The sequence below is a fragment of the Amblyomma americanum genome, chromosome 2, assembly GCF_052857255.1.
Source record: "Amblyomma americanum isolate KBUSLIRL-KWMA chromosome 2, ASM5285725v1, whole genome shotgun sequence".
Taxonomy (NCBI): Eukaryota; Metazoa; Arthropoda; class Arachnida; order Ixodida; family Ixodidae; genus Amblyomma; species Amblyomma americanum.
In genome coordinates, this window is record NC_135498.1 from 192,104,865 (window position 1) to 192,249,043 (window position 144,179).

Below are 144,179 nucleotides of genomic sequence, written 5' to 3' on the forward strand. Positions count from 1 at the left end.
GCATATCTTGAGAGAACGAGACAGGTCTGCGCCGTGCACCGCCCAACTGTGGAGTCAAGTGACTGGACGGACCATCACTGTCAAGCTTCCTGGAGACGGCAGTGCTATCGCTGGAGTGCTATAAAACCATGGATCCTCTGCTTAGCCGTCGGCGGTAACCCCTTGTCGCAAACTGATCGCGATTTTGCACATCGTAGGTAACTGACTTCTGCGGCTAGCTGGTAGCATCATTCTGCGCATATCTTGAGAGAACGAGACAGGTCTGCGCAGTGCACCGCCCAACTGTGGAGTCAAGTGACTGGACGGACCATCACTGTCAAGCTTCTTGGAGACGGCAGTGTTATCGCTGGAGTGCTATAAAACCATGGATCCTCTGCCTAGCCGTCGGCTGTAACCGCTTTTGGAAAACTGATCGCTGTTTTGCACATCGTAGGTAACTGACTTCTGCGGCTAGCTGATAGCATCATTCTGCGCAAATCTTGGGAGAACGAGACAGCTCTGCGCAGTGCACCGCCCAACTGTGGAGTCAAGTGACTGGACGGACCCTCACTGTCAAGCTTCCTGGAGGCGGCACTGCTATCGCTGGAGTGCTATAAAACCATGGATCCTCTGCCTAGCCGTCGGCGGTAACCCCTTGTCGCAAACTGATCGCTGCTTTGCACATCGTAGGTAACTGACTCCTGCGGCTAGCTGATAGCATCATTCTGCGCATATCTTGGGAGAACGAGACAGCTCTGCGCAGTGCACCGCCCAACTGTGCAGTCAAGTGATTGGACGGACCATCACTGTCAAGCTTCCTGGAGACGGCAGTGCTATCGCTGGAGTGCTATAAAACCATGGATCCTCTGCCTAGCCGTCGGCGGTAACCCCTTGTCGCAAACTGATCGCGATTTTGCACATCGTAGGTAACTGACTTCTGCGGCTAGCTGATAGAATCATTCTGCGCATATCTTGGGAGAACGAGACAGCTCTGCGCAGTGCACCGCCCAACTGTGGAGTCAAGTGACTGGACGGACCGTGCCTGTCAAGCTTCCTGGAGACGGCACTGCTATCGCTGGAGTGCTATAAAACCATGGATCCTCTGCCTAGCCGTCGGCTGTAACCCCTTGTCGCAAACTGATCGCTGTTTTGCACATCGTAGTTAACTGACTTCTGCGGCTAGCTGGTAGCATCATTCTGCGCATATCTTGAGAGAACGAGACAGGTCTGCGCAGTGCACCGCCCAACTGTGGAGTCAAGTGACTGGACGGACCATCACTGTCAAGCTTCTTGGAGACGGCTGTGTTATCGCTGGAGTGCTATAAAACCATGGATCCTCTGCCTAGCCGTCGGCTGTAACCCCTTTTGGAAAACTGATCGCTGTTTTGCACATCGTAGGTAACTGACTTCTGCTGCTAGCTGATAGCATCATTCTGCGCAAATCTTGGGAGAACGAGACAGCTCTGCGCAGTGCACCGCCCAACTGTGGAGTCAAGTGACTGGACGGACCATCGCTGTCAAGCTTCCTGGAGACGGCACTGTTATCTCTGGAGTGCTATAAAACCATGGATCCTCTGCCTAGCCGTCGGCTGTAACCCCTTGTCGCAAACTGATCGCTGTTTTGCACATCGTAGGTAACTGACTTCTGCGGCTAGCTGATAGCATTATTCTGCGCAAATCTTGGGAGAACGAGACAGCTCTGCGCAGTGCACCGCCCAACTGTGGAGTCAAGTGACTGGACGGACCATCACTGTCAAGCTTCCTGGAGGCGGCACTGCTATCGCTGGAGTGCTATAAAACCACGGATCCTCTGCCTAGCCTTCGGCGGTAACCCCTTGTCGCAAGCTGATCGCTGTTTTGGACATCGTAGGTAACTGACTTCTGCGGCTATCTGATAGCATCATTCTGCGCATATCTTGGGAGAACGAGACAGCTCTGCGCAGTGCACCGCCCAACTGTGGAGTCAAGTGACTGGACGGACCATCGCTGTCAAGCTTCCTGGAGACGGCACTCTTATAGCAGGAGTGCTATAAAACCATGGATCCTCTGCCTAGCCGTCGGCGGTAACCCGTTGTCGCAAACTGATCGCTGCTTTGCACATCGTAGGTAACTGACTTCTGCGGCTAGCTGATAGCATCATTCTGCGCATATCTTGGGAGAACGAGACAGCTCTGCGCAGTGCACCGCCCAACTTTGCAGTCAAGTGATTGGACGGACCATCACTGTCAAGCTTCCTGGAGACGGCAGTGCTATCGCTGGAGTGCTATAAAACCATGGATCCTCTGCTTAGCCGTCGGCGGTAACCCCTTGTCGCAAACTGATCGCGATTTTGCACATCGTAGGTAACTGACTTCTGCGGCTAGCTGGTAGCATCATTCTGCGCATATCTTGAGAGAACGAGACAGGTCTGCGCAGTGCACCGCCCAACTGTGGAGTCAAGTGACTGGACGGACCATCACTGTCAAGCTTCTTGGAGACGGCAGTGTTATCGCTGGAGTGCTATAAAACCATGGATCCTCTGCCTAGCCGTCGGCTGTAACCGCTTTTGGAAAACTGATCGCTGTTTTGCACATCGTAGGTAACAGACTTCTGCGGCTAGCTGATAGCATCATTCTGCGCAAATCTTGGGAGAACGAGACAGCTCTGCGCAGTGCACCGCCCAACTGTGGAGTCAAGTGACTGGACGGACCCTCACTGTCAAGCTTCCTGGAGGCGGCACTGCTATCGCTGGAGTGCTATAAAACCATGGATCCTCTGCCTAGCCGTCGGCGGTAACCCCTTGTCGCAAACTGATCGCTGCTTTGCACATCGTAGGTAACTGACTCCTGCGGCTAGCTGATAGCATCATTCTGCGCATATCTTGGGAGAACGAGACAGCTCTGCGCAGTGCACCGCCCAACTGTGCAGTCAAGTGATTGGACGGACCATCACTGTCAAGCTTCCTGGAGACGGCAGTGCTATCGCTGGAGTGCTATAAAACCATGGATCCTCTGCCTAGCCGTCGGCGGTAACCCCTTGTCGCAAACTGATCGCGATTTTGCACATCGTAGGTAACTGACTTCCGCGGCTAGCTGATAGAATCATTCTGCGCATATCTTGGGAGAACGAGACAGCTCTGCGCAGTGCACCGCCCAACTGTGGAGTCAAGTGACTGGACGGACCGTCCCTGTCAAGCTTCCTGGAGACGGCACTGCTATCGCTGGAGTGCTATAAAACCATGGATCCTCTGCCTAGCCGTCGGCTGTAACCCCTTGTCGCAAACTGATCGCTGTTTTGCACATCGTAGTTAACTGACTTCTGCGGCTAGCTGGTAGCATCATTCTGCGCATATCTTGAGAGAACGAGACAGGTCTGCGCAGTGCACCGCCCAACTGTGGAGTCAAGTGACTGGACGGACCATCACTGTCAAGCTTCTTGGAGACGGCAGTGTTATCGCTGGAGTGCTATAAAACCATGGATCCTCTGCCTAGCCGTCGGCTGTAACCCCTTTTGGAAAACTGATCGCTGTTTTGCACATCGTAGGTAACTGACTTCTGCTGCTAGCTGATAGCATCATTCTGCGCAAATCTTGGGAGAACGAGACAGCTCTGCGCAGTGCACCGCCCAACTGTGGAGTCAAGTGACTGGACGGACCATCACTGTCAAGCTTCCTGGAGGCGGCACTGCTATCGCTGGAGTGCTATAAAACCATGGATCCTCTGCCTAGCCATCGGCGGTAACCCCTTGTCGCAAACTGATCGCTGTTTTGGACATCGTAGGTAACTGACTTCTGCGGCTAGCTGATAGCATCATTCTGCGCATATCTTGGGAGAACGAGACAGCTCTGCGCAGTGCACCGCCCAACTGTGGAGTCACGTGACTGGACAGACCATCACTGTGAAGCTTCCTGGAGATGGCACTGCTATCGCTGGAGGGCTATAAAACCATGGATCCTCTGCCTAGCCGTCGGCTGTAACCCCTTGTCGCAAACTGATCGCTGCTTTGCACATCGTAGGTAACTGACTTCGGCGGCTAGCTGATAGCATCATTCTGCGCATATCTTGAGAGAACGAGACAGGTCTGCGCAGTGCACCGCCCAACTGTGGAGTCAAGTGACTGGACGGACCGTCCCTGTCAAGCTTCCTGGAGACGGCACTGCTATCGCTGGAGTGCTATAAAAGGATGGATCCTCTGCCTAGCCGTTGGCTGTAACCCCTTGTGGAAAATTGATCGCTGTTTTGCACATCGTAGGTAACTGACTTCTGCGGCTAGCTGATAGCATCATTCTGCGCAAACCTTGGGAGAACGAGACAGCTCTGCGCAGTGAACCGCCCAACTGTGGAGTCAAGTGACTGGACGGACCATCACTGTCAAGCTTCCTGGAGGCGGCACTGCTATCGCTGGACTGCTATAAAAGCATGGATCCTCTGCCTAGCCGTCGGTGGTAACCGCTTGTCGCCAACTGATCGCTGTTTTGCACATCGTTGGTAACTGACTTCTGCGGCTAGCTGATAGCATCACTCTGCGCATATCTTGGGAGACCGAGACAGCTCTGCGCAGTGCACCGCCTAACTGTGGAGTCAAGTGACTGGACGGACCATCACTGTCAAGCTTCCTGGAGACGGCACTGCTATCGCTGGAGTTCTATAAAACCATGGATCCCCTGCCTTGCAGTCGGCTCTAACCCCTTGTCGCAAACTGATCGCTGATTTGCACATCGTAGATAACTGACTTCTGCGGCTTGCTGATAGCATCATTCTGCGCATATCGTGGGAGAACGAGACAGCTCTGCGCAGTGCACCGCGCAACTGTGGCGTCAAGTGACTGGACGGACCGTCACTGTCAAGCTTCCTGGAGACGGCACTGCTATTGCTGGAGTGCTATAAAACCATGGATCCTCTGCCTAGCCGTCGGCTTTAACCCCTTGTCGCAAACTGATCGCTGTTTTGCACATCGTAGGTAACTGACTTCTGCGGCTAGCTGATAGCATCATTCTGCGCAAATCTTGGGAGAACGAGACAGCTCTGCGCAGTGCACCGCCCAACTGTGGAGTTAAGTGACTGGACGGACCATCGCTGTCAAGCTTCCTGGAGATGGCGCTGTTATCGCTGGAGGGCTATAAAACCATGGATCCTCTGCCTAGCCGTCGGCTGTAACCCCTTGTCGCAAACTGATCGCTGCTTTGCACATCGTAGGTAACTGACTTCGGCGGCTAGCTGATAGCATCATTCTGCGCATATCTTGAGAGAACGAGACAGGTCTGCGCAGTGCACCGCCCAACTGTGGAGTCAAGTGACTGGACGGACCGTCCCTGTCAAGCTTCCTGGAGACGGCACTGCTATCGCTGGAGTGCTATAAAAGGATGGATCCTCTGCCTAGCCGTTGGCTGTAACCCCTTGTGGAAAATTGATCGCTGTTTTGCACATCGTAGGTAACTGACTTCTGCGGCTAGCTGATAGCATCATTCTGCGCAAACCTTGGGAGAACGAGACAGCTCTGCGCAGTGAACCGCCCAACTGTGGAGTCAAGTGACTGGACGGACCATCACTGTCAAGCTTCCTGGAGGCGGCACTGCTATCGCTGGACTGCTATAAAAGCATGGATCCTCTGCCTAGCCGTCGGTGGTAACCGCTTGTCGCCAACTGATCGCTGTTTTGCACATCGTTGGTAACTGACTTCTGCGGCTAGCTGATAGCATCACTCTGCGCATATCTTGGGAGACCGAGACAGCTCTGCGCAGTGCACCGCCCAACTGTGGAGTCAAGTGACTGGACGGACCATCACTGTCAAGCTTCCTGGAGACGGCACTGCTATCGCTGGAGTTCTATAAAACCATGGATCCCCTGCCTTGCAGTCGGCTCTAACCCCTTGTCGCAAACTGATCGCTGATTTGCACATCGTAGGTAACTGACTTCTGCGGCTTGCTGAGAGCATCATTCTGCGCATATCGTGGGAGAACGAGACAGCTCTGCGCAGTGCACCGCGCAACTGTGGCGTCAAGTGACTGGACGGACCGTCACTGTCAAGCTTCCTGGAGACGGCACTGCTATTGCTGGAGTGCTATAAAACCATGGATACTCTGCCGAGCCGTCGGCTTTAACCCCTTGTCGCAAACTGATCGCTGTTTTGCACATCGTAGGTAACTGACTTCTGCGGCTAGCTGATAGCATCATTCTGCGCAAATCTTGGGAGAACGAGACAGCTCTGCGCAGTGCACCGCCCAACTGTGGAGTTAAGTGACTGGACGGACCATCGCTGTCAAGCTTCCTGGAGATGGCGCTGTTATCGCTGGAGTGCTATAAACCATGGATCCTCTGCCTTGCCGTCGGCGGTAACCCCTTGTCGCAAACTGATCGCTGCTTTGCACATCGTAGGTAGCCGACTTCTGCGGCTAGCTGATAGCATCATTCTGCGCATATCATGGGAGAACGAGACAGCTCTGCGCAGTGCACCGCCCAACTGTGCAGTCAAGTGATTGGACGGAGAATCACTGACAAGCTTCCTGGAGACGGCAGTGCTATCGCTGGAGTGCTATAAAACCATGGATCCTCTGCCTAGCCGTCGGCGGTAACCCCTTGTCGCAAACTGATCGCGATTTTGCACATCGTAGGTAACTGACTTCTGCGGCTAGCTGATAGCATCATTCTGCGCATATCTTGGGAGAACGAGACTGCTCTGCGCAGTGCACCGCCCAACTGTGGAGTCAAGTGACTGGACGGACCGTCCCTGTCAAGCTTCCTGGAGACGGCACTGTTATCGCTGGAGTGCTATAAAACCATGGATCCTCTGCCTAGCCGTCGGCTGTAACCCCTTGTCGCAAACTGATCGCTGTTTTGCACATCGTAGTTAACTGACTTCTGCTGCTAGCTGGTAGCATCATTCTGCGCATATCTTGAGAGAACGAGACAGGTCTGCGCCGTGCACCGCCCAACTGTGGAGTCAAGTGACTGGACGGACCATCACTGTCAAGCTTCTTGGAGACGGCAGTGTTATCGCTGGAGTGCTATAAAACCATGGATCCTCTGCCTAGCCGTCGGCTGTAACCCCTTTTGGAAAACTGATCGCTGTTTTGCGCATCGTAGGTAACTGACTTCTGCGGCTAGCTGATAGCATCATTCTGCGCAAATCTTGGGATAACGAGACAGCTCTGCGCAGTGCACCGCCCAACTGTGGAGTCAAGTGACTGGACGGACCATCACTGTCAAGCTTCCTGGAGGCGGCACTGCTATCGCTGGAGTGCTATAAAACCATGGATCCTCTGCCTAGCCGTCGGCGGTAACCCCTTGTCGCAAACTGATCGCTGTTTTGGACATCGTAGGTAACTGACTTCTGCGGCTAGCTGATAGCATCATTCTGCGCATATCTTGGGAGAACGAGACAGCTCTGCGCAGTGCACCGCCCAACTGTGGATTCACGTGACTGGACAGACCATCACTGTGAAGCTTCCTGGAGACGGCACTGCTATCGCTGGAGGGCTATAAAACCATGGATCCTCTGCCTAGCCGTCGGCTGTAACCCCTTGTCGCAAACTGATCGCTGCTTTGCACATCGTAGGTAACTGACTTCTGCGGCTAGCTGATAGCATCATTCTGCGCATATCGTGAGAGAACGAGACAGCTCTGCGCAGTGCACCGCCCAACTGTGGAGTCAAGTGACTGGACGGACCATCGCTGTCAAGCTTCCTGGAGACGGCACTGTTATCGCTGGAGTGCTATAAAACCATGGATCCTCTGCCTAGCTGTCGGCTGTAACCCCTTGTCGCAAACTGATCGCTGTTTTGCACATCGTAGGTAACTGACTACTGCGGCTAGCTGATAGCATCATTCTGCGCATATCTTGGGAGACCGAGACAGCTCTGTGCAGTCAACCGCCCAACTGTGGAGTCAAGTGACTGGACGGACCATCATTGTCAAGCTTCCTAGAGACGGCACTGCTATCGCTGGAGTGCTATAAAAGGATGGATCCTCTGCCTAGCCGTCGGTAGTAACCCCTTGTGGAAAATTGATCGCTGTTTTGCACATCGTAGGTAACTGACTTCTGCGGCTAGCTGATAGCATCATTCTGCGCAAACCTTGGGAGAACGAGACAGCTCTGCGCAGTGAACCGCCCAACTGTGGAGTCAAGTGACTGGACGGACCATCACTTTCAAGCTTCCTGGAGGCGGCACTGCTATCGCTGGACTGCTATAAAAACATGGATCCTCTGCCTAGCCGTCGGTGGTAACCGCTTGTCGCCAACTGATCGCTGTTTTGCACATCGTAGGTAACTGACTTCTGCGGCTAGCTGATAGCATCACTCTGCGCATATCTTGGGAGACCGAGACAGCTCTGCGCAGTGCACCGCCCAACTGTGGACTCAAGTGACGGGACGGACCATCACTGTCAAGCTTCCTGGAGACGGCACTGCTATCGCTGGAGTTCTATATAACCATGGATCCCCTGCCTTGCAGTCGGCTGTAACCCCTTGTCGCAAACTGATCGCTGATTTGCACATCGTAGGTAACTGACTTCTGCGGCTTGCTGATAGCATCATTCTGCGCATATCGTGGGAGAACGAGACAGCTCTGCGCAGTGCACCGCGCAACTGTGGAGTCAAGTGACTGGACGGACCGTCACTGTCAAGCTTCCTGGAGACGGCACTGCTATTGCTGGAGTGCTATAAAACCATGGATCCTCTGCCTAGCCGTCGGCTGTAACCCCTTGTCGCAAACTGATCGCTGTTTTGCACATCGTAGGTAACTGACTTCTGCGGCTAGCTGATAGCATCATTCTGCGCAAATCTTGGGAGAACGAGACAGCTCTGCGCAGTGCACCGCCCAACTGTGGAGTCAAGTGACTGGACGGACCATCACTGTCAAGCTTCCTGTAGGCGGCACTGCTATCGCTGGAGTGCTATAAAACCATGGATCCTCTGCCTAGCCTTCGGCGGTAACCCCTTGTCGCAAACTGATCGCTGTTTTGGACATCGTAGGTAACTGACTTCTGCGGATAGCTGATAGCATCATTCTGCGCATATCTTGGGAGAACGAGACAGCTCTGCGCAGTGCACCGCCCAACTGTGGAGTCACGTGACTGGACAGACCATCACTGTGAAGCTTCCTGGAGACGGCACTGCTATCGCTGGAGGGCTATAAAACCATGGATCCTCTGCCTAGCCGTCGGCTGTAACCCCTTGTCGCAAACTGATCGCTGCTTTGCACATCGTAGGTAACTAACTTCTGCGGCTAGCTGATAGCATCATTCTGCGCATATCTTGGGAGACCGAGACAGCTCTGTGCAGTCAACCGCCCAACTGTGGAGTCAAGAGACTGGACAGACCGTCCCTGTCAAGCTTCCTGGAGACGGCACTGCTATCGCTGGAGTGCTATAAATCCATGGATCCTCTGCCTAGCCGTCGGCTGTAACCCCTTGTCGCAAACTGATCGCTGTTTTGCACATCGTAGGTAACTGACTTCTGCGGCTAGCTGATAGCATCATTCTGCGCATATCGTGGGAGAACGAGACAGCTCTGCGCAGTGCACCGCGCAATTGTGGAGTCAAGTGACTGGACGGACCGTCACTGTCAAGCTTCCTGGAGGCGGCACTGCTATCGCTGGACTGCTATAAAAGCATGGATCGTCTGCCTAGCCGTCGGTGGTAACCGCTTGTCGCCAACTGATCGCTGTTTTGCACATCGTAGGTAACTGACTTCTGCGGCTAGCTGATAGCATCATTCTGCGCATACCTTGGGAGAACGAGACCGCTCTGCGTAGTGCACCGCCCAACTTTGGAGTCAAGTGACTGGACGGACCATCACTGTCAAGCTTGCTGGAGACGGCACTGCTATCGCTGTTGTGGTATAAAACCATGGATCAACTGCCTAGCCGTCGGCTGTAACCCCTTGTCGTAAACTGATCGCTGTTTTGCACATCGTAGTTAACTGACTTCTGCGGCTAGCTGATAGCATCACTCTGCGCATATCTTGGGAGACCGAGACAGCTCTGCGCAGTGCACCGCGCAACTGTGGAGTCAAGTGACTGGACGGACCGTCACTGTCAAGCTTCCTGGAGACAGCACTGCTATTGCTGGAGTGCTATAAATCCATGGATCCTCTGCCTAGCCGTCGGCTGTAACCCCTTGTCGCAAACTGATCGCTGTTTTGCACATCGTTGGTAACTGACTTCTGCGGCTAGCTGATAGCATCATTCTGCGCAAATCGTGGGAGAACGAGACAGCTCTGCGCAGTGCACCGCCCAACTGTGGAGTCAAGTGACTGGACGGACAATCACTGTCAAGCTTCCTGGAGGCGGCACTGCTATCGCTGGAGTGCTATAAAACCACGGATCCTCTGCCTAGCCGTCGGCGGTAACCCCTTGTCGCAAACTGATCGCTGTTTTGGACATCGTAGGTAACTGACTTCTGCGGCTATCTGATAGCATCATTCTGCGCATATCTTGGGAGAACGAGACAGCTCTGCGCAGTGCACCGCCCAACTGTGGAGTCAAGTGACTGGACGGACCATCGCTGTCAAGCTTCCTGGAGACGGCACTGTTATCTCTGGAGTGCTATAAAACCATGGATCCTCTGCCTAGCCGTCGGCGGTAACCCCTTGTCGCAAACTGATCGCTGCTTTGCACATCGTAGGTAACTGACTTCTGCGGCTAGCTGATAGCATCATTCTGCGCATATCTTGGGAGAACGAGACAGCTCTGCGCAGTGCACCGCCCAACTGTGCAGTCAAGTGATTGGACGGACCATCACTGTCAAGCTTCCTGGAGACGGCAGTGCTATCGCTGGAGTGCTATAAAACCATGGATCCTCTGCCTAGCCGTCGGCGGTAACCCCTTGTCGCAAACTGATCGCGATTTTGCACATCGTAGGTAACTGACTTCTGCGGCTAGCTGATAGCATCATTCTGCGCATATCTTGGGAGAACGAGACAGCTCTGCGCAGTGCACCACCCAACTGTGGAGTCAAGTGACTGGACGGACCGTCCCTGTCAAGCTTCCTGGAGACGGCACTGCTATCGCTGGAGTGCTATAAAACCATGGATCCTCTGCCTAGCCGTCGGCTGTAACCCCTTGTCGCAAACTGATCGCTGTTTTGCACATCGTAGTTAACTGACTTCTGCGGCTAGCTGGTAGCATCATTCTGCGCATATCTTGAGAGAACGAGACAGGTCTGCGCAGTGCACCGCCCAACTGTGGAGTCAAGTGACTGGACGGACCATCACTGTCAAGCTTCTTGGAGACGGCAGTGTTATCGCTGGAGTGCTATAAAACCATGGATCCTCGGCCTAGCCGTCGGCTGTAACCCCTTTTGGAAAACTGATCGCTGTTTTGCACATCGTAGGTAACTGACTTCTGCGGCTAGCTGATAGCATCATTCTGCGCAAATCTTGGGAGAACGAGACAGCTCTGCGCAGTGCACCGCCCAACTGTGGAGTCAAGTCACTGGACGGACCATCACTGTCAAGCTTCCTGGAGGCGGCGCTGCTATCGCTGGAGTGCTATAAAACCATGGATCCTCTGCCTAGCCGTCGGCTGTAACCCCTTGTCGCAAACTGATCGCTGTTTTGCACATCGTAGTTAACTGACTTCTGCGGCTAGCTGGTAGCATCATTCTGCGCATATCTTGAGAGAACGAGACAGGTCTGCGCAGTGCACCGCCCAACTGTGGAGTCAAGTGACTGGACGGACCATCACTGTCAAGCTTCTTGGAGACGGCAGTGTTATCGCTGGAGTGCTATAAAACCATGGATCTTCTGCCTAGCCGTCGGCTGTAACCCCTTTTGGAAAACTGATCGCTGTTTTGCACATCGTAGGTAACTGACTTCTGCTGCTAGCTGATAGCATCATTCTGCGCAAATCTTGGGAGAACGAGACAGCTCTGCGCAGTGAACCGCCCAACTGTGGAGTCAAGTGACTGGACGGACCATCACTGTCAAGCTTCCTGGAGGCGGCACTGCTATCGCTGGACTGCTATAAAAGCATGGATCCTCTGCCTAGCCGTCGGTGGTAACCGCTTGTCGCCAACTGATCGCTGTTTTGCACATCGTTGGTAACTGACTTCTGCGGCTAGCTGATAGCATCACTCTGCGCATATCTTGGGAGACCGAGACAGCTCTGCGCAGTGCACCGCCCAACTGTGGAGTCAAGTGACTGGACGGACCATCACTGTCAAGCTTCCTGGAGACGGCACTGCTATCGCTGGAGTTCTATAAAACCATGGATCCCCTGCCTTGCAGTCGGCTCTAACCCCTTGTCGCAAACTGATCGCTGATTTGCACATCGTAGGTAACTGACTTCTGCGGCTTGCTGATAGCATCATTCTGCGCATATCGTGGGAGAACGAGACAGCTCTGCGCAGTGCACCGCGCAACTGTGGCGTCAAGTGACTGGACGGACCGTCACTGTCAAGCTTCCTGGAGACGGCACTGCTATTGCTGGAGTGCTATAAAACCATGGATCCTCTGCCTAGCCGTCGGCTTTAACCCCTTGTCGCAAACTGATCGCTGTTTTGCACATCGTAGGTAACTGACTTCTGCGGCTAGCTGATAGCATCATTCTGCGCAAATCTTGGGAGAACGAGACAGCTCTGCGCAGTGCACCGCCCAACTGTGGAGTTAAGTGACTGGACGGACCATCGCTGTCAAGCTTCCTGGAGATGGCGCTGTTATCGCTGGAGTGCTATAAACCATGGATCCTCTGCCTTGCCGTCGGCGGTAACCCCTTGTCGCAAACTGATCGCTGCTTTGCACATCGTAGGTAGCCGACTTCTGCGGCTAGCTGATAGCATCATTCTGCGCATATCATGGGAGAACGAGACAGCTCTGCGCAGTGCACCGCCCAACTGTGCAGTCAAGTGATTGGACGGAGAATCACTGACAAGCTTCCTGGAGACGGCAGTGCTATCGCTGGAGTGCTATAAAACCATGGATCCTCTGCCTAGCCGTCGGCGGTAACCCCTTGTCGCAAACTGATCGCGATTTTGCACATCGTAGGTAACTGACTTCTGCGGCTAGCTGATAGCATCATTCTGCGCATATCTTGGGAGAACGAGACTGCTCTGCGCAGTGCACCGCCCAACTGTGGAGTCAAGTGACTGGACGGACCGTCCCTGTCAAGCTTCCTGGAGACGGCACTGTTATCGCTGGAGTGCTATAAAACAATGGATCCTCTGCCTAGCCGTCGGCTGTAACCCCTTGTCGCAAACTGATCGCTGTTTTGCACATCGTAGTTAACTGACTTCTGCGGCTAGCTGATAGCATCACTCTGCGCATATCTTGGGAGACCGAGACAGCTCTGCGCAGTGCACCGCGCAACTGTGGAGTCAAGTGACTGGACGGACCGTCACTGTCAAGCTTCCTGGAGACAGCACTGCTATTGCTGGAGTGCTATAAATCCATGGATCCTCTGCCTAGCCGTCGGCTGTAACCCCTTGTCGCAAACTGATCGCTGTTTTGCACATCGTTGGTAACTGACTTCTGCGGCTAGCTGATAGCATCATTCTGCGCAAATCGTGGGAGAACGAGACAGCTCTGCGCAGTGCACCGCCCAACTGTGGAGTCAAGTGACTGGACGGACAATCACTGTCAAGCTTCCTGGAGGCGGCACTGCTATCGCTGGAGTGCTATAAAACCACGGATCCTCTGCCTAGCCGTCGGCGGTAACCCCTTGTCGCAAACTGATCGCTGTTTTGGACATCGTAGGTAACTGACTTCTGCGGCTATCTGATAGCATCATTCTGCGCATATCTTGGGAGAACGAGACAGCTCTGCGCAGTGCACCGCCCAACTGTGGAGTCAAGTGACTGGACGGACCATCGCTGTCAAGCTTCCTGGAGACGGCACTGTTATCTCTGGAGTGCTATAAAACCATGGATCCTCTGCCTAGCCGTCGGCGGTAACCCCTTGTCGCAAACTGATCGCTGCTTTGCACATCGTAGGTAACTGACTTCTGCGGCTAGCTGATAGCATCATTCTGCGCATATCTTGGGAGAACGAGACAGCTCTGCGCAGTGCACCGCCCAACTGTGCAGTCAAGTGATTGGACGGACCATCACTGTCAAGCTTCCTGGAGACGGCAGTGCTATCGCTGGAGTGCTATAAAACCATGGATCCTCTGCCTAGCCGTCGGCGGTAACCCCTTGTCGCAAACTGATCGCGATTTTGCACATCGTAGGTAACTGACTTCTGCGGCTAGCTGATAGCATCATTCTGCGCATATCTTGGGAGAACGAGACAGCTCTGCGCAGTGCACCACCCAACTGTGGAGTCAAGTGACTGGACGGACCGTCCCTGTCAAGCTTCCTGGAGACGGCACTGCTATCGCTGGAGTGCTATAAAACCATGGATCCTCTGCCTAGCCGTCGGCTGTAACCCCTTGTCGCAAACTGATCGCTGTTTTGCACATCGTAGTTAACTGACTTCTGCGGCTAGCTGGTAGCATCATTCTGCGCATATCTTGAGAGAACGAGACAGGTCTGCGCAGTGCACCGCCCAACTGTGGAGTCAAGTGACTGGACGGACCATCACTGTCAAGCTTCTTGGAGACGGCAGTGTTATCGCTGGAGTGCTATAAAACCATGGATCCTCGGCCTAGCCGTCGGCTGTAACCCCTTTTGGAAAACTGATCGCTGTTTTGCACATCGTAGGTAACTGACTTCTGCGGCTAGCTGATAGCATCATTCTGCGCAAATCTTGGGAGAACGAGACAGCTCTGCGCAGTGCACCGCCCAACTGTGGAGTCAAGTCACTGGACGGACCATCACTGTCAAGCTTCCTGGAGGCGGCGCTGCTATCGCTGGAGTGCTATAAAACCATGGATCCTCTGCCTAGCCGTCGGCTGTAACCCCTTGTCGCAAACTGATCGCTGTTTTGCACATCGTAGTTAACTGACTTCTGCGGCTAGCTGGTAGCATCATTCTGCGCATATCTTGAGAGAACGAGACAGGTCTGCGCAGTGCACCGCCCAACTGTGGAGTCAAGTGACTGGACGGACCATCACTGTCAAGCTTCTTGGAGACGGCAGTGTTATCGCTGGAGTGCTATAAAACCATGGATCTTCTGCCTAGCCGTCGGCTGTAACCCCTTTTGGAAAACTGATCGCTGTTTTGCACATCGTAGGTAACTGACTTCTGCTGCTAGCTGATAGCATCATTCTGCGCAAATCTTGGGAGAACGAGACAGCTCTGCGCAGTGCACCGCCCAACTGTGGAGTCAAGTGACTGGACGGACCATCACTGTCAAGCTTCCTGGAGGCGGCACTGCTATCGCTGGAGTGCTATAAAACCATGGATCCTCTGCCTAGCCGTCGGCGGTAACCCCTTGTCGCAAACTGATCGCTGTTTTGGACATCGTAGGTAACTGACTTCTGCGGCTAGCTGATAGCATCATTCTGCGCATATCTTGGGAGAACGAGACAGCTCTGCGCAGTGCACCGCCCAACTGTGGAGTCACGTGACTGGACAGACCATCACTGTGAAGCTTCCTGGAGATGGCACTGCTATCGCTGGAGGGCTATAAAACCATGGATCCTCTGCCTGGCCGTCGGCTGTAACCCCTTGTCGCAAACTGATCGCTGCTTTGCACATCGTAGGTAACTGACTTCGGCGGCTAGCTGATAGCATCATTCTGCGCATATCTTGAGAGAACGAGACAGGTCTGCGCAGTGCACCGCCCAACTGTGGAGTCAAGTGACTGGACGGACCGTCCCTGTCAAGCTTCCTGGAGACGGCACTGCTATCGCTGGAGTGCTATAAAAGGATGGATCCTCTGCCTAGCCGTTGGCTGTAACCCCTTGTGGAAAATTGATCGCTGTTTTGCACATCGTAGGTAACTGACTTCTGCGGCTAGCTGATAGCATCATTCTGCGCAAACCTTGGGAGAACGAGACAGCTCTGCGCAGTGAACCGCCCAACTGTGGAGTCAAGTGACTGGACGGACCATCACTGTCAAGCTTCCTGGAGGCGGCACTGCTATCGCTGGACTGCTATAAAAGCATGGATCCTCTGCCTAGCCGTCGGTGGTAACCGCTTGTCGCCAACTGATCGCTGTTTTGCACATCGTTGGTAACTGACTTCTGCGGCTAGCTGATAGCATCACTCTGCGCATATCTTGGGAGACCGAGACAGCTCTGCGCAGTGCACCGCCCAACTGTGGAGTCAAGTGACTGGACGGACCATCACTGTCAAGCTTCCTGGAGACGGCACTGCTATCGCTGGAGTTCTATAAAACCATGGATCCCCTGCCTTGCAGTCGGCTCTAACCCCTTGTCGCAAACTGATCGCTGATTTGCACATCGTAGGTAACTGACTTCTGCGGCTTGCTGATAGCATCATTCTGCGCATATCGTGGGAGAACGAGACAGCTCTGCGCAGTGCACCGCGCAACTGTGGCGTCAAGTGACTGGACGGACCGTCACTGTCAAGCTTCCTGGAGACGGCACTGCTATTGCTGGAGTGCTATAAAACCATGGATCCTCTGCCTAGCCGTCGGCTTTAACCCCTTGTCGCAAACTGATCGCTGTTTTGCACATCGTAGGTAACTGACTTCTGCGGCTAGCTGATAGCATCATTCTGCGCAAATCTTGGGAGAACGAGACAGCTCTGCGCAGTGCACCGCCCAACTGTGGAGTTAAGTGACTGGACGGACCATCGCTGTCAAGCTTCCTGGAGATGGCGCTGTTATCGCTGGAGTGCTATAAACCATGGATCCTCTGCCTTGCCGTCGGCGGTAACCCCTTGTCGCAAACTGATCGCTGCTTTGCACATCGTAGGTAGCCGACTTCTGCGGCTAGCTGATAGCATCATTCTGCGCATATCATGGGAGAACGAGACAGCTCTGCGCAGTGCACCGCCCAACTGTGCAGTCAAGTGATTGGACGGAGAATCACTGACAAGCTTCCTGGAGACGGCAGTGCTATCGCTGGAGTGCTATAAAACCATGGATCCTCTGCCTAGCCGTCGGCGGTAACCCCTTGTCGCAAACTGATCGCGATTTTGCACATCGTAGGTAACTGACTTCTGCGGCTAGCTGATAGCATCATTCTGCGCATATCTTGGGAGAACGAGACTGCTCTGCGCAGTGCACCGCCCAACTGTGGAGTCAAGTGACTGGACGGACCGTCCCTGTCAAGCTTCCTGGAGACGGCACTGTTATCGCTGGAGTGCTATAAAACAATGGATCCTCTGCCTAGCCGTCGGCTGTAACCCCTTGTCGCAAACTGATCGCTGTTTTGCACATCGTAGTTAACTGACTTCTGCTGCTAGCTGGTAGCATCATTCTGCGCATATCTTGAGAGAACGAGACAGGTCTGCGCCGTGTACCGCCCAACTGTGGAGTCAAGTGACTGGACGGACCATCACTGTCAAGCTTCTTGGAGACGGCAGTGTTATCGCTGGAGTGCTATAAAACCATGGATCCTCTGCCTAGCCGTCGGCTGTAACCCCTTTTGGAAAACTGATCGCTGTTTTGCGCATCGTAGGTAACTGACTTCTGCGGCTAGCTGATAGCATCATTCTGCGCAAATCTTGGGATAACGAGACAGCTCTGCGCAGTGCACCGCCCAACTGTGGAGTCAAGTGACTGGACGGACCATCACTGTCAAGCTTCCTGGAGGCGGCACTGCTATCGCTGGAGTGCTATAAAACCATGGATCCTCTGCCTAGCCGTCGGCGGTAACCCCTTGTCGCAAACTGATCGCTGTTTTGGACATCGTAGGTAACTGACTTCTGCGGCTAGCTGATAGCATCATTCTGCGCATATCTTGGGAGAACGAGACAGCTCTGCGCAGTGCACCGCCCAACTGTGGATTCACGTGACTGGACAGACCATCACTGTGAAGCTTCCTGGAGACGGCACTGCTATCGCTGGAGGGCTATAAAACCATGGATCCTCTCCCTAGCCGTCGGCTGTAACCCCTTGTCGCAAACTGATCGCTGCTTTGCACATCGTAGGTAACTGACTTCTGCGGCTAGCTGATAGCATCATTCTGCGCATATCGTGAGAGAACGAGACAGCTCTGCGCAGTGCACCGCCCAACTGTGGAGTCAAGTGACTGGACGGACCATCGCTGTCAAGCTTCCTGGAGACGGCACTGTTATCGCTGGAGTGCTATAAAGCCATGGATCCTCTGCCTAGCCGTCGGCTGTAACCCCTTGTCGCAAACTGATCGCTGTTTTGCACATCGTAGGTAACTGACTACTGCGGCTAGCTGATAGCATCATTCTGCGCATATCTTGGGAGACCGAGACAGCTCTGTGCAGTCAACCGCCCAACTGTGGAGTCAAGTGACTGGACGGACCATCATTGTCAAGCTTCCTAGAGACGGCACTGCTATCGCTGGAGTGCTATAAAAGGATGGATCCTCTGCCTAGCCGTCGGTAGTAACCCCTTGTGGAAAATTGATCGCTGTTTTGCACACCGTAGGTAACTGACTTCTGCGGCTAGCTGATAGCATCATTCTGCGCAAACCTTGGGAGAACGAGACAGCTCTGCGCAGTGAACCGCCCAACTGTGGAGTCAAGTGACTGGACGGACCATCACTTTCAAGCTTCCTGGAGGCGGCACTGCTATCGCTGGACTGCTATAAAAACATGGATCCTCTGCCTAGCCGTCGGTGGTAACCGCTTGTCGCCAACTGATCGCTGTTTTGCACATCGTAGGTAACTGACTTCTGCGGCTAGCTGATAGCATCACTCTGCGCATATCTTGGGAGACCGAGACAGCTCTGCGCAGTGCACCGCCCAACTGTGGACTCAAGTGACGGGACGGACCATCACTGTCAAGCTTCCTGGAGACGGCACTGCTATCGCTGGAGTTCTATAAAACCATGGATCCTCTGCCTAGCCGTCGGCTGTAACCCCTTGTCGCAAACTGATCGCTGTTTTGCACATCGTAGGTAACTGACTTCTGCGGCTAGCTGATAGCATCATTCTGCGCAAATCTTGGGAGAACGAGACAGCTCTGCGCAGTGCACCGCCCAACTGTGGAGTCAAGTGACTGGACGGTCCATCACTGTCAAGCTTCCTGTAGGCGGCACTGCTATCGCTGGAGTGCTATAAAACCATGGATCCTCTGCCTAGCCTTCGGCGGTAACCCCTTGTCGCAAACTGATCGCTGTTTTGGACATCGTAGGTAACTGACTTCTGCGGATAGCTGATAGCATCATTCTGCGCATATCTTGGGAGAACGAGACAGCTCTGCGCAGTGCACCGCCCAACTGTGGAGTAACGTGACTGGACAGACCATCACTGTGAAGCTTCCTGGAGACGGCACTGCTATCGCTGGAGGGCTATAAAACCATGGATCCTCTGCCTAGCCGTCGGCTGTAACCCCTTGTCGCAAACTGATCGCTGCTTTGCACATCGTAGGTAACTGACTTCTGCGGCTAGCTGATAGCATCATTCTGCGCATATCTTGGGAGACCGAGACAGCTCTGTGCAGTCAACCGCCCAACTGTGGAGTCAAGAGACTGGACAGACCGTCCCTGTCAAGCTTCCTGGAGACGGCACTGCTATCGCTGGAGTGCTATAAATCCATGGATCCTCTGCCTAGCCGTCGGCTGTAACCCCTTGTCGCAAACTGATCGCTGTTTTGCACATCGTAGGTAACTGACTTCTGCGGCTAGCTGATAGCATCATTCTGCGCATATCGTGGGAGAACGAGACAGCTCTGCGCAGTGCACCGCGCAATTGTGGAGTCAAGTGACTGGACGGACCGTCACTGTCAAGCCTCCTGGAGGCGGCACTGCTATCGCTGGACTGCTATAAAAGCATGGATCGTCTGCCTAGCCGTCGGTGGTAACCGCTTGTCGCCAACTGATCGCTGTTTTGCACATCGTAGGTAACTGACTTCTGCGGCTAGCTGATAGCATCATTCTGCGCATACCTTGGGAGAACGAGACCGCTCTGCGTAGTGCACCGCCCAACTTTGGAGTCAAGTGACTGGACGGACCATCACTGTCAAGCTTGCTGGAGACGGCACTGCTATCGCTGTTGTGGTATAAAACCATGGATCAACTGCCTAGCCGTCGGCTGTAACCCCTTGTCGTAAACTGATCGCTGTTTTGCACATCGTAGTTAACTGACTTCTGCGGCTAGCTGATAGCATCACTCTGCGCATATCTTGGGAGACCGAGACAGCTCTGCGCAGTGCACCGCGCAACTGTGGAGTCAAGTGACTGGACGGACCGTCACTGTCAAGCTTCCTGGAGACAGCACTGCTATTGCTGGAGTGCTATAAATCCATGGATCCTCTGCCTAGCCGTCGGCTGTAACCCCTTGTCGCAAACTGATCGCTGTTTTGCACATCGTTGGTAACTGACTTCTGCGGCTAGCTGATAGCATCATTCTGCGCAAATCGTGGGAGAACGAGACAGCTCTGCGCAGTGCACCGCCCAACTGTGGAGTCAAGTGACTGGACGGACAATCACTGTCAAGCTTCCTGGAGGCGGCACTGCTATCGCTGGAGTGCTATAAAACCACGGATCCTCTGCCTAGCCGTCGGCGGTAACCCCTTGTCGCAAACTGATCGCTGTTTTGGACATCGTAGGTAACTGACTTCTGCGGCTATCTGATAGCATCATTCTGCGCATATCTTGGGAGAACGAGACAGCTCTGCGCAGTGCACCGTCCAACTGTGGAGTCAAGTGACTGGACGGACCATCGCTGTCAAGCTTCCTGGAGACGGCACTGTTATCTCTGGAGTGCTATAAAACCATGGATCCTCTGCCTAGCCGTCGGCGGTAACCCCTTGTCGCAAACTGATCGCTGCTTTGCACATCGTAGGTAACTGACCTCTGCGGCTAGCTGATAGCATCATTCTGCGCATATCTTGGGAGAACGAGACAGCTCTGCGCAGTGCATTGCCCAACTGTGCAGTCAAGTGATTGGACGGACCATCACTGTCAAGCTTCCTGGAGACGGCAGTGCTATCGCTGGAGTGCTATAAAACCATGGATCCTCTGCCTAGCCGTCGGCGGTAACCCCTTGTCGCAAACTGATCGCGATTTTGCACATCGTAGGTAACTGACTTCTGCGGCTAGCTGATAGCATCATTCTGCGCATATCTTGGGAGAACGAGACAGCTCTGCGCAGTGCACCACCCAACTGTGGAGTCAAGTGACTGGACGGACCGTCCCTGTCAAGCTTCCTGGAGACGGCACTGCTATCGCTGGAGTGCTATAAAACCATGGATCCTCTGCCTAGCCGTCGGCTGTAACCCCTTGTCGCAAACTGATCGCTGTTTTGCACATCGTAGTTAACTGACTTCTGCGGCTAGCTGGTAGCATCATTCTGCGCATATCTTGAGAGAACGAGACAGGTCTGCGCAGTGCACCGCCCAACTGTGGAGTCAAGTGACTGGACGGACCATCACTGTCAAGCTTCTTGGAGACGGCAGTGTTATCGCTGGAGTGCTATAAAACCATGGATCCTCTGCCTAGCCGTCGGCTGTAACCCCTTTTGGAAAACTGATCGCTGTTTTGCACATCGTAGGTAACTGACTTCTGCGGCTAGCTGATAGCATCATTCTGCGCAAATCTTGGGAGAACGAGACAGCTCTGCGCAGTGCACCGCCCAACTGTGCAGTCAAGTGATTGGACGGAGAATCACTGACAAGCTTCCTGGAGACGGCAGTGCTATCGCTGGAGTGCTATAAAACCATGGATCCTCTGCCTAGCCGTCGGCGGTAACCCCTTGTCGCAAACTGATCGCGATTTTGCACATCGTAGGTAACTGACTTCTGCGGCTAGCTGATAGCATCATTCTGCGCATATCTTGGGAGAACGAGACTGCTCTGCGCAGTGCACCGCCCAACTGTGGAGTCAAGTGACTGGACGGACCGTCCCTGTCAAGCTTCCTGGAGACGGCACTGTTATCGCTGGAGTGCTATAAAACCATGGATCCTCTGCCTAGCCGTCGGCTGTAACCCCTTGTCGCAAACTGATCGCTGTTTTGCACATCGTAGTTAACTGACTTCTGCTGCTAGCTGGTAGCATCATTCTGCGCATATCTTGAGAGAACGAGACAGGTCTGCGCCGTGCACCGCCCAACTGTGGAGTCAAGTGACTGGACGGACCATCACTGTCAAGCTTCTTGGAGACGGCAGTGTTATCGCTGGAGTGCTATAAAACCATGGATCCTCTGCCTAGCCGTCGGCTGTAACCCCTTTTGGAAAACTGATCGCTGTTTTGCGCATCGTAGGTAACTGACTTCTGCGGCTAGCTGATAGCATCATTCTGCGCAAATCTTGGGATAACGAGACAGCTCTGCGCAGTGCACCGCCCAACTGTGGAGTCAAGTGACTGGACGGACCATCACTGTCAAGCTTCCTGGAGGCGGCACTGCTATCGCTGGAGTGCTATAAAACCATGGATCCTCTGCCTAGCCGTCGGCGGTAACCCCTTGTCGCAAACTGATCGCTGTTTTGGACATCGTAGGTAACTGACTTCTGCGGCTAGCTGATAGCATCATTCTGCGCATATCTTGGGAGAACGAGACAGCTCTGCGCAGTGCACCGCCCAACTGTGGATTCACGTGACTGGACAGACCATCACTGTGAAGCTTCCTGGAGACGGCACTGCTATCGCTGGAGGGCTATAAAACCATGGATCCTCTGCCTAGCCGTCGGCTGTAACCCCTTGTCGCAAACTGATCGCTGCTTTGCACATCGTAGGTAACTGACTTCTGCGGCTAGCTGATAGCATCATTCTGCGCATATCGTGAGAGAACGAGACAGCTCTGCGCAGTGCACCGCCCAACTGTGGAGTCAAGTGACTGGACGGACCATCGCTGTCAAGCTTCCTGGAGACGGCACTGTTATCGCTGGAGTGCTATAAAGCCATGGATCCTCTGCCTAGCCGTCGGCTGTAACCCCTTGTCGCAAACTGATCGCTGTTTTGCACATCGTAGGTAACTGACTACTGCGGCTAGCTGATAGCATCATTCTGCGCATATCTTGGGAGACCGAGACAGCTCTGTGCAGTCAACCGCCCAACTGTGGAGTCAAGTGACTGGACGGACCATCATTGTCAAGCTTCCTAGAGACGGCACTGCTATCGCTGGAGTGCTATAAAAGGATGGATCCTCTGCCTAGCCGTCGGTAGTAACCCCTTGTGGAAAATTGATCGCTGTTTTGCACACCGTAGGTAACTGACTTCTGCGGCTAGCTGATAGCATCATTCTGCGCAAACCTTGGGAGAACGAGACAGCTCTGCGCAGTGAACCGCCCAACTGTGGAGTCAAGTGACTGGACGGACCATCACTTTCAAGCTTCCTGGAGGCGGCACTGCTATCGCTGGACTGCTATAAAAACATGGATCCTCTGCCTAGCCGTCGGTGGTAACCGCTTGTCGCCAACTGATCGCTGTTTTGCACATCGTAGGTAACTGACTTCTGCGGCTAGCTGATAGCATCACTCTGCGCATATCTTGGGAGACCGAGACAGCTCTGCGCAGTGCACCGCCCAACTGTGGACTCAAGTGACGGGACGGACCATCACTGTCAAGCTTCCTGGAGACGGCACTGCTATCGCTGGAGTTCTATATAACCATGGATCCCCTGCCTTGCAGTCGGCTGTAACCCCTTGTCGCAAACTGATCGCTGATTTGCACATCGTAGGTAACTGACTTCTGCGGCTTGCTGATAGCATCATTCTGCGCATATCGTGGGAGAACGAGACAGCTCTGCGCAGTGCACCGCGCAACTGTGGAGTCAAGTGACTGGACGGACCGTCACTGTCAAGCTTCCTGGAGACGGCACTGCTATTGCTGGAGTGCTATAAAACCATGGATCCTCTGCCTAGCCGTCGGCTGTAACCCCTTGTCGCAAACTGATCGCTGTTTTGCACATCGTAGGTAACTGACTTCTGCGGCTAGCTGATAGCATCATTCTGCGCAAATCTTGGGAGAACGAGACAGCTCTGCGCAGTGCACCGCCCAACTGTGGAGTCAAGTGACTGGACGGTCCATCACTGTCAAGCTTCCTGTAGGCGGCACTGCTATCGCTGGAGTGCTATAAAACCATGGATCCTCTGCCTAGCCTTCGGCGGTAACCCCTTGTCGCAAACTGATCGCTGTTTTGGACATCGTAGGTAACTGACTTCTGCGGATAGCTGATAGCATCATTCTGCGCATATCTTGGGAGAACGAGACAGCTCTGCGCAGTGCACCGCCCAACTGTGGAGTCACGTGACTGGACAGACCATCACTGTGAAGCTTCCTGGAGACGGCACTGCTATCGCTGGAGGGCTATAAAACCATGGATCCTCTGCCTAGCCGTCGGCTGTAACCCCTTGTCGCAAACTGATCGCTGCTTTGCACATCGTAGGTAACTGACTTCTGCGGCTAGCTGATAGCATCATTCTGCGCATATCTTGGGAGACCGAGACAGCTCTGTGCAGTCAACCGCCCAACTGTGGAGTCAAGAGACTGGACAGACCGTCCCTGTCAAGCTTCCTGGAGACGGCACTGCTATCGCTGGAGTGCTATAAATCCATGGATCCTCTGCCTAGCCGTCGGCTGTAACCCCTTGTCGCAAACTGATCGCTGTTTTGCACATCGTAGGTAACTGACTTCTGCGGCTAGCTGATAGCATCATTCTGCGCATATCGTGGGAGAACGAGACAGCTCTGCGCAGTGCACCGCGCAATTGTGGAGTCAAGTGACTGGACGGACCGTCACTGTCAAGCCTCCTGGAGGCGGCACTGCTATCGCTGGACTGCTATAAAAGCATGGATCGTCTGCCTAGCCGTCGGTGGTAACCGCTTGTCGCCAACTGATCGCTGTTTTGCACATCGTAGGTAACTGAATTCTGCGGCTAGCTGATAGCATCATTCTGCGCATACCTTGGGAGAACGAGACCGCTCTGCGTAGTGCACCGCCCAACTTTGGAGTCAAGTGACTGGACGGACCATCACTGTCAAGCTTGCTGGAGACGGCACTGCTATCGCTGTTGTGGTATAAAACCATGGATCAACTGCCTAGCCGTCGGCTGTAACCCCTTGTCGTAAACTGATCGCTGTTTTGCACATCGTAGTTAACTGACTTCTGCGGCTAGCTGATAGCATCACTCTGCGCATATCTTGGGAGACCGAGACAGCTCTGCGCAGTGCACCGCGCAACTGTGGAGTCAAGTGACTGGACGGACCGTCACTGTCAAGCTTCCTGGAGACAGCACTGCTATTGCTGGAGTACTATAAATCCATGGATCCTCTGCCTAGCCGTCGGCTGTAACCCCTTGTCGCAAACTGATCGCTGTTTTGCACATCGTTGGTAACTGACTTCTGCGGCTAGCTGATAGCATCATTCTGCGCAAATCGTGGGAGAACGAGACAGCTCTGCGCAGTGCACCGCCCAACTGTGGAGTCAAGTGACTGGACGGACAATCACTGTCAAGCTTCCTGGAGGCGGCACTGCTATCGCTGGAGTGCTATAAAACCACGGATCCTCTGCCTAGCCCTCGGCGGTAACCCCTTGTCGCAAACTGATCGCTGTTTTGGACATCGTAGGTAACTGACTTCTGCGGCTATCTGATAGCATCATTCTGCGCATATCTTGGGAGAACGAGACAGCTCTGCGCAGTGCACCGCCCAACTGTGGAGTCAAGTGACTGGACGGACCATCGCTGTCAAGCTTCCTGGAGACGGCACTGTTATCTCTGGAGTGCTATAAAACCATGGATCCTCTGCCTAGCCGTCGGCGGTAACCCCTTGTCGCAAACTGATCGCTGTTTTGCACATCGTTGGTAAATGACTTCTGCGGCTAGCTGATAGCATCATTCTGCGCAAATCGTGGGAGAACGAGACAGCTCTGCGCAGTGCACCGCCCAACTGTGGAGTCAAGTGACTGGACGGACAATCACTGTCAAGCTTCCTGGAGGCGGCACTGCTATCGCTGGAGTGCTATAAAACCACGGATCCTCTGCCTAGCCCTCGGCGGTAACCCCTTGTCGCAAACTGATCGCTGTTTTGGACATCGTAGGTAACTGACTTCTGCGGCTATCTGATAGCATCATTCTGCGCATATCTTGGGAGAACGAGACAGCTCTGCGCAGTGCACCGCCCAACTGTGGAGTCAAGTGACTGGACGGACCATCGCTGTCAAGCTTCCTGGAGACGGCACTGTTATCTCTGGAGTGCTATAAAACCATGGATCCTCTGCCTAGCCGTCGGCGGTAACCCCTTGTCGCAAACTGATCGCTGCTTTGCACATCGTAGGTAACTGACTTCTGCGGCTAGCTGATAGCATCATTCTGCGCATATCTTGGGAGAACGAGACAGCTCTGCGCAGTGCACCACCCAACTGTGGAGTCAAGTGACTGGACGGACCGTCCCTGTCAAGCTTCCTGGAGACGGCACTGCTATCGCTGGAGTGCTATAAAACCATGGATCCTCTGCCTAGCCGTCGGCTGTAACCCCTTGTCGCAAACTGATCGCTGTTTTGCACATCGTAGTTAACTGACTTCTGCGGCTAGCTGGTAGCATCATTCTGCGCATATCTTGAGAGAACGAGACAGGTCTGCGCAGTGCACCGCCCAACTGTGGAGTCAAGTGACTGGACGGACCATCACTGTCAAGCTTCTTGGAGACGGCAGTGTTATCGCTGGAGTGCTATAAAACCATGGATCCTCTGCCTAGCCGTCGGCTGTAACCCCTTTTGGAAAACTGATCGCTGTTTTGCACATCGTAGGTAACTGACTTCTGCGGCTAGCTGATAGCATCATTCTGCGCAAATCTTGGGAGAACGAGACAGCTCTGCGCAGTGCACCGCCCAACTGTGGAGTCAAGTGACTGGACGGACCATCACTGTCAAGCTTCCTGGAGGCGGCGCTGCTATCGCTGGAGTGCTATAAAACCATGGATCCTCTGCCTAGCCGTCGGCGGTAACCCCTTGTCGCAAACTGATCGCTGTTTTGGACATCGTAGGTAACTGACTTCTGCGGCTAGCTGATAGCATCATTCTGCGCATATCTTGGGAGAACGAGACAGCTCTGCGCAGTGCACCGCCCAACTGTGGAGTCAAGTGACTGGACGGACCATCGCTGTCAAGCTTCCTGGAGACGGCACTGTTATCTCTGGAGTGCTATAAAACCATGGATCCTCTGCCTAGCCGTCGATGGTAACCCCTTGTCGCAAACTGATCGCTGCTTTGCACATCGTAGGTAACTGACTAATGCGGCTGGCTGATAGCATCATTCTGCGCATATCTTGGGAGAACGAGACAGCTCTGCGCAGTGCACCGCCCAACTGTGCAGTCATGTGATTGGACGGACCATCACTGTCAAGCTTCCTGGAGACGGCAGTGCTATCGCTGGAGTGCTATAAAACCATGGATCCTCTGCCTAGCCGTCGGCGGTAACCCCTTGTCGCAAACTGATCGCGATTTTGCACATCGTAGGTAACTGACTTCTGCGGCTAGCTGATAGCATCATTCTGCGCATATCGTGGGAGAACGAGACAGCTCTGCGCAGTGCACCGCCCAACTGTGGAGTGAAGTGACTGGACGGACCATCACTGCCAAGCTTCCTGGAGACGGCACTGCTATCGCTGGAGTGCTATAAAACCATGGATCCTCTGCCTAGCCGTCGGCTGTAACCCCTTGTCGCAAACTGATCGCTGTTTTGCACATCGTAGGTAACTGACTACTGCGGCTAGCTGATAGCATCATTCTGCGCATATCTTGGGAGACCGAGACAGCTCTGTGCAGTCAGCCGCCCAACTGTGGAGTCAAGTGACTGGACGGACCATCACTGTCAAGCTTCCTAGAGACGGCACTGCTATCGCTGGAGTGCTATAAAAGGATGGATCCTCTGCCTAGCCGTCGGCTGTAACCCCTTGTGGAAAATTTATCGCTGTTTTGCACATCGTAGGTAACTGACTTCTGCGGCTAGCTGATAGCATCATTCTGCGCAAACCTTGGGAGAACGAGACAGCTCTGCGCAGTGAACCGCCCAACTGTGGAGTCAAGTGACTGGACGGACCATCACTGTCAAGCTTCCTGGAGGCGGCACTGCTATCGCTGGACTGCTATAAAAACATGGATCCTCTGCCTAGCCGTCGGTGGTAACCGCTTGTCGCCAACTGATCGCTGTTTTGCACATCGTAGGTAACTGACTTCTGCGGCTAGCTGATAGCATCACTCTGCGCATATCTTGGGAGACCGAGACAGCTCTGCGCAGTGCACCGCCCAACTGTGGAGTCAAGTGACGGGACGGACCATCACTGTCAAGCTTCCTGGAGACGGCACTGCTATCGCTGGAGTTCTATATAACCATGGATCCCCTGCCTTGCAGTCGTCTGTAACCCCTTGTCGCAAACTGATCGCTGATTTGCACATCGTAGGTAACTGACTTCTGCGGCTTGCTGATAGCATCATTCTGCGCATATCGTGGGAGAACGAGACAGCTCTGCGCAGTGCACCGCGACACTGTGGAGTCAAGTGACTGGACGGACCGTCACTGTCAAGCTTCCTGGAGACGGCACTGCTATTGCTGGAGTGCTATAAAACCATGGATCCTCTGCCTAGCCGTCGGCTGTAACCCCTTGTCGCAAACTGATCGCTGTTTTGCACATCGTAGGTAACTGACTTCTGCGGCTAGCTGATAGCATCATTCTGCGCAAATCTTGGGAGAACGAGACAGCTCTGCGCAGTGCACCGCCCAACTGTGGAGTCAAGTGACTGGACGGACCATCACTGTCAAGCTTCCTGGAGGCGGCACTGCTATCGCTGGAGTGCTATAAAACCATGGATCCTCTGCCTAGCCGTCGGCGGTAACCGCTTGTCGCAAACTGATCGCTGTTTTGGACATCGTAGGTAACTGACTTCTGCGGCTAGCTGATAGCATCATTCTGCGCATATCTTGGGAGAACGAGACAGCTCTGCGCAGTGCACCGCCCAACTGTGGAGTCACGTGACTGGACAGACCATCACTGTGTAGCTTCCTGGAGACGGCACTGCTATCGCTGGAGGGCTATAAAACCATGGATCCTCTGCCTAGCCGTCGGCTGTAACCCCTTGTCGCAAACTGATCGCTGCTTTGCACATCGTAGGTAACTGACTTCTGCGGCTAGCTGATAGCATCATTCTGCGCATATCTTGGGAGACCGAGACAGCTCTGTGCAGTCAACCGCCCAACTGTGGAGTCAAGAGACTGGACAGACCGTCCCTGTCAAGCTTCCTGGAGACGGCACTGCTATCGCTGGAGTGCTATAAATCCATGGATCCTCTGCCTAGCCGTCGGCTGTAACCCCTTGTCGCAAACTGATCGCTGTTTTGCACATCGTAGTTAACTGACTTCTGCGGCTAGCTGGTAGCATCATTCTGCGCATATCTGGAGAGAACGAGACAGGTCTGCGCAGTGCACCGCCCAACTGTGGAGTCTAGTGACTGGACGGACCATCACTGTCAAGCTTCTTGGAGACGGCAGTGTTATCGCTGGAGTGCTATAAAACCATGGATCCTCTGCCTAGCCGTCGGCTGTACCCCCTTTTGGAAAACTGATCGCTGTTTTGCACATCGTAGGTAACTGACTTCTGCGGCTAGCTGATAGCATCATTCTGCGCATATCGTGGGAGAACGAGACAGCTCTGCGCAGTGCACCGCGCAACTGTGGAGTCTAGTGACTGGACGGACCGTCACTGTCAAGCTTCCTGGAGGCGGCACTGCTATCGCTGGACTGCTATAAAAGCATGGATCCTCTGCCTAGCCGTCGGTGGTAACCGCTTGTCGCCAACTGATCGCTGTTTTGCACATCGTAGGTAACTGACTTCTGCGGCTAGCTGATAGCATCATTCTGCGCATATCTTGGGAGAACGAGACCGCTCTGCGTAGTGCACCGCCCAACTTTGGAGTCAAGTGACTGGACGGACCATCACTGTCAAGCTTGCTGGAGACGGCACTGCTATCGCTGTTGTGGTATAAAACCATGGATCAACTGCCTAGCCGTCGGCTGTAACCCCTTGTCGTAAACTGATCGCTGTTTTGCACATCGTAGTTAACTGACTTCTGCGGCTAGCTGATAGCATCACTCTGCGCATATCTTGGGAGACCGAGACAGCTCTGCGCAGTGCACCGCGCAACTCTGGAGTCAAGTGACTGGACGGACCGTCACTGTCAAGCTTCCTGGAGACAGCACTGCTATTGCTGGAGTGCTATAAATCCATGGATCCTCTGCCTAGCCGTCGGCTGTAACTCCTTGTCGCAAACTGATCGCTGTTTTGCACATCGTAGGTAAGTGACTTCTGCGGCTAGCTGATAGCATCATTCTGCGCAAATCGTGGGAGAACGAGACAGCTCTGCGCAGTGCACCGCCCAACTGTGGAGTCAAGTGACTGGACGGACCATCACTGTCAAGCTTCCTGGAGGCGGCACTGCTATCGCTGGAGTGCTATAAAACCACGGATCCTCTGCCTAGCCGTCGGCGGTAACCCCTTGTCGCAAACTGATCGCTGTTTTGGACATCGTAGGTAACTGACTTCTGCGGGTATCTGATAGCATCATTCTGCGCATATCTTGGGAGAACGAGACAGCTCTGCGCAGTGCACCGCCCAACTGTGGAGTCAAGTGACTGGACGGACCATCGCTGTCAAGCTTCCTGGAGACGGCACTGTTATCTCCGGAGTGCTATAAAACCATGGATCCTCTGCCTAGCCGTCGGCGGTAACCCCTTGTCGCAAACTGATCGCTGCTTTGCACATCGTAGGTAACTGACTTCTGCGGTTAGCTGATAGCATCATTCTGCGCAAATCGTGGGAGAACGAGACAGCTCTGCGCAGTGCACCGCCCAACTGTGCAGTCAAGTGATTGGACGGACCATCACTGTCAAGCTTCCTGGAGACGGCAGTGCTATCGCTGGAGTGCTATAAAACCATGGATCCTCTGCCTAGCCGTCGGCGGTAACCCCTTGTCGCAAACTGATCGCGATTTTGCACATCGTAGGTAACTGACTTCTGCGGCTAGCTGATAGCATCATTCTGCGCATATCTTGGGAGAACGAGACAGCTCTGCGCAGTGCACCACCCAACTGTGGAGTCAAGTGACTGGACGGACCGTCCCTGTCAAGCTTCCTGGAGACGGCACTGCTATCGCTGGAGTGCTATAAAACCATGGATCCTCTGCCTAGCCGTCGGCTGTAACCCCTTGTCGCAAACTGATCGCTGTTTTGCACATCGTAGTTAACTGACTTCTGCCGCTAGCTGGTAGCATCATTCTGCGCATATCCTGAGAGAACGAGACAGGTCTGCGCAGTGCACCGCCCAACTGTGGAGTCAAGTGACTGGACGGACCATCACTGTCAAGCTTCTTGGAGACGGCAGTGTTATCGCTGGAGTGCTATAAAACCATGGATCCTCTGCCTAGCCGTCGGCTGTAACCCCTTTTGGAAAACTGATCGCTGTTTTGCACATCGTAGGTAACTGACTTCTGCGGCTAGCTGATAGCATCATTCTGCGCAAATCTTGGGAGAACGAGACAGCTCTGCGCAGTGCACCGCCCAACTGTGGAGTCAAGTGACTGGACGGACCATCACTGTCAAGCTTCCTGGAGACGGCACTGTTATCTCTGGAGTGCTAAAAAACCATGGATCCTCTGCCTAGCCGTCGGTGGTAACCCCTTGTCGCAAACTGATCGCTGCTTTGCACATCGTAGGTAACTGACTAATGCGGCTAGCTGATAGCATCATTCTGCGCATATCGTGGGAGAACGAGACAGTTCTGCGCAGTGCACCGCCCAACTGTGGAGTCAAGTGACTGGACGGACCATCACTGTCAAGCTTCCTGGAGGCGGCACTGCTATCGCTGGAGTGCTATAAAACCACGGATCCTCTGCCTAGCCGTCGGCGGTAACCCCTTGTCGCAAACTGATCGCTGTTTTGGACATCGTAGGTAACTGACTTCTGCGGCTATCTGATAGCATCATTCTGCGCATATCTTGGGAGAACGAGACAGCTCTGCGCAGTGCACCGCCCAACTGTGGAGTCAAGTGACTGGACGGACCATCGCTGTCAAGCTTCCTGGAGACGGCACTGTTATCTCTGGAGTGCTATAAAACCATGGATCCTCTGCCTAGCCGTCGGCGGTAACCCCTTGTCGCAAACTGATCGCTGTTTTGGACATCGTAGGTAACTGACTTCTGCGGCTATCTGATAGCATCATTCTGCGCATATCTTGGGAGAACGAGACAGCTCTGCGCAGTGCACCGCCCAACTGTGGAGTCAAGTGACTGGACGGACCATCGCTGTCAAGCTTCCTGGAGACGGCACTGTTATCTCTGGAGTGCTATAAAACCATGGATCCTCTGCCTAGCCGTCGGCGGTAACCCCTTGTCGCAAACTGATCGCTGCTTTGCACATCGTAGGTAACTGACTTCTGCGGCTAGCTGATAGCATCATTCTGCGCAAATCGTGGGAGAACGAGACAGCTCTGCGCAGTGCACCGCCCAACTGTGCAGTCAAGTGATTGGACGGACCATCACTGTCAAGCTTCCTGGAGACGGCAGTGCTATCGCTGGAGTGCTATAAAACCATGGATCCTCTGCCTAGCCGTCGGCGGTAACCCCTTGTCGCAAACTGATCGCGATTTTGCACATCGTAGGTAACTGACTTCTGCGGCTAGCTGATAGCATCATTCTGCGCATATCTTGGGAGAACGAGACAGCTCTGCGCAGTGCACCACCCAACTGTGGTGTCAAGTGACTGGACGAACCGTCCCTGTCAAGCTTCCTGGAGACGGCACTGCTATCGTTGGAGTGCTATAAAACCATGGATCCTCTGCCTAGCCGTCGGCTGTAACCCCTTGTCGCAAACTGATCGCTGTTTTGCACATCGTAGTTAACTGACTTCTGCCGCTAGCTGGTAGCATCATTCTGCGCATATCTTGAGAGAACGAGACAGGTCTGCGCAGTGCACCGCCCAACTGTGGAGTCAAGTGACTGGACGGACCATCACTGTCAAGCTTCTTGGAGACGGCAGTGTTATCGCTGGAGTGCTATAAAACCATGGAACCTCTGCCTAGCCGTCGGCTGTAACCCCTTTTGGAAAACTGATCGCTGTTTTGCACATCGTAGGTAACTGACTTCTGCGGCTAGCTGATAGCATCATTCTGCGCAAATCTTGGGAGAACGAGACAGCTCTGCGCAGTGCACCGCAAAACTGTGGAGTCAAGTGACTGGACGGACCATCACTGTCAAGCTTCCTGGAGGCGGCACTGCTATCGCTGGAGTGCTATAAAACCATGGATCCTCTGCCTAGCCGTCGGCGGTAACCCCTTGTCGCAAACTGATCGCTGTTTTGGACATCGTAGGTAACTGACTTCTGCGGCTAGCTGATAGCATCATTCTGCGCATATCTTGGGAGAACGAGACAGCTCTGCGCAGTGCACCGCCCAACTGTGGAGTCAAGTGACTGGACGGACCATCGCTGTCAAGCTTCCTGGAGACGGCACTGTTATCTCTGGAGTGCTATAAAACCATGGATCCTCTGTCTAGCCGTCGGTGGTAACCCCTTGTCGCAAACTGATCGCTGCTTTGCACATCGTAGGTAACTGACTAATGCGGCTAGCTGATAGCATCATTCTGCGCATATCTTGGGAGAACGAGACAGCTCTGCGCAGTGCACCGCCCAACTGTGCAGTCAAGTGATTGGACGGACCATCACTGTCAAGCTTCCTGGAGACGGCAGTGCTATCGCTGGAGTGCTATAAAACCATGGATCCTCTGCCTAGCCGTCGGCGGTAACCCCTTGTCGCAAACTGATCGCGATTTTGCACATCGTAGGTAACTGACTTCTGCGGCTAGCTGATAGCATCATTCTGCGCATATCATGGGAGAACGAGACAGCTCTGCGCAGTGCACCGCCCAACTGTGGAGTGAAGTGACTGGACAGACCATCACTGCCAAGCTTCCTGGAGACGGCACTGCTATCGCTGGAGTGCTATAAAACCATGGATCCTCTGCCTAGCCGTCGGCTGTAACCCCTTGTCGCAAACTGATCGCTGTTTTGCACATCGTAGGTAACTGACTTCTGCGGCTAGCTGATAGCATCATTCTGCGCATATCTTGGGAGACAGAGACAGCTCTGTGCAGTCAACCGCCCAACTGTGGAGTCAAGTGACTGGACGGACCATCACTGTCAAGCTTCCTAGAGACGGCACTGCTATCGCTGGAGTGCTATAAAAGGATGGATCCTCTGCCTAGCCGTCGGCTGTAACCCCTTGTGGAAAACTGATCGCTGTTTTGCACATCGTAGGTAACTGACTTCTGCGGCTAGCTGATAGCATCATTCTGCGCAAACCTTGGGAGAACGAGACAGCTCTACGCAGTGAACCGCCCAACTGTGGAGTCAAGTGACTGGACGGACCATCACTGTCAAGCTTCCTGGAGGCGGCACTGCTATCGCTGGACTGCTATAAAAGCATGGATCCTCTGCCTAGCCGTCGGTGGTAACCGCTTGTCGCCAACTGATCGCTGTTTTGCACATCGTAGGTAACTGACTTCTGCGGCTAGCTGATAGCATCACTCTGCGCATATCTTGGGAGACCGAGACAGCTCTGCGCAGTGCACCGCCCAACTGTGGAGTCAAGTGACTGGACGGACCATCACTGTCAAGCTTCCTGGAGACGGCACTGCTATCGCTGGAGTTCTATAAAACCATGGATCCCCTGCCTTGCAGTCGGCTGTAACCCATTGTCGCAAACTGATCGCTGATTAGCACATCGTAGGTAACTGACTTCTGCGGCTTGCTGATAGCATCATTCTGCGCATATCGTGGGAGAACGAGACAGCTCTGCGCAGCGCACCGCGCAACTGTGGAGTCAAGTGACTGGACGGGCCGTCACTGTCAAGCTTCTTGGAGACGGCAGTGTTATCGCTGGAGTGCTATAAAACCATGGATCCTCTGCCTAGCCGTCGGCTGTAACCCCTTTTGGAAAACTGATCGCTGTTTTGCACATCGTAGGTAACTGACTTCTGCGGCTAGCTGATAGCATCATTCTGCGCAAATCTTGGGAGAACGAGACAGCTCTGCGCAGTGCACCGCCCAACTGTGGAGTCAAGTGACTGGACGGACCATCACTGTCAAGCTTCCTGGAGACGGCACTGTTATCTCTGGAGTGCTATAAAACCATGGATCCTCTGCCTAGCCGTCGGTGGTAACCCCTTGTCGCAAACTGATCGCTGCTTTGCACATCGTAGGTAACTGACTAATGCGGCTAGCTGATAGCATCATTCTGCGCATATCGTGGGAGAACGAGACAGCTCTGCGCAGTGCACCGCCCAACTGTGGAGTCAAGTGACTGGACGGACCATCACTGTCAAGCTTCCTGGAGGAGGCACTGCTATCGCTGGAGTGCTATAAAACCACGGATCCTCTGCCTAGCCGTCGGCGGTAACCCCTTGTCGCAAACTGATCGCTGTTTTGGACATCGTAGGTAACTGACTTCTGCGGCTATCTGATAGCATCATTCTGCGCATATCTTGAGAGAACGAGACAGGTCTGCGCAGTGCACCGCCCAACTGTGGAGTCAAGTGACTGGACGGACCATGGCTGTCAAGCTTCCTGGAGACGGCACTGTTATCTCTGGAGTGCTATAAAACCATGGATCCTCTGCCTAGCCGTCGGCGGTAACCCCTTGTCGCAAACTGATCGCTGTTTTGGACATCGTAGGTAACTGACTTCTGCGGCTATCTGATAGCATCATTCTGCGCATATCTTGGGAGAACGAGACAGCTCTGCGCAGTGCACCGCCCAACTGTGGAGTCAAGTGACTGGACGGACCATCGCTGTCAAGCTTCCTGGAGACGGCACTGTTATCTCTGGAGTGCTATAAAACCATGGATCCTCTGCCTAGCCGTCGGCGGTAACCCCTTGTCGCAAACTGATCGCTGCTTTGCACATCGTAGGTAACTGACTTCTGCGGCTAGCTGATAGCATCATTCTGCGCAAATCGTGGGAGAACGAGACAGCTCTGCGCAGTGCACCGCCCAACTGTGCAGTCAAGTGATTGGACGGACCCTCACTGTCAAGCTTCCTGGAGACGGCAGTGCTATCGCTGGAGTGCTATAAAACCATGGATCCTCTGCCTAGCCGTCGGCGGTAACCCCTTGTCGCAAACTGATCGCGATTTTGCACATCGTAGGTAACTGACTTCTGCGGCTAGCTGATAGCATCATTCTGCGCATATCTTGGGAGAACGAGACAGCTCTGCGCAGTGCACCACCCAACTGTGGTGTCAAGTGACTGGACGAACCGTCCCTGTCAAGCTTCCTGGAGACGGCACTGCTATCGTTGGAGTGCTATAAAACCATGGATCCTCTGCCTAGCCGTCGGCTGTAACCCCTTGTCGCAAACTGATCGCTGTTTTGCACATCGTAGTTAACTGACTTCTGCCGCTAGCTGGTAGCATCATTCTGCGCATATCTTGAGAGAACGAGACAGGTCTGCGCAGTGCACCGCCCAACTGTGGAGTCAAGTGACTGGACGGACCATCACTGTCAAGCTTCTTGGAGACGGCAGTGTTATCGCTGGAGTGCTATAAAACCATGGATCCTCTGCCTAGCCGTCGGCTGTAACCCCTTTTGGAAAACTGATCGCTGTTTTGCACATCGTAGGTAACTGACTTCTGCGGCTAGCTGATAGCATCATTCTGCGCAAATCTTGGGAGAACGAGACAGCTCTGCGCAGTGCACCGCCCAACTGTGGAGTCAAGTGACTGGACGGACCATCACTGTCAAGCTTCCTGGAGGCGGCACTGCTATCGCTGGAGTGCTATAAAACCATGGATCCTCTGCCTAGCCGTCGGCGGTAACCCCTTGTCGCAAACTGATCGCTGCTTTGCACATCGTAGGTAACTGACTAATGCGGCTAGCTGATAGCATCATTCTGCGCATATCTTGGGAGAACGAGACAGCTCTGCGCAGTGCACCGCCCAACTGTGCAGTCAAGTGATTGGACGGACCATCACTGTCAAGCTTCCTGGAGACGGCAGTGCTATCGCTGGAGTGCTATAAAACCATGGATCCTCTGCCTAGCCGTCGGCGGTAACCCCTTGTCGCAAACTGATCGCGATTTTGCACATCGTAGGTAACTGACTTCTGCGGCTAGCTGATAGCATCATTCTGCGCATATCATGGGAGAACGAGACAGCTCTGCGCAGTGCACCGCCCAACTGTGGAGTGAAGTGACTGGACAGACCATCACTGCCAAGCTTCCTGGAGACGGCACTGCTATCGCTGGAGTGCTATAAAACCATGGATCCTCTGCCTAGCCGTCGGCTGTAACCCCTTGTCGCAAACTGATCGCTGTTTTGCACATCGTAGGTAACTGACTTCTGCGGCTAGCTGATAGCATCATTCTGCGCATATCTTGGGAGACAGAGACAGCTCTGTGCAGTCAACCGCCCAACTGTGGAGTCAAGTGACTGGACGGACCATCACTGTCAAGCTTCCTAGAGACGGCACTGCTATCGCTGGAGTGCTATAAAAGGATGGATCCTCTGCCTAGCCGTCGGCTGTAACCCCTTGTGGAAAACTGATCGCTGTTTTGCACATCGTAGGTAACTGACTTCTGCGGCTAGCTGATAGCATCATTCTGCGCAAACCTTGGGAGAACGAGACAGCTCTACGCAGTGAACCGCCCAACTGTGGAGTCAAGTGACTGGACGGACCATCACTGTCAAGCTTCCTGGAGGCGGCACTGCTATCGCTGGACTGCTATAAAAGCATGGATCCTCTGCCTAGCCGTCGGTGGTAACCGCTTGTCGCCAACTGATCGCTGTTTTGCACATCGTAGGTAACTGACTTCTGCGGCTAGCTGATAGCATCACTCTGCGCATATCTTGGGAGACCGAGACAGCTCTGCGCAGTGCACCGCCCAACTGTGGAGTCAAGTGACTGGACGGACCATCACTGTCAAGCTTCCTGGAGACGGCACTGCTATCGCTGGAGTTCTATAAAACCATGGATCCCCTGCCTTGCAGTCGGCTGTAACCCATTGTCGCAAACTGATCGCTGATTAGCACATCGTAGGTAACTGACTTCTGCGGCTTGCTGATAGCATCATTCTGCGCATATCGTGGGAGAACGAGACAGCTCTGCGCAGCGCACCGCGCAACTGTGGAGTCAAGTGACTGGACGGGCCGTCACTGTCAAGCTTCTTGGAGACGGCAGTGTTATCGCTGGAGTGCTATAAAACCATGGATCCTCTGCCTAGCCGTCGGCTGTAACCCCTTTTGGAAAACTGATCGCTGTTTTGCACATCGTAGGTAACTGACTTCTGCGGCTAGCTGATAGCATCATTCTGCGCAAATCTTGGGAGAACGAGACAGCTCTGCGCAGTGCACCGCCCAACTGTGGAGTCAAGTGACTGGACGGACCATCACTGTCAAGCTTCCTGGAGACGGCACTGTTATCTCTGGAGTGCTATAAAACCATGGATCCTCTGCCTAGCCGTCGGTGGTAACCCCTTGTCGCAAACTGATCGCTGCTTTGCACATCGTAGGTAACTGACTAATGCGGCTAGCTGATAGCATCATTCTGCGCATATCGTGGGAGAACGAGACAGCTCTGCGCAGTGCACCGCCCAACTGTGGAGTCAAGTGACTGGACGGACCATCACTGTCAAGCTTCCTGGAGGAGGCACTGCTATCGCTGGAGTGCTATAAAACCACGGATCCTCTGCCTAGCCGTCGGCGGTAACCCCTTGTCGCAAACTGATCGCTGTTTTGGACATCGTAGGTAACTGACTTCTGCGGCTATCTGATAGCATCATTCTGCGCATATCTTGGGAGAACGAGACAGCTCTGCGCAGTGCACCGCCCAACTGTGGAGTCAAGTGACTGGACGGACCATCGCTGTCAAGCTTCCTGGAGACGGCACTGTTATCTCTGGAGTGCTATAAAACCATGGATCCTCTGCCTAGCCGTCGGCGGTAACCCCTTGTCGCAAACTGATCGCTGTTTTGGACATCGTAGGTAACTGACTTCTGCGGCTATCTGATAGCATCATTCTGCGCATATCTTGGGAGAACGAGACAGCTCTGCGCAGTGCACCGCCCAACTGTGGAGTCAAGTGACTGGACGGACCATCGCTGTCAAGCTTCCTGGAGACGGCACTGTTATCTCTGGAGTGCTATAAAACCATGGATCCTCTGCCTAGCCGTCGGCGGTAACCCCTTGTCGCAAACTGATCGCTGCTTTGCACATCGTAGGTAACTGACTTCTGCGGCTAGCTGATAGCATCATTCTGCGCAAATCGTGGGAGAACGAGACAGCTCTGCGCAGTGCACCGCCCAACTGTGCAGTCAAGTGATTGGACGGACCCTCACTGTCAAGCTTCCTGGAGACGGCAGTGCTATCGCTGGAGTGCTATAAAACCATGGATCCTCTGCCTAGCCGTCGGCGGTAACCCCTTGTCGCAAACTGATCGCGATTTTGCACATCGTAGGTAACTGACTTCTGCGGCTAGCTGATAGCATCATTCTGCGCATATCTTGGGAGAACGAGACAGCTCTGCGCAGTGCACCACCCAACTGTGGTGTCAAGTGACTGGACGAACCGTCCCTGTCAAGCTTCCTGGAGACGGCACTGCTATCGTTGGAGTGCTATAAAACCATGGATCCTCTGCCTAGCCGTCGGCTGTAACCCCTTGTCGCAAACTGATCGCTGTTTTGCACATCGTAGTTAACTGACTTCTGCCGCTAGCTGGTAGCATCATTCTGCGCATATCTTGAGAGAACGAGACAGGTCTGCGCAGTGCACCGCCCAACTGTGGAGTCAAGTGACTGGACGGACCATCACTGTCAAGCTTCTTGGAGACGGCAGTGTTATCGCTGGAGTGCTATAAAACCATGGATCCTCTGCCTAGCCGTCGGCTGTAACGCCTTTTGGAAAACTGATCGCTGTTTTGCACATCGTAGGTAACTGACTTCTGCGGCTAGCTGATAGCATCATTCTGCGCAAATCTTGGGAGAACGAGACAGCTCTGCGCAGTGCACCGCCCAACTGTGGAGTCAAGTGACTGGACGGACCATCACTGTCAAGCTTCCTGGAGGCGGCACTGCTATCGCTGGAGTGCTATAAAACCATGGATCCTCTGCCTAGCCGTCGGCGGTAACCCCTTGTCGCAAACTGATCGCTGTTTTGGACATCGTAGGTAACTGACTTCTGCGGCTAGCTGATAGCATCATTCTGCGCATATCTTGGGAGAACGAGACAGCTCTGCGCAGTGCACCGCCCAACTGTGGAGTCAAGTGACTGGACGGACCATCGCTGTCAAGCTTCCTGGAGACGGCACTGTTATCTCTGGAGTGCTATAAAACCATGGATCCTCTGTCTAGCCGTCGGTGGTAACCCCTTGTCGCAAACTGATCGCTGCTTTGCACATCGTAGGTAACTGACTAATGCGGCTAGCTGATAGCATCATTCTGCGCATATCTTGGGAGAACGAGACAGCTCTGCGCAGTGCACCGCCCAACTGTGCAGTCAAGTGATTGGACGGACCATCACTGTCAAGCTTCCTGGAGACGGCAGTGCTATCGCTGGAGTGCTATAAAACCATGGATCCTCTGCCTAGCCGTCGGCGGTAACCCCTTGTCGCAAACTGATCGCGATTTTGCACATCGTAGGTAACTGACTTCTGCGGCTAGCTGATAGCATCATTCTGCGCATATCGTGGGAGAACGAGACAGCTCTGCGCAGTGCACCGCCCAACTGTGGAGTCAAGTGACTGGACGGACCATCGCTGTCAAGCTTCCTGGAGACGGCACTGTTATCTCTGGAGTGCTATAAAACCATGGATCCTCTGCCTAGCCGTCGGCGGTAACCCCTTGTCGCAAACTGATCGCTGCTTTGCACATCGTAGGTAACTGACTTCTGCGGCTAGCTGATAGCATCATTCTGCGCAAATCGTGGGAGAACGAGACAGCTCTGCGCAGTGCACCGCCCAACTGTGCAGTCAAGTGATTGGACGGACCCTCACTGTCAAGCTTCCTGGAGACGGCAGTGCTATCGCTGGAGTGCTATAAAACCATGGATCCTCTGCCTAGCCGTCGGTGGTAACCCCTTGTCGCAAACTGATCGCTGCTTTGCACATCGTAGGTAACTGACTTCTGCGGCTAGCTGATAGCATCATTCTGCGCAAACCTTGGGAGAACGAGACAGCTCTACGCAGTGAACCGCCCAACTGTGGAGTCAAGTGACTGGACGGACCATCACTGTCAAGCTTCCTGGAGGCGGCACTGCTATCGCTGGACTGCTATAAAAGCATGGATCCTCTGCCTAGCCGTCGGTGGTAACCGCTTGTCGCCAACTGATCGCTGTTTTGCACATCGTAGGTAACTGACTTCTGCGGCTAGCTGATAGCATCACTCTGCGCATATCTTGGGAGACCGAGACAGCTCTGCGCAGTGCACCGCCCAACTGTGGAGTCAAGTGACTGGACGGACCATCACTGTCAAGCTTCCTGGAGACGGCACTGCTATCGCTGGAGTTCTATAAAACCATGGATCCCCTGCCTTGCAGTCGGCTGTAACCCCTTGTCGCAAACTGATCGCTGATTAGCACATCGTAGGTAACTGACTTCTGCGGCTTGCTGATAGCATCATTCTGCGCATATCGTGGGAGAACGAGACAGCTCTGCGCAGAGCACCGCGCAACTGTGGAGTCAAGTGACTGGACGGGCCGTCACTGTCAAGCTTCCTGGAGACGGCACTGCTATCGCTGGAGTGCTATAAAACCACGGATCCTCTGCCTAGCCGTCGGCTGTAACCCCTTGTCGCAAACTGATCGCTGTTTTGGACATCGTAGGTAACTGACTTCTGCGGCTAGCTGATAGCATCATTCTGCGCATATCTTGGGAGAACGAGACAGCTCTGCGCAGTGCACCGCCCAACTATGGAGTCAAGTGACTGGACGGACCATCGCTGTCAAGCTTCCTGGAGACGGCACTGTTATCTCTGGAGTGCTATAAAACCATGGATCCTCTGCCTAGCCGTCGGTGGTAACCCCTTGTCGCAAACTGATCGCTGCTTTGCACATCGTAGGTAACTGACTAATGCGGCTAGCTGATAGCATCATTCTGCGCATATCTTGGGAGAACGAGACATCTCTGCGCAGTGCACCGCGCAACTGTGGAGTCAAGTGATTGGACGGGCCGTCACTGTCAAGCTTCCTGGAGACGGCACTGCTATTGCTGGAGTGCTATAAAACCACGGATCCTCTGCCTAGCCGTCGGCGGTAACCCCTTGCCGCAAACTGATCGCTGTTTTGGACATCGTAGGTAACTGATTTCTGCGTCTATCTGATAGCATCATTCTGCGCATATCTGGGAGAACGAGACAGCTCTGCGCAGTGCACCGCCCAACTGTGGAGTCAAGTGACTGGACGGACCATCGCTGTCAAGCTTCCTGGAGATGGCACTGTTATCGCTGGAGTGCTATAAAACAATGGATCCTCTGCCTAGCCGTCGGCGGTAATCCCTTGTCGCAAACTGATCGCTGTTTTGGACATCGTAGGTAACTGACTTCTGCGGCTAGCTGATCGCATCATTCTGCGCATATCTTGGGAGAACGAGACAGCTCTGCGCAGTGCACCGCCCAACTGTGGAGTCACGTGACTGGACAGACCATCACTGTGAAGCTTCCTGGAGACGGCACTGCTATCGCTGGAGTGCTATAAAACCATGGATCCTCTGCCTAGCCGTCGGCTGTAACCCCTTGTCGCAAACTGATCGCTGCTTTGCACATCGTAGGTAACTGACTTCTGCGGCTAGCTGATAGCATCATTCTGCGCATATCGTGGGAGAACGAGACAGCTCTGCGCAGTGCACCGCCCAACTGTGCAGTCAAGTGATTGGACGGACCATCACTGTCAAGCTTCCTGGAGACGGCAGTGCTATCGCTGGAGTGCTATAAAACCATGGATCCTCTGCCTAGCCGTCGGCTGTAACCCCTTGTCGCAAACTGATCGCTGTTTTGCACATCGTAGGTAACTGACTTCTGCGGCTAGCTGATAGCATCATTCTGCGCATATCTTGGGAGACAGAGACAGCTCTGTGCAGTCAACCGCCCAACTGTGGAGTCAAGTGACTGGACGGACCATCACTGTCAAGCTTCCTAGAGACGGCACTGCTATCGCTGGAGTGCTATAAAAGGATGGATCCTCTGCCTAGCCGTCGGCTGTAACCCCTTGTGGAAAATTGATCGCTGTTTTGCACATCGTAGGTAACTGACTTCTGCGGCTAGCTGATAGCATCATTCTGCGCAAACCTTGGGAGAACGAGACAGCTCTACGCAGTGAACCGCCCAACTGTGCAGTCAAGTGACTGGACGGACCATCACTGTCAAGCTTCCTGGAGGCGGCACTGCTATCGCTGGACTGCTATAAAAGCATGGATCCTCTGCGTAGCCGTCGGTGGTAACCGCTTGTCGCCAACTGATCGCTGTTTTGCACATCGTAGGTAACTGACTTCTGCGGCTAGCTGATAGCATCACTCTGCGCATATCTTGGGAGACCGAGACAGCTCTGCGCAGTGCACCGCCCAACTGTGGAGTCAAGTTACTGGACGGACCATCACTGTCAAGCTTCCTGGAGACGGCACTGCTATCGCTGGAGTTCTATAAAACCATGGATCCCCTGCCTTGCAGTCGGCTGTAACCCCTTGTCGCAAACTGATCGCTGATTAGCACATCGTAGGTAACTGACTTCTGCGGCTTGCTGATAGCATCATTCTGCGCATATCGTGGGAGAACGAGACAGCTCTGTGCAGTGCACCGCGCAACTGTGGAGTCAAGTGACTGGACGGGCCGTCACTGTCAAGCTTCCTGGAGACGGCACTGCTATTGCTGGAGTGCTATAAAACCACGGATCCTCTGCCTAGCCGTCGGCGGTAACCCCTTGCCGCAAACTGATCGCTGTTTTGGACATCGTAGGTAACTGATTTCTGCGTCTATCTGATAGCATCATTCTGCGCATATCTGGGAGAACGAGACAGCTCTGCGCAGTGCACCGCCCAACTGTGGAGTCAAGTGACTGGACGGACCATCGCTGTCAAGCTTCCTGGAGATGGCACTGTTATCGCTGGAGTGCTATAAAACCATGGATCCTCTGCCTAGCCGTCGGCGGTAATCCCTTGTCGCAAACTGATCGCTGTTTTGGACATCGTAGGTAACTGACTTCTGCGGCTAGCTGATAGCATCATTCTGCGCATATCTTGGGAGAACGAGACAGCTCTGCGCAGTGCACCGCCCAACTGTGGAGTCACGTGACTGGACAGACCATCACTGTGAAGCTTCCTGGAGACGGCACTGCTATCGCTGGAGTGCTATAAAACCATGGATCCTCTGCCTAGCCGTCGGCTGTAACCCCTTGTCGCAAACTGATCGCTGCTTTGCACATCGTAGGTAACTGACTTCTGCGGCTAGCTGATAGCATCATTCTGCGCATATCGTGGGAGAACGAGACAGCTCTGCGCAGTGCACCGCCCAACTGTGTAGTGAAGTGACTGGACGGACCATCACTGCCAAGCTTCCTGGAGACGGCACTGCTATCGCTGGAGTGCTATAAAACCATGGATCCTCTGCCTAGCCGTCGGCTGTAACACCTTGTCGCAAACTGATCGCTGTTTTGCACATCGTAGGTAACTGACTTCTGCGGCTAGCTGATAGCATCATTCTGCGCATATCTTGGGAGACCGAGACAGCTCTGTGCAGTCAACCGCCCAACTGTGGAGTCAAGTGACTGGACGGACCATCACTGTCAAGCTTCCTAGAGACGGCACTGCTATCGCTTGAGTGCTATAAAAGGATGGATCCTCTGCCTAGCCGTCGGCTGTAACCCCTTGTGGAAAATTGATCGCTGTTTTGCACATTGTAGGTAACTGACTTCTGCGGTTAGCTGATAGCATCATTCTGCGCAAACCTTGGGAGAACGAGACAGCTCTACGCAGTGAACCGCCCAACTGTGGAGTCAAGTGACTGGACGGACCATCACTGTCAAGCTTCCTGGAGGCAGCACTGCAATCGCTGGACTGCTATAAAAGCATGGATCCTCTGCCTAGCCGTCGGTGGTAACCGCTTGTCGCCAACTGATCGCTGTTTTGCACATCGTAGGTAACTGACTTCTGCGGCTAGCTGATAGCATCACTCTGCGCATATCTTGGGAGACCGAGACAGCTCAGCGCAGTTTACCGCCCAACTGTGGAGTCAATTGACTGGACGGACCATCACTGTCAAGCTTCCTGGAGACGGCACTGCTATCGCTGGAGTTCTATAAAACCATGGATCCCCTGCCTTGCAGTCGGCTGTAACCCCTTGTCGCAAACTGATCGCTGATTTGCACATCGTAGGTAACTGACTTCTGCGGCTTGCTGATAGCATCATTCTGCGCATATCGTGGGAGAACGAGACAGCTCTGCGCAGTGCACCGCGCAACTGTGGAGTCAAGTGACTGGACGGGCCGTCACTGTCAAGCTTCCTGGAGACGGCACTGCTATTGCTGGAGTGCTATAAAACCATGGATCCTCTGCCTAGCCGTCGGCTGTAACCCCTTGTCGCAAACTGATCGCTGTTTTGCACATCGTAGGTAACTGACTTCTGCGGCTAGCTGATAGCATCATTCTGCGCAAATCTTGGGAGAACGAGACAGCTCTGCGCAGTGCACCGCCCAACTGTGGAGTCAAGTGACTGGACGGACCATCACTGTCAAGCTTCCTGGAGGCGGCACTGCTATCGCTGGAGTGCTATAAAACCACGGATCCTCTGCCTAGCCGTCGGCGGTAACCCCTTGCCGCAAACTGATCGCTGTTTTGGACATCGTAGGTAACTGACTTCTGCGTCTATCTGATAGCATCATTCTGCGCATATCTGGGAGAACGAGACAGCTCTGCGCAGTGCACCGCCCAACTGTGGAGTCAAGTGACTGGACGGACCATCACTGTCAAGCTTCCTGGAAGCAGCACTGCAATCGCTGGACTGCTATAAAAGCATGGATCCTCTGCCTAGCCGTCGGTGGTAACCGCTTGTCGCCAACTGATCGCTGTTTTGCACATCGTAGGTAACTGACTTCTGCGGCTAGCTGATAGCATCACTCTGCGCATATCTTGGGAGACCGAGACAGCTCAGCGCAGTGCACCGCCCAACTGTGGAGTCAATTGACTGGACGGACCATCACTGTCAAGCTTCCTGGAGACGGCACTGCTATCGCTGGAGTTCTATAAAACCATGGATCCCCTGCCTTGCAGTCGGCTGTAACCCCTTGTCGCAAACTGATCGCTGATTTGCACATCGTAGGTAACTGACTTCTGCGGCTTGCTGATAGCATCATTCTGCGCATATCGTGGGAGAACGAGACAGCTCTGCGCAGTGCACCGCGCAACTGTGGAGTCAAGTGACTGGACGGGCCGTCACTGTCAAGCTTCCTGGAGACGGCACTGCTATTGCTGGAGTGCTATAAAACCATGGATCCTCTGCCTAGCCGTCGGCTGTAACCCCTTGTCGCAAACTGATCGCTGTTTTGCACATCGTAGGTAACTGACTTCTGCGGCTAGCTGATAGCATCATTCTGCGCAAATCTTGGGAGAACGAGACAGCTCTGCGCAGTGCACCGCCCAACTGTGGAGTCAAGTGACTGGACGGACCATCACTGTCAAGCTTCCTGGAGGCGGCACTGCTATCGCTGGAGTGCTATAAAACCACGGATCCTCTGCCTAGCCGTCGGCGGTAACCCCTTGCCGCAAACCGATCGCTGTTTTGGACATCGTAGGTAACTGACTTCTGCGTCTATCTGATAGCATCATTCTGCGCATATCTGGGAGAACGAGACAGCTCTGCGCAGTGCACCGCCCAACTGTGCAGTCAATTGATTGGACGGACCATCACTGTCAAGCTTCCTGGAGACGGCAGTCCTATCGCTGGAGTGCTATAAAACCATGGATCCTCTGCCTAGCCGTCGGCGGTAACCCCTTGTCGCAAACTGATCGCGATTTTGCACATCGTAGGTAACTGACTTCTGCGGCTAGCTGATAGCATCATTCTGCGCATATCTTGGGAGAACGAGACAGCTCTGCGCAGTGCACCGCCCAACTGTGGAGTCAAGTGACTGGACGGACCGTCCCTGTCAAGCTTCCTGGAGACGGCACTGCTATCGCTGGAGTGCTATAAAACCATGGATCCTCTGCCTAGCCGTCGGCTGTAACCCCTTGTCGCAAACTGATCGCTGTTTTGCACATCGTAGTTAACTGACTTCTGCGGCTAGCTGGTAGCATCATTCTGCGCATATCTTGTGAGAACGAGACAGGTCTGCGCAGTGCACCGCCCAACTGTGGAGTCAAGTGACTGGACGGACCATCACTGTCAAGCTTCTTGGAGACGGCAGTGTTATCGCTGGAGTGCTATAAAACCATGGATCCTCTGCCTAGCCGTCGGCTGTAACCCCTTTTGGAAAACTGATCGCTGTTTTGCGCATCGTAGGTAACTGACTTCTGCGGCTAGCTGATAGCATCATTCTGCGCAAATCTTGGGAGAACGAGACAGCTCTGCGCAGTGCACCGCCCAACTGTGGAGTCAAGTGACTGGACGGACCATCACTGTCAAGCTTCCTGGAGGCGGCACTGCTATCGCTGGAGTGCTATAAAACCATGGATCCTCTGCCTAGCCGTCGGCGGTAACCCCTTGTCGCAAACTGACCGCTGTTTTGGACATCGTAGGTAACTGACTTCTGCGGCTACCTGATAGCATCATTCTGCGCATATCTTGGGAGAACGAGACAGCTCTGCGCAGTGCACCGCCCAACTGTGGACTCAGGTGACTGGACAGACCATCACTGTGAAGCTTCCTGGAGACGGCACTGCTATCGCTGGAGGGCTATTAAACCATGGATCCTCTGCCTAGCCGTCGGCTGTAACCCCTTGTCGCAAACTGATCGCTGCTTTGCACATCGTAGGTAACTGACTTCTGCGGCTAGCTGATAGCATCATTCTGCGCATATCTTGGGAGACAGAGACAGCTCTGTGCAGTCAACCGCCCAACTGTGGAGTCAAGTGACTGGACGGACCATCACTGTCAAGCTTCCTAGAGACGGCACTGCTATCGCTGGAGTTCTATAAAAGGATGGATCCTCTGCCTAGCCGTCGGCTGTAACCCCTTGTGGAAAATTGATCGCTGTTTTGCACATCGTAGGTAACTGACTTCTGCGGCTAGCTGATAGCATCATTCTGCGCAAACCTTGGGAGAACGAGACAGCTCTACGCAGTGAACCGCCCAACTGTGGAGTCACGTGACTGGACGGACCATCACTGTCAAGCTTCCTGGAGGCGGCACTGCTATCGCTGGACTGCTATAAAAGCATGGATCCTCTGCCTAGCCGTCGGTGGTAACCGCTTGTCGCCAACTGATCGCTGTTTTGCACATCGTAGGTAACTGACTTCTGCGGCTAGCTGATAGCATCACTCTGCGCATATCTTGGGAGACCGAGACAGCTCTGCGCAGTGCACCGCCCAACTGTGGAGTCAAGTGACTGGACGGACCATCACTGTCAAGCTTCCTGGAGACGGCACTGCCATCGCTGGAGTTCTATAAAACCATGGATCCCCTGCCTTGCAGTCGGCTGTAACCCCTTGTCGCAAACTGATCGCTGATTAGCACATCGTAGGTAACTGACTTCTGCGGCTTGCTGATAGCATCATTCTGCGCATATCGTGGGAGAACGAGACAGCTCTGCGCAGTGCACCGCGCAACTGTGGAGTCAAGTGACTGGACGGGCCGTCACTGTCAAGCTTCCTGGAGACGGCACTGCTATTGCTGGAGTGCTATAAAACCACGGATCCTCTGCCTAGCCGTCGGCTGTAACCCCTTGTCGCAAACTGATCGCTGCTTTGCACATCGTAGGTAACTGACTTCTGCGGCTAGCTGATAGCATCATTCTGCGCATATCTTGGGAGACAGAGACAGCTCTGTGCAGTCAACCGCCCAACTGTGGAGTCAAGTGACTGGACGGACCATCACTGTCAAGCTTCCTAGAGACGGCACTGCTATCGCTGGAGTTCTATAAAAGGATGGATCCTCTGCCTAGCCGTCGGCTGTAACCCCTTGTGGAAAATTGATCGCTGTTTTGCACATCGTAGGTAACTGACTTCTGCGGCTAGCTGATAGCATCATTCTGCGCAAACCTTGGGAGAACGAGACAGCTCTACGCAGTGAACCGCCCAAATGTGTATCAAGTGACTGGACGGACCATCACTGTCAAGCTTCCTGGAGGCGGCACTGCTATCGCTGGACTGCTATAAAAGCATGGATCCTCTGCCTAGCCGTCGGTGGTAACCGCTTGTCGCCAACTGATCGCTGTTTTGCACATCGTAGGTAACTGACTTCTGCGGCTAGCTGATAGCATCACTCTGCGCATATCTTGGGAGACCGAGACAGCTCTGCGCAGTGCACCGCCCAACTGTGGAGTCACGTGACTGGACAGACCATCACTGTGAAGCTTCCTGGAGACGGCACTGCTATCGCTGGAGTGCTATAAAACCATGGATCCTCTGCCTAGCCGTCGGCTGTAACCCCTTGTCGCAAACTGATCGCTGCTTTGCACATCGTAGGTAACTGACTTCTGCGGCTAGCTGATAGCATCATTCTGCGCATATCGTGGGAGAACGAGACAGCTCTGCGCAGTGCACCGCCCAACTGTGTAGTGAAGTGACTGGACGGACCATCACTGCCAAGCTTCCTGGAGACGGCACTGCTATCGCTGGAGTGCTATAAAACCATGGATCCTCTGCCTAGCCGTCGGCTGTAACACCTTGTCGCAAACTGATCGCTGTTTTGCACATCGTAGGTAACTGACTTCTGCGGCTAGCTGATAGCATCATTCTGCGCATATCTTGGGAGACCGAGACAGCTCTGTGCAGTCAACCGCCCAACTGTGGAGTCAAGTGACTGGACGGACCATCACTGTCAAGCTTCCTAGAGACGGCACTGCTATCGCTTGAGTGCTATAAAAGGATGGATCCTCTGCCTAGCCGTCGGCTGTAACCCCTTGTGGAAAATTGATCGCTGTTTTGCACATTGTAGGTAACTGACTTCTGCGGTTAGCTGATAGCATCATTCTGCGCAAACCTTGGGAGAACGAGACAGCTCTACGCAGTGAACCGCCCAACTGTGGAGTCAAGTGACTGGACGGACCATCACTGTCAAGCTTCCTGGAGGCAGCACTGCAATCGCTGGACTGCTATAAAAGCATGGATCCTCTGCCTAGCCGTCGGTGGTAACCGCTTGTCGCCAACTGATCGCTGTTTTGCACATCGTAGGTAACTGACTTCTGCGGCTAGCTGATAGCATCACTCTGCGCATATCTTGGGAGACCGAGACAGCTCAGCGCAGTGCACCGCCCAACTGTGGAGTCAATTGACTGGACGGACCATCACTGTCAAGCTTCCTGGAGACGGCACTGCTATCGCTGGAGTTCTATAAAACCATGGATCCCCTGCCTTGCAGTCGGCTGTAACCCCTTGTCGCAAACTGATCGCTGATTTGCACATCGTAGGTAACTGACTTCTGCGGCTTGCTGATAGCATCATTCTGCGCATATCGTGGGAGAACGAGACAGCTCTGCGCAGTGCACCGCGCAACTGTGGAGTCAAGTGACTGGACGGGCCGTCACTGTCAAGCTTCCTGGAGACGGCACTGCTATTGCTGGAGTGCTATAAAACCATGGATCCTCTGCCTAGCCGTCGGCTGTAACCCCTTGTCGCAAACTGATCGCTGTTTTGCACATCGTAGGTAACTGACTTCTGCGGCTAGCTGATAGCATCATTCTGCGCAAATCTTGGGAGAACGAGACAGCTCTGCGCAGTGCACCGCCCAACTGTGGAGTCAAGTGACTGGACGGACCATCACTGTCAAGCTTCCTGGAGGCGGCACTGCTATCGCTGGAGTGCTATAAAACCACGGATCCTCTGCCTAGCCGTCGGCGGTAACCCCTTGCCGCAAACTGATCGCTGTTTTGGACATCGTAGGTAACTGACTTCTGCGTCTATCTGATAGCATCATTCTGCGCATATCTGGGAGAACGAGACAGCTCTGCGCAGTGCACCGCCCAACTGTGGAGTCAAGTGACTGGACGGACCATCACTGTCAAGCTTCCTGGAAGCAGCACTGCAATCGCTGGACTGCTATAAAAGCATGGATCCTCTGCCTAGCCGTCGGTGGTAACCGCTTGTCGCCAACTGATCGCTGTTTTGCACATCGTAGGTAACTGACTTCTGCGGCTAGCTGATAGCATCACTCTGCGCATATCTTGGGAGACCGAGACAGCTCAGCGCAGTGCACCGCCCAACTGTGGAGTCAATTGACTGGACGGACCATCACTGTCAAGCTTCCTGGAGACGGCACTGCTATCGCTGGAGTTCTATAAAACCATGGATCCCCTGCCTTGCAGTCGGCTGTAACCCCTTGTCGCAAACTGATCGCTGATTTGCACATCGTAGGTAACTGACTTCTGCGGCTTGCTGATAGCATCATTCTGCGCATATCGTGGGAGAACGAGACAGCTCTGCGCAGTGCACCGCGCAACTGTGGAGTCAAGTGACTGGACGGGCCGTCACTGTCAAGCTTCCTGGAGACGGCACTGCTATTGCTGGAGTGCTATAAAACCATGGATCCTCTGCCTAGCCGTCGGCTGTAACCCCTTGTCGCAAACTGATCGCTGTTTTGCACATCGTAGGTAACTGACTTCTGCGGCTAGCTGATAGCATCATTCTGCGCAAATCTTGGGAGAACGAGACAGCTCTGCGCAGTGCACCGCCCAACTGTGGAGTCAAGTGACTGGACGGACCATCACTGTCAAGCTTCCTGGAGGCGGCACTGCTATCGCTGGAGTGCTATAAAACCACGGATCCTCTGCCTAGCCGTCGGCGGTAACCCCTTGCCGCAAACCGATCGCTGTTTTGGACATCGTAGGTAACTGACTTCTGCGTCTATCTGATAGCATCATTCTGCGCATATCTGGGAGAACGAGACAGCTCTGCGCAGTGCACCGCCCAACTGTGGAGTCAAGTGACTGGACGGACCATCGCTGTCAAGCTTCCTGGAGATGGCACTGTTATCGCTGGAGTGCTATAAAACCATGGATCCTCTGCCTTGCCGTCGGCGGTAACCCCTTGTCGCATACTGATCGCTGCTTTGCACATCGTAGGTAACTGACTTCTGCGGCTAGCTGATAGCATCATTCTGCGCATATCATGGGAGAACGAGACAGCTCTGCGCAGTGCACCGCCCAACTGTGCAGTCAATTGATTGGACGGACCATCACTGTCAAGCTTCCTGGAGACGGCAGTCCTATCGCTGGAGTGCTATAAAACCATGGATCCTCTGCCTAGCCGTCGGCGGTAACCCCTTGTCGCAAACTGATCGCGATTTTGCACATCCTAGGTAACTGACTTCTGCGGCTAGCTGATAGCATCATTCTGCGCATATCTTGGGAGAACGAGACAGCTCTGCGCAGTGCACCGCCCAACTGTGGAGTCAAGTGACTGGACGGACCGTCCCTGTCAAGCTTCCTGGAGACGGCACTGCTATCGCTGGAGTGCTATAAAACCATGGATCCTCTGCCTAGCCGTCGGCTGTAACCCCTTGTCGCAAACTGATCGCTGTTTTGCACATCGTAGTTAACTGACTTCTGCGGCTAGCTGGTAGCATCATTCTGCGCATATCTTGTGAGAACGAGACAGGTCTGCGCAGTGCACCGCCCAACTGTGGAGTCAAGTGACTGGACGGACCATCACTGTCAAGCTTCTTGGAGACGGCAGTGTTATCGCTGGAGTGCTATAAAACCATGGATCCTCTGCCTAGCCGTCGGCTGTAACCCCTTTTGGAAAACTGATCGCTGTTTTGCGCATCGTAGGTAACTGACTTCTGCGGCTAGCTGATAGCATCATTCTGCGCAAATCTTGGGAGAACGAGACAGCTCTGCGCAGTGCACCGCCCAACTGTGGAGTCAAGTGACTGGACGGACCATCACTGTCAAGCTTCCTGGAGGCGGCACTGCTATCGCTGGAGTGCTATAAAACCATGGATCCTCTGCCTAGCCGTCGGCGGTAACCCCTTGTCGCAAACTGATCGCTGTTTTGGACATCGTAGGTAACTGACTTCTGCGGCTACCTGATAGCATCATTCTGCGCATATCTTGGGAGAACGAGACAGCTCTGCGCAGTGCACCGCCCAACTGTGGACTCAGGTGACTGGACAGACCATCACTGTGAAGCTTCCTGGAGACGGCACTGCTATCGCTGGAGGGCTATTAAACCATGGATCCTCTGCCTAGCCGTCGGCTGTAACCCCTTGTCGCAAACTGATCGCTGCTTTGCACATCGTAGGTAACTGACTTCTGCGGCTAGCTGATAGCATCATTCTGCGCATATCTTGGGAGACAGAGACAGCTCTGTGCAGTCAACCGCCCAACTGTGGAGTCAAGTGACTGGACGGACCATCACTGTCAAGCTTCCTAGAGACGGCACTGCTATCGCTGGAGTTCTATAAAAGGATGGATCCTCTGCCTAGCCGTCGGCTGTAACCCCTTGTGGAAAATTGATCGCTGTTTTGCACATCGTAGGTAACTGACTTCTGCGGCTAGCTGATAGCATCATTCTGCGCAAACCTTGGGAGAACGAGACAGCTCTACGCAGTGAACCGCCCAACTGTGGAGTCACGTGACTGGACGGACCATCACTGTCAAGCTTCCTGGAGGCGGCACTGCTATCGCTGGACTGCTATAAAAGCATGGATCCTCTGCCTAGCCGTCGGTGGTAACCGCTTGTCGCCAACTGATCGCTGTTTTGCACATCGTAGGTAACTGACTTCTGCGGCTAGCTGATAGCATCACTCTGCGCATATCTTGGGAGACCGAGACAGCTCAGCGCAGTGCACCGCCCAACTGTGGAGTCAATTGACTGGACGGACCATCACTGTCAAGCTTCCTGGAGACGGCACTGCTATCGCTGGAGTTCTATAAAACCATGGATCCCCTGCCTTGCAGTCGGCTGTAACCCCTTGTCGCAAACTGATCGCTGATTTGCACATCGTAGGTAACTGACTTCTGCGGCTTGCTGATAGCATCATTCTGCGCATATCGTGGGAGAACGAGACAGCTCTGCGCAGTGCACCGCGCAACTGTGGAGTCAAGTGACTGGACGGGCCGTCACTGTCAAGCTTCCTGGAGACGGCACTGCTATTGCTGGAGTGCTATAAAACCATGGATCCTCTGCCTAGCCGTCGGCTGTAACCCCTTGTCGCAAACTGATCGCTGTTTTGCACATCGTAGGTAACTGACTTCTGCGGCTAGCTGATAGCATCATTCTGCGCAAATCTTGGGAGAACGAGACAGCTCTGCGCAGTGCACCGCCCAACTGTGGAGTCAAGTGACTGGACGGACCATCACTGTCAAGCTTCCTGGAGGCGGCACTGCTATCGCTGGAGTGCTATAAAACCACGGATCCTCTGCCTAGCCGTCGGCGGTAACCCCTTGCCGCAAACTGATCGCTGTTTTGGACATCGTAGGTAACTGACTTCTGCGTCTATCTGATAGCATCATTCTGCGCATATCTGGGAGAACGAGACAGCTCTGCGCAGTGCACCGCCCAACTGTGGAGTCAAGTGACTGGACGGACCATCACTGTCAAGCTTCCTGGAAGCAGCACTGCAATCGCTGGACTGCTATAAAAGCATGGATCCTCTGCCTAGCCGTCGGTGGTAACCGCTTGTCGCCAACTGATCGCTGTTTTGCACATCGTAGGTAACTGACTTCTGCGGCTAGCTGATAGCATCACTCTGCGCATATCTTGGGAGACCGAGACAGCTCAGCGCAGTGCACCGCCCAACTGTGGAGTCAATTGACTGGACGGACCATCACTGTCAAGCTTCCTGGAGACGGCACTGCTATCGCTGGAGTTCTATAAAACCATGGATCCCCTGCCTTGCAGTCGGCTGTAACCCCTTGTCGCAAACTGATCGCTGATTTGCACATCGTAGGTAACTGACTTCTGCGGCTTGCTGATAGCATCATTCTGCGCATATCGTGGGAGAACGAGACAGCTCTGCGCAGTGCACCGCGCAACTGTGGAGTCAAGTGACTGGACGGGCCGTCACTGTCAAGCTTCCTGGAGACGGCACTGCTATTGCTGGAGTGCTATAAAACCATGGATCCTCTGCCTAGCCGTCGGCTGTAACCCCTTGTCGCAAACTGATCGCTGTTTTGCACATCGTAGGTAACTGACTTCTGCGGCTAGCTGATAGCATCATTCTGCGCAAATCTTGGGAGAACGAGACAGCTCTGCGCAGTGCACCGCCCAACTGTGGAGTCAAGTGACTGGACGGACCATCACTGTCAAGCTTCCTGGAGGCGGCACTGCTATCGCTGGAGTGCTATAAAACCACGGATCCTCTGCCTAGCCGTCGGCGGTAACCCCTTGCCGCAAACCGATCGCTGTTTTGGACATCGTAGGTAACTGACTTCTGCGTCTATCTGATAGCATCATTCTGCGCATATCTGGGAGAACGAGACAGCTCTGCGCAGTGCACCGCCCAACTGTGGAGTCAAGTGACTGGACGGACCATCGCTGTCAAGCTTCCTGGAGATGGCACTGTTATCGCTGGAGTGCTATAAAACCATGGATCCTCTGCCTTGCCGTCGGCGGTAACCCCTTGTCGCATACTGATCGCTGCTTTGCACATCGTAGGTAACTGACTTCTGCGGCTAGCTGATAGCATCATTCTGCGCATATCATGGGAGAACGAGACAGCTCTGCGCAGTGCACCGCCCAACTGTGCAGTCAATTGATTGGACGGACCATCACTGTCAAGCTTCCTGGAGACGGCAGTCCTATCGCTGGAGTGCTATAAAACCATGGATCCTCTGCCTAGCCGTCGGCGGTAACCCCTTGTCGCAAACTGATCGCGATTTTGCACATCCTAGGTAACTGACTTCTGCGGCTAGCTGATAGCATCATTCTGCGCATATCTTGGGAGAACGAGACAGCTCTGCGCAGTGCACCGCCCAACTGTGGAGTCAAGTGACTGGACGGACCGTCCCTGTCAAGCTTCCTGGAGACGGCACTGCTATCGCTGGAGTGCTATAAAACCATGGATCCTCTGCCTAGCCGTCGGCTGTAACCCCTTGTCGCAAACTGATCGCTGTTTTGCACATCGTAGTTAACTGACTTCTGCGGCTAGCTGGTAGCATCATTCTGCGCATATCTTGTGAGAACGAGACAGGTCTGCGCAGTGCACCGCCCAACTGTGGAGTCAAGTGACTGGACGGACCATCACTGTCAAGCTTCTTGGAGACGGCAGTGTTATCGCTGGAGTGCTATAAAACCATGGATCCTCTGCCTAGCCGTCGGCTGTAACCCCTTTTGGAAAACTGATCGCTGTTTTGCGCATCGTAGGTAACTGACTTCTGCGGCTAGCTGATAGCATCATTCTGCGCAAATCTTGGGAGAACGAGACAGCTCTGCGCAGTGCACCGCCCAACTGTGGAGTCAAGTGACTGGACGGACCATCACTGTCAAGCTTCCTGGAGGCGGCACTGCTATCGCTGGAGTGCTATAAAACCATGGATCCTCTGCCTAGCCGTCGGCGGTAACCCCTTGTCGCAAACTGATCGCTGTTTTGGACATCGTAGGTAACTGACTTCTGCGGCTACCTGATAGCATCATTCTGCGCATATCTTGGGAGAACGAGACAGCTCTGCGCAGTGCACCGCCCAACTGTGGACTCAGGTGACTGGACAGACCATCACTGTGAAGCTTCCTGGAGACGGCACTGCTATCGCTGGAGGGCTATTAAACCATGGATCCTCTGCCTAGCCGTCGGCTGTAACCCCTTGTCGCAAACTGATCGCTGCTTTGCACATCGTAGGTAACTGACTTCTGCGGCTAGCTGATAGCATCATTCTGCGCATATCTTGGGAGACAGAGACAGCTCTGTGCAGTCAACCGCCCAACTGTGGAGTCAAGTGACTGGACGGACCATCACTGTCAAGCTTCCTAGAGACGGCACTGCTATCGCTGGAGTTCTATAAAAGGATGGATCCTCTGCCTAGCCGTCGGCTGTAACCCCTTGTGGAAAATTGATCGCTGTTTTGCACATCGTAGGTAACTGACTTCTGCGGCTAGCTGATAGCATCATTCTGCGCAAACCTTGGGAGAACGAGACAGCTCTACGCAGTGAACCGCCCAACTGTGGAGTCACGTGACTGGACGGACCATCACTGTCAAGCTTCCTGGAGGCGGCACTGCTATCGCTGGACTGCTATAAAAGCATGGATCCTCTGCCTAGCCGTCGGTGGTAACCGCTTGTCGCCAACTGATCGCTGTTTTGCACATCGTAGGTAACTGACTTCTGCGGCTAGCTGATAGCATCACTCTGCGCATATCTTGGGAGACCGAGACAGCTCTGCGCAGTGCACCGCCCAACTGTGGAGTCAAGTGACTGGACGGACCATCACTGTCAAGCTTCCTGGAGACGGCACTGCCATCGCTGGAGTTCTATAAAACCATGGATCCCCTGCCTTGCAGTCGGCTGTAACCCCTTGTCGCAAACTGATCGCTGATTAGCACATCGTAGGTAACTGACTTCTGCGGCTTGCTGATAGCATCATTCTGCGCATATCGTGGGAGAACGAGACAGCTCTGCGCAGTGCACCGCGCAACTGTGGAGTCAAGTGACTGGACGGGCCGTCACTGTCAAGCTTCCTGGAGACGGCACTGCTATTGCTGGAGTGCTATAAAACCACGGATCCTCTGCCTAGCCGTCGGCTGTAACCCCTTGTCGCAAACTGATCGCTGCTTTGCACATCGTAGGTAACTGACTTCTGCGGCTAGCTGATAGCATCATTCTGCGCATATCTTGGGAGACAGAGACAGCTCTGTGCAGTCAACCGCCCAACTGTGGAGTCAAGTGACTGGACGGACCATCACTGTCAAGCTTCCTAGAGACGGCACTGCTATCGCTGGAGTTCTATAAAAGGATGGATCCTCTGCCTAGCCGTCGGCTGTAACCCCTTGTGGAAAATTGATCGCTGTTTTGCACATCGTAGGTAACTGACTTCTGCGGCTAGCTGATAGCATCATTCTGCGCAAACCTTGGGAGAACGAGACAGCTCTACGCAGTGAACCGCCCAAATGTGTATCAAGTGACTGGACGGACCATCACTGTCAAGCTTCCTGGAGGCGGCACTGCTATCGCTGGACTGCTATAAAAGCATGGATCCTCTGCCTAGCCGTCGGTGGTAACCGCTTGTCGCCAACTGATCGCTGTTTTGCACATCGTAGGTAACTGACTTCTGCGGCTAGCTGATAGCATCACTCTGCGCATATCTTGGGAGACCGAGACAGCTCTGCGCAGTGCACCGCCCAACTGTGGAGTCAAGTGACTGGACGGACCATCACTGTCAAGCTTCCTGGAGACGGCACTGCTATCGCTGGAGTTCTATAAAACCATGGATCCCCTGCCTTGCAGTCGGCTGTAACCCCTTGTCGCAAACTGATCGCTGATTAGCACATCGTAGGTAACTTACTTCTGCGGCTTGCTGATAGCATCATTCTGCGCATATCGTGGGAGAACGAGACAGCTCTGCGCAGTGCACCGCGCAACTGTGGAGTCAAGTGACTGGACGGGCCGTCACTGTCAAGCTTCCTGGAGACGGCACTGCTATTGCTGGAGTGCTATAAAACCACGGATCCTCTGCCTAGCCGTCGGCGGTAACCCCTTGCCGCAAACTGATCGCTGTTTTGGACATCGTTGGTAACTGATTTCTGCGTCTATCTGATAGCATCATTCTGCGCATATCTGGGAGAACGAGACAGCTCTGCGCAGTGCACCGCCCAACTGTGGAGTCAAGTGACTGGACGGACCATCGCTGTCAAGCTTCCTGGAGATGGCACTGTTATCGCTGGAGTGCTATAAAACCATGGATCCTCTGCCTAGCCGTCGGCGGTAATCCCTTGTCGCAAACTGATCGCTGTTTTGGACATCGTAGGTAACTGACTTCTGCGGCTAGCTGATAGCATCATTCTGCGCATATCTTGGGAGAACGAGACAGCTCTGCGCAGTGCACCGCCCAACTGTGGAGTCACGTGACTGGACAGACCATCACTGTGAAGCTTCCTGGAGACGGCACTGCTATCGCTGGAGTGCTATAAAACCATGGATCCTCTGCCTAGCCGTCGGCTGTAACCCCTTGTCGCAAACTGATCGCTGCTTTGCACATCGTAGGTAACTGACTTCTGCGGCTAGCTGATAGCATCATTCTGCGCATATCGTATGAGAACGAGACAGCTCTGCGCAGTGCACCGCCCAACTGTGGAGTGAAGTGACTGGACGGACCATCACTGCCAAGCTTCCTGGAGACGGCACTGCTATCGCTGGAGTGCTATAAAACCATGGATCCTCTGCCTAGCCGTCGGCTGTAACCCCTTGTCGCAAACTGATCGCTGTTTTGCACATCGTAGGTAACTGACTTCTGCGGCTAGCTGATAGCATCATTCTGCGCATATCTTGGGAGACCGAGACAGCTCTGTGCAGTCAACCGCCCAACTATGGAGTCAAGTGACTGGACGGGCCGTCACTGTCAAGCTTCCTGGAGACGGCACTGCTATTGCTGGAGTGCTATAAAACCACGGATCCTCTGCCTAGCCGTCGGCTGTAACCCCTTGTCGCAAACTGATCGCTGCTTTGCACATCGTAGGTAACTGACTTCTGCGGCTAGCTGATAGCATCATTCTGCGCATATCTTGGGAGACAGAGACAGCTCTGTGCAGTCAACCGCCCAACTGTGGAGTCAAGTGACTGGACGGACCATCACTGTCAAGCTTCCTAGAGACGGCACTGCTATCGCTGGACTGCTATAAAAGCATGGATCCTCTGCCTAGCCGTCGGTGGTAACCGCTTGTCGCCAACTGATCGCTGTTTTGCACATCGTAGGTAACTGACTTCTGCGGCTAGCTGATAGCATCATTCTGCGCAAACCTTGGGAGAACGAGACAGCTCTACGCAGTGAACCGCCCAACTGTGGAGTCAAGTGACTGGACGGACCATCACTGTCAAGCTTCCTGGAGGCGGCACTGCTATCGCTGGACTGCTATAAAAGCATGGATCCTCTGCCTAGCCGTCGGTGGTAACCGCTTGTCGCCAACTGATCGCTGTTTTGCACATCGTAGGTAACTGACTTCTGCGGCTAGCTGATAGCATCACTCTGCGCATATCTTGGGAGACCGAGACAGCTCTGCGCAGTGCACCGCCCAACTGTGGAGTCAAGTGACTGGACGGACCATCACTGTCAAGCTTCCTGGAGACGGCACTGCTATCGCTGGAGTTCTATAAAACCATGGATCCCCTGCCTTGCAGTCGGCTGTAACCCCTTGTCGCAAACTGATCGCTGATTAGCACATCGTAGGTAACTGACTTCTGTGGCTTGCTGATAGCATCATTCTGCGCATATCGTGGGAGAACGAGACAGCTCTGCGCAGTGCACCGCGCAACTGTGGAGTCAAGTGACTGGACGGGCCGTCACTGTCAAGCTTCCTGGAGACGGCACTGCTATTGCTGGAGTGCTATAAAACCACGGATCCTCTGCCTAGCCGTCGGCGGTAACCCCTTGCCGCAAACTGATCGCTGTTTTGGACATCGTTGGTAACTGATTTCTGCGTCTATCTGATAGCATCATTCTGCGCATATCTGGGAGAACGAGACAGCTCTGCGCAGTGCACCGCCCAACTGTGGAGTCAAGTGACTGGACGGACCATCGCTGTCAAGCTTCCTGGAGATGGCACTGTTATCGCTGGAGTGCTATAAAACCATGGATCCTCTGCCTAGCCGTCGGCGGTAATCCCTTGTCGCAAACTGATCGCTGTTTTGGACATCGTAGGTAACTGACTTCTGCGGCTAGCTGATAGCATCATTCTGCGCATATCTTGGGAGAACGAGACAGCTCTGCGCAGTGCACCGCCCAACTGTGGAGTCACGTGACTGGACAGACCATCACTGTGAAGCTTCCTGGAGACGGCACTGCTATCGCTGGAGTGCTATAAAACCATGGATCCTCTGCCTAGCCGTCGGCTGTAACCCCTTGTCGCAAACTGATCGCTGCTTTGCACATCGTAGGTAACTGACTTCTGCGGCTAGCTGATAGCATCATTCTGCGCATATCGTATGAGAACGAGACAGCTCTGCGCAGTGCACCGCCCAACTGTGGAGTGAAGTGACTGGACGGACCATCACTGCCAAGCTTCCTGGAGACGGCACTGCTATCGCTGGAGTGCTATAAAACCATGGATCCTCTGCCTAGCCGTCGGCTGTAACCCCTTGTCGCAAACTGATCGCTGTTTTGCACATCGTAGGTAACTGACTTCTGCGGCTAGCTGATAGCATCATTCTGCGCATATCTTGGGAGACCGAGACAGCTCTGTGCAGTCAACCGCCCAACTGTGGAGTCAAGTGACTGGACGGACCATCACTGTCAAGCTTCCTAGAGACGGCACTGCTATCGCTGGAGTGCTATAAAAGGATGGATCCTCTGCCTAGCCGTCGGCTGTAACCCCTTGTGGAAAATTGATCACTGTTTGGCACATTGTAGGTAACTGACTTCTGCGGTTAGCTGATAGCATCATTCTGCGCAAACCTTGGGAGACCGAGACAGCTCTACGCAGTGAACCGCCCAACTGTGGAGTCAAGTGACTGGACGGACCATCACTGTCAAGCTTCCTGGAGGCAGCACTGCAATCGCTGGACTGCTATAAAAGCATGGATCCTCTGCCTAGCCGTCGGTGGTAACCGCTTGTCGCCAACTGATCGCTGTTTTGCACATCGTAGGTAACTGACTTCTGCGGCTAGCTGATAGCATCACTCTGCGCATATCTTGGGAGACCGACACAGCTCAGCGCAGTGCACCGCCCAACTGTGGAGTCAATTGACTGGACGGACCATCACTGTCAAGCTTCCTGGAGACGGCACTGCTATCGCTGGAGTGCTATAAAACCATGGATCCTCTGCCTAGCCGTCGGCTGTAACCCCTTGTCGCAAACTGATCGCTGCTTTGCACATCGTAGGTAACTGACTTCTGCGGCTAGCTGATAGCATCATTCTGCGCATATCGTATGAGAACGAGACAGCTCTGCGCAGTGCACCGCCCAACTGTGGAGTGAAGTGACTGGACGGACCATAACTGCCAAGCTTCCTGGAGACGGCACTGCTATCGCTGGAGTGCTATAAAACCATGGATCCTCTGCCTAGCCGTCGGCTGTAACCCCTTGTCGCAAACTGATCGCTGTTTTGCACATCGTAGGTAACTGACTTCTGCGGCTAGCTGATAGCATCATTCTGCGCATATCTTGGGAGACCGAGACAGCTCTGTGCAGTCAACCGCCCAACTGTGGAGTCAAGTGACTGGACGGACCATCACTGTCAAGCTTCCTAGAGACGGCACTGCTATCGCTGGAGTGCTATAAAAGGATGGATCCTCTGCCTAGCCGTCGGCTGTAACCCCTTGTGGAAAATTGATCACTGTTTTGCACATTGTAGGTAACTGACTTCTGCGGTTAGCTGATAGCATCATTCTGCGCAAACCTTGGGAGAACGAGACAGCTCTACGCAGTGCACCGCCCAACTGTGGAGTCAATTGACTGGACGGACCATCACTGTCAAGCTTCCTGGAGACGGCACTGCTATTGCTGGAGTGCTATAAAACCATGGATCCTCTGCCTAGCCGTCGGCTGTAACCCCTTGTCGCAAACTGATCGCTGTTTTGCACATCGTAGGTAACTGACTTCTGCGGCTAGCTGATAGCATCATTCTGCGCAAATCTTGGGAGAACGAGACAGCTCTGCGCAGTGCACCGCCCAACTGTGGAGTCAAGTGACTGGACGGACCATCGCTGTCAAGCTTCCTGGAGATGGCACTGTTATCGCTGGAGTGCTATAAAACCATGGATCCTCTGCCTTGCCGTCGGCGGTAACCCCTTGTCGCAAACTGATCGCTGCTTTGCACATCGTAGGTAACTGACTTCTGCGGCTAGCTGATAGCATCATTCTGCGCATATCATGGGAGAACGAGACAGCTCTGCGCAGTGCACCGCCCAACTGTGCAGTCAAGTGACTGGACGGACCATCACTGTCAAGCTTCCTGGAGGCAGCACTGCAATCGCTGGACTGCTATAAAAGCATGGATCCTCTGCCTAGCCGTCGGTGGTAACCGCTTGTCGCCAACTGATCGCTGTTTTGCACATCGTAGGTAACTGACTTCTGCGGCTAGCTGATAGCATCACTCTGCGCATATCTTGGGAGACCGAGACAGCTCAGCGCAGTGCACCGCCCAACTGTGGAGTCAATTGACTGGACGGACCATCACTGTCAAGCTTCCTGGAGACGGCACTGCTATCGCTGGAGTGCTATAAAACCATGGATCCTCTGCCTAGCCGTCGGCTGTAACCCCTTGTCGCAAACTGATCGCTGCTTTGCACATCGTAGGTAACTGACTTCTGCGGCTAGCTGATAGCATCATTCTGCGCATATCGTATGAGAACGAGACAGCTCTGCGCAGTGCACCGCCCAACTGTGGAGTGAAGTGACTGGACGGACCATCACTGCCAAGCTTCCTGGAGACGGCACTGCTATCGCTGGAGTGCTATAAAACCATGGATCCTCTGCCTAGCCGTCGGCTGTAACCCCTTGTCGCAAACTGATCGCTGTTTTGCACATCGTAGGTAACTGACTTCTGCGGCTAGCTGATAGCATCATTCTGCGCATATCTTGGGAGACCGAGACAGCTCTGTGCAGTCAACCGCCCAACTGTGGAGTCAAGTGATTGGACGGACCATCACTGTCAAGCTTCCTAGAGACGGCACTGCTATCGCTGGAGTGCTATAAAAGGATGGATCCTCTGCCTAGCCGTCGGCTGTAACCCCTTGTGGAAAATTGATCACTGTTTTGCACATTGTAGGTAACTGACTTCTGCGGTTAGCTGATAGCATCATTCTGCGCAAACCTTGGGAGAACGAGACAGCTCTACGCAGTGAACCGCCCAACTGTGGAGTCAAGTGACTGGACGGACCATCACTGTCAAGCTTCCTGGAGGCAGCACTGCAATCGCTGGACTGCTATAAAAGCATGGATCCTCTGCCTAGCCGTCGGTGGTAACCGCTTGTCGCCAACTGATCGCTGTTTTGCACATCGTAGGTAACTGACTTCTGCGGCTAGCTGATAGCATCACTCTGCGCATATCTTGGGAGACCGAGACAGCTCAGCGCAGTGCACCGCCCAACTGTGGAGTCAATTGACTGGACGGACCATCACTGTCAAGCTTCCTGGAGACGGCACTGCTATTGCTGGAGTGCTATAAAACCATGGATCCTCTGCCTAGCCGTCGGCTGTAACCCCTTGTCGCAAACTGATCGCTGTTTTGCACATCGTAGGTAACTGACTTCTGCGGCTAGCTGATAGCATCATTCTGCGCAAATCTTGGGAGAACGAGACAGCTCTGCGCAGTGCACCGCCCAACTGTGGAGTCAAGTGACTGGACGGACCATCGCTGTCAAGCTTCCTGGAGATGGCACTGTTATCGCTGGAGTGCTATAAAACCATGGATCCTCTGCCTTGCCGTCGGCGGTAACCCCTTGTCGCAAACTGATCGCTGCTTTGCACATCGTAGGTAACTGACTTCTGCGGCTAGCTGATAGCATCATTCTGCGCATATCATGGGAGAACGAGACAGCTCTGCGCAGTGCACCGCCCAACTGTGCAGTCAAGTGATTGGACGGACCATCACTGTCAAGCTTCCTGGAGGCGGCACTGCTATCGCTGGAGTGCTATAAAACCACGGATCCTCTGCCTAGCCGTCGGCGGTAACCCCTTGCCGCAAACTGATCGCTGTTTTGGACATCGTAGGTAACTGACTTCTGCGTCTATCTGATAGCATCATTCTGCGCATATCTGGGAGAACGAGACAGCTCTGCGCAGTGCACCGCCCAACTGTGGAGTCAAGTGACTGGACGGACCATCGCTGTCAAGCTTCCTGGAGATGGCACTGTTATCGCTGGAGTGCTATAAAACCATGGATCCTCTGCCTTGCCGTCGGCGGTAACCCCTTGTCGCAAACTGATCGCTGATTTGCACATCGTAGGTAACTGACTTCTGCGGCTAGCTGATAGCATCATTCTGCGCATATCATGGGAGAACGAGACAGCTCTGCGCAGTGCACCGCCCAACTGTGCAGTCAAGTGATTGGACGGACCATCACTGTCAAGCTTCCTGGAGACGGCAGTGCTATCGCTGGAGTGCTATAAAACCATGGATCCCCTGCCTTGCAGTCGGCTGTAACCCCTTGTCGCAAACTGATCGCTGATTTGCACATCGTAGGTAACTGACTTCTGCGGCTTGCTGATAGCATCATTCTGCGCATATCGTGGGAGAACGAGACAGCTCTGCGCAGTGCACCGCGCAACTGTGGAGTCAAGTGACTGGACGGGCCGTCACTGTCAAGCTTCCTGGAGACGGCACTGCTATTGCTGGAGTGCTATAAAACCATGGATCCTCTGCCTAGCCGTCGGCTGTAACCCCTTGTCGCAAACTGATCGCTGTTTTGCACATCGTAGGTAACTGACTTCTGCGGCTAGCTGATAGCATCATTCTGCGCAAATCTTGGGAGAACGAGACAGCTCTGCGCAGTGCACCGCCCAACTGTGGAGTCAAGTGACTGGACGGACCATCGCTGTCAAGCTTCCTGGAGATGGCACTGTTATCGCTGGAGTGCTATAAAACCATGGATCCTCTGCCTTGCCGTCGGCGGTAACCCCTTGTCGCAAACTGATCGCTGCTTTGCACATCGTAGGTAACTGACTTCTGCGGCTAGCTGATAGCATCATTCTGCGCATATCATGGGAGAACGAGACAGCTCTGCGCAGTGCACCGCCCAACTGTGCAGTCAAGTGATTGGACGGACCATCACTGTCAAGCTTCCTGGAGGCGGCACTGCTATCGCTGGAGTGCTATAAAACCACGGATCCTCTGCCTAGCCGTCGGCGGTAACACCTTGCCGCAAACTGATCGCTGTTTTGGACATCGTAGGTAACTGACTTCTGCGTCTATCTGATAGCATCATTCTGCGCATATCTGGGAGAACGAGACAGCTCTGCGCAGTGCACCGCCCAACTGTGGAGTCAAGTGACTGGACGGACCATCGCTGTCAAGCTTCCTGGAGATGGCACTGTTATCGCTGGAGTGCTATAAAACCACGGATCCTCTGCCTTGCCGTCGGCGGTAACCCCTTCTCGCAAACTGATCGCTGCTTTGCACATCGTAGGTAACTGACTTCTGCGGCTAGCTGATAGCATCATTCTGCGCATATCATGGGAGAACGAGACAGCTCTGCGCAGTGCACCGCCCAACTGTGCAGTCAAGTGATTGGACGGACCATCACTGTCAAGCTTCCTGGAGACGGCAGTGCTATCGCTGGAGTGCTATAAAACCATGGATCCTCTGCCTAGCCGTCGGCGGTAACCCCTTGTCGCAAACTGATCGCGATTTTGCACATCGTAGGTAACTGACTTCTGCGGCTAGCTGATAGCATCATTCTGCGCATATCTTGGGAGAACGAGACAGCTCTGCGCAGTGCACCGCCCAACTGTGGAGTCAAGTGACTGGACGGACCGTCCCTGTCAAGCTTCCTGGAGACGGCACTGCTATCGCTGGAGTGCTATAAAACCATGGATCCTCTGCCTAGCCGTCGGCTGTAACCCCTTGTCGCAAACTGATCGCTGTTTTGCACATCGTAGTTAACTGACTTCTGCGGCTAGCTGGTAGCATCATTCTGCGCATATCTTGTGAGAACGAGACAGGTCTGCGCAGTGCGCCGCCCAACTGTGGAGTCAAGTGACTGGACGGACCATCACTGTCAAGCTTCTTGGAGACGGCAGTGTTATCGCTGGAGTGCTATAAAACCATGGATCCTCTGCCTAGCCGTCGGCTGTAACCCCTTTTGGAAAACTGATCGCTGTTTTGCGCATCGTAGGTAACTGACTTCTGCGGCTAGCTGATAGCATCATTCTGCGCAAATCTTGGGAGAACGAGACAGCTCTGCGCAGTGCACCGCCCAACTGTGGAGTCAAGTGACTGGACGGATCATCACTGTCAAGCTTCCTGGAGGCGGCACTGCTATCGCTGGAGTGCTATAAAACCATGGATCCTCTGCCTAGCCGTCGGCGGTAACCCCTTGTCGCAAACTGATCGCTGTTTTGGACATCGTAGGTAACTGACTTCTGCGGCTACCTGATAGCATCATTCTGCGCATATCTTGGGAGAACGAGACAGCTCTGCGCAGTGCACCGCCCAACTGTGGACTCAGGTGACTGGACAGACCATCACTGAGAAGCTTCCTGGAGACGGCACTGCTATCGCTGGAGGGCTATTAAACCATGGATCCTCTGCCTAGCCGTCGGCTGTAACCCCTTGTCGCAAACTGATCGCTGCTTTGCACATCGTAGGTAACTGACTTCTGCGGCTAGCTGATAGCATCATTCTGCGCATATCGTGAGAGAACGAGACAGCTCTGCGCAGTGCACCGCCCGACTGTGGGGTCAAGTGACTGGACGGACCATCGCTGTCAAGCTTCCTGGAGACGGCACTGTTATCGCTGGAGTGCTATAAAACCATGGATCCTCTGCCTAGCCGTCGGCTGTAACCCCTTGTCGAAAACTGATCGCTGTTTTGCACATCGTAGGTAACTGACTTCTGCGGCTAGCTGATAGCATCATTCTGCGCATATCTTGGGAGACAGAGACAGCTCTGTGCAGTCAACCGCCCAACTGTGGAGTCAAGTGACTGGACGGACCATCACTGTCAAGCTTCCTAGAGACGGCACTGCTATCGCTGGAGTTCTATAAAAGGATGGATCCTCTGCCTAGCCGTCGGCTGTAACCCCTTGTGGAAAATTGATCGCTGTTTTGCACATCGAGGGTAACTGACTTCTGCGGCTAGCTGATAGCATCATTCTGCGCAAACCTTGGGAGAACGAGACAGCTCTACGCAGTGAACCGCCCAACTGTGGAGTCAAGTGACTGGACGGACCATCACTGTCAAGCTTCCTGGAGGCGGCACTGCTATCGCTGGACTGCTATAAAAGCATGGATCCTCTGCCTAGCCGTCGGTGGTAACCGCTTGTCGCAAACTGATCGCTGTTTTGCACATCGTAGGTAACTGACTTCTGCGGCTAGCTGATAGCATCACTCTGCGCATATCTTGGGAGACCGAGACAGCTCTGCGCAGTGCACCGCCCAACTGTGGAGTCAAGTGACTGGACGGACCATCACTGTCAAGCTTCCTGGAGAGGGCACTGCTATCGCTGGAGTTTTATAAAACCATGGATCCCCTGCCTTGCAGTCGGCTGTAACCCCTTGTCGCAAACTGATCGCTGATTAGCACATCGTAGGTAACTGACTTCTGCGGCTTGCTGATAGCATCATTCTGCGCATATCGTGGGAGAACGAGACAGCTCTGCGCAGTGCACCGCGCAACTGTGGAGTCAAGTGACTGGACGGGCCGTCACTGTCAAGCTTCCTGGAGACGGCACTGCTATTGCTGGAGTGCTATAAAACCACGGATCCTCTGCCTAGCCGTCGGCGGTAACCCCTTGCCGCAAACTGATCGCTGTTTTGGACATCGTAGGTAACTGATTTCTGCGTCTATCTGATAGCATCATTCTGCGCATATCTGGGAGAACGAGACAGCTCTGCGCAGTGCACCGCCCAACTGTGGAGTCAAGTGACTGGACGGACCATCGCTGTCAAGCTTCCTGGAGATGGCACTGTTATCGCTGGAGTGCTATAAAACCATGGATCCTCTGCCTAGCCGTCGGCGGTAATCCCTTGTCGCAAACTGATCGCTGTTTTGGACATCGTAGGTAACTGACTTCTGCGGCTAGCTGATAGCATCATTCTGCGCATATCTTGGGAGAACGAGACAGCTCTGCGCAGTGCACCGACCAACTGTGGAGTCACGTGACTGGACAGACCATCACTGTGAAGCTTCCTGGAGACGGCACTGCTTTCGCTGGAGTGCTATAAAACCATGGATCCTCTGCCTAGCCGTCGGCTGTAACCCCTTGTCGCAAACTGATCGCTGCTTTGCACATCGTAGGTAACTGACTTCTGCGGCTAGCTGATAGCATCATTCTGCGCATATCGTGGGAGAACGGGACAGCTCTGCGCAGTGCACCGCCCAACTGTGGAGTGAAGTGACTGGACGGACCATCACTGCCAAGCTTCCTGGAGACGGCACTGCTATCGCTGGAGTGCTATAAAACCATGGATCCTCTGCCTAGCCGTCGGCTGTAACCCCTTGTCGCAAACTGATCGCTGTTTTGCACATCGTAGGTAACTGACTTCTGCGGCTAGCTGATAGCATCATTCTGCGCATATCTTGGGAGACCGAGACAGCTCTGCGCAGTGCACCGCCCAACTGTGGAGTCAAGTGACTGGACGGACCGTCCCTGTCAAGCTTCCTGGAGACGGCACTGCTATCGCTGGAGTGCTATAAAACCATGGATCCTCTGCCTAGCCGTCGACTGTAACCCCTTATCGCAAACTGATCGCTGTTTTGCACATCGTAGTTAACTGACTTCTGCGGCTAGCTGGTAGCATCATTCTGCGCATATCTTGTGAGAACGAAACAGGTCTGCGCAGTGCACCGCCCAACTGTGGAGTCAAGTGACTGGACGGACCATCACTGTCAAGCTTCTTGGAGACGGCAGTGTTATCGCTGGAGTGCTATAAAACCATGGATCCTCTGCCTAGCCGTCGGCGGTAACCCCTTGTCGCAAACTGATCGCTGTTTTGGACATCGTAGGTAACTGACTTCTGCGGCTACCTGATAGCATCATTCTGCGCATATCTTGAGAGAACGAGACAGCTCTGCGCAGTGCACCGCCCAACTGTGGACTCAGGTGACTGGACAGACCATCACTGTGAAGCTTCCTGGAGACGGCACTGCTATCGCTGGAGGGCTATTAAACCATGGATCCTCTGCCTAGCCGTCGGCTGTAACCCCTTGTCGAAAACTGATCGCTGTTTTGCACATCGTAGGTAACTGACTTCTGCGGCTAGCTGATAGCATCATTCTGCGCATATCTTGGGAGACAGAGACAGCTCTGTGCAGTCAACCGTCCAACTGTGGAGTCAAGTGACTGGACGGACCATCACTGTCAAGCTTCCTAGAGACGGCACTGCTATCGCTGGAGTTCTATAAAAGGATGGATCCTCTGCCTAGCCGTCGGCTGTAACCCCTTGTGGAAAATTGATCGCTGTTTTGCACATCGTAGGTAACAGACTTCTGCGGCTAGCTGATAGCATCATTCTGCGCAAACCTTGGGAGAACGAGACAGCTCTGCGCAGTGAACCGCCCAACTGTGGAGTCAAGTGACTGGACGGACCATCACTGTCAAGCTTCCTGGAGGCGGCACTGCTATCGTTGGACTGCTATAAAAACATGGATCCTCTGCCTAGCCGTCAGTGGCAACCGCTTGTCGCCAACTGATCGCTGTTTTGCACATCGTAGGTAACTGACTTCTGCGGCTAGCTAATAGCATCACTCTGCGCATATCTTGGGAGACCGAGACAGCTCTGCGCAGTGCACCGCCCAACTGTGGAGTCAAGTGACTGGACGGACCATCACTGTCAAGCTTCCTGGAGACGGCACTGCTATCGCTGGAGTTCTATAAAACCATGGATCCCCTGCCTTGCAGTCGGCTGTAACCCCTTGTCGCAAACTGATCGCTGATTTGCACATCGTAGGTAACTGACTTCTGCGGCTTGCTGATAGCATCATTCTGCGCATATCGTGGGAGAACGAGACAGCTCTGCGCAGTGCACCGCGCAACTGTGGAGTCAAGTGACTGGACGGGCCGTCACTGTCAAGCTTCCTGGAGACGGCACTGCTATTGCTGGAGTGCTATAAAACCATGGATCCTCTGCCTAGCCGTCGGCTGTAACCCCTTGTCGCAAACTTATCGCTGTTTTGCACATCGTAGGTAACTGACTTCTGCGGCTAGCTGATAGCATCATTCTGCGCATATCTTGGGAGACAGAGACAGCTCTGTGCAGTCAACCGCCCAACTGTGGAGTCAAGTGACTGGACGGACCATCACTGTCAAGCTTCCTAGAGACGGCACTGCTATCGCTGGAGTGCTATAAAAGGATGGATCCTCTGCCTAGCCGTCGGCTGTAACCCCTTGTGGAAAATTGATCGCTGTTTTGCACATCGTAGGTAACTGACTTCTGCGGCTAGCTGATAGCATCATTCTGCGCAAACCTTGGGAGAACGAGACAGCTCTACGCAGTGAACCGGCCAACTGTGGAGTCATGTGACTGGACGGACCATCACTGTCAAGCTTCCTGGAGGCGGCACTGCTATCGCTGGACTGCTATAAAAGCATGGATCCTCTGCCTAGCCGTCGGTGGTAACCGCTTGTCGCCAACTGATCGCTGTTTTGCACATCGTAGGTAACTGACTTCTGCGGCTAGCTGATAGCATCACTCTGCGCATATCTTGGGAGACCGAGACAGCTCTGCGCAGTGCACCGCCCAACTGTGGAGTCAAGTGACTGGACGGACCATCACTGTCAAGCTTCCTGGAGACGGCACTGCTATCGCTGGAGTTCTATAAAACCATGGATCCCCTGCCTTGCAGTCGGCTGTAACCCCTTGTCGCAAACTGATCGCTGATTAGCACATTGTAGGTAACTGACTTCTGCGGCTTGCTGATAGCATCATTCTGCGCATATCGTGGGAGAACGAGACAGCTCTGCGCAGTGCACCGCGCAACTGTGGAGTCAAGTGACTGGACGGGCCGTCACTGTCAAGCTTCCTGGAGACGGCACTGCTATTGCTGGAGTGCTATAAAACCACGGATCCTCTGCCTAGCCGTCGGCGGTAACCCCTTGCCGCAAACTGATCGCTGTTTTGGACATCGTAGGTAACTGATTTCTGCGTCTATCTGGTAGCATCATTCTGCGCATATCTGGGAGAACGAGACAGCTCTGCGCAGTGCACCGCCCAACTGTGGAGTCAAGTGACTGGACGGACCATCGCTGTCAAGCTTCCTGGAGATGGCACTGTTATCGCTGGAGTGGTACAAAACCATGGATCCTCTGCCTAGCCGTCGGCGGTAATCCCTTGTCGTAAACTGATCGCTGTTTTGGACATCGTAGGTAACTGACTTCTGCGGCTAGCTGATAGCATCATTCTGCGCATATCTTGGGAGAACGAGACAGCTCTGCGCAGTGCACCGCCCAACTGTGGAGTCACGTGACTGGACAGACCATCACTGTGAAGCTTCCTGGAGGCGGCACTGCTATCGCTGGAGTGCTATAAAACCATGGATCCTCTGCCTAGCCGTCGGCTGTAACCCCTTGTCGCAAACTGATCGCTGCTTTGCACATCGTAGGTAACTGACTTCTGCGGCTAGCTGATAGCATCATTCTGCGCATAACGTGGGAGAACGAGACAGCTCTGCGCAGTGCACCGCCCAACTGTGGAGTGAAGTGACTGGACGGACCATCACTGCCAAGCTTCCTGGAGACGGCACTGCTATCGCTGGAGTGCTATAAAACCATGGATCCTCTGCCTAGCCGTCGGCTGTAACCCCTTGTCGCAAACTGATCGCTGTTTTGCACATCGTAGGTAACTGACTTCTGCGGCTAGCTGATAGCATCATTCTGCGCATATCTTGGGAGACCGAGACAGCTCTGTGCAGTCAACCGCCCAACTGTGGAGTCAAGAGACTGGACGGACCATCACTGTCAAGCTTCCTAGAGACGGCACTGCTATCGCTGGAGTGCTATAAAAGGATGGATCCTCTGCCTAGCCGTCGGCTGTAACCCCTTGTGGAAAATTGATCGCTGTTTTGCACATTGTAGGTAACTGACTTCTGCGGTTAGCTGATAGCATCATTCTGCGCAAACCTTGGGAGAACGAGACAGCTCTACGCAGTGAACCGCCCAACTGTGGAGTCAAGTGACTGGACGGACCATCACTGTCAAGCTTCCTGGAGGCGGCACTGCAATCGCTGGACTGCTATAAAAGCATGGATCCTCTGCCTAGCCGTCGGTGGTAACCGCTTGTCGCCAACTGATCGCTGTTTTGCACATCGTAGGTAACTGACTTCTGCGGCTAGCTGATAGCATCACTCTGCGCATATCTTGGGAGACCGAGACAGCTCTGCGCAGTGCACCGCCCAACTGTGGAGTCAATTGACTGGACGGACCATCACTGTCGAGCTTCCTGGAGACGGCACTGCTATCGCTGGAGTTCTATAAAACCATGGATCCCCTGCCTTGCAGTCGGCTGTAACCCCTTGTCGCAAACTGATCGCTGATTTGCACATCGTAGGTAACTGACTTCTGCGGCTTGCTGATAGCATCATTCTGCGCATATCGTGGGAGAACGAGACAGCTCTGCGCAGTGCACCGCGCAACTGTGGAGTCAAGTGACTGGACGGGCCGTCACTGTCAAGCTTCCTGGAGACGGCACTGCTATTGCTTGAGTGCTATAAAACCATGGATCCTCTGCCTAGCCGTCGGCTGTAACCCCTTGTCGCAAACTGATCGCTGTTTTGCACATCGTAGGTAACTGACTTCTGCGGCTAGCTGATAGCATCATTCTGCGCAAATCTTGGGAGAACGAGACAGCTCTGCGCAGTGCACCGCCCAACTGTGGAGTCAAGTGACTGGACGGACCATCACTGTCAAGCTTCCTGGAGGCGGCACTGCTATCGCTGGAGTGCTATAAAACCACGGATCCTCTGCCTAGCCGTCGGCGGTAACCCCTTGCCGCAAACTGATCGCTGTTTTGGACATCGTAGGTAACTGACTTCTGCGTCTATCTGATAGCATCATTCTGCGCATATCTGGGAGAACGAGACAGCTCTGCGCAGTGCACCGCCCAACTGTGGAGTCAAGTGACTGGACGGACCATCGCTGTCAAGCTTCCTGGAGATGGCACTGTTATCGCTGGAGTGCTATAAAACCATGGATCCTCTGCCTTGCCGTCGGCGGTAACCCCTTGTCGCAAACTGATCGCTGCTTTGCACATCGTAGGTAACTGACTTCTGCGGCTAGCTGATAGCATCATTCTGCGCATATCATGGGAGAACGAGACAGCTCTGCGCAGTGCACCGCCCAACTGTGCAGTCAAGTGATTGGACGGACCATCACTGTCAAGCTTCCTGGAGACGGCAGTGCTATCGCTGGAGTGCTATAAAACCTTGGATCCTCTGCCTAGCCGTCGGCGGTAACCCCTTGTCGCAAACTGATCGCGATTTTGCACATCGTAGGTAACTGACTTCTGCGGCTAGCTGATAGCATCATTCTGCGCATATCTTGGGAGAACGAGACAGCTCTGCGCAGTCCACCGCCCAACTGTGGAGTGAAGTGACTGGACGGACCGTCCCTGTCAAGCTTCCTGGAGACGGCACTGCTATCGCTGGAGTGCTATAAAACCATGGATCCTCTGCCTAGCCGTCGGCTGTAACCCCTTGTCGCAAACTGATCGCTGTTTTGCACATCGTAGTTAACTGACTTCTGCGGCTAGCTGGTAGCATCATTCTGCGCATATCTTGTGAGAACGAGACAGGTCTGCGCAGTGCACCGCCCAACTGTGGAGTCAAGTGACTGGATGGACCATCACTGTCAAGCTTCTTGGAGACGGCAGTGTTATCGCTGGAGTGCTATAAAACCATGGATCCTCTGCCTAGCCGTCGGCTGTAACCCCTTTTGGAAAACTGATCGCTGTTTTGCGCATCGTAGGTAACTGACTTCTGCGGCTAGCTGATAGCATCATTCTGCGCAAATCTTGGGAGAACGAGACAGCTCTGCTCAGTGCACCGCCCAACTGTGGAGTCAAGTGACTGGACGGACCATCACTGTCAAGCTTCCTGGAGGCGGCACTGCTATCGCTGGAGTGCTATAAAACCATGGATACTCTGCCTAGCCGTCGGCGGTAACCCCTTGTCGCAAACTGATCGCTGTTTTGGACATCGTAGGTAACTGACTTCTGCGGCTACCTGATAGCATCATTCTGCGCATATCTTGGGAGAACGAGACAGCTCTGCGCAGTGCACCGCCCAACTGTGGAGTCACGTGACTGGACAGACCATCACTGTGAAGCTTCCTGGAGACGGCACTGCTATCGCTGGAGGGCTATTAAACCATGGATCCTCTGCCTAGCCGTCGGCTGTAACCCCTTGTCGCAAACTGATCGCTGCTTTGCACATCGTAGGTAACTGACTTCTGCGGCTAGCTGATAGCATCATTCTGCGCATATCGTGAGAGAACGAGACAGCTCTGCGCAGTGCACCGCCCAACTGTGGAGTCAAGTGACTGGACGGACCATCGCTGTCAAGCTTCCTGGAGACGGCACTGTTATCGCTGGAGTGCTATAAAACCATGGATCCTCTGCCTAGCCGTCGGCTGTAACCCCTTGTCGAAACCTGATCGCTGTTTTGCACATCGTAGGTAACTGACTTCTGCGGCTAGCTGATAGCATCATTCTGCGCATATCTTGGGAGACCGAGACAGCTCTGTGCAGTCAACCGCCCAACTGTGGAGTCAAGTGACTGGACGGACCATCACTGTCAAGCTTCCTAGAGACGGCACTGCTATCGCTGGAGTTCTATAAAAGGATGGATCCTCTGCCTAGCCGTCGGCTGTAACCCCTTGTCGCAAACTGATCGCTGTTTTGCACATCGTAGGTAACTGACTTCTGCGGCTAGCTGATAGCATCATTCGGCGCAAATCTTGGGAGAACGAGACAGCTCTGCGCAGTGCACCGCCCAACTGTGGAGTCAAGTGACTGGACGGACCATCACCGTCAAGCTTCCTGGAGGCGGCACTGCTATCGCTGGAGTGCTATAAAACCACGGATCCTCTGCCTAGCCGTCGGCGGTAACCCCTTGTCGCAAACTGATCGCTGTTTTGGACATCGTAGGTAACTGACTTCTGCGTCTATCTGATAGCATCATTCTGCGCATATCTGGGAGAACGAGACAGCTCTGCGCAGTGCACCGCACAACTGTGGAGTCAAGTGACTGGACGGACCATCGCTGTCAAGCTTCCTGGAGATGGCACTGTTATCGCTGGAGTACTATAAAACCATGGATCCTCTGCCTTGCCGTCGGCGGTAACCCCTTGTCGCAAACTGATCGCTGCTTTGCACATCGTAGGTAACTGACTTCTGCGGCTAGCTGATAGCATCATTCTGCGCATATCATGGGAGACCGAGACAGCTCTGCGCAGTGCACCGCCCAACTGTGGAGTCAAGTGACTGGACGGACCATCACTGTCAAGCTTCCTGGAGACGGCACTGCTATCGCTGGAGTTCTATAAAACCATGGATCCCCTGCCTTGCAGTCGGCTGTAACCCCTTGTCGCAAACTGATCGCTGATTTGCACATCGTAGGTAACTGACTTCTGCGGCTTGCTGATAGCATCATTCTGCGCATATCGTGGGAGAACGAGACAGCTCTGCGCAGTGCACCGCGCAACTGTGGAGTCAAGTGACTGGACGGGCCGTCACTGTCAAGCTTCCTGGAGACGGCACTGCTATTGCTGGAGTGCTAAAAAACCATGGATCCTCTGCCTAGCCGTCGGCTGTAACCCCTTGTCGCAAACTGATCGCTGTTTTGCACATCGTAGGTAACTGACTTCTGCGGCTAGCTGATAGCATCATTCTGCGCATATCTTGGGAGACAGAGACAGCTCTGTGCAGTCAACCGCCCAACTGTGGAGTCAAGTGACTGGACGGACCATCACTGTCAAGCTTCCTAGAGACGGCACTGCTATCGCTGGAGTGCTATAAAAGGATGGATCCTCTGCCTAGCCGTCGGCTGTAACCCCTTGTGGAAAATTGATCGCTGTTTTGCACATCGTAGGTAACTGACTTCTGCGGCTAGCTGATAGCATCATTCTGCGCAAACCTTGGGAGAACGAGACAGCTTTACGCAGTGAACCGGCCAACTGTGGAGTCATGTGACTGGACGGACCATCACTGTCAAGCTTCCTGGAGGCGGCACTGCTATCGCTGGACTGCTATAAGAACATGGATCCTCTGCCTAGCCGTCAGTGGCAACCGCTTGTCGCCAACTGATCGCTGTTTTGCACATCGTAGGTAACTGACTTCTGCGGCTAGCTGATAGCATCACTCTGCGCATATCTTGGGAGACCGAGACAGCTCTGCGCAGTGCACCGCCCAACTGTGGAGTCAAGTGACTGGACGGACCATCACTGTCAAGCTTCCTGGAGACGGCACTGCTATCGCTGGAGTTCTATAAAACCATGGATCCCTTGCCTTGCAGTCGGCTGTAACCCCTTGTCGCAAACTGATCGCTGATTTGCACATCGTAGGTAACTGACTTCTGCGGCTTGCTGATAGCATCATTCTGCGCATATCGTGGGAGAACGAGACAGCTCTGCGCAGTGCACCGCGCAACTGTGGAGTCAAGTGACTGGACGGACCGTCACTGTCAAGCTTCCTGGAGACGGCACTGCTATTGCTGGAGTGCTATAAAACCATGGATCCTCTGCCTAGCCGTCGGCTGTAACCCCTTGTCGCAAACTGATCGCTGTTTTGCACATCGTAGGTAACTGACTTCTGCGGCTAGCTGATAGCATCATTCTGCGCATATCTTGGGAGAACAAGACAGCTCTGCGCAGTGCACCGCCCAACTGTGGAGTCAAGTGACTGGACGGACCGTCCCTGTCAAGCTTCCTGGAGACGGCACTGCTATCGCTGGAGTGCTATAAAACCATGGATCCTCTACCTAGCCGTCGGCTGTAACCCCTTGTCGCAAACTGATCGCTGTTTTGCACATCGTAGGTAACTGACTTCTGCGGCTTGCTGATAGCATCATTCTGCGCATATCGTGGGAGAACGAGACAGCTCTGCGCAGTGCACCGCGCAACTATGGAGTCAAGTGACTGGACGGACCGTCACTGTCAAGCTTCCTGGAGACGGCACTGCTATTGCTGGAGTGCTATAAAACCATGGACCCTCTGCCTAGCCGTCGGCTGTAACCCCTTGTCGCAAACTGATCGCTGTTTTGCACATCGTAGGTAACTGACTTCTGCGGCTAGCTGATAGCATCATTCGGCGCAAATCTTGGGAGAACGAGACAGCTCTGCGCAGTGCACCGCCCAACTGTGGAGTCAAGTGACTGGACGGACCATCACCGTCAAGCTTCCTGGAGGCGGCACTGCTATCGCTGGAGTGCTATAAAACCACGGATCCTCTGCCTAGCCGTCGGCGGTAACCCCTTGTCGCAAACTGATCGCTGTTTTGGACATCGTAGGTAACTGACTTCTGCGTCTACCTGATAGCATCATTCTGCGCATATCTGGGAGAACGAGACAGCTCTGCGCAGTGCACCGCACAACTGTGGAGTCAAGTGACTGGACGGACCATCGCTGTCAAGCTTCCTGGAGATGGCACTGTTATCGCTGGAGTACTATAAAACCATGGATCCTCTGCCTTGCCGTCGGCGGTAACCCCTTGTCGCAAACTGATCGCTGCTTTGCACATCGTAGGTAACTGACTTCTGCGGCTAGCTGATAGCATCATTCTGCGCATATCATGGGAGACCGAGACAGCTCTGCGCAGTGCACCGCCCAACTGTGGAGTCAAGTGACTGGACGGACCATCACCGTCAAGCTTCCTAGAGACGGCACTGCTATCGCTGGAGTTCTATAAAAGGATGGATCCTCTGCCTAGCCGTCGGCTGTAACCCCTTGTGGAAAATTGATCGCTGTTTTGCACATCGTAGGTAACTGACTTCTGCGGCTTGCTGATAGCATCATTCTGCGCATATCGTGGGAGAACGAGACAGCTCTGCGCAGTGCACCGCGCAACTGTGGAGTCAAGTGACTGGACGGGCCGTCACTGTCAAGCTTCCTGGAGACGGCACTGCTATTGCTGGAGTGCTAAAAAACCATGGATCCTCTGCCTAGCCGTCGGCTGTAACCCCTTGTCGCAAACTGATCGCTGTTTTGCACATCGTAGGTAACTGACTTCTGCGGCTAGCTGATAGCATCATTCTGCGCATATCTTGGGAGACAGAGACAGCTCTGTGCAGTCAACCGCCCAACTGTGGAGTCAAGTGACTGGACGGACCATCACTGTCAAGCTTCCTAGAGACGGCACTGCTATCGCTGGAGTGCTATAAAAGGATGGATCCTCTGCCTAGCCGTCGGCTGTAACCCCTTGTGGAAAATTGATCGCTGTTTTGCACATCGTAGGTAACTGACTTCTGCGGCTAGCTGATAGCATCATTCTGCGCAAACCTTGGGAGAACGAGACAGCTCTACGCAGTGAACCGGCCAACTGTGGAGTCATGTGACTGGACGGACCATCACTGTCAAGCTTCCTGGAGACGGCACTGCTATCGCTGGAGTTCTATAAAACCATGGATCCCCTGCCTTTCAGTCGGCTGTAACCCCTTGTCGCAAACTGATCGCTGATTAGCACATTGTAGGTAACTGACTTCTGCGGCTTGCTGATAGCATCATTCTGCGCATATCGTGGGAGAACGAGACAGCTCTGCGCAGTGCACCGCGCAACTGTGGAGTCAAGTGACTGGACGGGCCGTCACTGTCAAGCTTCCTGGAGACGGCACTGCTATTGCTGGAGTGCTATAAAACCACGGATCCTCTGCCTAGCCGTCGGCGGTAACCCCTTGCCGCAAACTGATCGCTGTTTTGGACATCGTAGGTAACTGATTTCTGCGTCTATCTGATAGCATCATTCTGCGCATATCTGGGAGAACGAGACAGCTCTGCGCAGTGCACCGCCCAACTGTGGAGTCAAGTGACTGGACGGACCATCGCTGTCAAGCTTCCTGGAGATGGCACTGTTATCGCTGGAGTGCTATAAAACCATGGATCCTCTGCCTAGCCGTCGGCGGTAATCCCTTGTCGTAAACTGATCGCTGTTTTGGACATCGTAGGTAACTGACTTCTGCGGCTAGCTGATAGCATCATTCTGCGCATATCTTGGGAGAACGAGACAGCTCTGCGCAGTGCACCGCCCAACTGTGGAGTCACGTGACTGGACAGACCATCACTGTGAAGCTTCCTGGAGACGGCACTGCTATCGCTGGAGTGCTATAAAACCATGGATCCTCTGCCTAGCCGTCGGCTGTAACCCCTTGTCGCAAACTGATCGCTGCTTTGCACATCGTAGGTAACTGACTTCTGCGGCTAGCTGATAGCATCATTCTGCGCATATCGTGGGAGAACGAGACAGCTCTGCGCAGTGCACCGCCCAACTGTGGAGTGAAGTGACTGGACGGACCATCACTGCCAAGCTTCCTGGAGATGGCACTGCTATCGCTGGAGTGCTATAAAACCATGGATCCTCTGCCTAGCCGTCGGCTGTAACCCCTTGTCGCAAACTGATCGCTGTTTTGCACATCGTAGGTAACTGACTTCTGCGGCTAGCTGATAGCATCATTCTGCGCATATCTTGGGAGACCGAGACAGCTCTGTGCAGTCAACCGCCCAACTGTGGAGTCAAGAGACTGGACGGACCATCACTGTCAAGCTTCCTAGAGACGGCACTGCTATCGCTGGAGTGCTATAAAAGGATGGATCCTCTGCCTAGCCGTCGGCTGTAACCCCTTGTGGAAAATTGATCGCTGTTTTGCACATTGTAGGTAACTGACTTCTGCGGTTAGCTGATAGCATCATTCTGCGCAAACCTTGGGAGAACGAGACAGCTCTACGCAGTGAACCGCCCAACTGTGGAGTCAAGTGACTGGACGGACCATCACTGTCAAGCTTCCTGGAGGCGGCACTGCAATCGCTGGACTGCTATAAAAGCATGGATCCTCTGCCTAGCCGTCGGTGGTAACCGCTTGTCGCCAACTGATCGCTGTTTTGCACATCGTAGGTAACTGACTTCTGCGGCTAGCTGATAGCATCACTCTGCGCATATCTTGGGAGACCGAGACAGCTCTGCGCAGTGCACCGCCCAACTGTGGAGTCAATTGACTGGACGGACCATCACTGTCAAGCTTCCTGGAGACGGCACTGCTATCGCTGGAGTTCTATAAAACCATGGATCCCCTGCCTTGCAGTCGGCTGTAACCCCTTGTCGCAAACTGATCGCTGATTTGCACATCGTAGGTAACTGACTTCTGCGGCTTGCTGATAGCATCATTCTGCGCATATCGTGGGAGAACGAGACAGCTCTGCGCAGTGCACCGCGCAACTGTGGAGTCAAGTGACTGGACGGGCCGTCACTGTCAAGCTTCCTGGAGACGGCACTGCTATTGCTGGAGTGCTATAAAACCATGGATCCTCTGCCTAGCCGTCGGCTGTAACCCCTTGTCGCAAACTGATCGCTGTTTTGCACATCGTAGGTAACTGACTTCTGCGGCTAGCTGATAGCATCATTCTGCGCAAATCTTGGGAGAACGAGACAGCTCTGCGCAGTGCACCGCCCAACTGTGGAGTCAAGTGACTGGACGGACCATCACTGTCAAGCTTCCTGGAGGCGGCACTGCTATCGCTGGAGTGCTATAAAACCACGGATCCTCTGCCTAGCCGTCGGCGGTAACCCCTTGCCGCAAACTGATCGCTGTTTTGGACATCGTAGGTAACTGACTTCTGCGTCTATCTGATAGCATCATTCTGCGCATATCTGGGAGAACGAGACAGCTCTGCGCAGTGCACCGCCCAACTGTGGAGTCAAGTGACTGGACGGACCATCGCTGTCAAGCTTCCTGGAGATGGCACTGTTATCGCTGGAGTGCTATAAAACCATGGATCCTCTGCCTTGCCGTCGGCGGTAACCCCTTGTCGCAAACTGATCGCTGCTTTGCACATCGTAGGTAACTGACTTCTGCGGCTAGCTGATAGCATCATTCTGCGCATATCATGGGAGAACGAGACAGCTCTGCGCAGTGCACCGCCCAACTGTGCAGTCAAGTGATTGGACGGACCATCACTGTCAAGCTTCCTGGAGACGGCAGTGCTATCGCTGGAGTGCTATAAAACCTTGGATCCTCTGCCTAGCCGTCGGCGGTAACCCCTTGTCGCAAACTGATCGCGATTTTGCACATCGTAGGTAACTGACTTCTGCGGCTAGCTGATAGCATCATTCTGCGCATATCTTGGGAGAACGAGACAGCTCTGCGCAGTCCACCGCCCAACTGTGGAGTCAAGTGACTGGACGGACCGTCCCTGTCAAGCTTCCTGGAGACGGCACTGCTATCGCTGGAGTGCTATAAAACCATGGATCCTCTGCCTAGCCGTCGGCTGTAACCCCTTGTCGCAAACTGATCGCTGTTTTGCACATCGTAGTTAACTGACTTCTGCGGCTAGCTGGTAGCATCATTCTGCGCATATCTTGTGAGAACGAGACAGGTCTGCGCAGTGCACCGCCCAACTGTGGAGTCAAGTGACTGGACGGACCATCACTGTCAAGCTTCCTAGAGACGGCACTGCTATCGCTGGAGTTCTATAAAAGGATGGATCCTCTGCCTAGCCGTCGGCTGTAACCCCTTGTGGAAAATTGATCGCTGTTTTGCACATCGCAGGTAACTGACTTCTGCGGCTAGCTGATAGCATCATTCTGCGCAAACCTTGGGAGAACGAGACAGCTCTGCGCAGTGAACCGCCCAACTGTGGAGTCAAGTGACTGGACGGACCATCACTGTCAAGCTTCCTGGAGGCGGCACTGCTATCGCTGGACTGCTATAAGAACATGGATCCTCTGCCTAGCCGTCAGTGGCAACCGCTTGTCGCCAACTGATCGCTGTTTTGCACATCGTAGGTAACTGACTTCTGCGGCTAGCTGATAGCATCACTCTGCGCATATCTTGGGAGACCGAGACAGCTCTGCGCAGTGCACCGCCCAACTGTGGAGTCAAGTGACTGGACGGACCATCACTGTCAAGCTTCCTGGAGACGGCACTGCTATCGCTGGAGTTCTATAAAACCATGGATCCCTTGCCTTGCAGTCGGCTGTAACCCCTTGTCGCAAACTGATCGCTGATTTGCACATCGTAGGTAACTGACTTCTGCGGCTTGCTGATAGCATCATTCTGCGCATATCGTGGGAGAACGAGACAGCTCTGCGCAGTGCACCGCGCAACTGTGGAGTCAAGTGACTGGACGGACCGTCACTGTCAAGCTTCCTGGAGACGGCACTGCTATTGCTGGAGTGCTATAAAACCATGGATCCTCTGCCTAGCCGTCGGCTGTAACCCCTTGTCGCAAACTGATCGCTGTTTTGCACATCGTAGGTAACTGACTTCTGCGGCTAGCTGATAGCATCATTCTGCGCATATCTTGGGAGAACAAGACAGCTCTGCGCAGTGCACCGCCCAACTGTGGAGTCAAGTGACTGGACGGACCATCACTGTCAAGCTTCCTGGAGGCGGCACTGCTATCGCTGGAGTGCTATAAAACCACGGATCCTCTGCCTAGCCGTCGGCGGTAACCCCTTGCCGCAAACTGATCGCTGTTTTGGACATCGTAGGTAACTGACTTCTGCGTCTATCTGATAGCATCATTCTGCGCATATCTGGGAGAACGAGACAGCTCTGCGCAGTGCACCGCCCAACTGTGGAGTCAAGTGACTGGACGGACCATCGCTGTCAAGCTTCCTGGAGATGGCACTGTTATCGCTGGAGTGCTATAAAACCATGGATCCTCTGCCTTGCCGTCGGCGGTAACCCCTTGTCGCAAACTGATCGCTGCTTTGCACATCGTAGGTAACTGACTTCTGCGGCTAGCTGATAGCATCATTCTGCGCATATCATGGGAGAACGAGACAGCTCTGCGCAGTGCACCGCCCAACTGTGCAGTCAAGTGATTGGACGGACCATCACTGTCAAGCTTCCTGGAGACGGCAGTGCTATCGCTGGAGTGCTATAAAACCTTGGATCCTCTGCCTAGCCGTCGGCGGTAACCCCTTGTCGCAAACTGATCGCGATTTTGCACATCGTAGGTAACTGACTTCTGCGGCTAGCTGATAGCATCATTCTGCGCATATCTTGGGAGAACGAGACAGCTCTGCGCAGTCCACCGCCCAACTGTGGAGTCAAGTGACTGGACGGACCGTCCCTGTCAAGCTTCCTGGAGACGGCACTGCTATCGCTGGAGTGCTATAAAACCATGGATCCTCTGCCTAGCCGTCGGCTGTAACCCCTTGTCGCAAACTGATCGCTGTTTTGCACATCGTAGTTAACTGACTTCTGCGGCTAGCTGGTAGCATCATTCTGCGCATATCTTGTGAGAACGAGACAGGTCTGCGCAGTGCACCGCCCAACTGTGGAGTCAAGTGACTGGACGGACCATCACTGTCAAGCTTCCTAGAGACGGCACTGCTATCGCTGGAGTTCTATAAAAGGATGGATCCTCTGCCTAGCCGTCGGCTGTAACCCCTTGTGGAAAATTGATCGCTGTTTTGCACATCGTAGGTAACTGACTTCTGCGGCTAGCTGATAGCATCATTCTGCGCAAACCTTGGGAGAACGAGACAGCTCTGCGCAGTGAACCGCCCAACTGTGGAGTCAAGTGACTGGACGGACCATCACTGTCAAGCTTCCTGGAGGCGGCACTGCTATCGTTGGACTGCTATAAAAACATGGATCCTCTGCCTAGCCGTCAGTGGCAACCGCTTGTCGCCAACTGATCGCTGTTTTGCACATCGTAGGTAACTGACTTCTGCGGCTAGCTAATAGCATCACTCTGCGCATATCTTGGGAGACCGAGACAGCTCTGCGCAGTGCACCGCCCAACTGTGGAGTCAAGTGACTGGACGGACCATCACTGTCAAGCTTCCTGGAGACGGCACTGCTATCGCTGGAGTTCTATAAAACCACGGATCCCCTGCCTTGCAGTCGGCTGTAACCCCTTGTCGCAAACTGATCGCTGATTTGCACATCGTAGGTAACTGACTTCTGCGGCTTGCTGATAGCATCATTCTGCGCATATCGTGGGAGAACGAGACAGCTCTGCGCAGTGCACCGCGCAACTGTGGAGTCAAGTGACTGGACGGACCGTCACTGTCAAGCTTCCTGGAGACGGCACTGCTATTGCTGGAGTGCTATAAAACCATGGATCCTCTGCCTAGCCGTCGGCTGTAACCCCTTGTCGCAAACTGATCGCTGTTTTGCACATCGTAGGTAACTGACTTCTGCGGCTAGCTGATAGCATCATTCTGCGCATATCTTGGGAGAACAAGACAGCTCTGCGCAGTGCACCGCCCAACTGTGGAGTCAAGTGACTGGACGGACCGTCCCTGTCAAGCTTCCTGGAGACGGCACTGCTATCGCTGGAGTGCTATAAAACCATGGATCCTCTACCTAGCCGTCGGCTGTAACCCCTTGTCGCAAACTGATCGCTGTTTTGCACATCGTAGGTAACTGACTTCTGCGGCTTGCTGATAGCATCATTCTGCGCATATCGTGGGAGAACGAGACAGCTCTGCGCAGTGCACCGCGCAACTGTGGTGTCAAGTGACTGGACGGACCGTCACTGTCAAGCTTCCTGGAGACGGCACTGCTATTGCTGGAGTGCTATAAAACCATGGACCCTCTGCCTAGCCGTCGGCTGTAACCCCTTGTCGCAAACTGATCGCTGATTAGCACATTGTAGGTAACTGACTTCTGCGGCTTGCTGATAGCATCATTCTGCGCATATCGTGGGAGAACGAGACAGCTCTGCGCAGTGCACCGCGCAACTGTGGAGTCAAGTGACTGGACGGGCCGTCACTGTCAAGCTTCCTGGAGACGGCACTGCTATTGCTGGAGTGCTATAAAACCACGGATCCTCTGCCTAGCCGTCGGCGGTAACCCCTTGCCGCAAACTGATCGCTGTTTTGGACATCGTAGGTAACTGATTTCTGCGTCTATCTGATAGCATCATTCTGCGCATATCTGGGAGAACGAGACAGCTCTGCGCAGTGCACCGCACAACTGTGGAGTCAAGTGACTGGACGGACCATCGCTGTCAAGCTTCCTGGAGATGGCACTGTTATCGCTGGAGTACTATAAAACCATGGATCCTCTGCCTAGCCGTCGGCGGTAATCCCTTGTCGTAAACTGATCGCTATTTTGGACATCGTAGGTAACTGACTTCTGCGGCTAGCTGATAGCATCATTCTGCGCATATCTTGGGAGAACGAGACAGCTCTGCGCAGTGCACCGCCCAACTGTGGAGTCACGTGACTGGACAGACCATCACTGTGAAGCTTCCTGGAGACGGCACTGCTATCGCTGGAGTGCTATAAAACCATGGATCCTCTGCCTAGCCGTCGGCTGTAACCCCTTGTCGCAAACTGATCGCTGCTTTGCACATCGTAGGTAACTGACTTCTGCGGCTAGCTGATAGCATCATTCTGCGCATATCGTGGGAGAACGAGACAGCTCTGCGCAGTGCACCGCCCAACTGTGGAGTGAAGTGACTGGACGGACCATCACTGCCAAGCTTCCTGGAGATGGCACTGCTATCGCTGGAGTGCTATAAAACCATGGATCCTCTGCCTAGCCGTCGGCTGTAACCCCTTGTCGCAAACTGATCGCTGTTTTGCACATCGTAGGTAACTGACTTCTGCGGCTAGCTGATAGCATCATTCTGCGCATATCTTGGGAGACCGAGACAGCTCTGTGCAGTCAACCGCCCAACTGTGGAGTCAAGAGACTGGACGGACCATCACTGTCAAGCTTCCTAGAGACGGCACTGCTATCGCTGGAGTGCTATAAAAGGATGGATCCTCTGCCTAGCCGTCGGCTGTAACCCCTTGTGGAAAATTGATCGCTGTTTTGCACATTGTAGGTAACTGACTTCTGCGGTTAGCTGATAGCATCATTCTGCGCAAACCTTGGGAGAACGAGACAGCTCTACGCAGTGAACCGCCCAACTGTGGAGTCAAGTGACTGGACGGACCATCACTGTCAAGCTTCCTGGAGGCGGCACTGCAATCGCTGGACTGCTATAAAAGCATGGATCCTCTGCCTAGCCGTCGGTGGTAACCGCTTGTCGCCAACTGATCGCTGTTTTGCACATCGTAGGTAACTGACTTCTGCGGCTAGCTGATAGCATCACTCTGCGCATATCTTGGGAGACCGAGACAGCTCTGCGCAGTGCACCGCCCAACTGTGGAGTCAATTGACTGGACGGACCATCACTGTCAAGCTTCCTGGAGACGGCACTGCTATCGCTGGAGTTCTATAAAACCATGGATCCCCTGCCTTGCAGTCGGCTGTAACCCCTTGTCGCAAACTGATCGCTGATTTGCACATCGTAGGTAACTGACTTCTGCGGCTTGCTGATAGCATCATTCTGCGCATATCGTGGGAGAACGAGACAGCTCTGCGCAGTGCACCGCGCAACTGTGGAGTCAAGTGACTGGACGGGCCGTCACTGTCAAGCTTCCTGGAGACGGCACTGCTATTGCTGGAGTGCTATAAAACCATGGATCCTCTGCCTAGCCGTCGGCTGTAACCCCTTGTCGCAAACTGATCGCTGTTTTGCACATCGTAGGTAACTGACTTCTGCGGCTAGCTGATAGCATCATTCTGCGCAAATCTTGGGAGAACGAGACAGCTCTGCGCAGTGCACCGCCCAACTGTGGAGTCAAGTGACTGGACGGACCATCACTGTCAAGCTTCCTGGAGGCGGCACTGCTATCGCTGGAGTGCTATAAAACCACGGATCCTCTGCCTAGCCGTCGGCGGTAACCCCTTGCCGCAAACTGATCGCTGTTTTGGACATCGTAGGTAACTGACTTCTGCGTCTATCTGATAGCATCATTCTGCGCATATCTGGGAGAACGAGACAGCTCTGCGCAGTGCACCGCCCAACTGTGGAGTCAAGTGACTGGACGGACCATCGCTGTCAAGCTTCCTGGAGATGGCACTGTTATCGCTGGAGTGCTATAAAACCATGGATCCTCTGCCTTGCCGTCGGCGGTAACCCCTTGTCGCAAACTGATCGCTGCTTTGCACATCGTAGGTAACTGACTTCTGCGGCTAGCTGATAGCATCATTCTGCGCATATCATGGGAGAACGAGACAGCTCTGCGCAGTGCACCGCCCAACTGTGCAGTCAAGTGATTGGACGGACCATCACTGTCAAGCTTCCTGGAGACGGCAGTGCTATCGCTGGAGTGCTATAAAACCTTGGATCCTCTGCCTAGCCGTCGGCGGTAACCCCTTGTCGCAAACTGATCGTGATTTTGCACATCGTAGGTAACTGACTTCTGCGGCTAGCTGATAGCATCATTCTGCGCATATCTTGGGAGAACGAGACAGCTCTGCGCAGTCCACCGCCCAACTGTGGAGTCAAGTGACTGGACGGACCGTCCCTGTCAAGCTTCCTGGAGACGGCACTGCTATCGCTGGAGTGCTATAAAACCATGGATCCTCTGCCTAGCCGTCGGCTGTAACCCCTTGTCGCAAACTGATCGCTGTTTTGCACATCGTAGTTAACTGACTTCTGCGGCTAGCTGGTAGCATCATTCTGCGCATATCTTGTGAGAACGAGACAGGTCTGCGCAGTGCACCGCCCAACTGTGGAGTCAAGTGACTGGACGGACCATCACTGTCAAGCTTCCTAGAGACGGCACTGCTATCGCTGGAGTTCTATAAAAGGATGGATCCTCTGCCTAGCCGTCGGCTGTAACCCCTTGTGGAAAATTGATCGCTGTTTTGCACATCGCAGGTAACTGACTTCTGCGGCTAGCTGATAGCATCATTCTGCGCAAACCTTGGGAGAACGAGACAGCTCTGCGCAGTGAACCGCCCAACTGTGGAGTCAAGTGACTGGACGGACCATCACTGTCAAGCTTCCTGGAGGCGGCACTGCTATCGTTGGACTGCTATAAAAACATGGATCCTCTGCCTGGCCGTCAGTGGCAACCGCTTGTCGCCAACTGATCGCTGTTTTGCACATCGTAGGTAACTGACTTCTGCGGCTAGCTAATAGCATCACTCTGCGCATATCTTGGGAGACCGAGACAGCTCTGTGCAGTGCACCGCCCAACTGTGGAGTCAAGTGACTGGACGGACCATCACTGTCAAGCTTCCTGGAGACGGCACTGCTATCGCTGGAGTTCTATAAAACCATGGATCCCCTGCCTTGCAGTCGGCTGTAACCCCTTGTCGCAAACTGATCGCTGATTTGCACATCGTAGGTAACTGACTTCTGCGGCTTGCTGATAGCATCATTCTGCGCATATCGTGGGAGAACGAGACAGCTCTGCGCAGTGCACCGCGCAACTGTGGAGTCAAGTGACTGGACGGACCGTCACTGTCAAGCTTCCTGGAGACGGCACTGCTATTGCTGGAGTGCTATAAAACCATGGATCCTCTGCCTAGCCGTCGGCTGTAACCCCTTGTCGCAAACTGATCGCTGTTTTGCACATCGTAGGTAACTGACTTCTGCGGCTAGCTGATAGCATCATTCTGCGCATATCTTGGGAGAACAAGACAGCTCTGCGCAGTGCACCGCCCAACTGTGGAGTCAAGTGACTGGACGGACCATCACTGTCAAGCTTCCTGGAGGCGGCACTGCTATCGCTGGAGTGCTATAAAACCACGGATCCTCTGCCTAGCCGTCGGCGGTAACCCCTTGCCGCAAACTGATCGCTGTTTTGGACATCGTAGGTAACTGACTTCTGCGTCTATCTGATAGCATCATTCTGCGCATATCTGGGAGAACGAGACAGCTCTGCGCAGTGCACCGCCCAACTGTGGAGTCAAGTGACTGGACGGACCATCGCTGTCAAGCTTCCTGGAGATGGCACTGTTATCGCTGGAGTGCTATAAAACCATGGATCCTCTGCCTTGCCGTCGGCGGTAACCCCTTGTCGCAAACTGATCGCTGCTTTGCACATCGTAGGTGACTGACTTCTGCGGCTAGCTGATAGCATCATTCTGCGCATATCATGGGAGAACGAGACAGCTCTGCGCAGTGCACCGCCCAACTGTGCAGTCAAGTGATTGGACGGACCATCACTGTCAAGCTTCCTGGAGACGGCAGTGCTATCGCTGGAGTGCTATAAAACCTTGGATCCTCTGCCTAGCCGTCGGCGGTAACCCCTTGTCGCAAACTGATCGCGATTTTGCACATCGTAGGTAACTGACTTCTGCGGCTAGCTGATAGCATCATTCTGCGCATATCTTGGGAGAACGAGACAGCTCTGCGCAGTCCACCGCCCAACTGTGGAGTCAAGTGACTGGACGGACCGTCCCTGTCAAGCTTCCTGGAGACGGCACTGCTATCGCTGGAGTGCTATAAAACCATGGATCCTCTGCCTAGCCGTCGGCTGTAACCCCTTGTCGCAAACTGATCGCTGTTTTGCACATCGTAGTTAACTGACTTCTGCGGCTAGCTGGTAGCATCATTCTGCGCATATCTTGGGAGAACAAGACAGCTCTGCGCAGTGCACCGCCCAACTGTGGAGTCAAGTGACTGGACGGACCATCACTGTCAAGCTTCCTGGAGGCGGCACTGCTATCGCTGGAGTGCTATAAAACCACGGATCCTCTGCCTAGCCGTCGGCGGTAACCCCTTGCCGCAAACTGATCGCTGTTTTGGACATCGTAGGTAACTGACTTCTGCGTCTATCTGATAGCATCATTCTGCGCATATCTGGGAGAACGAGACAGCTCTGCGCAGTGCACCGCCCAACTGTGGAGTCAAGTGACTGGACGGACCATCGCTGTCAAGCTTCCTGGAGATGGCACTGTTATCGCTGGAGTGCTATAAAACCATGGATCCTCTGCCTTGCCGTCGGCGGTAACCCCTTGTCGCAAACTGATCGCTGCTTTGCACATCGTAGGTGACTGACTTCTGCGGCTAGCTGATAGCATCATTCTGCGCATATCATGGGAGAACGAGACAGCTCTGCGCAGTGCACCGCCCAACTGTGCAGTCAAGTGATTGGACGGACCATCACTGTCAAGCTTCCTGGAGACGGCAGTGCTATCGCTGGAGTGCTATAAAACCTTGGATCCTCTGCCTAGCCGTCGGCGGTAACCCCTTGTCGCAAACTGATCGCGATTTTGCACATCGTAGGTAACTGACTTCTGCGGCTAGCTGATAGCATCATTCTGCGCATATCTTGGGAGAACGAGACAGCTCTGCGCAGTCCACCGCCCAACTGTGGAGTCAAGTGACTGGACGGACCGTCCCTGTCAAGCTTCCTGGAGACGGCACTGCTATCGCTGGAGTGCTATAAAACCATGGATCCTCTGCCTAGCCGTCGGCTGTAACCCCTTGTCGCAAACTGATCGCTGTTTTGCACATCGTAGTTAACTGACTTCTGCGGCTAGCTGGTAGCATCATTCTGCGCATATCTTGTGAGAACGAGACAGGTCTGCGCAGTGCACCGCCCAACTGTGGAGTCAAGTGACTGGACGGACCATCACTGTCAAGCTTCCTAGAGACGGCACTGCTATCGCTGGAGTTCAATAAAAGGATGGATCCTCTGCCTAGCCGTCGGCTGTAACCCCTTGTGGAAAATTGATCGCTGTTTTGCACATCGCAGGTAACTGACTTCTGCGGCTAGCTGATAGCATCATTCTGCGCAAACCTTGGGAGAACGAGACAGCTCTGCGCAGTGAACCGCCCAACTGTGGAGTCAAGTGACTGGACGGACCATCACTGTCAAGCTTCCTGGAGGCGGCACTGCTATCGCTGGACTGCTATAAGAACATGGATCCTCTGCCTAGCCGTCAGTGGCAACCGCTTGTCGCCAACTGATCGCTGTTTTGCACATCGTAGGTAACTGACTTCTGCGGCTAGCTGATAGCATCACTCTGCGCATATCTTGGGAGACCGAGACAGCTCTGCGCAGTGCACCGCCCAACTGTGGAGTCAAGTGACTGGACGGACCATCACTGTCAAGCTTCCTGGAGACGGCACTGCTATCGCTGGAGTTCTATAAAACCATGGATCCCTTGCCTTGCAGTCGGCTGTAACCCCTTGTCGCAAACTGATCGCTGATTTGCACATCGTAGGTAACTGACTTCTGCGGCTTGCTGATAGCATCATTCTGCGCATATCGTGGGAGAACGAGACAGCTCTGCGCAGTGCACCGCGCAACTGTGGAGTCAAGTGACTGGACGGACCGTCACTGTCAAGCTTCCTGGAGACGGCACTGCTATTGCTGGAGTGCTATAAAACCATGGATCCTCTGCCTAGCCGTCGGCTGTAACCCCTTGTCGCAAACTGATCGCTGTTTTGCACATCGTAGGTAACTGACTTCTGCGGCTAGCTGATAGCATCATTCTGCGCATATCTTGGGAGAACAAGACAGCTCTGCGCAGTGCACCGCCCAACTGTGGAGTCAAGTGACTGGACGGACCGTCCCTGTCAAGCTTCCTGGAGACGGCACTGCTATCGCTGGAGTGCTATAAAACCATGGATCCTCTACCTAGCCGTCGGCTGTAACCCCTTGTCGCAAACTGATCGCTGTTTTGCACATCGTAGGTAACTGACTTCTGCGGCTTGCTGATAGCATCATTCTGCGCATATCGTGGGAGAACGAGACAGCTCTGCGCAGTGCACCGCGCAACTGTGGTGTCAAGTTACTGGACGGACCGTCACTGTCAAGCTTCCTGGAGACGGCACTGCTATTGCTGGAGTGCTATAAAACCATGGACCCTCTGCCTAGCCGTCGGCTGTAACCCCTTGTCGCAAACTGATCGCTGTTTTGCACATCGTAGGTAACTGACTTCTGCGGCTAGCTGATAGCATCATTCGGCGCAAATCTTGGGAGAACGAGACAGCTCTGCGCAGTGCACCGCCCAACTGTGGAGTCAAGTGACTGGACGGACCATCACCGTCAAGCTTCCTGGAGGCGGCACTGCTATCGCTGGAGTGCTATAAAACCACGGATCCTCTGCCTAGCCGTCGGCGGTAACCCCTTGTCGCAAACTGATCGCTGTTTTGGACATCGTAGGTAACTGACTTCTGCGTCTATCTGATAGCATCATTCTGCGCATATCTGGGAGAACGAGACAGCTCTGCGCAGTGCACCGCACAACTGTGGAGTCAAGTGACTGGACGGACCATCGCTGTCAAGCTTCCTGGAGATGGCACTGTTATCGCTGGAGTACTATAAAACCATGGATCCTCTGCCTTGCCGTCGGCGGTAACCCCTTGTCGCAAACTGATCGCTGCTTTGCACATCGTAGGTAACTGACTTCTGCGGCTAGCTGATAGCATCATTCTGCGCATATCATGGGAGACCGAGACAGCTTTGCGCAGTGCACCGCCCAACTGTGGAGTCAAGTGACTGGACGGACCATCACCGTCAAGCTTCCTAGAGACGGCACTGCTATCGCTGGAGTTCTATAAAAGGATGGATCCTCTGCCTAGCCGTCGGCTGTAACCCCTTGTGGAAAATTGATCGCTGTTTTGCACATCGTAGGTAACTGACTTCTGCGGCTAGCTGATAGCATCATTCTGCGCAAACCTTGGGAGAACGAGACAGCTCTGCGCAGTGAACCGCCCAACTGTGGAGTCAAGTGACTGGACGGACCATCACTGTCAAGCTTCCTGGAGGCGGCACTGCTATCGTTGGACTGCTATAAAAACATGGATCCTCTGCCTGGCCGTCAGTGGCAACCGCTTGTCGCCAACTGATCGCTGTTTTGCACATCGTAGGTAACTGACTTCTGCGGCTAGCTAATAGCATCACTCTGCGCATATCTTGGGAGACCGAGACAGCTCTGTGCAGTGCACCGCCCAACTGTGGAGTCAAGTGACTGGACGGACCATCACTGTCAAGCTTCCTGGAGACGGCACTGCTATCGCTGGAGTTCTATAAAACCATGGATCCCCTGCCTTGCAGTCGGCTGTAACCCCTTGTCGCAAACTGATCGCTGATTTGCACATCGTAGGTAACTGACTTCTGCGGCTTGCTGATAGCATCATTCTGCGCATATCGTGGGAGAACGAGACAGCTCTGCGCAGTGCACCGCGCAACTGTGGAGTCAAGTGACTGGACGGACCGTCACTGTCAAGCTTCCTGGAGACGGCACTGCTATTGCTGGAGTGCTATAAAACCATGGATCCTCTGCCTAGCCGTCGGCTGTAACCCCTTGTCGCAAACTGATCGCTGTTTTGCACATCGTAGGTAACTGACTTCTGCGGCTAGCTGATAGCATCATTCTGCGCATATCTTGGGAGAACAAGACAGCTCTGCGCAGTGCACCGCCCAACTGTGGAGTCAAGTGACTGGACGGACCATCACTGTCAAGCTTCCTGGAGGCGGCACTGCTATCGCTGGAGTGCTATAAAACCACGGATCCTCTGCCTAGCCGTCGGCGGTAACCCCTTGCCGCAAACTGATCGCTGTTTTGGACATCGTAGGTAACTGACTTCTGCGTCTATCTGATAGCATCATTCTGCGCATATCTGGGAGAACGAGACAGCTCTGCGCAGTGCACCGCCCAACTGTGGAGTCAAGTGACTGGACGGACCATCGCTGTCAAGCTTCCTGGAGATGGCACTGTTATCGCTGGAGTGCTATAAAACCATGGATCCTCTGCCTTGCCGTCGGCGGTAACCCCTTGTCGCAAACTGATCGCTGCTTTGCACATCGTAGGTAACTGACTTCTGCGGCTAGCTGATAGCATCATTCTGCGCATATCATGGGAGAACGAGACAGCTCTGCGCAGTGCACCGCCCAACTGTGCAGTCAAGTGATTGGACGGACCATCACTGTCAAGCTTCCTGGAGACGGCAGTGCTATCGCTGGAGTGCTATAAAACCTTGGATCCTCTGCCTAGCCGTCGGCGGTAACCCCTTGTCGCAAACTGATCGCGATTTTGCACATCGTAGGTAACTGACTTCTGCGGCTAGCTGATAGCATCATTCTGCGCATATCTTGGGAGAACGAGACAGCTCTGCGCAGTCCACCGCCCAACTGTGGAGTCAAGTGACTGGACGGACCGTCCCTGTCAAGCTTCCTGGAGACGGCACTGCTATCGCTGGAGTGCTATAAAACCATGGATCCTCTGCCTAGCCGTCGGCTGTAACCCCTTGTCGCAAACTGATCGCTGTTTTGCACATCGTAGTTAACTGACTTCTGCGGCTAGCTGGTAGCATCATTCTGCGCATATCTTGTGAGAACGAGACAGGTCTGCGCAGTGCACCGCCCAACTGTGGAGTCAAGTGACTGGACGGACCATCACTGTCAAGCTTCCTAGAGACGGCACTGCTATCGCTGGAGTTCTATAAAAGGATGGATCCTCTGCCTAGCCGTCGGCTGTAACCCCTTGTGGAAAATTGATCGCTGTTTTGCACATCGCAGGTAACTGACTTCTGCGGCTAGCTGATAGCATCATTCTGCGCAAACCTTGGGAGAACGAGACAGCTCTGCGCAGTGAACCGCCCAACTGTGGAGTCAAGTGACTGGACGGACCATCACTGTCAAGCTTCCTGGAGGCGGCACTGCTATCGCTGGACTGCTATAAGAACATGGATCCTCTGCCTAGCCGTCAGTGGCAACCGCTTGTCGCCAACTGATCGCTGTTTTGCACATCGTAGGTAACTGACTTCTGCGGCTAGCTGATAGCATCACTCTGCGCATATCTTGGGAGACCGAGACAGCTCTGCGCAGTGCACCGCCCAACTGTGGAGTCAAGTGACTGGACGGACCATCACTGTCAAGCTTCCTGGAGACGGCACTGCTATCGCTGGAGTTCTATAAAACCATGGATCCCTTGCCTTGCAGTCGGCTGTAACCCCTTGTCGCAAACTGATCGCTGATTTGCACATCGTAGGTAACTGACTTCTGCGGCTTGCTGATAGCATCATTCTGCGCATATCGTGGGAGAACGAGACAGCTCTGCGCAGTGCACCGCGCAACTGTGGAGTCAAGTGACTGGACGGACCGTCACTGTCAAGCTTCCTGGAGACGGCACTGCTATTGCTGGAGTGCTATAAAACCATGGATCCTCTGCCTAGCCGTCGGCTGTAACCCCTTGTCGCAAACTGATCGCTGTTTTGCACATCGTAGGTAACTGACTTCTGCGGCTAGCTGATAGCATCATTCTGCGCATATCTTGGGAGAACAAGACAGCTCTGCGCAGTGCACCGCCCAACTGTGGAGTCAAGTGACTGGACGGACCGTCCCTGTCAAGCTTCCTGGAGACGGCACTGCTATCGCTGGAGTGCTATAAAACCATGGATCCTCTACCTAGCCGTCGGCTGTAACCCCTTGTCGCAAACTGATCGCTGTTTTGCACATCGTAGGTAACTGACTTCTGCGGCTTGCTGATAGCATCATTCTGCGCATATCGTGGGAGAACGAGACAGCTCTGCGCAGTGCACCGCGCAACTGTGGTGTCAAGTGACTGGACGGACCGTCACTGTCAAGCTTCCTGGAGACGGCACTGCTATTGCTGGAGTGCTATAAAACCATGGACCCTCTGCCTAGCCGTCGGCTGTAACCCCTTGTCGCAAACTGATCGCTGTTTTGCACATCGTAGGTAACTGACTTCTGCGGCTAGCTGATAGCATCATTCGGCGCAAATCTTGGGAGAACGAGACAGCTCTGCGCAGTGCACCGCCCAACTGTGGAGTCAAGTGACTGGACGGACCATCACCGTCAAGCTTCCTGGAGGCGGCACTGCTATCGCTGGAGTGCTATAAAACCACGGATCCTCTGCCTAGCCGTCGGCGGTAACCCCTTGTCGCAAACTGATCGCTGTTTTGGACATCGTAGGTAACTGACTTCTGCGTCTATCTGATAGCATCATTCTGCGCATATCTGGGAGAACGAGACAGCTCTGCGCAGTGCACCGCACAACTGTGGAGTCAAGTGACTGGACGGACCATCGCTGTCAAGCTTCCTGGAGATGGCACTGTTATCGCTGGAGTACTATAAAACCATGGATCCTCTGCCTTGCCGTCGGCGGTAACCCCTTGTCGCAAACTGATCGCTGCTTTGCACATCGTAGGTAACTGACTTCTGCGGCTAGCTGATAGCATCATTCTGCGCATATCATGGGAGACCGAGACAGCTTTGCGCAGTGCACCGCCCAACTGTGGAGTCAAGTGACTGGACGGACCATCACCGTCAAGCTTCCTAGAGACGGCACTGCTATCGCTGGAGTTCTATAAAAGGATGGATCCTCTGCCTAGCCGTCGGCTGTAACCCCTTGTGGAAAATTGATCGCTGTTTTGCACATCGTAGGTAACTGACTTCTGCGGCTAGCTGATAGCATCATTCTGCGCAAACCTTGGGAGAACGAGACAGCTCTGCGCAGTGAACCGCCCAACTGTGGAGTCAAGTGACTGGACGGACCATCACTGTCAAGCTTCCTGGAGGCGGCACTGCTATCGTTGGACTGCTATAAAAACATGGATCCTCTGCCTGGCCGTCAGTGGCAACCGCTTGTCGCCAACTGATCGCTGTTTTGCACATCGTAGGTAACTGACTTCTGCGGCTAGCTAATAGCATCACTCTGCGCATATCTTGGGAGACCGAGACAGCTCTGTGCAGTGCACCGCCCAACTGTGGAGTCAAGTGACTGGACGGACCATCACTGTCAAGCTTCCTGGAGACGGCACTGCTATCGCTGGAGTTCTATAAAACCATGGATCCCCTGCCTTGCAGTCGGCTGTAACCCCTTGTCGCAAACTGATCGCTGATTTGCACATCGTAGGTAACTGACTTCTGCGGCTTGCTGATAGCATCATTCTGCGCATATCGTGGGAGAACGAGACAGCTCTGCGCAGTGCACCGCGCAACTGTGGAGTCAAGTGACTGGACGGGCCGTCACTGTCAAGCTTCCTGGAGACGGCACTGCTATTGCTGGAGTGCTAAAAAACCATGGATCCTCTGCCTAGCCGTCGGCTGTAACCCCTTGTCGCAAACTGATCGCTGTTTTGCACATCGTAGGTAACTGACTTCTGCGGCTAGCTGATAGCATCATTCTGCGCATATCTTGGGAGACAGAGACAGCTCTGTGCAGTCAACCGCCCAACTGTGGAGTCAAGTGACTGGACGGACCATCACTGTCAAGCTTCCTAGAGACGGCACTGCTATCGCTGGAGTGCTATAAAAGGATGGATCCTCTGCCTAGCCGTCGGCTGTAACCCCTTGTGGAAAATTGATCGCTGTTTTGCACATCGTAGGTAACTGACTTCTGCGGCTAGCTGATAGCATCATTCTGCGCAAACCTTGGGAGAACGAGACAGCTCTACGCAGTGAACCGGCCAACTGTGGAGTCATGTGACTGGACGGACCATCACTGTCAAGCTTCCTGGAGACGGCACTGCTATCGCTGGAGTGCTATAAAACCATGGATCCTCTGCCTAGCCGTCGGCTGTAACCCCTTGTCGCAAACTGATCGCTGCTTTGCACATCGTAGGTAACTGACTTCTGCGGCTAGCTGATAGCATCATTCTGCGCATATCGTGGGAGACCGAGACAGCTCTGCGCAGTGCACCGCCCAACTGTGGAGTCAATTGACTGGACGGACCATCACTGTCAAGCTTCCTGGAGACGGCACTGCTATCGCTGGAGTTCTATAAAACCATGGATCCCCTGCCTTGCAGTCGGCTGTAACCCCTTGTCGCAAACTGATCGCTGATTTGCACATCGTAGGTAACTGACTTCTGCGGCTTGCTGATAGCATCATTCTGCGCATATCGTGGGAGAACGAGACAGCTCTGCGCAGTGCACCGCGCAACTGTGGAGTCAAGTGACTGGACGGACCGTCACTGTCAAGCTTCCTGGAGACGGCACTGCTATTGCTGGAGTGCTATAAAACCATGGATCCTCTGCCTAGCCGTCGGCTGTAACCCCTTGTCGAAAACTGATCGCTGTTTTGCACATCGTAGGTAACTGACTTCTGCGGCTAGCTGATAGCATCATTCTGCGCATATCTTGGGAGAACAAGACAGCTCTGCGCAGTGCACCGCCCAACTGTGGAGTCAAGTGACTGGACGAACCGTCCCTGTCAAGCTTCCTGGAGACGGCACTGCTATCGCTGGAGTGCTATAAAACCATGGATCCTCTACCTAGCCGTCGGCTGTAACCCCTTGTCGCAAACTGATCGCTGCATTGCACATCGTAGGTAACTGACTTCTGCGGCTAGCTGATAGCATCATTCTGCGCATATCATGGGAGAACGAGACAGCTCTGCGCAGTGCACCGCCCAACTGTGCAGTCAAGTGATTGGACGGACCATCACTGTCAAGCTTCCTGGAGACGGCAGTGCTATCGCTGGAGTGCTATAAAACCATGGATCCTCTGCCTAGCCGTCGGTGGTAACCCCTTGTCGCAAACTGATCGCGATTTTGCACATCGTAGGTAACTGACTTCTGCGGCTAGCTGATAGCATCATTCTGCGCATATCTTGGGAGAACGAGACAGCTCTGCGCAGTGCACCGCCCAACTGTGGAGTCAAGTGACTGGACGGACCGTCCCTGTCAAGCTTCCTGGAGACGGCACTGCTATCGCTGGAGTGCTATAAAACCATGGATCCTCTACCTAGCCGTCGGCTGTAACCCCTTGTCGCAAACTGATCGCGATTTTGCACATCGTAGGTAACTGACTTCTGCGGCTAGCTGATAGCGTTATTCTGCGCATATCTTGGGAGAACGAGACAATTCTGCGCAGTGCACCGCCCAACTGTGGAGTCAAGAGACTGGACGGACCGTCCCTGTCAAGCTTCCTGGAGACGGCACTGCTATCGCTGGAGTGCTATAAAACCATGGATCCTCTGCCTAGCCGTCGGCTGTAACCCCTTGTCGCAAACTGATCGCTGATTTGCACATCGTAGTTAACTGACTTCTGCGGCTAGCTGGTAGCATCATTCTGCGCATATCTTGAGAGAAAGTGACAGGTCTGCGCAGTGCACCGCCCAACTGTGGAGTCAAGTGACTGGACGGACCATCACTGTCAAGCTTCTTGGAGATGGCAGTGTTATCGCTGGAGTGCTATAAAACCATGGATCCTCTGCCTAGCCGTCGGCTGTAACCCCTTTTGGAAAACTGATCGCTGTTTTGCACATCGTAGGTAACTGACTTCTGCGGCTAGCTGATAGCATCATTCTGCGCAAATCTTGGGAGAACGAGACAGCTCTGCGCAGTGCACCGCCCAACTGTGGAGTCAAGTGACTGGACGGACCATCACTGTCAAGCTTCCTGGAGGCGGCACTGCTATCGCTGGAGTGCTATAAAACCATGGATCCTCTGCTTAGCCGTCGGCGGTAACCCCTTGTCTCAAACTGATCGCTGTTTTGGACATCGTAGGTAACTGACTTCTGCGGCTAGCTGATAGCATCATTCTGCGCATATCTTGGGAGAACGAGACAGCTCTGCGCAGTGCACCGCCCAACTGTGGAGTCACGTGACTGGACAGACCATCCCTGCGAAGTTTCCTGGAGACGGCACTGCTATCGATGGAGTGCTATAAAACCATGGATCCTCTGCCTAGCCGTCGGCTGTAACCCCTTGTCGCAAACTGATCGCTGTTTTGCACATCGTAGGTAACTGACTTCTGCGGCTAGCTGATAGCATCATTCTGCGCATATCTTGGGAGACCGAGACAGCTCTGTGCAGTCAACCGCCCAACTGTGGAGTCAAGAGACTGGACAGACCGTCCCTGTCAAGCTTCCTGGAGACGGCACTGGTATCGCTGGAGTGCTATAAAACCATGGATCCTCTGCCTAGCCTACGGCTGTAACGCCTTGTCGCAAACTGATCGCTGTTTTGCACATCGTAGTTAACTGACTTCTGCGGCTAGCTGGTAGCATCATTCTGCGCATATCTTGAGAGAACGAGACAGGTCTGCGCAGTGCACCGCCCAACTGTGGAATCAAGTCACTGGACGGACCATCACTGTCAAGCTTCTTGGAGACGGCAGTGTTATCGCTGGAGTGCTATAAAACCATGGATCCTCTGCCTAGCCGTCGGCTGTAACCCTTTTTGGAAAACTGATCGCTGTTTTGCACATCGTAGGTAACTGACTTCTGCGGCTAGCTGATAGCATCATTCTGCGCAAATTTTGGGAGAACGAGACAGCTCTGCGCAGTGCATCGCCCAACTGTGGAGTCAAGTGACTGGACGGACCATCACTATCAAGCTTCCTGGAGGCGGCACTGCTATCGCTGGAGTGCTATAAAACCATGGATCCTCTGCCTAGCCGTCGGCGGTAACACCTTGTCGCAAACTGATCGCTGTTTTGGACATCGTAGGTAACTGACTTCTGCGGCTAGCTGATAGCATCATTCTGCGCATATCTTGGGAGAACGAGACAGCTCTGCGCAGTGCACCGCCCAACTGTGGAGTCACGTGACTGGACAGACCATCACTGTGAAGCTTCCTGGAGACGGCACTGCTATCGCTGGAGGGCTATAAAACCATAGATCCTCTGCCTAGCCGTCGGCTGTAACCGCTTGTCGCAAACTGATCGCTGCTTTGCACATCGTAGGTAACTGACTTCTGCGGCTAGCTGATAGCATCATTCTGCGCATATCGTGGGAGAACGAGACAGCTCTGCGCAGTGCACCGCCCAACTGTGGAGTCAAGTGAATGGACGGACCCTCACTGTCAAGCTTCCTGGAGACGGCACTGCTATTGCTTGAGTGCTATAAAACCATGGATCCTCTGCCAGGCCGTCGGCTGTAACCCCTTGTCGCAAACTGATCGCTGTTTTGCACATCGTAGGTAACTGACTTCTGCGGCTATCCCATATCATCATTCTGCGCATATATTGGGAGAACGAGACAGCTCTGCGCAGTGCACCACCCAACTGTGGATTCAAGTGCCTGGACGGACCTTCACTGTCAAGCTTCCTGGAGACGGCACTGCTATCGATGGAGTGCTATAAACCCATGGATCCTCTGCCTAGCCGTCGGCTGTAACCCCTTGTCGCAAACTGATCGCTGCTTTGCACATCGTAGATAACTGACTTCTGCGGCTAGCTGATAGCATCATTCTGCGCATATCTTGGGAGAACGAGACAGCTCTGCGCAGTGCACCCCCAACTGTGGAGTCACGTGACTGGACAGACCATCACTGTGAAGCTTCCTGGAGACGGCACTGCTATCGCTGGAGAGCTATAAAACCATGGATCCCCTGCCTTGCCGTCGGCTCTAACCCCTTGTCGCAAACTGATCGCTGATTTGCACATCGTAGGTAACTGACTTCTGCGGCTTGCTGATAGCATCATTCTGCGCATATCTTGGGCGAACGAGACAGCTCTGCGCAGTGCACCCCCCAACTGTGGAGTCACGTGACTGGACAGGCCATCACTGTGAAGCTTCCAGGAGACGGCACTGCTATCGCTGGAGTGCTATAAAACCATGGATCCCCTGCCAGGCCGTCGGCTGTAACCCCTTGTCGCAAACTGATCGCTGTTTTGCACATCGTAGGTAACTGACTTCTGCGGCTATCCCATAGCATCATTCTGCGCATATTTTGGGAGAACGAGACAGCTCTGCGCAGTGCACCGCCCAACTGTGGAGTCAAGTGACTGGACGGACCATCACTGTCAAGCTTCTTGGAGACGGCAGTGTTATCGCTGGAGTGCTATAAAACAATGGATCCTCTGCCTAGCCGTCGGCTGTAACCCCTTTTGGAAAACTGATCGCTGTTTTGCACATCGTAGGTAACTGACTTCTGCGGCTAGCTGATAGCATCATTCTGCGCATATCTTGGGAGAACGAGACAGGTCTGCGCAGTGCACCGCCCAACTGTGGAGTCAAGTGACTGGACGGACCATCACTGTCAAGCTTCTTGGAGACGGCAGTGTTATCGCTGGAGTGCTATAAAACCATGGATCCTCTGCCTAGCCGTCGGCTGTAACCCCTTTTGGAAAACTGATCGCTGTTTTGCGCATCGTAGGTAACTGACTTCTGCGGCTAGCTGATAGCATCATTCTGCGCAAATCTTGGGAGAACGAGACAGCTCTGCGCAGTGCACCGCCCAACTGTGGAGTCAAGTGACTGGACGGACCATCACTGTCAAGCTTCCTGGAGGCGGCACTGCTATCGCTGGAGTGCTATAAAACCATGGATCCTCTGCCTAGCCGTCGGCGGTAACCCCTTGTCGCAAACTGATCGCTGTTTTGGACATCGTAGGTAACTGACTTCTGCGGCTAGCTGATAGCGTCATTCTGCGCATATCTTGGGAGAACGAGACACCTCTGCGCAGTGCACAGCCCAACTGTGGAGTCACGTGACTGGACAGACCATCACTGTGAAGCTTCCTGGAGATGGCACTGTTATCGCTGGAGTGCTATAAAACCATGGATCCTCTGCCTTGCCGTCGGCGGTAACCCCTTGTCGCAAACTGATCGCTGCTTTGCACATCGTAGGTAACTGACTTCTGCGGCTAGCTGATAGCATCATTCTGCGCATATCATGGGAGAACGAGACAGCTCTGCGCAGTGCATCGCCCAACTGTGCAGTCAAGTGATTGGACGGACCATCACTGTCAAGCTTCCTGGAGACGGCAGTGCTATCGCTGGAGTGCTATAAAACCATGGATCCTCTGCCTAGCCGTCGGTGGTAACCCCTTGTCGCAAACTGATCGCGATTTTGCACATCGTAGGTAACTGACTTCTGCGGCTAGCTGATAGCATCATTCTGCGCATATCTTGGGAGAACGAGACAGCTCTGCGCAGTGCACCGCCCAACTGTGGAGTCAAGTGACTGGACGGACCGTCCCTGTCAAGCTTCCTGGAGACGGCACTGCTATCGCTGGAGTGCTATAAAACCATGGATCCTCTACCTAGCCGTCGGCTGTAACCCCATGTCGCAAACTGATCGCGATTTTGCACATCGTAGGTAACTGACTTCTGCGGCTAGCTGATAGCATTATTCTGCGCATATCTTGGGAGAACGAGACAATTCTGCGCAGTGCACCGCCCAACTGTGGAGTCAAGAGACTGGACGGACCGTCCCTGTCAAGCTTCCTGGAGACGGCACTGCTATCGCTGGAGTGCTATAAAACCATGGATCCTCTGCCTAGCCGTCGGCTAACCCCTTGTCGCAAACTGATCGCTGATTTGCACATCGTAGTTAACTGACTTCTGCGGCTAGCTGGTAGCATCATTCTGCGCATATCTTGAGAGAAAGTGACAGGTCTGCGCAGTGCACCGCCCAACTGTGGAGTCAAGTGACTGGACGGACCATCACTGTCAAGCTTCTTGGAGACGGCAGTGTTATCGCTGGAGTGCTATAAAACCATGGATCCTCTGCCTAGCCGTCGGCTGTAACCCCTTTTGGAAAACTGATCGCTGTTTTGCACATCGTAGGTAACTGACTTCTGCGGCTAGCTGATAGCATCATTCTGCGCAAATCTTGGGAGAACGAGACAGCTCTGCGCAGTGCACCGCCCAACTGTGGAGTCAAGTGACTGGACGGACCATCACTGTCAAGCTTCCTGGAGGCGGCACTGCTATCGCTGGAGTGCTATAAAACCATGGATCCTCTGCTTAGCCGTCGGCGGTAACCCCTTGTCGCAAACTGATCGCTGTTTTGGACATCGTAGGTAACTGACTTCTGCGGCTAGCTGATAGCATCATTCTGCGCATATCTTGGGAGAACGAGACAGCTCTGCGCAGTGCACCGCCCAACTGTGGAGTCACGTGACTGGACAGACCATCCCTGCGAAGCTTCCTGGAGACGGCACTGCTATCGATGGAGTGCTATAAAACCATGGATCCTCTGCCTAGCCGTCGGCTGTAACCCCTTGTCGCAAACTGATCGCTGTTTTGCACATCGTAGGTAACTGACTTCTGCGGCTATCCCATAGCATCATTCTGCGCATATTTTGGGAGAACGAGACAGCTCTGCGCAGTGCACCGCCCAACTGTGGAGTCAAGTGACTGGACGGACCATCACTGTCAAGCTTCTTGGAGACGGCAGTGTTATCGCTGGAGTGCTATAAAACAATGGATCCTCTGCCTAGCCGTCGGCTGTAACCCCTTTTGGAAAACTGATCGCTGTTTTGCACATCGTAGGTAACTGACTTCTGCGGCTAGCTGATAGCATCATTCTGCGCATATCATGGGAGAACGAGACAGCTCTGCGCAGTGCATCGCCCAACTGTGCAGTCAAGTGATTGGACGGACCATCACTGTCAAGCTTCCTGGAGGCGGCACTGCTATCGCTGGAGTGCTATAAAACCATGGATCCTCTGCCTAGCCGTCGGCGGTAACCCCTTGTCGCAAACTGATCGCTGTTTTGGACATCGTAGGTAACTGACTTCTGCGGCTAGCTGATAGCGTCATTCTGCGCATATCTTGGGAGAACGAGACACCTCTGCGCAGTGCACCGCCCAACTGTGGAGTCACGTGACTGGACAGACCATCACTGTGAAGCTTCCTGGAGACGGCACTGCTATCGCTGGAGGGCTATAAAACCATGGATCCTCTGCTTAGCCGTCGGCTGTAACCCCTTGTCGCAAACTGATCGCTGCTTTGCACATCGTAGGTAACTGACTTCTGCGGCTAGCTGATAGCATCATTCTGCGCATATCGTGGGAGAACGAGACAGCTCTGCGCAGTGCACCGCCCAACTGTGGAGTCAAGTGACTGGACGGACCCTCACTGTCAAGCTTCCTGGAGACGGCACTGCTATTGCTGGAGTGCTATAAAACCATGGATCCTCTGCCAAGCCGTCGGCTGTAACCCCTTGTCGCAAACTGGTCGCTGTTTTGCACATCGTAGGTAACTGACTTCTGCGGCTATCCCATAGCATCATTCTGCGCATATTTTGGGAGAACGAGACAGCTCTGTGCAGTGCACCACCCAACTGTGGATTCAAGTGCCTGGACGGACCATCACTGTCAAGCTTCCTGGAGACGGCACTGCTATCGATGGAGTGCTATAAAACCATGGATCCTCTGCCTAGCCGTCGGCTGTAACCCCTTGTCGCAAACTGATCGCTGTTTTGCACATCGTAGGTAACTGACTTCTGCGGCTAGCTGATAGCATCATTCTGCGCATATCTTGGGAGACCGAGACAGCTCTGTGCAGTCAACCGCCCAACTGTGGAGTCAAGAGACTGGACAGACCGTCCCTGTCAAGCTTCCTGGAGACGGCACTGCTATCGCTGGAGTGCTATAAAACCATGGATCCTCTGCCTAGCCGTCGGCTGTAACGCCTTGTCGCAAACTGATCGCTATTTTGCACATCGTAGTTAACTGACTTCTGCGGCTAGCTGGTAGCATCATTCTGCGCATATCTTGAGAGAACGAGACAGGTCTGCGCAGTGCACCGCCCAACTGTGGAGTCAAGTGACTGGACGGACCATCACTGTCAAGCTTCTTGGAGACGGCAGTGTTATCGATGGAGTGCTATAAAACCATGGATCCTCTGCCTAGCCGTCGGCTGTAACCCCTTTTGGAAAACTGATCGCTGTTTTGCACATAGTAGGTAACTGACTTCTGCTGCTAGCTGATAGCATCATTCTGCGCAAATTTTCGGAGAACGAGACAGCTCTGCGCAGTTCACCGCCCAACTGTGGAGTCAAGTGACTGGACGGGCCATCACTGTCAAGCTTCCTGGAGGCGGCACTGCTATCGCTGGAGTGCTATAAAACCATGGATCCTCTGCCTAGCCGTCGGCGGTAACACCTTGTCGCAAACTGATCGCTGTTTTGGACATCGTAGGTAACTGACTTCTGCGGCTAGCTGATAGCATCATTCTGCGCATATCTTGGGAGAACGAGACAGCTCTGGGCAGTGCACCGCCCAACTGTGGAGTCACGTGACTGGACAGACCATCACTGTGAAGCTTCCTGGAGACGGCACTGCTATCGCTGGAGGGCTATAAAACCATGGATCCTCTGCCTAGCCGTCGGCTGTAACCCCTTGTCGCATACTGATCGCTGCTTTGCACATCATAGGTAACTGACTTCTGCGGCTAGCTGATAGCATCATTCTGCGCATATCGTGGGAGAACGAGACAGCTCTGCGCAGTGCACCGCCCAACTGTGGAGTCAAGTGACTGGACGGACCCTCACTGTCGAGCTTCCTGGAGACGGCACTGCTATTGCTGGAGTGCTATAAAACCATGGATCCTCTGCCAGGCCGTCGGCTGTAACCCCTTGTCGCAAACTGATCGCTGTTTTGCACATCGTAGGTAACAGACTTCTGCGGCTATCCCATAGCATCATTCTGCGCATATTTTGGGAGAACGAGACAGCTCTGCGCAGTGCACCACCCAACTGTGGATTCAAGTGCCTGGACGGACCTTCACTGTCAAGCTTCCTGGAGACGGCACTGCTATCGATGGAGTGCTATAAACCCATGGATCCTCTGCCTAGCCGTCGGCTGTAACCCCTTGTCGCAAACTGATCGCTGTTTTGCACATCGTAGGTAACTGACTTCTGCGGCTATCCATAGCATCATTCTGCGCATATTTTGGGAGAACGAGACAGCTCTGCGCAGTGCACCGCCCAACTGTGGAGTCAAGTGACTGGACGGACCATCACTGTCAAGCTTCTTGGAGACGGCAGTGTTATCGCTGGAGTGCTATAAAACCATGGATCCTCTGCCTAGCCGTCGGCTGTAACCCCTTTTGGAAAACTGATCGCTGTTTTGCACATCGTAGGTAACTGACTTCTGCGGCTAGCTGATAGCATCATTCTGCGCAAATTTTGGGAGAACGAGACAGCTCTGCGCAGTGCACCGCCCAACTGTGGAGTCAAGTGACTGGACGGACCATCACTGTCAAGCTTCCTGGAGGCGGCACTGCTATCGCTGGAGTGCTATAAAACCATGGATCCTCTGCCTAGCCGTCGGCGGTAACACCTTGTCGCAAACTGATCGCTGTTTTGGACATCGTAGGTAACTGACTTCTGCGGCTAGCTGATAGCATCATTCTGCGCATATCTTGGGAGAACGAGACAGCTCTGCGCAGTGCACCGCCCAACTGTGAAGTCACGTGACTGGACAGATCATCACTGTGAAGCTTCCTGGAGACGGCACTGCTATCGCTGGAGGGCTATAAAACCATGGATCCTCTGCCTAGCCGTCGGCTGTAACCCCTTGTCGCAAACTGATCGCTGCTTTGCACATCGTAGGTAACTGACTTCTGCGGCTAGCTGATAGCATCATTCTGCGCATATCTTGGGAGAACGAGACAGCTCTGGGCAGTGCACCGCCCAACTGTGGAGTCACGTGACTGGACAGACCATCACTGTGAAGCTTCCTGGAGACGGCACTGCTATCGCTGGAGGGCTATAAAACCATGGATCCTCTGCCTAGCCGTCGGCTGTAACCCCTTGTCGCATACTGATCGCTGCTTTGCACATCATAGGTAACTGACTTCTGCGGCTAGCTGATAGCATCATTCTGCGCATATCGTGGGAGAACGAGACAGCTCTGCGCAGTGCACCGCCCAACTGTGGAGTCAAGTGACTGGACGGACCCTCACTGTCGAGCTTCCTGGAGACGGCACTGCTATTGCTGGAGTGCTATAAAACCATGGATCCTCTGCCAGGCCGTCGGCTGTAACCCCTTGTCGCAAACTGATCGCTGTTTTGCACATCGTAGGTAACAGACTTCTGCGGCTATCCCATAGCATCATTCTGCGCATATTTTGGGAGAACGAGACAGCTCTGCGCAGTGCACCACCCAACTGTGGATTCAAGTGCCTGGACGGACCTTCACTGTCAAGCTTCCTGGAGACGGCACTGCTATCGATGGAGTGCTATAAACCCATGGATCCTCTGCCTAGCCGTCGGCTGTAACCCCTTGTCGCAAACTGATCGCTGCTTTGCACATCGTAGGTAACTGACTTCTGCGGCTAGCTGATAGCATCATTCTGCGCATATCTTGGGAGAACGAGACAGCTCTGCGCAGTGCACCCCCCAACTGTGGAGTCACGTGACTGGACAGACCATCACTGTGAAGCTTCCTGGAGACGGCACTGCTATCGCTGGAGTGCTATAAAACCATGGATCCCCTGCCAGGCCGTCGGCTGTAACCCCTTGTCGCAAACTGATCGCTGTTTTGCACATCGTAGGTAACTGACTTCTGCGGCTATCCCATAGCATCATTCTGCGCATATTTTGGGAGAACGAGACAGCTCTGCGCAGTGCACCGCCCAACTGTGGAGTCAAGTGACTGGACGGACCATCACTGTCAAGCTTCTTGGAGACGGCAGTGTTATCGCTGGAGTGCTATAAAACCATGGATCCTCTGCCTAGCCGTCGGCTGTAACCCCTTTTGGAAAACTGATCGCTGTTTTGCACATCGTAGGTAACTGACTTCTGCGGCTAGCTGATAGCATCATTCTGCGCAAATTTTGGGAGAACGAGACAGCTCTGCGCAGTGCACCGCCCAACTGTGGAGTCAAGTGACTGGACGGACCATCACTGTCAAGCTTCCTGGAGGCGGCACTGCTATCGCTGGAGTGCTATAAAACCATGGATCCTCTGCCTAGCCGTCGGCGGTAACACCTTGTCGCAAACTGATCGCTGTTTTGGACATCGTAGGTAACTGACTTCTGCGGCTAGCTGATAGCATCATTCTGCGCATATCTTGGGAGAACGAGACAGCTCTGCGCAGTGCACCGCCCAACTGTGAAGTCACGTGACTGGACAGATCATCACTGTGAAGCTTCCTGGAGACGGCACTGCTATCGCTGGAGGGCTATAAAACCATGGATCCTCTGCCTAGCCGTCGGCTGTAACCCCTTGTCGCAAACTGATCGCTGCTTTGCACATCGTAGGTAACTGACTTCTGCGGCTAGCTGATAGCATCATTCTGCGCATATCTTGGGAGAACGAGACAGTTCTGCGCAGTGCACCCCCAACTGTGGAGTCACGTGACTGGACAGACCATCACTGTGAAGCTTCCTGGAGACGGGACTGCTATCGCTGGAGTGCTATAAAACCATGGATCCCCTGCCAGGCCGTCGGCTGTAACCCCTTGTCGCAAACTGATCGCTGTTTTGCACATCGTAGGTAACTGACTTCTGCGGCTATCCCATAGCATCATTCTGCGCATATTTTGGGAGAACGAGACAGCTCTGCGCAGTGCACCGCCCAACTGTGGAGTCAAGTGACTGGACGGACCATCACTGTCAAGCTTCTTGGAGACGGCAGTGTTATCGCTGGAGTGCTATAAAACCATGGATCCTCTGCCTAGCCGTCGGCTGTAACCCCTTTTGGAAAACTGATCGCTGTTTTGCACATCGTAGGTAACTGACTTCTGCGGCTAGCTGATAGCATCATTCTGCGCAAATTTTGGGAGAACGAGACAGCTCTGCGCAGTGCACCGCCCAACTGTGGAGTCAAGTGACTGGACGGACCATCACTGTCAAGCTTCCTGGAGGCGGCACTGCTATCGCTGGAGTGCTATAAAACCATGGATCCTCTGCCTAGCCGTCGGCGGTAACACCTTGTCGCAAACTGATCGCTGTTTTGGACATCGTAGGTAACTGACTTCTGCGGCTAGCTGATAGCATCATTCTGCGCATATTTTGGGAGAACGAGACAGCTCTGCGCAGTGCACCACCCAATTGTGGATTCAAGTGCCTGGACGGACCTTCACTGTCAAGCTTCCTGGAGACGGCACTGCTATTGCTGGAGTGCTATAAAACCATGGATCCTCTGCCAAGCCGTCGGCTGTAACCCCTTGTCGCAAACTGATCGCTGTTTTGCACATCGTAGGTAACTGACTTCTGCGGCTATCCCATAGCATCATTCTGCGCATATTTTGGGAGAACGAGACAGCTCTGCGCAGTGCACCGCCCAACTGTGGAGTCAAGTGACTGGACGGACCATCACTGTCAAGCTTCCTGGAGGCGGCACTGCTATCGCTGGAGTGCTATAAAACCATGGATCCTCTGCCTAGCCGTCGGCGGTAACCCCTTGTCGCAAACTGATCGCTGTTTTGGACATCGTAGGTAACTGACTTCTGCGGCTAGCTGATAGCGTCATTCTGCGCATATCTTGGGAGAACGAGACACCTCTGCGCAGTGCACAGCCCAACTGTGGAGTCACGTGACTGGACAGACCATCACTGTGAAGCTTCCTGGAGATGGCACTGTTATCGCTGGAGTGCTATAAAACCATGGATCCTCTGCCTTGCCGTCGGCGGTAACCCCTTGTCGCAAACTGATCGCTGCTTTGCACATCGTAGGTAACTGACTTCTGCGGCTAGCTGATAGCATCATTCTGCGCATATCATGGGAGAACGAGACAGCTCTGCGCAGTGCATCGCCCAACTGTGCAGTCAAGTGATTGGACGGACCATCACTGTCGAGCTTCCTGGAGACGGCAGTGCTATCGCTGGAGTGCTATAAAACCATGGATCCTCTGCCTAGCCGTCGGTGGTAACCCCTTGTCGCAAACTGATCGCGATTTTGCACATCGTAGGTAACTGACTTCTGCGGCTAGCTGATAGCATCATTCTGCGCATATCTTGGGAGAACGAGACAGCTCTGCGCAGTGCACCGCCCAACTGTGGAGTCAAGTGACTGGACGGACCGTCCCTGTCAAGCTTCCTGGAGACGGCACTGCTATCGCTGGAGTGCTATAAAACCATGGATCCTCTACCTAGCCGTCGGCTGTAACCCCATGTCGCAAACTGATCGCGATTTTGCACATCGTAGGTAACTGACTTCTGCGGCTAGCTGATAGCATTATTCTGCGCATATCTTGGGAGAACGAGACAATTCTGCGCAGTGCACCGCCCAACTGTGGAGTCAAGAGACTGGACGGACCGTCCCTGTCAAGCTTCCTGGAGACGGCACTGCTATCGCTGGAGTGCTATAAAACCATGGATCCTCTGCCTAGCCGTCGGCTAACCCCTTGTCGCAAACTGATCGCTGATTTGCACATCGTAGTTAACTGACTTCTGCGGCTAGCTGGTAGCATCATTCTGCGCATATCTTGAGAGAAAGTGACAGGTCTGCGCAGTGCACCGCCCAACTGTGGAGTCAAGTGACTGGACGGACCATCACTGTCAAGCTTCTTGGAGACGGCAGTGTTATCGCTGGAGTGCTATAAAACCATGGATCCTCTGCCTAGCCGTCGGCTGTAACCCCTTTTGGAAAACTGATCGCTGTTTTGCACATCGTAGGTAACTGACTTCTGCGGCTAGCTGATAGCATCATTCTGCGCAAATCTTGGGAGAACGAGACAGCTCTGCGCAGTGCACCGCCCAACTGTGGAGTCAAGTGACTGGACGGACCATCACTGTCAAGCTTCCTGGAGGCGGCACTGCTATCGCTGGAGTGCTATAAAACCATGGATCCTCTGCTTAGCCGTCGGCGGTAACCCCTTGTCGCAAACTGATCGCTGTTTTGGACATCGTAGGTAACTGACTTCTGCGGCTAGCTGATAGCATCATTCTGCGCATATCTTGGGAGAACGAGACAGCTCTGCGCAGTGCACCGCCCAACTGTGGAGTCACGTGACTGGACAGACCATCCCTGCGAAGCTTCCTGGAGACGGCACTGCTATCGATGGAGTGCTATAAAACCATGGATCCTCTGCCTAGCCGTCGGCTGTAACCCCTTGTCGCAAACTGATCGCTGTTTTGCACATCGTAGGTAACTGACTTCTGCGGCTATCCCATAGCATCATTCTGCGCATATTTTGGGAGAACGAGACAGCTCTGCGCAGTGCACCGCCCAACTGTGGAGTCAAGTGACTGGACGGACCATCACTGTCAAGCTTCTTGGAGACGGCAGTGTTATCGCTGGAGTGCTATAAAACAATGGATCCTCTGCCTAGCCGTCGGCTGTAACCCCTTTTGGAAAACTGATCGCTGTTTTGCACATCGTAGGTAACTGACTTCTGCGGCTAGCTGATAGCATCATTCTGCGCATATCATGGGAGAACGAGACAGCTCTGCGCAGTGCATCGCCCAACTGTGCAGTCAAGTGATTGGACGGACCATCACTGTCAAGCTTCCTGGAGGCGGCACTGCTATCGCTGGAGTGCTATAAAACCATGGATCCTCTGCCTAGCCGTCGGCGGTAACCCCTTGTCGCAAACTGATCGCTGTTTTGGACATCGTAGGTAACTGACTTCTGCGGCTAGCTGATAGCGTCATTCTGCGCATATCTTGGGAGAACGAGACACCTCTGCGCAGTGCACCGCCCAACTGTGGAGTCACGTGACTGGACAGACCATCACTGTGAAGCTTCCTGGAGACGGCACTGCTATCGCTGGAGGGCTATAAAACCATGGATCCTCTGCTTAGCCGTCGGCTGTAACCCCTTGTCGCAAACTGATCGCTGCTTTGCACATCGTAGGTAACTGACTTCTGCGGCTAGCTGATAGCATCATTCTGCGCATATCGTGGGAGAACGAGACAGCTCTGCGCAGTGCACCGCCCAACTGTGGAGTCAAGTGACTGGACGGACCCTCACTGTCAAGCTTCCTGGAGACGGCACTGCTATTGCTGGAGTGCTATAAAACCATGGATCCTCTGCCAAGCCGTCGGCTGTAACCCCTTGTCGCAAACTGGTCGCTGTTTTGCACATCGTAGGTAACTGACTTCTGCGGCTATCCCATAGCATCATTCTGCGCATATTTTGGGAGAACGAGACAGCTCTGTGCAGTGCACCACCCAACTGTGGATTCAAGTGCCTGGACGGACCATCACTGTCAAGCTTCCTGGAGACGGCACTGCTATCGATGGAGTGCTATAAAACCATGGATCCTCTGCCTAGCCGTCGGCTGTAACCCCTTGTCGCAAACTGATCGCTGTTTTGCACATCGTAGGTAACTGACTTCTGCGGCTAGCTGATAGCATCATTCTGCGCATATCTTGGGAGACCGAGACAGCTCTGTGCAGTCAACCGCCCAACTGTGGAGTCAAGAGACTGGACAGACCGTCCCTGTCAAGCTTCCTGGAGACGGCACTGCTATCGCTGGAGTGCTATAAAACCATGGATCCTCTGCCTAGCCGTCGGCTGTAACGCCTTGTCGCAAACTGATCGCTATTTTGCACATCGTAGTTAACTGACTTCTGCGGCTAGCTGGTAGCATCATTCTGCGCATATCTTGAGAGAACGAGACAGGTCTGCGCAGTGCACCGCCCAACTGTGGAGTCAAGTGACTGGACGGACCATCACTGTCAAGCTTCTTGGAGACGGCAGTGTTATCGATGGAGTGCTATAAAACCATGGATCCTCTGCCTAGCCGTCGGCTGTAACCCCTTTTGGAAAACTGATCGCTGTTTTGCACATAGTAGGTAACTGACTTCTGCTGCTAGCTGATAGCATCATTCTGCGCAAATTTTCGGAGAACGAGACAGCTCTGCGCAGTTCACCGCCCAACTGTGGAGTCAAGTGACTGGACGGGCCATCACTGTCAAGCTTCCTGGAGGCGGCACTGCTATCGCTGGAGTGCTATAAAACCATGGATCCTCTGCCTAGCCGTCGGCGGTAACACCTTGTCGCAAACTGATCGCTGTTTTGGACATCGTAGGTAACTGACTTCTGCGGCTAGCTGATAGCATCATTCTGCGCATATCTTGGGAGAACGAGACAGCTCTGGGCAGTGCACCGCCCAACTGTGGAGTCACGTGACTGGACAGACCATCACTGTGAAGCTTCCTGGAGACGGCACTGCTATCGCTGGAGGGCTATAAAACCATGGATCCTCTGCCTAGCCGTCGGCTGTAACCCCTTGTCGCATACTGATCGCTGCTTTGCACATCATAGGTAACTGACTTCTGCGGCTAGCTGATAGCATCATTCTGCGCATATCGTGGGAGAACGAGACAGCTCTGCGCAGTGCACCGCCCAACTGTGGAGTCAAGTGACTGGACGGACCCTCACTGTCGAGCTTCCTGGAGACGGCACTGCTATTGCTGGAGTGCTATAAAACCATGGATCCTCTGCCAGGCCGTCGGCTGTAACCCCTTGTCGCAAACTGATCGCTGTTTTGCACATCGTAGGTAACAGACTTCTGCGGCTATCCCATAGCATCATTCTGCGCATATTTTGGGAGAACGAGACAGCTCTGCGCAGTGCACCACCCAACTGTGGATTCAAGTGCCTGGACGGACCTTCACTGTCAAGCTTCCTGGAGACGGCACTGCTATCGATGGAGTGCTATAAACCCATGGATCCTCTGCCTAGCCGTCGGCTGTAACCCCTTGTCGCAAACTGATCGCTGTTTTGCACATCGTAGGTAACTGACTTCTGCGGCTATCCCATAGCATCATTCTGCGCATATTTTGGGAGAACGAGACAGCTCTGCGCAGTGCACCGCCCAACTGTGGAGTCAAGTGACTGGACGGACCATCACTGTCAAGCTTCTTGGAGACGGCAGTGTTATCGCTGGAGTGCTATAAAACCATGGATCCTCTGCCTAGCCGTCGGCTGTAACCCCTTTTGGAAAACTGATCGCTGTTTTGCACATCGTAGGTAACTGACTTCTGCGGCTAGCTGATAGCATCATTCTGCGCAAATTTTGGGAGAACGAGACAGCTCTGCGCAGTGCACCGCCCAACTGTGGAGTCAAGTGACTGGACGGACCATCACTGTCAAGCTTCCTGGAGGCGGCACTGCTATCGCTGGAGTGCTATAAAACCATGGATCCTCTGCCTAGCCGTCGGCGGTAACACCTTGTCGCAAACTGATCGCTGTTTTGGACATCGTAGGTAACTGACTTCTGCGGCTAGCTGATAGCATCATTCTGCGCATATCTTGGGAGAACGAGACAGCTCTGCGCAGTGCACCGCCCAACTGTGAAGTCACGTGACTGGACAGATCATCACTGTGAAGCTTCCTGGAGACGGCACTGCTATCGCTGGAGGGCTATAAAACCATGGATCCTCTGCCTAGCCGTCGGCTGTAACCCCTTGTCGCAAACTGATCGCTGCTTTGCACATCGTAGGTAACTGACTTCTGCGGCTAGCTGATAGCATCATTCTGCGCATATCTTGGGAGAACGAGACAGCTCTGGGCAGTGCACCGCCCAACTGTGGAGTCACGTGACTGGACAGACCATCACTGTGAAGCTTCCTGGAGACGGCACTGCTATCGCTGGAGGGCTATAAAACCATGGATCCTCTGCCTAGCCGTCGGCTGTAACCCCTTGTCGCATACTGATCGCTGCTTTGCACATCATAGGTAACTGACTTCTGCGGCTAGCTGATAGCATCATTCTGCGCATATCGTGGGAGAACGAGACAGCTCTGCGCAGTGCACCGCCCAACTGTGGAGTCAAGTGACTGGACGGACCCTCACTGTCGAGCTTCCTGGAGACGGCACTGCTATTGCTGGAGTGCTATAAAACCATGGATCCTCTGCCAGGCCGTCGGCTGTAACCCCTTGTCGCAAACTGATCGCTGCTTTGCACATCGTAGGTAACAGACTTCTGCGGCTATCCCATAGCATCATTCTGCGCATATTTTGGGAGAACGAGACAGCTCTGCGCAGTGCACCACCCAACTGTGGATTCAAGTGCCTGGACGGACCTTCACTGTCAAGCTTCCTGGAGACGGCACTGCTATCGATGGAGTGCTATAAACCCATGGATCCTCTGCCTAGCCGTCGGCTGTAACCCCTTGTCGCAAACTGATCGCTGCTTTGCACATCGTAGGTAACTGACTTCTGCGGCTAGCTGATAGCATCATTCTGCGCATATCTTGGGAGAACGAGACAGCTCTGCGCAGTGCACCCCCCAACTGTGGAGTCACGTGACTGGACAGACCATCACTGTGAAGCTTCCTGGAGACGGCACTGCTATCGCTGGAGTGCTATAAAACCATGGATCCCCTGCCAGGCCGTTGGCTGTAACCCCTTGTCGCAAACTGATCGCTGTTTTGCACATCGTAGGTAACTGACTTCTGCGGCTATCCCATAGCATCATTCTGCGCATATTTTGGGAGAACGAGACAGCTCTGCGCAGTGCACCGCCCAACTGTGGAGTCAAGTGACTGGACGGACCATCACTGTCAAGCTTCTTGGAGACGGCAGTGTTATCGCTGGAGTGCTATAAAACCATGGATCCTCTGCCTAGCCGTCGGCTGTAACCCCTTTTGGAAAACTGATCGCTGTTTTGCACATCGTAGGTAACTGACTTCTGCGGCTAGCTGATAGCATCATTCTGCGCAAATTTTGGGAGAACGAGACAGCTCTGCGCAGTGCACCGCCCAACTGTGGAGTCAAGTGACTGGACGGACCATCACTGTCAAGCTTCCTGGAGGCGGCACTGCTATCGCTGGAGTGCTATAAAACCATGGATCCTCTGCCTAGCCGTCGGCGGTAACACCTTGTCGCAAACTGATCGCTGTTTTGGACATCGTAGGTAACTGACTTCTGCGGCTAGCTGATAGCATCATTCTGCGCATATCTTGGGAGAACGAGACAGCTCTGCGCAGTGCACCGCCCAACTGTGAAGTCACGTGACTGGACAGATCATCACTGTGAAGCTTCCTGGAGACGGCACTGCTATCGCTGGAGGGCTATAAAACCATGGATCCTCTGCCTAGCCGTCGGCTGTAACCCCTTGTCGCAAACTGATCGCTGCTTTGCACATCGTAGGTAACTGACTTCTGCGGCTAGCTGATAGCATCATTCTGCGCATATCTTGGGAGAACGAGACAGTTCTGCGCAGTGCACTCCCCAACTGTGGAGTCACGTGACTGGACAGACCATCACTGTGAAGCTTCCTGGAGACGGGACTGCTATCGCTGGAGTGCTATAAAACCATGGATCCCCTGCCAGGCCGTCGGCTGTAACCCCTTGTCGCAAACTGATCGCTGTTTTGCACATCGTAGGTAACTGACTTCTGCGGCTATCCCATAGCATCATTCTGCGCATATTTTGGGAGAACGAGACAGCTCTGCGCAGTGCACCGCCCAACTGTGGAGTCAAGTGACTGGACGGACCATCACTGTCAAGCTTCTTGGAGACGGCAGTGTTATCGCTGGAGTGCTATAAAACCATGGATCCTCTGCCTAGCCGTCGGCTGTAACCCCTTTTGGAAAACTGATCGCTGTTTTGCACATCGTAGGTAACTGACTTCTGCGGCTAGCTGATAGCATCATTCTGCGCAAATTTTGGGAGAACGAGACAGCTCTGCGCAGTGCACCGCCCAACTGTGGAGTCAAGTGACTGGACGGACCATCACTGTCAAGCTTCCTGGAGGCGGCACTGCTATCGCTGGAGTGCTATAAAACCATGGATCCTCTGCCTAGCCGTCGGCGGTAACACCTTGTCGCAAACTGATCGCTGTTTTGGACATCGTAGGTAACTGACTTCTGCGGCTAGCTGATAGCATCATTCTGCGCATATTTTGGGAGAACGAGACAGCTCTGCGCAGTGCACCACCCAATTGTGGATTCAAGTGCCTGGACGGACCTTCACTGTCAAGCTTCCTGGAGACGGCACTGCTATTGCTGGAGTGCTATAAAACCATGGATCCTCTGCCAAGCCGTCGGCTGTAACCCCTTGTCGCAAACTGATCGCTGTTTTGCACATCGTAGGTAACTGACTTCTGCGGCTATCCCATAGCATCATTCTGCGCATATTTTGGGAGAACGAGACAGCTCTGTGCAGTGCACCACCCAACTGTGGATTCAAGTGCCTGGACGGACCATCACTGTCAAGCTTCCTGGAGACGGCACTGCTATCGATGGAGTGCTATAAAACCATGGATCCTCTGCCTAGCCGTCGGCTGTAACCCCTTGTCGCAAACTGATCGCTGTTTTGCACATCGTAGGTAACTGACTTCTGCGGCTAGCTGATAGCATCATTCTGCGCATATCTTGGGAGACCGAGACAGCTCTGTGCAGTCAACCGCCCAACTGTGGAGTCAAGAGACTGGACAGACCGTCCCTGTCAAGCTTCCTGGAGACGGCACTGCTATCGCTGGAGTGCTATAAAACCATGGATCCTCTGCCTAGCCGTCGGCTGTAACGCCTTGTCGCAAACTGATCGCTGTTTTGCACATCGTAGTTAACTGACTTCTGCGGCTAGCTGGTAGCATCATTCTGCGCATATCTTGAGAGAACGAGACAGGTCTGCGCAGTGCACCGCCCAACTGTGGAGTCAAGTGACTGGACGGACCATCACTGTCAAGCTTCTTGGAGACGGCAGTGTTATCGATGGAGTGCTATAAAACCATGGATCCTCTGCCTAGCCGTCGGCTGTAACCCCTTTTGGAAAACTGATCGCTGTTTTGCACATAGTAGGTAACTGACTTCTGCTGCTAGCTGATAGCATCATTCTGCGCAAATTTTGGGAGAACGAGACAGCTCTGCGCAGTGCACCGCCCAACTGTGGAGTCAAGTGACTGGACGGACCATCACTGTCAAGCTTCCTGGAGGCGGCACTGCTATCGCTGGAGTGCTATAAAACCATGGATCCTCTGCCTAGCCGTCGGCGGTAACACCTTGTCGCAAACTGATCGCTGTTTTGGACATCGTAGGTAACTGACTTCTGCGGCTAGCTGATAGCATCATTCTGTGCATATCTTGGGAGAACGAGACAGCTCTGGGCAGTGCACCGCCCAACTGTGGAGTCACGTGACTGGACGGACCCTCACTGTCGAGCTTCCTGGAGACGGCACTGCTATTGCTGGAGTGCTATAAAACCATGGATCCTCTGCCAGGCCGTCGGCTGTAACCCCTTGTCGCAAACTGATCGCTGTTTTGCACATCGTAGGTAACAGACTTCTGCGGCTATCCCATAGCATCATTCTGCGCATATTTTGGGAGAACGAGACAGCTCTGCGCAGTGCACCACCCAACTGTGGATTCAAGTGCCTGGACGGACCTTCACTGTCAAGCTTCCTGGAGACGGCACTGCTATCGATGGAGTGCTATAAACCCATGGATCCTCTGCCTAGCCGTCGGCTGTAACCCCTTGTCGCAAACTGATCGCTGCTTTGCACATCGTAGGTAACTGACTTCTGCGGCTAGCTGATAGCATCATTCTGCGCATATCTTGGGAGAACGAGACAGCTCTGCGCAGTGCACCCCTCAACTGTGGAGTCACGTGACTGGACAGACCATCACTGTGAAGCTTCCTGGAGACGGCACTGCTATCGCTGGAGTGCTATAAAACCATGGATCCCCTGCCAGGCCGTCGGCTGTAACCCCTTTTGGAAAACTGATCGCTGTTTTGCACATATAGGTAACTGACTTCTGCGGCTAGCTGATAGCATCATTCTGCGCAAATTTTGGGAGAACGAGACAGCTCTGCGCAGTGCACCGCCCAACTGTGGAGTCAAGTGACTGGACGGACCATCCCTGTCAAGCTTCCTGGAGGCGGCACTGCTATCGCTGGAGTGCTATAAAACCATGGATCCTCTGCCTAGCCGTCGGCGGTAACACCTTGTCGCAAACTGATCGCTGTTTTGGACATCGTAGGTAACTGACTTCTGCGGCTAGCTGATAGCATCATTCTGCGCATATCTTGGGAGAACGAGACAGCTCTGCGCAGTGCACCGCCCAACTGTGGAGTCACGTGACTGGACAGATCATCACTGTGAAGCTTCCTGGAGACGGCACTGCTATCGCTGGAGGGCTATAAATCCATGGATCCTCTGCCTAGCCGTCGGCTGTAACCCCTTGTCGCAAACTGATCGCTGCTTTGCACATCGTAGGTAACTGACTTCTGCGGCTAGCTGATAGCATCATTCTGCGCATATCTTGGGAGAACGAGACAGTTCTGCGCAGTGCACCCCCCAACTGTGGAGTCACGTGACTGGACAGACCATCACTGTGAAGCTTCCTGGAGACGGCACTGCTATCGCTGGAGTGCTATAAAACCATGGATCCCCTGCCAGGCCGTCGGCTGTAACCCCTTGTCGCAAACTGATCGCTGTTTTGCACATCGTAGGTAACTGACTTCTGCGGCTATCCCATAGCATCATTCTGCGCATATTTTGGGAGAACGAGACAGCTCTGCGCAGTGCACCACCCAACTGTGGATTCAAGTGCCTGGACGGACCTTCACTGTCAAGCTTCCTGGAGACGGCACTGCTATTGATGGAGTGCTATAAACCCATGGATCCTCTGCCTAGCCGTCGGCTGTAACCCCTTGTCGCAAACTGATCGCTGCTTTGCACATCGTAGGTAACTGACTTCTGCGGCTAGCTGATAGCATCATTCTGCGCATATCTTGGAAGAACGAGACAGCTCTGCGCAGTGCACCCCCCAACTGTGGAGTCACGTGACTGGACAGACCATCACTGTGAAGCTTCCTGGAGACGGCACTGCTATCGCTGGAGTGCTATAAAACCATGGATCCCCTGCCTTGCCGTCGGCTTTAACCCCTTGTCGCAAACTGATCGCTGATTTGCACATCGTAGGTAACTGACTTCTGCGGCTTGCTGATAGCATCATTCTGCGCATATCGTGGGAGAACGAGACAGCTCTGCGCAGTGCACCGCGCAACTGTGGAGTCAAGTGACTGGACGGACCGTCACTGTCAAGCTTCCTGGAGACGGCACTGCTATTGCTGGAGTGCTATAAAACCATGGATCCTCTGCCTAGCCGTCGGCTGTAACCCCTTGTCGCAAACTGATCGCTGTTTTGCACATCGTAGGTAACAGACTTCTGCGGCTAGCTGATAGCATCATTCTGCGCAAATCTTGGAGGAAAACGAGACAGCTCTGCGCAGTGCACCGCCCAACTGTGGAGTCAAGTGACTGGACGGACCATCACTGTCAAGCTTCCTGGAGGCGGCACTGCTATCGCTGGAGTGCTATAAAACAACGGATCCTCTGCCTAGCCGTCGGCGGTAACCCCTTGTCGCAAACTGATCGCTGTTTTGGACATCGTAGGTAACTGACTTCTGCGGCTATCTGATAGCATCATTCTGCGCATATCTTGGGAGAACGAGACAGCTCTGCGCAGTGCACCGCCCAACTGTGGAGTCAAGTGACTAGACGGACCATCGCTGTCAAGCTTCCTGGAGACGGCACTGTTATCGCTGGAGTGCTATAAAACCATGGATCCTCTGCCTAGCCGTCGGCGGTAACCCCTTGTCGCAAACTGATCGCTGCTTTGCACATCGTAGGTAACTGACTTCTGCGGCTAGCTGATAGCATCATTCTGCGCATATCTTGGGAGAACGAGACAATTCTGCGCAGTGCACCGCCCAACTGTGGAGTCAAGAGACTGGACGGACCGTCCCTGTCAAGCTTCCTGGAGACGGCACTGCTATCGCTGGAGTGCTATAAAACCATGGATCCTCTGCCTAGCCGTCGGCTGTAACCCCTTGTCGCAAACTGATCGCTGATTTGCACATCGTAGTTAACTGACTTCTGCGGCTAGCTGGTAGCATCATTCTGCGCATATCTTGAGAGAAAGTGACAGGTCTGCGCAGTGCACCGCCCAACTGTGGAGTCAAGTGACTGGACGGACCATCACTGTCAAGCTTCTTGGAGACGGCAGTGTTATCGCTGGAGTGCTATAAAACCATGGATCCTCTGCGTAGCCGTCGGCTGTAACCCCTTTTGGAAAGCTGATCGCTGTTTTGCACATCGTAGGTAACTGACTTCTGCGGCTAGCTGATAGCATCATTCTGCGCAAATCTTGGGAGAACGAGACAGCTCTGCGCAGTGCACCACCCAACTGTGGAGTCAAGTGACTGGACGGAAAATCACTGTCAAGCTTCCTGGAGGCGGCACTGCTATCGCTGGAGTGCTATAAAACCATGGATCCTCTGCTTAGCCGTCGGCGGTAACCCCTTGTCGCATACTAATCGCTGTTTTGGACATCGTAGGTAACTGACTTCTGCGGCTAGCTGATAGCATCATTCTGCGCAAACCTTGGGAGAACGAGACAGCTCTGCGCAGTGAACCGCCCAACTGTGGAGTTAAGTGACTGGACGGACCATCACTGTCAAGCTTCCTGGAGGCGGCACTGCTATCGCTGGACTGCTATAAAAGCATGGATCCTCTGCCTAGCCGTCGGTGGTAACCGCTTGTCGCCAACTGATCGCTGTTTTGCACATCGTAGGTAACTGACTTCTGCGGCTAGCTGATAGCATCATTCTGCGCAAATCTTAGGAGAACGAGACAGCTCAGCGCAGTGCACCGCCCAACTGTGGAGTCAAGTGACTAGACGGACCATCGCTGTCAAGCTTCCTGGAGACGGCACTGTTATCGCTGGAGTGCTATAAAACCATGGATCCTCTGCCTAGCCGTCGGCGGTAACCCCTTGTCGCAAACTGATCGCTGCTTTGCACATCGTAGGTAACTGACTTCTGCGGCTAGCTGATAGCATCATTCTGCGCATATCTTGGGAGAACGAGACAGCTCTGAGCAGTGCACCGCTTAACTGTGCAGTCAAGTGATTGGACGGACCATCACTGTCAAGCTTCCTGGAGACGGCAGTGCTATCGCTGGAGTGCTATAAAACCATGGATCCTCTGCCTAGCCGTCGGCGGTAACCCCTTGTCGCAAACTGATCGCGATTTTGCACATCGTAGGTAACTGACTTCTGCGGCTAGCTGATAGCATTATTCTGCGCATATCTTGGGAGAACGAGACAATTCTGCGCAGTGCACCGCCCAACTGTGGAGTCAAGAGACTGGACGGACCGTCCCTGTCAAGCTTCCTGGAGACGGCACTGCTATCGCTGGAGTGCTATAAAACCATGGATCCTCTGCCTAGCCGTCGGCTGTAACCCCTTGTCGCAAACTGATCGCTGATTTGCACATCGTAGTTAACTGACTTCTGCGGCTAGCTGGTAGCATCATTCTGCGCATATCTTGAGAGAAAGTGACAGGTCTGCGCAGTGCACCGCCCAACTGTGGAGTCAAGTGACTGGACGGACCATCACTGTCAAGCTTCTTGGAGACGGCAGTGTTATCGCTGGAGTGCTATAAAACCATGGATCCTCTGCCTAGCCGTCGGCTGTAACCCCTTTTGGAAAACTGATCGCTGTTTTGCACATCGTAGGTAACTGACTTCTGCGGCTAGCTGATAGCATCATTCTGCGCAAATCTTGGGAGAACGAGACAGCTCTGCGCAGTGCACCGCCCAACTGTGGAGTCAAGTGACTGGACGGAAAATCACTGTCAAGCTTCCTGGAGGCGGCACTGCTATCGCTGGAGTGCTATAAAACCATGGATCCTCTGCTTAGCCGTCGGCGGTAACCCCTTGTCGCAAACTGATCGCTGTTTTGGACATCGTAGGTAACTGACTTCTGCGGCTAGCTGATAGCATCATTCTGCGCATATCTTGGGAGAACGAGACAGCTCTGCGCAGTGCACCGCCCAACTGTGGAGTCACTTGACTGGACAGACCATCCCTGCGAAGCTTCCTGGAGACGGCACTGCTATCGCTGGAGGGCTATAAAACCATGGATCCTCTGCCAAGCCGTCGGCTGTAACCCCTTGTCGCAAACTGATCGCTGTTTTGCACATCGTAGGTAACTGACTTCTGCGGCTATCCCATAGCATCATTCTGCGCATATTTTGGGAGAACGAGACAGGTCTGCGCAGTGCACCGCCCAACTGTGGAGTCAAGTGACTGGACGCACCATCACTGTCAAGCTTCCTGGAGGCGGCACTGCTATCGCTGGAGTGCTATAACACCACGGATACTCTGCCTAGCCGTCGGCGGTAACCCTTGACGCAAATTGATCGCTGTTTTGGACATCGTAGGTAACTGACTTCTGCGGCTAGCTGATAGCATCATTCTGCGCATATCTTGGGAGAACGAGACAGCTCTGCGCAGTGCACCCCCAACTGTGGAGTCACGTGACTGGACAGACCATCACTGTGAAGCTTCCCTGGAGACGGCACTGCTATCGCTGGAGTGTTATAAAACCATGGATCCTCTGCCTAGCCGTCGGCTGTAACCCCTTGTCACAAACTGATCGCTGTTTTGCAGATCAAAGATAACTGACTTCTGTGGCTAGCTAATAGCATCATTCTGCGCATACCTTGGGAGAACGAGACAGCTCTGCGCAGTGCACCGCCCAACTGTGGAGCGAAGTGACTGGACAGACCATCACTGCCAAGCTTCCTGGAGACGGCACTGCTATCGCTGGAGTGCTATAAAACCATGGATCCTCTGCCTAGCCGTCGCCTGTAACCCCTTGTCGCAAACTGATCGCTGTTTTGCACATCGTAGGTAACTGACTTCTGCGGCTAGCTGATAGCATCATTCTGCGCATATCTTGGGAGACCGAGACAGCTCTGTGCAGTCAACCGCCCAACTGTGGAGTCAAGTGACTGGACGGACCATCACTGTCAAGTTTCCTAGAGACGGCACTGCTATCGCTGGAGTGCTATAAAACGATGGATCCTCTTCCTAGCCGTCGGCTGTAACCCCTTGTGGAAAATTGATCGTTGTTTTGCACATCGTAGGTAACTGACTTCTGCGGTTAGCTGATAGCATCATTCTGCGCAAACCTTGGGAGAACGAGACAGCTCTGCGCAGTGAACCGCCCAACTGTGGAGTCAAGTGACTGGACGGACCATCACTGTCAAGCTTCCTGGAGGCGGCACTGCTATCGCTGGACTGCTATAAAAGCATGGATCCTCTGCCTAGCCGTCGGTGGTAACCGCTTGTCGCCAACTGATCGCTGTTTTGCACATCGTAGGTAACTGACTTCTGCGGCTAGCTGAAAGCATCATTCTGCGCAAATCTTGGGAGAACGAGACAGCTCAGCGCAGTGCACCGCCCAACTGTGGAGTCACGTGACTGGACAGACCATCACTGTGAAGCTTCCTGGAGACGGCACTGCTATCGCTGTTGTGGTATAAAACCATGGATCAACTGCCTAGCCGTCGGCTGTAACCCCTTGTCGTAAACTGATCGCTGTTTTGCACATCGTAGTTAACTGACTTCTGCGGCTAGCTGATAGCATCACTCTGCGCATATCTTGGGAGAACGAGACAGCTCTGCATAGTGCACCGCCCAACTGTGGATTTAAGTGCCTGGACGGACCATCACTGTCAAGCTTCCTGGAGACGGCACTGCTATCGATGGAGTGCTATAAAACCATGGATCCTCTGCCTAGCCGTCGGCTGTAACCCCTTGTCGCAAACTGATCGCTGTTTTGCACAACGTAGGTAACTGACTTCTGCGGCTAGCTGATAGCATCATTCTGCGCAAATCTTGGGAGAACGAGACAGCTCTGCGCAGTGCACCGCCCAACTGTGGAGTCAAGTGACTGGACGGGCCATCACTGTCACGATTCCTGGAGGCGGCACTGCTATCGCTTGAATGATTTAAAACCACGGATCCTCTGCCTAGCCGTCGGCGGTAACCCCTTGTCGCAAACTGATCGCTGCTTTGCACATCCTAGGCAACTGACTTCTACGGCTAGGTGATAGCATCATTCTGCGCATATCTTGGGAGAACGAGACAGCTCTGCGCAGTGCACCGCCCAACTGTGGAGTCAAGTGACTGGACGAACCATCGCTGTCAAGCTTCCTGGAGACGGCACTGTTAACGCTGGAGTGCTATAAAACCATGGATCCTCTGCCGAGCCGTCGGCGGTAACCCCTTGTCGCCAACTGATCGCTGCTTTGCACATCGTAGGTAACTGACTTCTGCGGCTAGCTGATAGCATCATTCTGCGCATATCTTGGGAGAACGAGACAGCTCTGCGCAGTGTACCGCCCAAATGTGGAGTCAAGTGACTGGACGGACCGTCACTGTCAAGCTTCCTGGAGACGGCACTGCTATCGCTGGAGTGCTATAAAACCATGGATCCTCTGCCTAGCCGTCGGCTGTTATCCCTTGTCGCAAACTGATCGCTGTTTTGCACATCGTAGGTACCTGACTTCTGCGGCTAGCTGGTAGCATCATTCTGCGCATATCTTGGGAGAACGAGATAGCTCTGCGCAGTGCACCGCCCAACTTTGGAGTCACGTTACTGGACAGACCATCACTGTAAAGCTTCCTGGAGACGGCACTGCTTTCGCTGGAGTGCTATAAAACCATGGATCCTCTGCCTAGCCGTCGGCTGTAACCCCTTGTCGCAAACTGATCGCTGCTTTGCACATCGTAGGTAACTGACTTCTGCGGCTAGCAGATAGCATCATTCTGCGCATATCGTGGGAGAACGAGACAGCTCTGCGCAGTGCACCGCCCAACTGTGGAGTCAAGTGACTGGACGGACCGTCACTGTCAAGCTTCCTGGAGACGGCACTGCTATTGCTGGAGTGCTATAAAACCATGGATCCTCTGCCTAGCTGTTGGCTGTAACCCCTTGTCGCAAACTGATCGCTGTTTTGCACATCGTAGGTAACTGACTTCGGCGGCTAACCCATAGCATCATTCTGCGCATATTTTGGGAGAACGAGACAGCTCTGCGCAGTGCACCACCCAACTGTGGATTCAAGTGCCTGGACGAATGATCACTGTCAAGCTTCCTGGAGACGGCACTGCTATCGATGGAGTGGTATAAAACCATGGATCCTCTGCCTAGCCGTCGGCTGTAACCCCTTGTCGCAAACTGATCGCTGTTTTGCACATCGTAGGTAACTGACTTCTGCGGCAAGCTGGTAGCATCATTCTGCGCATATCTTGGGAGAACGAGACAGCTCTGCGCAGTGCACCGCCGAACTGTGGAGTCACGTGACTGGACAGACCATCACTGTGAAGCTTCCTGGAGACGGCACTGCTATCGCTGGAGTGCTATAAAACCATGGATCCTCTGCTTAGCCGTCGGCTGTAACCCCTTGTCGCAAACTGATCGCTGCTTTGCACATCGTAGGTAACTGACTTCTGCGGCTAGCTGATAGCATCATTCTGCGCATATCGTGGGAGAACGACACAGCTCTGCGCAGTGCACCGCCCAACTGTGGAGTCAAGTGACTGGACGGACCGTCACTGTCAAGCTTCCTTGAGACGGCACTGCTATTGCTGGAGTGCTATAAAACCATGGATCCTCTGCCAAGCCGTCGGCTGTAACCCCTTGTCGCAAACTGATCGCTGCTTTGCACATCGTAGGTAACTGACTTCTGCGGCGAACCCATAGCATCATTCTGCGCATATTTTGGGAGAACGTGACAGCTCTGCGCAGTGCACCACCCAACTGTGGATTCAAGTGCCTGGACGGACCATCACTGTCAAGCTTCCTGGAGACGGCACTGCTATCGATGGAGTGCTATAAAACCATGGATCCTCTTCATAGCCGTCGGCTGTAAGCCCTTGTCGCAAACTGATCGCTGTTTTGCACATCGTAGGTAACTGACTTCTGCGGCTAGCTGGTAGCATCATTCTGCGCATATCTTAGGAGAACGAGACAGGTCTGCGCAGTGCACCGCCCAACTGTGGAGTCAAGTGACTGGACGGACCATCACTGTCAAGCTTCTTGGAGACGGCAGTGCTATCGCTGGAGTGCTATAAAACCATGGATCCTCTGCCTAGCCGTCGGCTGTAACCCCTTGTGGAAAACTGATCGCTGTTTTGCACATCGTAGGTAACTGACTTCTGCGGCTAGCTGATAGCGTCATTCTGCGCAAATCTTGGGAGAACGAGACAGCTCTGCGCAGTGCACCCCAAACTGTGGAGTCACGTGACTGGACAGACCATCACTGTGAAGCTTCCTGGAGACGGCACTGCTATCGCTGGAGTGCTATAAAACCATGGATCCTCTGCCTAGCCGTCGGCTGTAACCCCTTGTGGAAAACTGATCGCTGTTTTGCACATCGTAGGTGACTGACTTCTGCGGCTAGCTGATAGCATCATTCTGCGCATATTTTGGGAGAACGTGACAGCTCTGCGCAGTGCACCACCCAACTGTGGATTCAAGTGCCTGGACGGACCATCACTGTCAAGCTTCCTGGAGACGGCACTGCTATCGATGGAGTGCTATAAAACCATGGATCCTCTGCATAGCCGTCGGCTGTAACCCCTTGTCGCAAACTGATCGCTGTTTTGCACATCATAGGTAACTGACTTCTGCGGCTAGCTGGTAGCATCATTCTGCGCATATCTTAGGAGAACGAGACAGGTCTGCGCAGTGCACCGCCCAACTGTGGAGTGAAGTGACTGGACGGACCATCACTGTCAAGCTTCCTGGAGACGGCACTGCTATCCCTGGAGTGCTATAAAACCATGGATCCTCTGCCTAGCCGTCGGCTGTAACCCTTTGTCGCGAACTGATCGCTGTTTTGCACATCAAAGGTAACTGACTTCTGCGGCTAGCTGATAGCATCATTTTGCGCATATATTGGGAGAACGAGACAGCTCTGCGTAGTGCACCGCCCAACTGTGGAGTCAAGTGACTGGACGGACCATCACTGTCAAGCTTCCTGGAGACGGCACTGCTATCGCTGTTGTGCTATAAAACCATGGATCATCTGCCTAGCCGTCGGCTGTAACCCCTTGTCGTAAACTGATCGCTGTTTTGCACATCGTAGTTAACTGACTTCTGCGGTTAGCTGATAGCATCACTCTGCGCATATCTTGGGAGACCGAGACAGCTCTGCGCAGTGCACCGCCCAACTGTTGAATCAAGTGACTGGACGAACCATCACTGTCAAGCTTCCTGGAGGCGGCACTGCTATCGCTGGAGTGCTATAAAACCGCGGATCTTCTGCCTAGCTGTCGGTGGTAACCCCTTGTCGCAAACTGATCGCTGTTTTGCACAACGTAGGTAACTGACTTCTGCGGCTAGGTGATAGTATCACTCTGCGCAAATCTTGGGAGAACGAGACAGCTCAGCGCAGTGCACCGCCCAACTGTGGAGTCACGTGACTGGACAGACCATCACTGTGAAGCTTCCTGGAGACGGCACTGCTATCGCTGTTGTGGTATAAAACCATGGATCAACTGCCTAGCCGTCGGCTGTAACCCCTTGTCGTAAACTGATCGCTGTTTTGCACATCGTAGTTAACTGACTTCTGCGGCTAGCTGATAGCATCACTCTGCACATATCTTGGGAGACCGAGACAGCTCTGCGCAGTGCACCGCCCAACTGTGGAGTCAAGTGACTGGACGAACCATCACTGTCAAGCTTCCTGGAGGCGGCACTGCTATCGCTGGAGTGCTATAAAACCGCGGATCTTCTGCCTAGCTGTCGGTGGTAACCCCTTGTCGCAAACTGATCGCTGTTTTGCACAACGTAGGTAACTGACTTCTACGGCTAGGTGATAGCATCATTCTGCGCATATCTTGGGAGAACAAGACAGCTCCGCGCAGTGCACAGCCCAACTGTGGAGTCAAGTGACTGGACGGACCATCACTGTCAAGCTTCCTGGAGACGGCACTGCTATCGATGGAGTGCTATAAAACCATGGATCCTCTGCGTAGCCGTCGGCTGTAACCCCTTGTCGCAAACTGATCGCTGTTTTGCACAACGTAGGTAACTGACTTCTGCGGCTAGCTGATAGCATCATTCTGCGCAAATCTTGGGAGAACGAGACAGCTCTGCGCAGTGCACCGCCCAACTGTGGAGTCAAGTGACTGGACGAACCATCGCTGTCAAGCTTCCTGGAGACGGCACTGTTAACGCTGGAGTGCTATAAAACCATGGATCCTCTGCCGAGCCGTCGGCGGTAACCCCTTGTCGCCAACTGATCGCTGCTTTGCACATCGTAGGTAACTGACTTCTGCGGCTAGCTGATAGCATCATTCTGCGCATATCTTGGGAGAACGAGACAGCTCTGCGCAGTGTACCGCCCAAATGTGGAGTCAAGTGACTGGACGGACCGTCACTGTCAAGCTTCCTGGAGACGGCACTGCTATCGCTGGAGTGCTATAAAACAATGGATCCTCTGCCTAGCCGTCGGCTGTTATCCCTTGTCGCAAACTGATCGCTGTTTTGCACATCGTAGGTACCTGACTTCTGCGGCTAGCTGGTAGCATCATTCTGCGCATATCTTGGGAGAACTAGATAGCTCTGCGCAGTGCACCGCCCAACTTTGGAGTCACGTGACTGGACAGACCATCACTGTAAAGCTTCCTGGAGACGGCACTGCTTTCGCTGGAGTGCTATAAAACCATGGATCCTCTGCCTAGCCGTCGGCTGTAACCCCTTGTCGCAAACTGATCGCTGCTTTGCACATCGTAGGTAACTGACTTCTGCGGCTAGCAGATAGCATCATTCTGCGCATATCGTGGGAGAACGAGACAGCTCTGCGCAGTGCACCGCCCAACTGTGGAGTCAAGTGACTGGACGGACCGTCACTGTCAAGCTTCCTGGAGACGGCACTGCTATTGCTGGAGTGCTATAAAACCATGGATCCTCTGCCTAGCTGTTGGCTGTAACCCCTTGTCGCAAACTGATCGCTGTTTTGCACATCGTAGGTAACTGACTTCGGCGGCTAACCCATAGCATCATTCTGCGCATATTTTGGGAGAACGAGACAGCTCTGCGCAGTGCACCACCCAACTGTGGATTCAAGTGCCTGGACGAATGATCACTGTCAAGCTTCCTGGAGACGGCACTGCTATCGATGGAGTGCTATAAAACCATGGATCCTCTGCCTAGCCGTCGGCTGTAACCCCTTGTCGCAAACTGATCGCTGTTTTGCACATCGTAGGTAACTGACTTCTGCGGCAAGCTGGTAGCATCATTCTGCGCATATCTTGGGAGAACGAGACAGCTCTGCGCAGTGCACCGCCGAACTGTGGAGTCACGTGACTGGACAGACCATCACTGTCAAGCTTCCTGGAGACGGCACTGCTATTGCTGGAGTGCTATAAAAACATGGATCCTCTGCCAAGCCGTCGGCTGTAACCCCTTGTCGCAAACTGATCGCTGCTTTGCACATCGTAGGTAACTGACTTCTGCGGCGAACCCATAGCATCATTCTGCGCATATTTTGGGAGAACCTGACAGCTCTGCGCAGTGCACCACCCAACTGTGGATTCAAGTGCCTGGACAGACCATCACTGTCAAGCTTCCTGGAGACGGCACTGCTATCGATGGAGTGCTATAAAACCATGGATCCTCTTCATAGCCGTCGGCTGTAACCCCTTGTCGCAAACTGATCGCTGTTTTGCACATCGTAGGTAACTGACTTCTGCGGCTAGCTGGTAGCATCATTCTGCGCATATCTTAGGAGAACGAGACAGGTCTGCGCAGTGCACCGCCCAACTGTGGAGTCAAGTGACTGGACGGACCATCACTGTCAAGCTTCTTGGAGACGGCAGTGCTATCGCTGGAGTGCTATAAAACCATGGATCCTCTGCCTAGCCGTCGGCTGTAACCCCTTGTGGAAAACTGATCGCTGTTTTGCACATCGTAGGTAACTGACTTCTGCGGCTAGCTGATAGCGTCATTCTGCGCAAATCTTGGGAGAACGAGACAGCTCTGCGCAGTGCACCCCAAACTGTGGAGTCACGTGACTGGACAGACCATCACTGTGAAGCTTCCTGGAGACGGCACTGCTATCGCTGGAGTGCTATAAAACCATGGATCCTCTGCCTAGCCGTCGGCTGTAACCCCTTGTGGAAAACTGATCGCTGTTTTGCACATCGTAGGTGACTGACTTCTGCGGCTAGCTGATAGCATCATTCTGCGCATATTTTGGGAGAACGTGACAGCTCTGCGCAGTGCACCATCCAACTGTGGATTCAAGTGCCTGGACGGACCATCACTGTCAAGCTTCCTGGAGACGGCACTGCTATCGATGGAGTGCTATAAAACCATGGATCCTCTGCATAGCCGTCGGCTGTAACCCCTTGTCGCAAACTGATCGCTGTTTTGCACATCATAGGTAACTGACTTCTGCGGCTAGCTGGTAGCATCATTCTGCGCATATCTTAGGAGAACGAGACAGGTCTGCGCAGTGCACCGCCCAACTGTGGAGGGAAGTGACTGGACGGACCATCACTGTCAAGCTTTCTGGAGACGGCACTGCTATCCCTGGAGTGCTATAAAACCATGGATCCTCTGCCTAGCCGTCGGCTGTAACCCTTTGTCGCGAACTGATCGCTGTTTTGCACATCAAAGGTAACTGACTTCTGCGGCTAGCTGATAGCATCATTTTGCGCATATATTGGGAGAACGAGACAGCTCTGCGTAGTGCACCGCCCAACTGTGGAGTCAAGTGACTGGACGGACCATCACTGTCAAGCTTCCTGGAGACGGCACTGCTATCGCTGTTGTGCTATAAAACCATGGATCATCTGCCTAGCCATCGGCTGTAACCCCTTGTCGTAAACTGATCGCTGTTTTGCACATCGTAGTTAACTGACTTCTGCGGTTAGCTGATAGCATCACTCTGCGCATATCTTGGGAGACCGAGACAGCTCTGCGCAGTGCACCGCCCAACTGTTGAATCAAGTGACTGGATGAACCATCACTGTCAAGCTTCCTGGAGGCGGCACTGCTATCGCTGGAGTGCTATAAAACCGCGGATCTTCTGCCTAGCTGTCGGTGGTAACCCCTTGTCGCAAACTGATCGCTGTTTTGCACAACGTAGGTAACTGACTTCTGCGGCTAGGTGATAGTATCACTCTGCGCAAATCTTGGGAGAACGAGACAGCTCAGCGCAGTGCACCGCCCAACTGTGGAGTCACGTGACTGGACAGACCATCACTGTGAAGCTTCCTGGAGACGGCACTGCTATCGCTGTTGTGGTATAAAACCATGGATCAACTGCCTAGCCGTCGGCTGTAACCCCTTGTCGTAAACTGATCGCTGTTTTGCACATCGTAGTTAACTGACTTCTGCGGCTAGCTGATAGCATCACTCTGCACATATCTTGGGAGACCGAGACAGCTCTGCGCAGTGCACCGCCCAACTGTGGAGTCAAGTGACTGGACGAACCATCACTGTCAAGCTTCCTGGAGGCGGCACTGCTATCGCTGGAGTGCTATAAAACCGCGGATCTTCTGCCTAGCCGTCGGTGGTAACCCCTTGTCGCAAACTGATCGCTGTTTTGCACAACGTAGGTAACTGACTTCTACGGCTAGGTGATAGCATCATTCTGCGCATATCTTGGGAGAACAAGACAGCTCCGCGCAGTGCACAGCCCAACTGTGGAGTCAAGTGACTGGACGGACCATCACTGTCAAGCTTCCTGGAGACGGCACTGCTATCGATGGAGTGCTATAAAACCATGGATCCTCTGCGTAGCCGTCGGCTGTAACCCCTTGTCGCAAACTGATCGCTGTTTTGCACAACGTAGGTAACTGACTTCTGCGGCTAGCTGATAGCATCATTCTGCGCAAATCTTGGGAGAACGAGACAGCTCTGCGCAGTGCACCGCCCAACTGTGGAGTCAAGTGACTGGACGAACCATCGCTGTCAAGCTTCCTGGAGACGGCACTGTTAACGCTGGAGTGCTATAAAACCATGGATCCTCTGCCGAGCCGTCGGCGGTAACCCCTTGTCGCCAACTGATCGCTGCTTTGCACATCGTAGGTAACTGACTTCTGCGGCTAGCTGATAGCATCATTCTGCGCATATCTTGGGAGAACGAGACAGCTCTGCGCAGTGTACCGCCCAAATGTGGAGTCAAGTGACTGGACGGACCGTCACTGTCAAGCTTCCTGGAGACGGCACTGCTATCGCTGGAGTGCTATAAAACCATGGATCCTCTGCCTAGCCGTCGGCTGTTATCCCTTGTCGCAAACTGATCGCTGTTTTGCACATCGTAGGTACCTGACTTCTGCGGCTAGCTGGTAGCATCATTCTGCGCATATCTTGGGAGAACTAGATAGCTCTGCGCAGTGCACCGCCCAACTTTGGAGTCACGTGACTAGACAGACCATCACTGTAAAGCTTCCTGGAGACGGCACTGCTTTCGCTGGAGTGCTATAAAACCATGGATCCTCTGCCTAGCCGTCGGCTGTAACCCCTTGTCGCAAACTGATCGCTGCTTTGCACATCGTAAGTAACTGACTTCTGCGGCTAGCAGATAGCATCATTCTGCGCATATCGTGGGAGAACGAGACAGCTCTGCGCAGTGCACCGCCCAACTGTGGAGTCAAGTGACTGGACGGACCGTCACTGTCAAGCTTCCTGGAGACGGCACTGCTATTGCTGGAGTGCTATAAAACCATGGATCCTCTGCCTAGCTGTCGGCTCTAACCCCTTGTCGCAAACTGATCGCTGTTTTGCACATCGTAGGTAACTGACTTCGGCGGCTAACCCATAGCATCATTCTGCGCATATTTTGGGAGAACGAGACAGCTCTGCGCAGTGCACCACCCAACTGTGGATTCAAGTGCCTGGGCGAACCATCACTGTCAAGCTTCCTGGAGACGGCACTGCTATCGATGGAGTGCTATAAAACCAAGGATCCTCTGCCTAGCCGTCCGCTGTAACCCCTTGTCGCAAACTGATCGCTGTTTTGCACATCGTAGGTAACTGACTTCTGCGGCAAGCTGGTAGCATCATTCTGCGCATATCTTGGGAGAACGAGACAGCTCTGCGCAGTGCACCGCCGAACTGTGGAGTCACGTGACTGGACAGACCATCACTGTGAAGCTTCCTGGAGACGGCACTGCTATCGCTGGAGTGCTATAAAACCATGGATCCTCTGCTTAGCCGTCGGCTGTAACCCCTTGTCGCAAACTGATCGCTGCTTTGCACATCGTAGGTAACTGACTTCTGCGGCTAGCTGATAGCATCATTCTGCGCATATCTTGGGAGAACGAGACAATTCTGCGCAGTGCACCGCCCAACTGTGGAGTCAAGAGACTGGACGGACCGTCCCTGTCAAGCTTCCTGGAGACGGCACTGCTATCGCTGGAGTGCTATAAAACCATGGATCCTCTGCCTAGCCGTCGGCTGTAACCCCTTGTCGCAAACTGATCGCTGATTTGCACATCGTAGTTAACTGACTTCTGCGGCTAGCTGGTAGCATCATTCTGCGCATATCTTGAGAGAAAGTGACAGGTCTGCGCAGTGCACCGCCCAACTGTGGAGTCAAGTGACTGGACGGACCATCACTGTCAAGCTTCTTGGAGACGGCAGTGTTATCGCTGGAGTGCTATAAAACCATGGATCCTCTGCGTAGCCGTCGGCTGTAACCCCTTTTGGAAAACTGATCGCTGTTTTGCACATCGTAGGTAACTGACTTCTGCGGCTAGCTGATAGCATCATTCTGCGCAAATCTTGGGAGAACGAGACAGCTCTGCGCAGTGCACCGCCCAACTGTGGAGTCAAGTGACTGGACGGAAAATCACTGTCAAGCTTCCTGGAGGCGGCACTGCTATCGCTGGAGTGCTATAAAACCATGGATCCTCTGCTTAGCCGTCGGCGGTAACCCCTTATCGCATACTAATCGCTGTTTTGGACATCGTAGGTAACTGACTTCTGCGGCTAGCTGATAGCATCATTCTGCGCAAACCTTGGGAGAACGAGACAGCTCTGCGCAGTGAACCGCCCAACTGTGGAGTTAAGTGACTGGACGGACCATCACTGTCAAGCTTCCTGGAGGCGGCACTGCTATCGCTGGACTGCTATAAAAGCATGGATCCTCTGCCTAGCCGTCGGTGGTAACCGCTTGTCGCCAACTGATCGCTGTTTTGCACATCGTAGGTAACTGACTTCTGCGGCTAGCTGATAGCATCATTCTGCGCAAATCTTAGGAGAACGAGACAGCTCAGCGCAGTGCACCGCCCAACTGTGGAGTCAAGTGACTAGACGGACCATCGCTGTCAAGCTTCCTGGAGACGGCACTGTTATCGCTGGAGTGCTATAAAACCATGGATCCTCTGCCTAGCCGTCGGCGGTAACCCCTTGTCGCAAACTGATCGCTGCTTTGCACATCGTAGGTAACTGACTTCTGCGGCTAGCTGATAGCATCATTCTGCGCATATCTTGGGAGAACGAGACAGCTCTGAGCAGTGCACCGCCCAACTGTGCAGTCAAGTGATTGGACGGACCATCACTGTCAAGCTTCCTGGAGACGGCAGTGCTATCGCTGGAGTGCTATAAAACCATGGATCCTCTGCCTAGCCGTCGGCGGTAACCCCTTGTCGCAAACTGATCGCGATTTTGCACATCGTAGGTAACTGACTTCTGCGGCTAGCTGATAGCATTATTCTGCGCATATCTTGGGAGAACGAGACAATTCTGCGCAGTGCACCGCCCAACTGTGGAGTCAAGAGACTGGACGGACCGTCCCTGTCAAGCTTCCTGGAGACGGCACTGCTATCGCTGGAGTGCTATAAAACCATGGATCCTCTGCCTAGCCGTCGGCTGTAACCCCTTGTCGCAAACTGATCGCTGTTTTGGACATCGTAGGTAACTGACTTCTGCGGCTAGCTGATAGCATCATTCTGCGCATATCTTGGGAGAACGAGACAGCTCTGCGCAGTGCACCGCCCAACTGTGGAGTCACGTGACTGGACAGACCATCCCTGCGAAGCTTCCTGGAGACGGCACTGCTATCGCTGGAGGGCTATAAAACCATGGATCCTCTGCCAAGCCGTCGGCTGTAACCCCTTGTCGCAAACTGATCGCTGTTTTGCACATCGTAGGTAACTGACTTCTGCGGCTATCCCATAGCATCATTCTGCGCATATTTTGGGAGAACGAGACAGCTCTGCGCTGTGCACCACCAAACTGTGGATTCAAGTGCCTGGACGGACCTTCACTGTCAAGCTTCCTGGAGACGGCACTGCTGTCGATGGAGTGCTATAAACCCATGGATCCTCTGCCTAGCCGTCGGCTGTAACCCCTTGTCGCAAACTGATCGCTGTTTTGCACATCGTAGGTAACTGACTTCTGCGGCTAGCTGGTAGCATCATTCTGCGCATATCTTGGGAGAACGAGACAGGTCTGCGCAGTGCACCGCCCAACTGTGGAGTCAAGTGACTGGACGCACCATCACTGTCAAGCTTCCTGGAGGCGGCACTGCTATCGCTGGAGTGCTATAACACCACGGATCCTCTGCCTAGCCGTCGGCGGTAACCCTTGACGCAAATTGATCGCTGTTTTGGACATCGTAGGTAACTGACTTCTGCGGCTAGCTGATAGCATCATTCTGCGCATATCTTGGGAGAACGAGACAGCTCTGCGCAGTGCACCCCCAACTGTGGAGTCACGTGACTGGACAGACCATCACTGTGAAGCTTCCCTGGAGACGGCACTGCTATCGCTGGAGTGTTATAAAACCATGGATCCTCTGCCTAGCCGTCGGCTGTAACCCCTTGTCACAAACTGATCGCTGTTTTGCAGATCAAAGATAACTGACTTCTGTGGCTAGCTAATAGCATCATTCTGCGCATACCTTGGGAGAACGAGACAGCTCTGCGCAGTGCACCGCCCAACTGTGGAGCGAAGTGACTGGACAGACCATCACTGCCAAGCTTCCTGGAGACGGCACTGCTATCGCTGGAGTGCTATAAAACCATGGATCCTCTGCCTAGCCGTCGCCTGTAACCCCTTGTCGCAAACTGATCGCTGTTTTGCACATCGTAGGTAACTGACTTCTGCGGCTAGCTGATAGCATCATTCTGCGCATATCTTGGGAGACCGAGACAGCTCTGTGCAGTCAACCGTCCAACTGTGGAGTCAAGTGACTGGACGGACCATCACTGTCAAGTTTCCTAGAGACGGCACTGCTATCGCTGGAGTGCTATAAAACGATGGATCCTCTTCCTAGCCGTCGGCTGTAACCCCTTGTGGAAAATTGATCGTTGTTTTGCACATCGTAGGTAACTGACTTCTGCGGTTAGCTGATAGCATCATTCTGCGCAAACCTTGGGAGAACGAGACAGCTCTGCGCAGTGAACCGCCCAACTGTGGAGTCAAGTGACTGGACGGACCATCACTGTCAAGGTTCCTGGAGGCGGCACTGCTATCGCTGGACTGCTATAAAAGCATGGATCCTCTGCCTAGCCGTCGGTGGTAACCGCTTGTCGCCAACTGATCGCTGTTTTGCACATCGTAGGTAACTGACTTCTGCGGCTAGCTGAAAGCATCATTCTGCGCAAATCTTGGGAGAACGAGACAGCTCAGCGCAGTGCACCGCCCAACTGTGGAGTCACGTGACTGGACAGACCATCACTGTGAAGCTTCCTGGAGACGGCACTGCTATCGCTGTTGTGGTATAAAACCATGGATCAACTGCCTAGCCGTCGGCTGTAACCCCTTGTCGTAAACTGATCGCTGTTTTGCACATCGTAGTTAACTGACTTCTGCGGCTAGCTGATAGCATCACTCTGCGCATATCTTGGGAGAACGAGACAGCTCTGCACAGTGCACCGCCCAACTGTGGATTTAAGTGCCTGGACGGACCATCACTGTCAAGCTTCCTGGAGACGGCACTGCTATCGATGGAGTGCTATAAAACCATGGATCCTCTGCCTAGCCGTCGGCTGTAACCCCTTGTCGCAAACTGATCGCTGTTTTGCACAACGTAGGTAACTGACTTCTGCGGCTAGCTGATAGCATCATTCTGCGCAAATCTTGGGAGAACGAGACAGCTCTGCGCAGTGCACCGCCCAACTGTGGAGTCAAGTGACTGGACGGGCCATCACTGTCACGATTCCTGGAGGCGGCACTGCTATCGCTTGAATGATTTAAAACCACGGATCCTCTGCCTAGCCGTCGGCGGTAACCCCTTGTCGCAAACTGATCGCTGCTTTGCACATCCTAGGCAACTGACTTCTACGGCTAGGTGATAGCATCATTCTGCGCATATCTTGGGAGAACGAGACAGCTCTGCGCAGTGCACCGCCCAACTGTGGAGTCAAGTGACTGGACGAACCATCGCTGTCAAGCTTCCTGGAGACGGCACTGTTAACGCTGGAGTGCTATAAAACCATGGATCCTCTGCCGAGCCGTCGGCGGTAACCCCTTGTCGCCAACTGATCGCTGTTTTGCACATCGTAGGTAACTGACTTCTGCGGCTAGCTGAAAGCATCATTCTGCGCAAATCTTGGGAGAACGAGACAGCTCTGCGCAGTGTACCGCCCAAATGTGGAGTCAAGTGACTGGACGGACCGTCACTGTCAAGCTTCCTGGAGACGGCACTGCTATCGCTGGAGTGCTATAAAACCATGGATCCTCTGCCTAGCCGTCGGCTGTTATCCCTTGTCGCAAACTGATCGCTGTTTTGCACATCGTAGGTACCTGACTTCTGCGGCTAGCTGGTAGCATCATTCTGCGCATATCTTGGGAGAACGAGATAGCTCTGCGCAGTGCACCGCCCAACTTTGGAGTCACGTGACTGGACAGACCATCACTGTAAAGCTTCCTGGAGACGGCACTGCTTTCGCTGGAGTGCTATAAAACCATGGATCCTCTGCCTAGCCGTCGGCTGTAACCCCTTGTCGCAAACTGATCGCTGCTTTGCACATCGTAGGTAACTGACTTCTGCGGCTAGCAGATAGCATCATTCTGCGCATATCGTGGGAAAACGAGACAGCTCTGCGCAGTGCACCGCCCAACTGTGGAGTCAAGTGACTGGACGGACCGTCACTGTCAAGCTTCCTGGAGACGGCACTGCTATTGCTGGAGTGCTATAAAACCATGGATCCTCTGCCTAGCTGTTGGCTGTAACCCCTTGTCGCAAACTGATCGCTGTTTTGCACATCGTAGGTAACTGACTTCGGCGGCTAACCCATAGCATCATTCTGCGCATATTTTGGGAGAACGAGACAGCTCTGCGCAGTGCACCACCCAACTGTGGATTCAAGTGCCTGGACGAATGATCACTGTCAAGCTTCCTGGAGACGGCACTGCTATCGATGGAGTGCTATAAAACCATGGATCCTCTGCCTAGCCGTCGGCTGTAACCCCTTGTCGCAAACTGATCGCTGTTTTGCACATCGTAGGTAACTGACTTCTGCGGCAAGCTGGTAGCATCATTCTGCGCATATCTTGGGAGAACGAGACAGCTCTGCGCAGTGCACCGCCGAACTGTGGAGTCACGTGACTGGACAGACCATCACTGTGAAGCTTCCTGGAGACGGCACTGCTATCGCTGGAGTGCTATAAAACCATGGATCCTCTGCTTAGCCGTCGGCTGTAACCCCTTGTCGCAAACTGATCGCTGCTTTGCACATCGTAGGTAACTGACTTCTGCGGCTAGCTGATAGCATCATTCTGCGCATATCGTGGGAGAACGACACAGCTCTGCGCAGTGCACCGCCCAACTGTGGAGTCAAGTGACTGGACGGACCGTCACTGTCAAGCTTCCTGGAGACGGCACTGCTATTGCTGGAGTGCTATAAAACCATGGATCCTCTGCCAAGCCGTCGGCTGTAACCCCTTGTCGCAAACTGATCGCTGCTTTGCACATCGTAGGTAACTGACTTCTGCGGCGAACCCATAGCATCATTCTGCGCATATTTTGGGAGAACGTGACAGCTCTGCGCAGTGCACCACCCAACTGTGGATTCAAGTGCCTGGACGGACCATCACTGTGAAGCTTCCTGGAGACGGCACTGCTATTGCTGGAGTGCTATAAAACCATGGATCCTCTTCATAGCCGTCGGCTGTAAGCCCTTGTCGCAAACTGATCGCTGTTTTGCACATCGTAGGTAACTGACTTCTGCGGCTAGCTGGTAGCATCATTCTGCGCATATCTTAGGAGAACGAGACAGGTCTGCGCAGTGCACCGCCCAACTGTGGAGTCAAGTGACTGGACGGACCATCACTGTCAAGCTTCTTGGAGACGGCAGTGCTATCGCTGGAGTGCTATAAAACCATGGATCCTCTGCCTAGCCGTCGGCTGTAACCCCTTGTGGAAAACTGATCGCTGTTTTGCACATCGTAGGTAACTGACTTCTGCGGCTAGCTGATAGCGTCATTCTGCGCAAATCTTGGGAGAACGAGACAGCTCTGCGCAGTGCACCCCAAACTGTGGAGTCACGTGACTGGACAGACCATCACTGTGAAGCTTCCTGGAGACGGCACTGCTATCGCTGGAGTGCTATAAAACCATGGATCCTCTGCCTAGCCGTCGGCTGTAACCCCTTGTGGAAAACTGATCGCTGTTTTGCACATCGTAGGTGACTGACTTCTGCGGCTAGCTGATAGCATCATTCTGCGCATATTTTGGGAGAACGTGACAGCTCTGCGCAGTGCACCACCCAACTGTGGATTCAAGTGCCTGGACGGACCATCACTGTCAAGCTTCCTGGAGACGGCACTGCTATCGATGGAGTGCTATAAAACCATGGATCCTCTGCATAGCCGTCGGCTGTAACCCCTTGTCGCAAACTGATCGCTGTTTTGCACATCATAGGTAACTGACTTCTGCGGCTAGCTGGTAGCATCATTCTGCGCATATCTTAGGAGAACGAGACAGGTCTGCGCAGTGCACCGCCCAACTGTGGAGTGAAGTGACTGGACGGACCATCACTGTCAAGCTTCCTGGAGACGGCACTGCTATCCCTGGAGTGCTATAAAACCATGGATCCTCTGCCTAGCCGTCGGCTGTAACCCTTTGTCGCGAACTGATCGCTGTTTTGCACATCAAAGGTAACTGATTTCTGCGGCTAGCTGATAGCATCATTTTGCGCATATATTGGGAGAACGAGACAGCTCTGCGTAGTGCACCGCCCAACTGTGGAGTCAAGTGACTGGACGGACCATCACTGTCAAGCTTCCTGGAGACGGCACTGCTATCGCTGTTGTGCTATAAAACCATGGATCATCTGCCTAGCCGTCGGCTGTAACCCCTTGTCGTAAACTGATCGCTGTTTTGCACATCGTAGTTAACTGACTTCTGCGGTTAGCTGATAGCATCACTCTGCGCATAACTTGGGAGACCGAGACAGCTCTGCGCAGTGCACCGCCCAACTGTTGAATCAAGTGACTGGACGAACCATCACTGTCAAGCTTCCTGGAGGCGGCACTGCTATCGCTGGAGTGCTATAAAACCGCGGATCTTCTGCCTAGCTGTCGGTGGTAACCCCTTGTCGCAAACTGATCGCTGTTTTGCACAACGTAGGTAACTGACTTCTGCGGCTAGGTGATAGTATCACTCTGCGCAAATCTTGGGAGAACGAGACAGCTCAGCGCAGTGCACCGCCCAACTGTGGAGTCACGTGACTGGACAGACCATCACTGTGAAGCTTCCTGGAGACGGCACTGCTATCGCTGTTGTGGTATAAAACCATGGATCCTCTGCGTAGCCGTCGGCTGTAACCCCTTGTCGCAAACTGATCGCTGTTTTGCACAACGTAGGTAACTGACTTCTGCGGCTAGCTGATAGCATCATTCTGCGCAAATCTTGGGAGAACGAGACAGCTCTGCGCAGTGCACCGCCCAACTGTGGAGTCAAGTGACTGGACGAACCATCGCTGTCAAGCTTCCTGGAGACGGCACTGTTAACGCTGGAGTGCTATAAAACCATGGATCCTCTGCCGAGCCGTCGGCGGTAACCCCTTGTCGCCAACTGATCGCTGCTTTGCACATCGTAGGTAACTGACTTCTGCGGCTAGCTGATAGCATCATTCTGCGCATATCTTGGGAGAACGAGACAGCTCTGCGCAGTGTACCGCCCAAATGTGGAGTCAAGTGACTGGACGGACCGTCACTGTCAAGCTTCCTGGAGACGGCACTGCTATCGCTGGAGTGCTATAAAACCATGGATCCTCTGCCTAGCCGTCGGCTGTTATCCCTTGTCGCAAACTGATCGCTGTTTTGCACATCGTAGGTACCTGACTTCTGCGGCTAGCTGGTAGCATCATTCTGCGCATATCTTGGGAGAACTAGATAGCTCTGCGCAGTGCACCGCCCAACTTTGGAGTCACGTGACTGGACAGACCATCACTGTAAAGCTTCCTGGAGACGGCACTGCTTTCGCTGGAGTGCTATAAAACCATGGATCCTCTGCCTAGCCGTCGGCTGTAACCCCTTGTCGCAAACTGATCGCTGCTTTGCACATCGTAGGTAACTGACTTCTGCGGCTAGCAGATAGCATCATTCTGCGCATATCGTGGGAGAACGAGACAGCTCTGCGCAGTGCACCGCCCAACTGTGGAGTCAAGTGACTGGACGGACCGTCACTGTCAAGCTTCCTGGAGACGGCACTGCTATTGCTGGAGTGCTATAAAACCATGGATCCTCTGCCTAGCTGTTGGCTGTAACCCCTTGTCGCAAACTGATCGCTGTTTTGCACATCGTAGGTAACTGACTTCGGCGGCTAACCCATAGCATCATTCTGCGCATATTTTGGGAGAACGAGACAGCTCTGCGCAGTGCACCACCCAACTGTGGATTCAAGTGCCTGGACGAATGATCACTGTCAAGCTTCCTGGAGACGGCACTGCTATCGATGGAGTGCTATAAAACCATGGATCCTCTGCCTAGCCGTCGGCTGTAACCCCTTGTCGCAAACTGATCGCTGTTTTGCACATCGTAGGTAACTGACTTCTGCGGCAAGCTGGTAGCATCATTCTGCGCATATCTTGGGAGAACGAGACAGCT